The following is a 144,179-nucleotide window of genomic DNA, read 5'->3' as shown; positions in this document are numbered from 1 at the left end:
ATGGTGCTCTGTACAGTTGTCCCAAGATAGATAGATAGATAGATAGATAGATAGATAGATAGATAGATAGATAGATAGATAGATAGATAGATAGATAGATAGATAGATAGATAGATAGATAGATAGATAGATAGATAGATAGATAGATAGATAGATAGATAGATAGATAGATAGATAGATAGATAGATAGATAGATAGATAGATAGATAGATTAGATAGATAGATAGATAGATAGATAGATAGATAGATAGATAGATAGATAGATAGATAGATAGATAGATAGATAGATAGATAGATAGATAGATAGATAGATAGATAGATAGATAGATAGATAGATAGATAGATAGATAGATAGATAGATAGATAGATAGATAGATAGATAGATAGATAGATAGATAGATAGATAGATAGATAGATAGATAGATAGATGCACTTCGTATATGGGGAAGTAGGGAGCAGTGAATCATTCCCAACCCATGTGATTTAACACACAGCCCATGACAAACTCTGCCTTAGTCTTGTCAGGTATATTGTCATCCACAGCGGTGATAAAGACAACAACTCCCATCATCATGCTGATTTACAACATATTGTGTTATTGTTTTGAATGAAATGCCGCCAGCAGTTACATATTACATATTAAATATTTAATGTGCCTGTATTTGCTCTGAACTCTTGTGTGGCTCTTAGTGTGATTTCATTAAATGAAAGAAAATAAAACATTGAATATGCTTTGGAAATATCAGTAAGGACTACAACACACAAAACCACAAATTTCCGCCATTACACAATAAGACGATATGCTCTATGGTGTCGCGGGTAGTACAAATCCCCTGAAACTAACGAAACAAAAATGCATTACATCCTCTCCCCGTTCTTTCTATCCGTGGCTCTTTACTCCTACTCTATGCGTTATTAATGAAAAACAATTTACAAATGTATATTCAAAATTTATAAAAGGGCTAAATAATTTCCTAAAAAAGCTGGCTGCTGTAGTTTTTTTTTTTTAATCAAATCCAATTGGAATAAATAATGCATTTGCTGGGAACTATTTTCAGCCGCAGATTTGACTCTAATGACGGAGAGTGCATGTGGGTTCAACGCAAAAATAAACTGCGTGGCGCATGTTCAGTGAAATTAAAGAACGGGTCGTGTTGCAATGATGTGGCTCACTATGTGTTTGAAGCAGTTTAAGGCAACAATCAAGCCTGTCTGTTGACATTTAATGTATGTGTGTGTGTGTGTGGAGGGACAGGTGTCGCTGTGTATGACATGTGTGTTGCCATGTGTCGTCCGTGTATCCACCACTGTCCCCACGAAGCAGGAGAAAGTGTGTGATGTGTGAGTTCAGCATCTCTTTTCTTCTCCCTGTCCACTTCACTCCTTATCACCGGAGCTGGAAAAGTTCAAGTCAGTTCTTGCTTCTCACAGGACCGCTCGTCTTTTTTTACTCACACACCATCTCTCCATTTCCCTGTCCTTCTCTTTTTCTGTCAACCCATTTTGTGCTCCGGCTCTCTGTTTCCGCATTCTGTGCGCACGTGTACACACACACACACACATAAACACAAAAAGATTCACACACACACACAGTCATTTACAGCAAGCTCCATTTAAGAGATAACTCTTTTTTTAATCACAAAAATGAGAAAGAAAGTGGTTTAGCTTTGAGTTACACCTATTTGGACACACTGTGCACACACACACACACACACACACACACACACACACACACACACACACACAGAAAGGAAGAGAGAGAGAGGGAGGGAGAGACCACTTCAGCCTCCATTTTCAAAGCTGGAATCTGAATGTTTAATCATTCCCAGCTCTTTGCCGAGAAGATGCATGAATTTTTCACAATCAGGATAAGGGAGGGTGATGGGAAACCTGGGTAAGAGCAGGCCAACAATAACACACATGACGCGGGACATGAAAAAGATGACGCACAAATGGCCAGTTCTGTTTTCTGGCAACCAGTTGTTTACATTTGATTATTTTTCTGCTGCCAATATATTCTCTGACTTTCTATTTTTTGTAAAAACACATATCTTGGGTGTGACATTGCCATGAGCCATTTCCTCATCAGATCTTATAACTTCAGCCGTCGGCATCACAACAGCTGTCACAATATTTCTGTGATACGTATATGTATATTTGTATGTACTGTTTATATCATATATATATATGATATATACATATATGCACATATAAATATAAATATATTCACCTTTATATTTACACAGTATGAAGCTGATTTAAAATGAGGGAGCTTTCATCACTGCCACCAGAGCTGACATTCTGCAAGTGACGCTGAGCATATACTTCATTAGGGTTGAATATTAAAACATGCATGCATGCACATTCACACACACACAAACACACACACACACACACACACACACACACACACACACACACACACACACACACACACACACACACACACACACACACACACACACACATTCTCAATTATGACTCTTCAAACATACAATAATTTACATGAGCATTCATTTACATTTTATGCATTAACACTGTATAGGTAAGACATGTCACACATATGTGTTTTTTTGTACTATGTTATATGTTATATATGTTATTTTTTTTATCTTGTATTGCCCGTCTACTGCGTAGATGTTGCCTGTCATGACATAAGAATTTCACTGCTCTGATGACGCTAAGTTATTTGGTTCATGTGACAATAAACACTTTGAATTGAATTGTTTGTTTATACACGATTACATGTGCATAGACACACATCTTCCTGTTACGCACAGGCACAAACACACACAGTGACGGCACCAACACATTCAATGTATTGTCCTCAGGGACATAATAGGCCATACTGATTGAGCCTCCACTGGGATATTATCGACAATGAATGCACAGTGCACTTTCAACACACACATGCATGCACGTACAGTGTTGGGGAGTAACGGAATACATGTAACGGCGTTACGTATTTAGAATACAATTTATGAGTAACTGTATTCCGTTACAGTTACAAATTAAATAGATGGTATTCAGAATACAGTTACATTGTTGAAATCAGTGGATTACATGAAGGTACTTCTCTGTTTCACTCTCTCGTAAATCCACCGGCGGCAAAGCCCCCAGGAAGCAGCTGGAGACCAGGGCTGCCGTAAGAGCGCCCGGGCCCCCTCCGGCTTGAAGAAGCCTCACCTCGACCGGCCCGGGACCGTTACAGGCCCGGGACCGTGGCTCTGAGAGAGTTCCGTCGCTACCAGAAATCTACGGAGCTGCTGATCCGCAAGCTGCCCTTCCTGCGCCTGGTGACAGAAGACCGACCTGCGCTTCCAGAGCTCCGCTGTCATGGCTCTGCAGGAGACCAGCGTGGCACGCCGGGTTCACACCGGACGCTGAAGCGCCGGGCAGCGCTAATAATATCACCCATTGACCCAGTAGTATAAAAGCATATGGTCACTTGTTGCTCCAACATTAACTGCAACAGCGTCCCAATTTAATGTCATCCATCTTCAAGAACTTCTCCGCTGTTTGCTCCGTTCAATGTCGGGTGTGGAGGGTAAATTACGTATTCTCCACTCAAGCCAAGCCCCCCCCCCTCTCTTTTTATCTTTATGACTGCTTGTGTGTCTGTATGGATGGTCAGAGGGGGGCATTTAATAATGTGATTGGTCAAATTGGTCAAATTAAAACTCCAGGACAACAGAAGGGGAATACAAACTATTGGATGCATACTTTATCATTTATATCATATAAAGTGTCAGCAATATCGTTTAAAATCATTTTTCAGTGTGTTTCCTGGAGCGATACGCTCGCGTCAAGCGCAAACAAAAATAGACTCGACGCCGAAACGATCGCTGCACGGCGGGAGGCAGCCTTGGCGCAGCGCGGGGCTTCAGCCTCCGGTGAGACCCGCACAGAGGATTAACATGAGAGTGGATGGGAGCCGGACATCCAGCGGGCCCGCAGCATCGCCGGAGAGAGAGTTTAAACTGCTGCTGCTCCACTGACTATAACAACGCCGCAATCATACACTTAAAAAATGCAATACAAACCGGAAGTATTCCAAGTATTCAGAATACGTTACTCAGATTAGTTAATGTAATGGAATACGTTACAGATTACATTTTTGGGCATGTATTCTGTATTCTGTAACAGAATACGTTTTGAAAGTATCCTTCCCAACACTGTGCACGTACATACGCACACACACACACATACACACACCACCTTGACAACTCTGTTCCAGTATAAGGCAAAGGCTCCTTTCTTCCTTCAATCTATTTGCACTACCTGTTCCTTCATCCTTCTCATTGAGCCCTTCAACAGGTAAACGCAGTCAGACAAACTCTGCATTGCTTTGCCCGACTGCATTAAAACCTCTTCTGCTCCTGCTCCTCCTAAAAAGTGCTGCACTCTGATTGGCTGGAAGGCGTGGATTAAAGTAACCTATGATGTAGGTGTTTCTTTGCTGTTCTAAACGATTGTGTCCGTGTTAAACTGAAGGTAAAGACAGCTGAGCCTAAACTTAGAGTCAGGAGCTAAGGTTATTGGTGCAACTACCACAACCACAAATGTGTATTATATTTGATTTGTGGAAGTATAAATCATCTTAAGAGGGACATCTCAGCTCAGAGCCCTCTGCCTCTTGTTAGGGGGTTTCCAGCCCACAAGTCATCCATTATAATGATGAAATGTAGAACGTGTCAGGTATTATCTCCCAGGTTCATTGCATGTCACGCTGCAGAAGTGAGGTCTGATAAAAATCGAGGTTGCTATTGTCACACTGTGTAGCCTGGTGAATGATATATATGTAGAAATGTAAATGTCCGTGCTTTGTTTGTTTGTTTGTAATGAAATTATTATTAAATCATCTTAATTGATTTCTACGAAAGAACCCATCAAATGTTGGTGCAGATCCCGATCATGGAGCGGAAACACACTTTTTTTTTCACTTTTTCAGGAGAAAAGTGAGGAGAGCAAATGAATGCATATATAAATGAGACTTAGTGAATGTTTTGGATGATGAAGAACTTTTTACCCCTTTCTTTTGTGTTTTGACCTTTTCACCAAGGAAAGATTTGTGGATCTTAATGAAAATTATCTGACATATTGAGGGGCTGATATGTATGAGTGTGTGATTTGGTGCTTTAAATGTAAAAAAATTTAAATTAAATAAATTTAAGTGTGGTTTTATGAGGAGTTGGGTCATGTCGGAGGAATGCGCTCTACTGACTGGAATTCTAGATCTCAAATATGATTGTCTTCGCAACAGTACCATTATGAAGATTTGGTTCTGGTGTCAGATTGGTTCTGGTTAAATTTACCCTGAAAACAGTTATTTCAGGGCACATCTTTCTGGCAAAGGCCCAAATTTGCACGTTATACTGGGGCCATGCGACAAAAAATATTTTGTCATGTAATGCAAAAACATGAAACCCAACTTTATAATTAAATTGAGCTGGTACCAACCTTTTAGCTTTTAATACAACTAGCTGGCCTACATTAGCCCTGTCCTGCAGTGTTGTAAGTAAAAAGATATGAAGGCTGATCTTCTCAGTCGACATGGCAGTGTTGTGATCAACGAGACAAAATCAGTTTCCTTCTCCCTCTTTGTGCTGTTTTTCATATATCATGTTCTCCCCCCTCTCTCCCTCTTTCACACACTCATACACACTTTGCCTCCTGTTAACAGGCACAGAGACAGACAAGCTATTGCCAATTCATTAGGTCTCATCTCTCTCTCTCTCTCTCTCTCTCTCTCTCTCTCTCTCTCTCTCTCCCTCTCTCTCTCTCTCTCTCTCTCTCCCTCCCTCCCCCTCTCTCTCTCTGTCTCCCTCTTGCTCTGTCACTCTCTTCCTCTTCTCTAATCTCAGTGGGAAGCCCTGGAATTAACCGCCAGTTTCAATCAAGTCCAGCCAGATTCACCCTCTTCTGTGACCAGTGACCTGCATATTACACACACAAACACACACACACACACACACACACACACACACACACACACACACACACACACACACACACAGCACCCCCCTCACTTGCTTAGTAAGAGATCAGGAGGTGAACTTCACCGTTTGTGTTGACATGTCACACAACATTCTGGCAGTTACGAATGGAGAATTTTCATTTAAATCCTACAAAAGTGTGTAGTGTATGTGTGTACATCATGTGATGTTGGCTGTATTTTTTCATACAAAAATGTGTGTGGGTTTATGTGTGTTAGAGGGCAGAGCTATCTTCCCCCAGTGGAGATCAATTAAATGATAGTTCTGTGTTGAGTCCATTTTCCAGCAGCTTGAGCAATGTTTATATGTACTGCACTGATAAAACAAACTGTTAAAGAGCAGTGTGTATATATGTACATATAAATGCTTGTATATCTATATAAATATATATCTATAGATAATATTGCATGTATTTTATTTGGAAATATCAACTGTCAAACACTTAAAATGGTGCAGCAGCTTCTCATCTGTTTAATTCATACAGGGAAAGTCAACTAAGCACCAGTTTGTGTCACTATTCGCTAATTTTTTTCATCCTGCCAGAACATTTTAGGAAGTATGTTTATTTGATTTCTTTTCAAGAGTTAGATAAAAAGACTGATGACACTTCCATCTCTCCACTGAATATGGATTAGCAGCCAGGATAGGGTAACCTGAGCATAAAGACTGAACTAAACAGTCAGCCTGACTCTTATGTCTTTTGAATCTGTGTGTTCCTTCGGAGTCTGAGACGACTCTGCAAAAATGAAAGTTGTTTAAATTTTCTCATTTAGCTTTCCATGACAAATAAAACGAGTGTGTTTTCCAAATCTTTGAATTCTTGCCTTACAGATGCAAACTTACTGAACAGTTTAGAACCTTTGTTTTGCAAACGCTCACATTATTCAAACTGTGAATCATTCTAAGGCAGATGCAGATTATATCGTTTTTAATCTTAAGGCCCAGGCCAGATGACCCTGATGAAATCACTGGGGCTGTCAAATTTGAGCATAGCTCCTCCAGAGCCAAGAATAAATTACACAACACATATTGTAGCGGAGTCGTCCTTCCCATGGTAAAATGAGCAGCTCCACTGTTCGGTGCCTCAGTAATAATTGATGAAAACACGTTTTCCCAAAGCCAATGTTTCGAAGAGGCCATGATCCTGCCAGAGACCAGATTAAATTCTCCCAAAACACGGAAAAAGGAATTGTTGCTTTCACATTGAAAGTGATGCATTCAATTGCACATGCTGCATGGTGGACTGATTCACATTTTTTCACCAAAATCTGAAGGGATGAAGATGAAAAGCTCTTCTTCAGGGAGGCAGGAACAGAGAATTAGCCACGCTTTCAGAGTATTTTATTATCCATCCCTGCATACAGTAGAACACGCTGCTTTCTTATCGTGGAGTATTTGCTGAGACGAGGGGGTAATAGCTGTGTCAACACTGCGGTTGCCATGGAGACAGCAGGGTTTCCATAGCCTCGCTCTCTTTCCCAGTGACCCAGTTTTTTCTCGTCGCTGTGGCATTGAAACCCTCCAAGAGCTCTCAGCGCTTCACTCCTCTGCCTGCTACCTAGCCATTGAATCCAGCTGACTGATGTATAATTTGAATAAGTGCTATCCGTGTCATGGGCGTCAAGTCGACACGTTGCATCTGTAGAGGAAGCAGGGACGGCATCGAACGGTGGAGTGCATTTTGGCCTCTTCAGCTCGTCTGGACGTGTTGTTGTTGTAGATAAAGTCTTGGAAACCCTGTTTACTTTCTTTGTTAACAACTGCTCGTTGTAAATTAAATAAACTAAAAAACCCAAAGAAGAAAAGGCTTTACCAGAAAAAGGCTCTGATTATTTCTCCCTAATCCACTTTGTATTAACACTCAAATTCAAAGAATTACTCCATTTACATTCCTCAAGGTGATATTTTGCACTTTGCCAATCTGAATAAGACCATTAGTCCCTTAAGTGCATGTATCATCTTTGCAACCAAATTAAATACAAGAAATCCAAGAGCCAACTTGTTCTGCTCACCTATTTTCTTGTACTTAGTAATTTTTCGTATGAAGAAAATCCCTGTGTCTGTGCTCCAGGGCTGTTGTAGAAGTTATGTCCAGGTCTGATCACAAGTTTACTGAGATGTACAAAAATAAGTTTTTCCTGAATTTAGATTGGATCATTTTATAGTCATATTTTGGTTCAGCACACTTCAGTTGTTTCCAGGGAATCTCAACCCATCTTCTTCATTTGGTTCTTTATATAAGTGTGTTAATGGGAACAGCCTCTCCGGCACCTGGTGGTGTAACTTAAAATAGTACGTAATACACAAGATTCTATCAATCACTATCATGTTGAATTCATTGACCTCCCATTTAAGACAACTTTACTTTTGCAACTTCAAGTGAACTTATTCCTCCTTCTTTGATTATGTTCTAACAGCTGGAGTCATCTTAAAATGTATCCATTAACACCACTACTTGTATTATGTTTTGTTTTTACGACAGCAGGACTTCTGGCTATGTGGTGTGATATTCCATCTATTGAAGATAACAGAATGGACGAGAGGTGGGTTACACCCTGGACAGGTCGCCAGTATATCGCATGGCGGACATATAGAGACAACTATTCAAACGCACATTAAGAGTCTCCAATTAACCTAACCCCAATCTGCATGTATGAAATGTAATGTAATGTAATGTCTCTGGTCTGTGGGAGGAAGCCGGAGAAAACCTACACAAACACCAGGAGACCAACAAACCCCATGACCCCTGGTACCAGAATCAGAAATTGTACCACACGGCAGCAGAGCTACCCCTGCACCCCCGGCTGACTGCTGACTTACATGCTCGTCACTGCTACTTCGCAAACATATAAACAGTGTCACTCACACCGTATGACAGTAAACTTGACTCATCCAATATCTCTGGTCGTGACAAAAATCCGAGATCAGCCAGAGTCCGAGGCACGATTCCCGTCTGACCACTCTGAGCACATTCACTCTCTGTGGTTGAAACCCCAGGCTTCAAGTCCATGATTTGTTAAAGAGATGTTTTTTATTATCTACCAAAATGTACTGTATGTTCCGTTCACTAATTAAAGGCATCTCTGTCTGCCCTCTGGATATGTGTAATTTTTCACAGATCATCTGACTGACATGGATCATTATGTTCTAGTTTCCCCTCCCCTCTTCTTTGAATATTATTGGCCTTGTCACTTGACTCTTTCTTCCTTTGAAACAAAAACCTCTAAGAATGCATAACTGATGTTATTATGTGAAACCTTATATGAACACAGATTTACAGGAAGAGTCTGCCTGTTGAAACAATTACTGCGCTGAAGAATCGGACAAAAAAGTATTACTTTCCGAACTCCAAGACTAAGAATTACACTAGAAACACTTACTCACTTAATCGTTGAGAGTTTGGATTCCACTTTTATATTTGTATGATCATAAAGGTGTACATCCTGTAAACTTTATAATCAGATTCTGCATGAGACAAACAAAATCTGTAGAGAGGGAAGTCGTTGGGTTTCTGTTTCTGGTTGGACCAATCACATCCAATCACACATAGGAGGCTTCTGTTTTTCAATTTTTCTACATTACCTGCTGTTAGAGATTAACCAAAATGTTGTCTGGACCGATAACGGCAACATAAAGTTGTGTTTTTTGTTGGGAGAAATGATCGACTCATGTGATTAAAGAAACTAGTCGTGCAGTGTACAGTGGATGGAAAGTTTGGGCCCCGGATATCTGCTGTCTACACCTGGAGCCAACATGTTGGCCACTTCCCCCAGAGGCTGATTCCTCTTATATCGATAGCCGATGGACTCCAGGATTGTGCAGTCTGAAACCAAATATCCTAGCTTAGCATAAAATGGAAAAAGGGAACAAGCTAGTGTTGCCAACCTTCCAAATTGTTCCGTATTTGGTGACAATGGGCGGCTTGTGTGACATAGATGTGGGAAACCCTCCTGCTCTGTTACACCTGTTTCACTTCCCCAAACACAGACTGCACTTCCCATTGGTACGGATGTGTTCAGTGAGTCAAGGAATACGTCACAACCAATGAGCAGCAGGAGTGACAGTGTTGCTCAATACGGCTCACGGTGGTGGGGTATTTAAAAATGTTCGCTTACGAGCGCTGTCCGCACGCAAAAAAAGGGAAAAGATTGCAGAAATACAGGAGAGAATGGGGGAAACCACTGTCAATGTTTGGGATCCGTGGGCGTCGATGTCTACAAGGCCAACTGCACCGTCACGGAGGAATTTGTGACATTAAACAACATGCATCCGGTGAAAATCACCAGAGCTGTGAGAGGCTGCAGAGCACACAGGGAGCCTCTTTTAATGCCATGACAACTAGTCCATTAATATCCAGGGCTTATGTAGATTATTTTTATTTCAAGTCCTCTAAAAACATAAATATTAGATATACAACAATATTTAATTGATTATATATAAAGCGAGCGACACACAAAGATTCAGTTCTTGGTCTGGATTTTATAATGTTATTAAAAGCCTCAATGCAATTTTGAACAAGGTTTTTTTTTTCTGGAACAGAAGCTCTAGTTCTCTATTAATCATCTCATCTGTATGAGCATATTTCGCAAAATGAGATTTCACAAGATTTATTAGATTCTTTTGATGTTGTGGAGCGACGCCTGCGAGCTAGTTCAAGCAGCCATCTCGAGGTGCTGGGGGGGGGGGGGGGGGTTACAAGTATTTTGCTCCTCACTCCCTCACTCCCTCACTCCAATCATATCTATGTAATCATATCGGGGGGAAGTGATTGAGTCGGAGCCTAAAAGCCAAACACTAACATGTTCTACTATTGCAATAAATGTTTGAACATGAGTTGTCTGACTGAAATATATTAATGGTCAAAAAACAAGAACATTTATGGTGGTAAATTTGCAGTGAATGTTTGGAAAGCAAATCTAAATGGATATATCAGCTAAATCCTTTTAGATTTGCTTCCACTTAGAGCATTCTTGACATTTTTTTATTTCCCACCTCCAATGGTCAGTTTCACCATCAGTGGCCGGTGATTGCCTTAAAAAAATGTAGAGTTACCAGAATAACGTAAAAAATCTGTCCTGTCTGTCACTCCCTCTCACACACACACACACACACACACACACACACACACACACACACAAACACACACAAACACACACCGCTGGCTGGGCTGCAGCAGTAGCTCTGTGGCTGTAGGTTTTGGCAGCGGAAGCCACCAGACAGACACTGTTTTTGTTTTGCTTTCATGCAATCCCCCTGCATATTTTTGTGCGGCCTTCTCTTGGTAGGAAGTAGAAGGCGGAGAAAAGACAACATAATTTAGATTCCTCCTCATTGAAAATCAAATATCTTTGGAGCGGAGAACATGTGGTTTTTGTAACACTGTGACCTGCATGGAAATGGGATCACAGTCAGAATGAGGACACTCAGCTGCTGCTCAGCTCTCCACCTGTCAGCCATGCTGGTTATTGTTGTATTTGCAGAGATTATTTTGGAAAACTGACATTAACACTCAGCCACCACTGTGTGTTAAATCTGCACTATGAGTGTGTAGCGATATGACACTGTTTGTACCACAAAATATGACACCCATCTTCGAACACACAAAAACTTAACATCTATCTTTTTGATGCTGAACCGCCCACAAAGATCTGAAACTCACAATAGTTCTTACAAAGACAAATGTATGATAACTCACAGAAACACACAAAGACTCCTAAGGCGTCTTTCCTCTCACATATGGTGGATAAGACCCCTGGCGGTCTTTTGCCGAAAGGGCCTTCCATTGCTCCTCTGCCTTCATACTGAACATTCCCTTTTTATAAGATAACACAATTGATCAGAATAAGCATATAAGCCTATAATTCATGTGTACAATCCAATACTTAGTTTATACCTGTTGCGCAGCACCTGTTTGCCATTTGGATTCCTTATCAATGGATGGCAATTCAGGAAACTGGACCAGGTTGCAGAGAAATAATTCAAAGATTAGAAGAACGAATAATCAATGTAAACTAAAGTGAAGTAATTATTATTATTTCTGCCTATCCATTTTATCAAACTGTGACTTTTGACTGACCCGCTTGAGGAATCCTGGCCCTCAGGATGGGAACCGCCGATCTAAAGAAAAGCATCTGGACAGAAATAGAGTTTGCGGCAGAAATCCAAGAAGTGAATAAGCAGAGGAAACAGGTGGGAAAAGGACTACAGCTCAAGAGCAGAGATTAATTAGAATAATCTAATTTACACTGCAAAGACAGTCCGGGAAAGAGTTTTCAGATAGAGCTCCCGGGGGCTAATCAGGTGATCAGTTGGAACAATCCAGTATCATAGATTTTTCCCTGTGAGTTTCTCTCTCTCTCTCTCTCTCTCTCTCTCTCTCTCTCTCTCTCTCTCTCTCTCTCTCTCTCTCTCTCTCTCTCTCTCTCTTCTCTCTCTCTCTCTCAGCACACGACCTAGAAAAATTTAGCTGGAATGGCAACTTTCTAGAAATCTCCTGGAAATCTTAGGAGTGTTTATCCAGCCTTTGGCACCATTAGAGCTGCCAATCCTCCTGTGCACTGATCCCTGAGCCGTGTTCTGACACTCACCAGGTCCGGTAAGAGGGGCTGAAGGGAAACCAAAACAACAATGGAAGCCTTCTGAGCACAGCAGCACTAGTTTGGCAGAAAGAGACACAAACAAGTAAAGAGGACCATGAATGGGAAGATATCCCGCTGACCTTTTGCACAGACATTTGCACTCATCAGACGCATGAGTGTCATCATACAAATTCCTAAATCTGCTTTAAGTGCCTACAAGTGTCCCACGTATTGCCGATCCCTAACCAAAAGTTTGGGACAATTCAAGGAATTTTGCTATAATGATAAGTTCCTACAAGTGTCCTAACTATTGCATATCCCTAACCTCAATGATAAGTGCCTAAAAGTGTCCGGCTCACTCTGATTGGTCAGGACATTTCTAGGCATTTTGCTTTAATGTAAAGTGCCTACAATTGTCCCAAGTATTGTAATTCCCTAACACCAGGAGTGGGACATTTCTAGACACTTTGCCTCTATGATAAGTGAATAGAAGTGTCCCAAGTATTGCACTTCAGTAACCACTAGTGTGGGACATTTCTAGGCATTTTGCTATAATGTTAAGTGCCTAGAAGTGTCTGGCTCATTCTGATTGGTCGGGACATTTCTAGGCATTTTTCCTCAATGATAAGTGCCTAGAGGTGTCCGGCTCATTCTAATTGGTCAGGACATTTGTAGGCATTTCACCTCAATGATAAGTGCCTAAAAGTGTCCGGCTCATTCTGATTGGCTGGGACATTTCTAGGCATTTTTGCTATAATGTTAGGTGCCTACAAGTGTCCCACATATTGCAGATCCTTCTGGCAGTCTTCAACAGGAGCCTTGTGATTTCTTTAAGGTGATATAATCAGTTCAATCAGCTCCATGGCTGACGTTCATTCTCTTGCATTCATAACATAACTCACTCTCCTAAAGTTTTTTTTTGTTTCATGTAACTTTCCTTACATTTCTTCTCTCTCCCGCTGTTTCTCTGACTCTGTGTGTTGCCTGTGTTTTGGCAAATTCCATAAATTCCCTGCTCAGAAAACTCTGAAAACACAGTGAGTTTTGTTGACTCTTGCCTGTGGAACGTACACACCACACAAGGAAAACATGGGAAACTAAAGCACCAACAGTCCCATTTAATTCTGATGCAACGAGCTTCACACACTCATGGATATCAGATCCTAAATATGGCTGATTTATTTCATAAAAATCCATGAATTATTCCCTTGGAAAAAGTTGAATATCTCGCAAAGTTGGAAAATTCCTGGATCCGCACAACAACTATGGGATCTTCCCTGACCACAACCGTATCCTTCCTCCATGTTCCATGGAAACATGTTCAGTTATTTTGATCTAACCTTTGCTCACAAACAAAAAAACAAACCAACAAATGGAAAATGCCAGAGCTCGGGCACTTTTCTCCTGCTCTTTGACCATTGGACCAAAAACCTTGTGTGTTACAACATTAGCATATGGCAACTGATCTGAAGACCAGGTGACAATAAAACAAGTCCAGAACAAGAAAGTAAGTATACCTTGAGTTCAGATATTTTGTCAAAACCATTTACATAATCTGATTCACAGCTTTCTGTCATTTATTTAGTTGTACACAAAATCATTGATGTGTCATGGCCCCATACTTTTGGTCATCACTCAGTATCCTCGACTGCAAAACACAGTTTGAAGATTCAGGTGAATCTTGAGTAAATCTTATTAGATTTAAGGAGGTTGATGCGGTCAAGGATAGTTGGAATTTACATTTATGTTCAAAATAATGAAAGATTGAAAAGGCAAGAAACAAATAACAGTCGCATTACTGAAGAGAAGGACTGGCTTCAAGGTGACAAAGAAATATTCAAATGAAATTCAACAGGAGGGACAAGGCAAAGCAAAGTAATACTACATTTTCACAGTGACCTGCACTGAAAAAATATGAAGTTAACCGTCAAGTGTTAGAGCACTGAGAGTGTGCATGGGTGTGTGTGCGTCCGTGTGCGTGTGTGTGTGTCTCCACCTCGTCTAAACTTCCTCAGCCTTGACTGACGCTTGCAGGGTCTATTCCCTGCAGCTTTGAAAAACACATTCCGTTTTAATGTAGCAGCAACTCACAAGGTCATTTGTCACCGGATAATGACAAAGCAAACCCAAAGGCACTTCACTTTCTACACACGCACACACAGCATGTGTGCTGGTGAAGAAAGTGAGGTGAGTGGGGCGGTGAGTTCATGGACTTTTCCTGAAGTCTTAAGACGTGATCCGATGCTGCTTTCAGTGGAGCAGGGAAGGAGTGTGTGAGGTGTTGTCGGTGGTATGAGTGCAGCAATTCTCAAATATGCTAAGAACTTTATATCTCCACGCCCACATAGAAGTTTACGAGGTAGCAAATCGCGATCAATAAAGCTGGTGCAATCTTATGTGGAGGCGATCTCAATCACAACCATGAAGGTTGCATATCAAAATATATGTGTGCTGTGCAAATCCCATGTGACCAACATGTTGTTGAACATCGTCCACCAGCCAGGCTCTCTGCACGTGAACTAGACGAAAAGATAAGCTTGTCGTTTTATTGTTACGTTGTATTCTGCGCACGTCGTTCCACCGTTTCCTGACAACTTACATAACGCCGCTAAGGAGAGAGATATTTATAATTAGAGCACGAGGCCTCCAACCTCCAAACTGTATCCTCCGTTTCCTCATGGGCATCGATGTTGCAAAACATTGTGTGAAAATGTGTGGGCGGGTGTTTGTGTATGATCACGAGTGAGCCTGTGAAAACAGGCATGTATGTGTTTGCTTGTGTGTTTGCTTGAGTGTATCACTGTGTGTGTGTGTGTATGTATGTGTGTGTGTGTGTTAATCCTGGCCAGACCTATTTGCTGGCTGTGCTGGTAAGAGGGGCATGCGGACGGGGTGGCACACAAAGTGCCCTTGTTGGCAGGACTGGCATAAAGACCGATTACAGTAAAGCAGCAGCACAGTTGATACCCAGCCTGAGCTGCTCTGAATATGGCCGCTGTTTAATGAGACTGACTGGTCTGTACTGGTCAACACTGCTCCCAAACAGTGTGTACCCATCCGTACTGGTCTGGCTAGGTTTGGTCTACTTCCTCCATGTTTCCCCTGATGTGCTCTTTTTTTAAATATTTTTTCAATTTATGCAGTCACATCCACTTCCACATCCGCTCCTTTAAAGATGCTTTAAAGCAGATTGTAAGAAACATTTCTGGCTCAGTGATGCACCATTAACGACGGCTTTGTTCAAGGCTGACTCATACAACCAATTACGTTTCTATTATCAGACAGGCAAATAGTCCTCAGCTTTTCGGAATGACTAAAGGAGAGGTCATCATTCGAAGGTAAGGACAGGGTAGTAAACAGCAAATCATTCATCATAATGTTTTACAGGGGTCTGCAAAAAAAAAGTTACACATTTATTCCGCTTCCTTTTATAAATGGTAATTGGTCTGTATTTAAACAGCACTTTTCTCGTCTTGATAACCACTCAAAGCTCTTTACAGTGACATTTTACCATTCAAACACACATTAATACAGTGCATGTGTGAAGCACTTTCTCTATCACACTGTCAGCACAGCCGTCAGGGGCAATTCAGGGTTAGGTATTTTGCCTGAGGACACTTTGGCACGGGTAATGGGGGGGAGCTGGGATCAAGGCGCCAATCCTCTTGTTAGTGGACGACCCACTCTACCCCCTGAGCCAAAGCTTCCCCCTGATATTATACTCTATCAGCTCCATTGTGCAGCATCTGTAGAATAAAGGGCATCATCATTTTCATTGCAAGCATAGTTGTTTTTCCCAGGATCATAAATGACAATAAATAGTGCAACAGGTAGAAAGATTAACATTGGTTTTGGTTCTCTAAAGCTGCTTTCAGACATGCACTGAATTCCAGATGATCTCCTGTAAAGTATGTGTGAACGTAAACGTCCGAGTGACAGGCTTGGAACATTCTCCACAGTTTCTCCTGCCAGCCCCATAGTGGAAACTGAACCGAGTTGAGAACACAGCAGGATATCAGGATTGGCTGTGTGTTGATGACGCTGCTAACATGCAAAACGGAAAAAGCTAACACAAATATCTCAGGATGAAAATGCGGTGCCTTACACATAGAACGATGAAAATTTGAAGAGTTTTTTAGGTGATGAGGATCGACGCCGGTGTGGATGTGCTGCAACAGAAACAAATCTCTGTAGCGGAATTTCTTTTGCGTTGTTCATGTGTGAAAGACAAAACTCTGGAGAAAGTCCAGACCCACGTGTGGACATCCTGGGGAGTGCATGTCTGAGAACAGCGTGGTGGGCAGAAGTTCACACCCTCTGTGATGGTTTTTACACTGTTAGCATTCCCGTGATGCATTTACAGTGCATGGGTTTTTATTGTGAAGAAAAAAAAATATATCTTTTCAACAGGTCAATGGAAGTAAGAGATTGTGAATAAGAGTCACAGAGATGTCTCCTGTGACTATCCCTGACAAATTGTTGTAACGCCAGTGTGGTGGAAGAGGAAGCTGAGAGAACAGCGAAAACAAAATGAGCAGAGATGTTGGAGCCTGGTCTATTTCCAGTCACTGCAGAGAGTGGAATTGTATTTTTTTTGGGGGGGGGGAATTGGAAAACATCATGGTTCACCAAACCCAGGTGTCAAAAAGCTGCGCTCAAACAGCAGCAGGTGCAGCGAACATCTTTCTTTAAATTAGATATAAAGCCTCTGGCACATTCCGAAACGCTGTATTAACATCCTGCTGCGGCTCCCACAGGGATCCTTGCTCATTTCTACCTTAAGATAGGATGATATGTTTTTATGTGAGGTAATATCTCATTTAGTAGAGCTGTACTGCTCAGGGTTATCTTTTTCACGTTAATGCACGATACAAATGAGCGTGATAAAATGTGAGATAACAGGTGATTTTAAAAGAAATTGTGGGAGACAAAAATAACGGCCCTTGATGTCTGTGCGTCGAGGTCTAAGGATACGTGAAAGTGCAGACATTAATGCACACACACACGCACAAACACACACATTTATATCCCACACCATAAAAATAGGGGGAAAAAGTCTAAATCTATACCAACCCCCCCCCAGGAGTTTCATCCCCTAGATACGTGAGCGCCATTTGAAGCGCTGGATCCACACACAGGCTCACATCCGCCTGGATACGTGAGCGCCATGTCGAATTCATGACGGTTGTCATGGCGCCCACATAGCAACCGGCTATACATGTACCGGCTGCTGCCTCCGGTCGACTCAGCATGGGTGGGGGTGGGGGTGGGGGGGGGGGGGCTGGAGAGGGGGTGGGAGGGGCTGGTTTGTGAAGCCAGGAAAGGGGTGACGGGAGGGCAGAACGACAGTAGAGGGGTTGGAGGTCAAGGGGAAACGGAGAGGGATGAACTAGAGGGCTGGGAAAATTGAGGGCGGGGGGGGGGGGGCAGTTGCATGTCTATTGGTGTGTTTATTTTCTGCGTGTGTCTGAGTTCAGAAGGACAAGGGATCTAAAAGGCTGAGGCATAGATAGAGAGAGAGAGAGAGAGAGAGAGAGAGAGAGAGAGAGAGAGAGAGAGAGAGAGAGAGAGAGAGAGAGAGAGAGAGAGAGAGACAGGGGATGGACAAAAAAGGGGATCAGCTGGTCTGTAAACCTCGGAGGACGCGGAGATGGGGCAGAGACAGAGGAGAGAGTGAACTCACGGTTGACAGCTCTGTGGAAAGCCATGTGGGTTCCAGAGAGACTGAAAGCCAATAAGAGACGAGCACTCCATTCACTGTATCACTGGGTTTTCAGCTGTAGCCTCGGAAAGACTGAAGAAATGCAATTGTGTTCACGTGAAAAAAGCACCGATTGAATGCACTGTAATGAAAAAATGTGCCTGTGTACGTGTATTCTCATTTAGATGCTTAAATCTATCAGTTTATCTTGTGTATGTAACGTCAGCAGAATCAACCTCCTCCTGCCTAGTTTCAACATGCTCAACCGCTGCTTTTGAATTTATATTTGAAGACAGAATACGGGGGGGTGAGGGCTGGATGTTTCTCAGCAGAGAGCACTGCATATCATTATGGAGAGTAAGTAAGGCAGGCATGTTCTCCTAAGTCCTTCTTCTCGGTGGGTTGGGTGAGCGCGGGCAGAGCGGCTCATGGGTAATTGATGTGCCAAGTCTTATTTTGGGAGCTGAATCAAACGACAGGGCTTTACGCATCACCTGGCATAAAACAAAAAAAAAGAAAAGAAAAGAAATGAAAGAAAAATGCCGCACACGCACACTCGTGGAGAAGAGTACACATATCTGCACGCAGACGTGAATAGACGCACATGCACATCCACCGAGCAGGGGGGGGGCACACGTGAAGTCGCTCTCTCGCAGAGACACAGGCACACACACATGAATATTTCAGTTGGCTTGAAAACGTGCATCCAACCATCGCCCATCCCCCCACCCCCCTTACCAAGCCTACCCCTCAGCCCGATGCCTGCACACAACAGCACAGGAATAGGCCATAAATGATGGAGAAAGCACTGGAACGAGGGGGGGGGGGGGAGAAGGCCGAGATAGAGGGTCTGACGGAGCGAATACATCAGGCGGATGACAGGGGAGGGTGGGAGAGGACGTAGAGGGAGAATACAGACATCAGGGTGGAGTGACAGTCCTGACAGCTCGCCAAGAGTAGTGGGGGGGAAAGTGAGCTGTTAAATGGTAACAAGTCACAGCAGCTGATGCACGGAGGGTTTATTTTTAGGAACAGTTTCAGGTGAGCGACCGCGTGCTCATCCGTCGTTCGCGGTGATTTAGATGTTCCCTGGTGAACGAGCAGCTTGCAACAGTCGAAGGGTGTGAAAACAAACTCCTACAAGTGACTGTCATTTCCGGCTCCGATGTGTTCACACCGGCATCGCTACAGCAAAGCCCTGGAGGGTGATAAAAAAGAAATAGGTTATATGGTTCGGAACAAGTGTAGTGTCTTTATTCAGAGGTCAGACCATTAGTAAATGCACCCAAAACATCAGTAATAATCCCTTATTCAAGGGAAATAGTGTGTACACATAATAATGACAGCTTTCAGACCTGCACTGAACTCCGGATAATCTCCTGATATCATCCAGAGAGGCTGTGTGTGAGTCTGTGTGTGAGAACCCAAATGTCTCAGACAGTTATCAGGAGGTTTTTCTGAGTTTTTACTAAAGGCCCCTAGTAGTCACAGCAGTCACAGAAATCACAGCAGGAGGTGGTTTCACTGTTGGTGTCCAAGTCTGGACCCATTAGCGTAGACTTTTTTCGACTATTAAGATTAACTGTACTTCAATGCTGAACAAAGTCGATGTGTAACTAGTTAAGGATGTTCATGATATGAAAAGCGTCTTAAAATCGACGAAAGAAAATCCTTTGTTTGGAGCATCACCCACTCTGAGGCTACATCTGTCGCTTCTTCTGGTGCCTGTCTGACATGAGTGGTACCTACTCATGTCAGACATTTGACTTTTCACAGTCAAATAATATATATATTTTGTTTGTGTTTCAGTAAGTGTGAGCCAGAATGCACTGTACAGGAACCCCTAAAACTGTCTCCTCTGAATTGCACTTGTTGTAACTAATGTTTCCTGTGAAAGCGGACACAGAAGGTGTCCCACAAGCCTGCTGACAAACAAGCAAACAGGGGTGAAAATATAATCCACTTAGCAGGCCATACAATTTTTTATAGCGAATGTAAAAAACCTGTTCAAAGTAATAGGGACAGAAAGTATGAACAAACGTCATATTTTAAATCTGGTGCTAGTATCAGTGGCAGTTGAGTTGAGTTCAGGTCAAGTCAAGCGTATGGGTTTGTTGTACTGAACAGACTAACAGGGGCCTGAAGGGCAAACATACAGTATATCTGTCACACAATACTCAAATTAATTGTTACACTATTTATTGTTAAATTGATTACATTTATACAGTCGGCTTCGGTTTGGAAAGACACAAGAGGTGTGTCGGTGGGACAAATCATGAGATTTTGTCAGTGTCGGATTTGAAAGTTCATTTATTCATTTCAACCTCACAAAAATACCAGTGGAGAAGACGAGTTTGTTCATCTAGGGCAAAGGCTTCGCTGAGTAAAGGTTTTTAAAAACACTTGTGACTCTGGGGGCACGGGGAGCCCCGGGCATGGCTTACTCTCCGTATGAATGTGGTGACCACGCTCTCTTCTTCTCACAGAGCAGTGGCTCCTCTGACCAATTTCCCAGAACCCTGCTGTCTTTCTTTAAGACACTCACCACTGGCGATAGAGATATTTCATCTGAAGAGGAGTGAGAGTGAGTAGGCCTTCATGTGTGTGGGCGTTCGTGATGCAAGCTCGTGAAAGCATGTGGCTGTACGGGCTCAAAGCATGGCCGGGCTCCACAGCGCACACAGCTGTGGTGGCAATCAAATGACACGGTGCTGAGGCGAGCGGACCTGAGTGATCTTGTGACATGAGCAGGACAACTTGTGATTTTGTCCCGCCGTACATGTTTCTACTCAGCTGCAGATTCAGGATGGAGCAGAGGGTCCAGATAAAGCACAATTCATTGTGTTTCGGAAAGCAGGACACACACACACACTCATCTCCTCTGTGTGGGGGGGGGGGGCTTGTGGCTTCCCATGGGATGCTCAGGAGGCAGGAGGCAGTGTGTGAGGGTGACGCGGGGTCGCCGAAGAGTGACACACATGCACACACGTGTACTGACACGACAAACACAAGACACACACTCTGTCTTGCACACTGAAGATGTGCCGACCTACTGCAACACATCTCACACACACACACACTTACACACACACACACACACACGGGTGCCGGTGAACCCCCATCTCATCCTCTGCCGCGTCGGTGTTAATCTCTCACTCCATTTGCACTCGTCAGGAGATAACGACATCATTAGCACACATTAGCATGTCTCTGTTATCATTCGCTCAGTGTCCCAGAGTCCCTGTGTGTGTGTGTAGTGCACGTACACAAATGTGTGTGTGTGTGTGTGTAGAGAGCTGTGAATGAGGATGAGGTGTGAATTTGTCACTTTTCAGTCTGTCAGAGAGGTGTGTGTGTGTGTGTGTGTGTGTGTGTGTGTGTGTGTGTGTGTGTGTGTGTGTGTGTGTGTGTGTGTGTGTGTGTGTGTGTGTGTGTGTGTGTGTGTGTGTGTGTGTGTGTGTGTGTGTGTGTGTGTGTGTGTGTGTGAGCCATAACACTCATTTACACATCAGCTGAGATGTTCCACAGCAGAAAGTACTTGTTAATTACAGTCATTACCTGGATGTTCGACACAAGTTTTTTGTCATGGTATGTCGGAGCTGCAGTAATTCTGCGGGTAATTGTTAAAAGCTTTGTATTTACCCAGTGGGAATTTATATTTCTTTTGCATTAACCAATTAATGCTCCATTCATCTATTGTCAATGCCTGTTATCCTTTTACCTTTAGCCCCCCCACATGACTCTTTTTCCGGGACACAAAATCTGGAAAATGTCCTCACATTGGGTGAGTGGGTGGGAATGGACTCTCACAGGAATTTGCCATTCACAGAAAAGAACACAGCAGGAGATTCTCAGGTCAGACAGCAACAGAAGGAGAGAGAGTTCAGGAGAGAGGTGCAGTCTCTGGGAGAGAATCAGAATCGGTATCATGGATTTCATACTGTAAACTTGCAAAACCTTTTCTGTGATATTTTTTGTGTCTTAGAAACTATTCCAACCACGGCAACTCCCTTCACATTCTAGTCTGAATTCAACAGTGAGAGATCCCACACTGCAGCAGTGTATCAACATTTCCAAAAATGGTTAGACCCTCAGTGTATTGTTCAAGGTCACCTGAAAAGATATATTGTACGTTCTGTCAGCCATGTAGCAGAAGGACAGCTCTCTCTCTCTCTCTCTCTCTCTCTCTCTCTCTCTCTGTTTGTGAAACATTCATGCTGGCCTGCATTTGCTCTCATCCAAGTCTCTCTCTCTCTCTCTCTCTCTCTCTCTCTCTCTCTCTCTCTCTCTCTCTCTCTCTCTCTCTCTCTCTCTCTCTCTCTGGACCATCCTGGCGCCAAAAAAACAAGACGACGAAGGTGAAATTCTGAATTATCCTGTTGCTGCGGGTTATTTTCTCAGTCATTCCACACAAGGGGATGATGATCAGTCACAGGCCAGGACATACCCAGTGTCAGGATCCCTGTCCTCTACTACATGCTCAGGAATGAACCTAAATAAACAGCTCCATCTGGGAAGTGTGAGGATGAGGAATTGGACGCTGGTGATGTGTTGTGTCTGAAAGAGACTTGTGTCAACAGCTGGTGTCTTGTACCTCAAACACATGGAAAGACATATGCCTGCACCTGAAAATGGAAGAGTCAATAAACACAGAGATGGAAGGGTCAGAGTGTCAAGGCTGCACGTCAGATACACTGAAAATGGAAAGCAGATGACTGTGTCCGAGAATCTAACAATATTTTAGCTTTTTGCTTGGAATTCTATCTTTGAATGCAAGAAAAAAATACATACATTTATTGTCTGTTTTACAAAGCCTGTTCATGGCGGGCCTTTATTGGTTCCGTCTCGCTTTTTTGTATAAAAGGTACAAAGGCAGATTTATTCATCTTGAGCTACATCTAAAATCACACACTTGGGTGGGAACCAGTGGCAAGGTACAAAGCCATTTCAGAGTAAAGTCCAAAAGAATTGTGTCCTCACTTTACCCAGACTTTGCCTTTCACAGATGCACAACGCAGCGGGAGCTTCTCTGCACAGACGCGTTTAACAACAGCAACAAATCCTCCACATTGTTCGGGCGAGAGGTGGAGCAGCCGGGTGGAGCAGACAGAGACAGGAAGAAAAGTAATAATTCAAGTGATCATGTTCACAGCAGCTCGCCACCGTCGCCGCCTCTTATCACCACAACCTCACTTGACATCTTCATCTGTGTCTTGTACGTGTATGGCTCTGCTTTTTCACCAGGAGATATTTGTTTTCTCTTTTGTTTCATTTTTGGTTCTGCTTGCTAGAAGTGGATCCACCAGGGGAACTCTTGCTGTGTTCTCACATCGGATTCTAGGGGCTTTTTGCAGACTTTATACTAGGGGCAGGCACAGTCACAAATCAGCTGTTCCAGGCGACAGTTTACTGAAGAAATGGCTGGCCCATAGACTACAATAGGCAAATACCATTGGCCCATTTTTGGGTGAACAAAATAGGCGAGAGTCTTACATGTCACTGTTTATAACAACTTTAGGTTTACTGTTTATCCTTTGCTGGACAGGCTGCCTTCAAACCTATGTGACATAAATTCAGAGTATTCCCTCTTCTTAAGGCACAACTACACCACTGGTAGCAACATGCTGGTTTGTTAGGTTACATTCAAATTAATAAATTAATGCAAGTATTTTTTTTAAAGAGAGCATGCATGCTGGTGGAAAGATATTCTTTTGGAGTACACTAGGATTTTGCAGTAGCCTTCGTGGGTTATTCTGCTGCAGAAGCATTCACTTCCTTCTGCCACTCACAATTACATGCCTCTACTCCAGCAGGATGCCAGAATTTTTTTTGCAGTTTATGGAACTGCAGCATCTTGGCAATGATAAACCCTGGAGTGCTGGTTGTCAGGGGAAAAATTGGCTCGGACGATCAAGCTGGTGACTTTTTTTCTTGAGTCATATAAGTGCATTTCCATTGATCTGTACTTATACCCATTAAAATGAGCTTAAGACAAGTTGTTATACAAAAAGTAAGAATATATAAGCCTGTCCTGGTAATAGGCACAAAAAGAGGCACTGTACTGTTCTTGATCCTGTTGACACTGTGGTCATTGAAGCAATATTTTAACAATAGTAGCAAAGATGTAACAAGAACATTATGCAAAATTCTTTATGCAACAACATTATATATTTGTAAATTTTGGTGTCTATGTCCATTTCATTTTTTTATAGCAGAATTTAGGAGATGAGTGACAACGTATTGAAAGTTTTTTATCTATATAGTTCTTGGTGAGGTTGCAGTGTATTTGTTGTTTTTTACCTAAATGAATGAATAAACTAATTATATCAAGTTAGTTGTTTATTTGTTTGGGTACTAATTGTTGTTCCATTTAGTTTCTAAACCAGCTGACAAGTTCATTCCTAAAGTCTGAGTATCTTTTAAAACAATGAGCTCTGCGTTTCCTGTTTATGCTAATGCATTTTTTTCATTAATTCCCTGACTAATTGTAACATTGATAGAGAAAATACATGTCAGTGGTTTAAAGAATATTGTACTTCAAAGTGTTTGTGTTGGGGTGAGGGCACCACATATCGATTACACCAGCAGAGGCCCTGCAAATACCAACTCACATTTTGTATAAGCTATGCTCATATTTTGTATTTGTTGTTCTAGATTTCTGAATACAATTGAGAGGATTTCACCTTTCAGTTAGGAGAAAAAAACTCTATAGCACCATCCTGCTACAGCATCGGTATCATCACACAGCGAGACTGCAGAAAGTAGGACTTCTGTGGCGGCTACATCTGTTCAACCCCACTATTTCCTGATTTCTTTCCCTCTGCTCATCCCTTAAACATTCCTCAAAAACCTCTGGCTGTGCCTTTCGGTGTCCACAGGGGTGCATGTGTCCGAGCTAAAGCCACCTCTCCCTGCTTGACCTCGCTCTACCCGCATGCCTTCCCAGGCCTTAATCCCGATCAAGCATGTCTAGACCTCTCATTACCAGCACATAATCAGGGAGCAGGGGAAGGACGGGACGATGGGGCCGCGGGGAGCGTAGGACGGATGGTGGGAGGAGAGGATGCAGGGAAAGTGACCCTGACAGTGACCTGCACATTCATTCAACTGTTTACTCTCCCAGTAAACACACAGACTATACAGAGAGTCAATACACCGGATGGAAGAGGGATGGAGGCGGAGATATGAGGCAGGGGAGAGAGGCACCAGACGTAAACAGAGGATTAGACAGAGAAAGGGAATCGTCAACAATACGTATCTTGACTATCTCAAAACTTTGAAAAAAGAAATGTTGTTGAGAACAATTTTGTAGCATTAGCATTAATCTAGCATTAATATTAAAGCAAGAGTTTGACATTTGGTGAAATACGCCTTATTTTTTTATAACAAGGGTTAGATGAGAAAATTTCAACTCTGTCCATTTAATATACAGCGGGACATGGGTATCTGAGCATAGAAAGAGCATGGAAACACAGCGAAATGGCTAGCATGGCTCTAGTTAACTAACTGTAGCTCACTTACATCTCAAAAAGTAGCCAGACTACGTATCCAAGCTAAATGTTAAAAAAGGTTATAATTTTACAAGGGGTTACATGCCAAACTGTTTCTGGGCCCAGGGTAGTGAGGTTGCAAACGAAACATTTAACTACAAATTTTCTGTTTTAGTTTAACCTACTTCATACAGACAAGTGGCCGGGGGAAAGAGATATTCTTCCCTTTTTCAACTGTAACAAAAATTCCTCTTGCAGAATCTAGTTAACTAGAATGGTACTTATTTTTGTTTAATTCATTCTAAAACCAAAGAATATTAGATACCAAACCGTTTCTCAGCCAGGTGCACTGAAGTTGCTCAACAATCATTGATCAACAATCACAACTTGTCTTTTTTAAAGCCTACTGTTCGGGTTTTAAATGGATTACACTAAAAGATGCAGTTAGTGTAAGAAATTCTTGAGGGTGGATTGTTACACTTTGACAACGTCCTTTGTTTCCTCCTGCCTTCACTTTTTATGCTAAGTTAAATTATCTGCTGCTAAGTCAGAGCCCATGAATTAAGACTGTGGTGACCCGCCATATCCTGGTTTGTCAGGCCACAGTTACATATGAACCAAAACATGTTTTCCCTTCTCATAAAAACAAGATGAGAGGATAATTCAGTCCCTGCAGTCAGACCTCTTTCAACCGCAGTTTGCAATGCAATTCTTTCTCTCATTTTAAAACTTCTCTGTCGCTCTTTAGTCTTGTTACCTGTCAATCGGAGTCTGTAGCAAATGAGAGTGACCTTCATGCATGTGCACCTCCGTTACAGCCGTAGATTGAATTCTGTTGGAAAAGCTGAAAGTGGTATCCGTTTTCTCATCTAGCTAAGGACATAACCGATATTTCTGAACTTTATAAGTGTTATTTAATTCATAGTAATTGTTCTGAAGTATATAATTATACTAATAAAATGAATGATGAGTGGGAACACACATGGAGCTTTCTAACTTCCAATGGTAGACTACATCACAGAATGACATTTTTGCCTGTCAATCACACGGACTTAGCAGCACTGATAGAAAATTAAAAATGGTCCAAAGCTGCTGATGGGCCTGGATTTACCATCATGAGCTCAATCCCATTATCACACATATACTCAGTCTCTGCTAAACCACGGCTCCAATCAAGCAGAGGCGTGTGACATGCTTAGATTACTGAACATGAGTCGAAGTGATGAGGGGCTAAACGCATGAACTAATGACATGACAGGCATCGCCGGCCAACCAGGGATCAAAACAATCTGACAAGACTGAAGGATAATAAACACAACCTCCTTAAAAATAAAATATGGGTCTGGAGATGCTTAGTGTGTTCGATCAAATGAGGTGTAATTAAACCCAAAGCAGGGAAGGAAGTGGCTGTTGCCTGTGTGTGTGTGTGTGTGTGTGTGCATCTTCAAGGTGTTTCTGGTGTCCCATATGCTGTGTCATGACGCATCTTTCAAGTGATCAAGGGCAGTAGCGTGAACTTACTCAAAATTCACCACATGGCAGGCAGGACTTTAAATCAAATCTGTGCAGCTGAACTTATCCTCCCGCTCACCACAAACACACAGACACACACAAATAAACACACACTATATGATCAAAAGAAGCCAAATGTCTGCACCTGTCCAAAGTCCTACATTAAAACACACCCTGATGCACTATTAATACACAGCGTGGTTTCATTAGTTAGTATATAGGACGACTAAGCCTGTTTGTGAAACATTCATGCTGGCCTGCATTTGCTCTCATCCAAGTCTCTCTCTCTCTCTCTCTCTCTCTCTCTCTCTCTCTCTCTCTCTCTCTCTCTCTCTCTCTCTCTCTCTCTCTCTCGTTCTTCTTATGCTCTCTTTCCACCCCCTCTTTCACCTAACTTCTTTTCTTAATCTCCCACCCCTCAGTTCATCGTTCGTCTTTCTTCCCACTCTTGTAATTTGGATTCCTCTCTCTCTCGAACACACAAATAATCCCCATCTTTTTCTCCGCTCTCTGCAACTTCCTAATTGCATCTGCATCCATTTTTGTTTTTTCAAGTCTGAGGACTGTACTCTTGCATATCTTGAGAGCTCTTCTGCCTGGCCTGATTTACATACAGGAGGGCTTAACAGCAGTGTGCTAATTAGCTGTCTGGTTTGCGTTCACCGTGCTAATTGCTTGTCTCTGTTAATGTCCATACAAGGGTCTGCCAACCCCCGTGGGACGGCTTTATCGCCTTGACTGTCAGTCACTGCAGCCCACCCACAATGCCCCAGGGGAGGGACAGCATTACCTTTGGCAATACAAACTGTTTACATTGGACACCAATCGGGTGTCAGGAGGATAAAGAAGAATTCAATACTGATTTCCATGTTCAACTCCAGACAACCAGACATTCTTTAGGAAGTTACATTTTTAAAACACTGGCATCAGGGCTGAGCAATGTTAACACTTGTAGTGGTCATGCGTTCCATCGCTGGACCATTCATTCATAAAGCTGTCCCAACACAGAGGAAGTTATCTCTAGCCAATCAAATGGCAGTGTTTGAGAAAGGACAACCCCACTATCAATTAATGTAAATTGGGGTTAGTTAAGTTAGATGAGACAGACTGTAACTAAAGATCAACATGACTGCCTCATAAAAGTTTGCCCAAAGTATTTTGATAGCCACCTGACGCCTGGCTGCAGTATTAGTCATAAACCCTGCCTCTTCCATGTTAGTGGATAGGACATGTACCAAACTAAAAGGTCAAAGTACACATCAAATAAATGAACATAGTTTCTATCATTTTAGGTAGTTCTTACCACAATGATGTATATTCAAGTGCTTGAATTAGTTTGTTTGAAAACAGGATAAAATGTCATGATTGTATCACCAGGACCTCACTAGCCAGCGCAGACTCTGGCTCTAAATTCAAAATGGCCGTGTTCATATCCGCGATATAAGGTTGTTGTTCAACCTTGCTCCCAGTCGTTGAACTTACTACAATCGGGTTAATATCTCTCACGTAGGATCAAACAACGATGGAGGTTAGATGAAAGTGGAGTTTTACCTACATCCCTCCCTTTTGTTAGACCCTCCTGTCCAGCTGGCATCATCCAGCCCGGCATTAAACATGTTCTGCATAAAGTGCCTGTGAATGTTTATCTCCGAATCCTCTAACAGCTGCCTTGTGTGCCGGGTGATAATGTGGCAGGATGAATGCTACGAGGCATTCGACTGCTGCGTTGTTTACCTTGCAGTTAACAAAGCAGGTCATTAACATTCTCCTCATTGTTGTGTGCTGCTTCTCAGATGCCGGACTGCATTTCAATGGGCTTTTTCATTGAGACAGTCAGGGAGTCAATTAGCTTATCTGACTATTGGCCATATCTGCCTTTATGTTGTTGTAATTGTCTATGCGGGGCCGGGCCAAGCAACCGTCCAACTGGACTCACAACAGCTCCTTTACATGGAGTCACGTACAGGCATGCCAGCCACTGATAACAACGGGGGCCACCTTAAAAGAGACTTCACACACACAAGCAGGCTTTAATACATGCCAGGACACACATGCCCCCCCCCCCTCGATGTTCCCCTTGTATATTGAGAGGAGGGTGGCCCTCAACAGATAAACAAGACCTATTGATTCAGTGTAATTTGACTCAGTTGGTGCCATGATGACATTATAGGACAGGACCAGTGTGTGTGTTTGTGTGTCCGCGAGTGTGTTTGTGTACACAGGCGCTTGCTAAAGTGAATGATGACACATTATTCAGCTGTGCCAGGGGAATTTGGCTGATTCGAAAGTGATATGGAAGAGGCAACAGAAAGAAAGAAAGAGAAAGAGAGAGAGAGTAAAGTGGCAGCAGTGTGTGTGTCTGTGTGAGTGTGTATTATAGATGAGGAGGAAGCAGTGTGAAAGGAGAAGTAAATTGTGCTGCTCTTGAGTGTCTTTTTCCACGGGCACACAGCCATAAATACTGCTATCTGTGAAGAACCCCCGGGCGATCAATGAGCCATCAGAATAATGTTTTACTTGCTAATCAAAAGGAGGAAAGGCAAAGAACCGAGAGGGAAAGAGACCGTTCGATAGTGGTTGAACAGAAACAGTCTCCAGCTGAATTCCAATCAACCCCCCTAATCACTCCAGAGTTTGACCACAGATTGGGAAATGGTAATCAGCCATCTGTTGATCAAGGCAGCCTCCTTCACTTCGGGTTGAGCACAATAGAAAAAGACTCATTTGCAAAGCAAAAGCATTTGTTTGGTTTCTCTTTGGTGTTTTATGAACACAAAGACAGTCAAGCACAGATCTTATAGGCTCAAACAAATAGCAGACGAGTGTGAGAAAACGCTTTGTTGTTGCGCTGATAATGGCTTTTATGACCAATGCGGTTGGGAGGAAACTGCCAATAAATGTGTTGTGCTGATATTCATTGTCGTCTAATGTGGGCGACTTATCAGGTTTGTTCTTGTCGGAGCGGTAAAGCCTCTGCAGCAGCATTCAGATAATACTGCTCTGAGGTCCAGCATAACAGTACAAATAAAACACATTTATGGATACTTGTGTTGAATCCAATTAAAATGCTGCACTGTGCTCAATTCAGGTTACGACCAGCCCATAAACAATCTGTGAATGATAAATGCACGATCAAAGTTATTCCTATTTCCTATTAGATAGCAGATATTTAACTCAAGATAAATGCTTACACAGCAAAACTGTAACAAAACTAAGTACAAACAGATCTAAACATTAACATGCTATCACACTTGATGACGCAGACATGACAAAGTCAAATTAACATTGCTAACATGTTTAGCATTGTTTATATTGTTTGGCATATGTGATAGCTACCATATTAGCCCTCTTAGTTCAGTACACAGCTAAATGAGTTAGCATGCCAAAATTAACTAGATAGATAGATAGATAGATAGATAGATAGATAGATAGATAGATAGATAGATAGATAGATAGATAGATAGATAGATAGATAGATAGATAGATAGATAGATAGATAGATAGATAGATAGATAGATAGATAGATAGATAGATAGATAGATAGATAGATAGATAGATAGATAGATAGATAGATAGATAGATAGATAGATAGATAGATAGATAGATAGATAGATAGATAGATAGATAGATAGATAGATAGATAGATAGATAGATAAACCTAAAAATAGTTACTACGACTAACTTATTTAAAATGATAAACTTAAGTGAGGAGAATGAAAACTAAAACTAAAACTGCTCATATTGTGCACAGGGGCATATAAAGCCAGTATATTAATGGTCATCAAATAGTCTGAATATGAGTTGGTATGGTGTAAGCAGAGAGGCAGCCTCATACCCAGGAGGTCATTTCATCCCTCCATCTCTGAGACGAGTTGAAAATATGCATGTCCTGGGAGACAAAAGACTTCAGTCTGTTGATCATGACAGCGACAGCCGCCTTCCACTAAACCAACTCCTCTGCTTGGAGAATGGGTTGTGCCGGGGGGGATTGTCCTGGTCCATGATAGTCAGCCCGAAGCAGTGAGAGTAGTCACAAGTTTTCCGGGCACATCAGTAATAAATTTGGAGCCTGACATGAATGCTATTTCCTACTTTGCTTCATGTAATTCCATCCATCCATCTATCCCTTATCTATACCACTTATCCCTTTAGGGTCACAGGGCTGGATCCAAATTCCAGCAGACATTTTGCACCCTGGGGACTTTGCCAGTGTATCACAGGGCCGGCATATAGAGACAACCTTTCATCGTGTAATTAGAGTTTAACTGATGTGATATGACATCATTTATTACTTTGTGTCATCCATTTTTTGCTGTAATCTATATGCAAGCTACACCATTCTGTCCTCTCTGTGAAATGTCTAAACAAGCTGCAAGTACTTGACTCCAGTGGAATTTTGTAAACCGTGATAGTCCAAGAATTCTTGGAAGTAGTGTTTGCTAAAAACTGGAATATTAAATGAAAAGGTCATTCTAGGAAGTCTGGGTTTCCCTTGGGCTCTTTATTAGTAAATTAAAATTCTAACTTATTTTAGCCCTAGGTCAAATTTCCAAGGGATCACAAGTTCTTGCAGTTCCCCCTTTGTCTCATGACTGTGCCAACTTGCAACTCATTCAACTGTTGAACCACAAATGTCATCCTCATCCTTGCAGCGCTAAAGGAAAAGTCAAAAGATCACCAAAGTCAGAGGGAGTTATCGTCTGGGTGAATCAGTGTCTGTACAAAATTTCATGCCAATGCATCCAGTAGTTGTTGAGACATTTTAGTGTGGCGGTACTGTCAGATACTCATCAGAGGTGTGTACCCTCGCCTCCGCGCGAAGCCGCTATCCCCACAGTGGAGGGTAAAGAGATCTGAGCTCTGCTGTCATTTCAACCTCTTCTGGCTTTGCTCTCCTCCAGTTGACAGGCGGAGACCGAGGTAATTGCTGCCACGTATGATTCTGTCAACTCGGACGGCAGGTAACAAGAGACAGAGAAAAACAAAGGCAAAGAAGAGGGAAGACAGACAGGTATTTATTTTGAGAGGTCCGTTGGTGGTTTCAAAGAATAAATTGATTGTGTGTTTTCCTCCCACCGTGACCCAAAAAATAGATTCCCCTCGGGTTTGCTCATGTAAAATTGGCAGCCACCACAGTTGTGTAGAAAATCCTAAAATTAGTCACCGTTTTTTTGTTTTTTTGTCTCCATGATTTATTTACAGTATCTAAAAAAATCCCCGGCCCTTCCCATCTGGTCCAGAATTCTCAGAAATCCACAATGGTCCAGAAATTTTAAAATCCTAAACCCTAAATACTCAATTTGTTCGACTAAACGCATGAATTTGTTTTCTAGTTGCTCACCCTTTTTTTTTTTTTTACAGCACAGCCTCTTATCATCCAACATCCAGATACACACATTTAAAGCAGCATGGAAAAAAAGAACACGCTGAACACATGCATACATTGCATATGTGTGCACGACCTAAAGACACAAACCTGGCTCGTCCCCAGTCTCGGGCATTACAATATACAGAAACAACAACTCTGTCTATCACATGAGCTGCCATTTGCACAGAATTAGGTCAACACCTCTCCACACAACACCCCTCCTTCCTCATTCCCCGTCTTTGCTGATTCCCAACTCATTTGCCTTGACTAACCTCCTGGTTATCAATTATCTTTACTGTAATTTATATAATCAGCCCCCCCCCCTGCACAGCAAACACCCCCACCCCAAAAAATAATGCTATACTCTGCATGCTTGTTCTGTAATGTACAGATGAAACACGAGATGCCTTTTAGGCGCAATTTCAAAGGTGCACAATCTGCGCTGAGACTTGTAAGCGTTTCCAGTAGAAAAATCATTTTGGGATTTGCCCAGTATGCGATGCCTGCGCGTTTTTCTTTGATATGTAGTTTTCAAACGCTCCGTGATTGCTGATGGCGAAGCTGCAGATGTTCTGATCTCAGCAGATGAATTATTCCACGTGGTGCATCGAGTTAAGCAGTCTGCCGCTCGCTCACAGTCTTTAATTTAATGGCGAGTGCGAGAGGCAGACCGAGCAGCCATCTTGCCATCCCAGGATCGCTCTCTCTTTTCACTCTCATCCTTGGGCATGCAGCCTCCCTCCCCCCACCGCTCCATGTGCCAGGCTGGAGGGTGTGCTGCGAGGGCAAAGCCAGTGTCTGTGTGAGTGTGTGAGTGCGTGTTGATGCCAAGGGCAGCCGCGCTACTGTAGCTTTTCAAGCTGCCAATATGTCAGTGCTACTGCCCTCTTCTTACAAGTGTACATTTTCCCTCCAATCCCTATCCTACCTCCATCACCCATACTTGACCTGACCGTCACACAGACCACATGCTAAACAAACTCACTTCATTCTGTGAATGATACAGATTCTCCACATTCTTTGGAAATGATATAACCTGCTGACGGCCTGAGCAGCCCCGGGTTGGGTTGGTCTGGGGATGCTGTGGTTTAATGTCTTGGGTTTACATAGTGGACCTCTATTCCCTCTTAACCAGCTGACTGCCTTATCTTACATAAGCAACACTGTCGGCTCAAGATCCAAACGGTTTTCAGAGAACTTATCTGTGCTTCTACTTCTAGTTACTCACACCAAATGGGATGATAAAAAAACTACAAATACTAACAAGGACATCTGTCTGTGGCTACAACCACATGTTTACATTTTTGTTTGAAAAAGCATCAACTCGTCTTTCTTGAAACTGGAGAAAATCAAATACTCTGAAAGGTTCCATACAGAGCTTTGAGAGAACCTGGACCCCTTTCTTGTCGTACTATGAGAGCATACAAAGCCCACTACAAGAGAAAGATTAGATGGAAACCCCCCCTCCCTTCCCCTCTCCCTCCTTTATTTTATTTTTTTTACGTTTTATTTATCTATTTACTGATTTGATTTATTGTATTAATTAATTAATTAATTAATTTTAATTTTAATTTAATTTTAATTTTTTATTTTCCTCTTTCTTTCTTTTCTCTGCTTTGTCTTGCAGCAGTGTTGTATGTAATTGTGTTGTAATAATCTATTCCTATATATATGCATTCTAAAGTGTCTCTATTGTATGTAATTCTGCTGCATGGGGTAGGCTGGCTGGGGGTGGGTGGGTCTTATTGTGGGTAGGGGTATATCCATCAGATTTGTGATGTGTAATTGTATAATTGTATTGATTACCCAAAGAAAACCAAATAAAAAGTGTTAAACAGAAAAAGCCCCAACCCTGCTACGCCTGGCGTCCTCACTACTAGTTTTACAGCAACTCAGAGGGAGAAGTTTGGAAACTCGGCGGACCCCTTATTAGTTTGAAAACTCCAGAGTAGACGGGCAGAAACGCAGATGTTTGGAAACAAAGACATAGAAACACCCAACAGCTTGCTGTTGAGGGTTTTTGGTCCGGACGTAACCTTCGCTGACTCGTCAGGCTCATATCACATGACCCCCCTCTGGTCAAAAACTACTGTCGTTACCCTCAATTGCCAGTTTAGAACGCAAAATGGATAATCACATACATGTGTTGCTGACCCTGTTGTCTTGACTTACAGCTATCATGCACTTAAATTCTGCATTTTACAGTGATACAACTACCTACATGCGTAAGAGACAAATAATAAATAATTCATGCGGTACCGGCAAGTTTGTGTTTAAAAGTTTGTGTTTAAAAAAAAAAAAGTATGGATGTAGCCTGTCTGGCCTGTGATGGATATGGCATCCCACTTGTGTGTGTTTGCGTTGTGGAGGGTCTCTAATGGTGATTTTAAATACACAGTGTCCTGCCACCCTGAACCTCGTCTCACAGACACTGTGTACTCTGTGTGTGTGTGTGTGTGTGTGTGTGTGTGTGTGTGTGTGTGTTAGAATGCTCTTGCAGGGGATATCTGTCACAGTGGCTTTTTGTGTATAAAACATAACTCCAGAGACACATCCATCACTGTAGCACTGATGTCCTAGGATGGAGCTGAGCGTTTAATTAGATATATATCTCTTTAAGCCACAGCCTCTCAGACTGACTTAATAAGCTATAGAGAAATCTGCTCGGCACACTCACTGGTGTGAATGATGGGTTGTTTCATTCTTTTATAGTAATAATAACAATAATTGTGGCTATAATAGAGAAGGACATAATAATAACATTTTATTGGCTCACGAGGATCTAAATTTGGTTCCAGGGGCATTTCAACACTAATGAGCTGCTTTCACACATATACCGCCAACCCTGAATCCAGAGGTGTGTGTGAATGCAAATGTCAGAGTCAGTTGACGTGGACATGAATCGGACGGTTCCAGGGAACAAAGTTGGTTTATTGTCTGATTGAGGCGACGTGTGAAAAGAACAGGTTGTCTGGAGAATTCACAGCAAGCGACCTGATTCTCAGGTCAAGGGTTCGTGTGAGGAAACTGCTTTACAACGAGTCCTGGGAGTTTGGGCATTTGGATTGTTACTACTGAAGTGTCTGTTCTAAACCTGCCTGTTTGGAATGGGCAGATTGGCCTGTGGTATGCTGGTTGCAGTTTTCCTTCTGTTACTGCAACACCAATCTGCAGCAATTAGTAAAGAGACACAGAGAGAAAATTCTGGAATTATTAGATGGATTGAAAACCTGCACCAAAGCAATCGGTGTCAGCTGAAGTGTGGCTTGGATCTGATGTTAAAAACACATTGATAGAATTCAATTCTTTCTCTTGCTTTCTTGACAATATTTGGTTTTAGTTTAGTGCCGACGTGATAATGGCAAATAGGAATGGCTATGTCTGTGTCGGACCAAAACTCAAGGTGAGGTGATGTACCGGGTGAAATCTGCTTAAGCTTATTTAACAATGACTATCAAAAGGCATCTGCTTTTACCTTTTTTATTCGGTCATGATAAAACCAGAGTACAGAGATTTCAGGAATTCAGGCATCTTCTCTCCTAGTGGGTCAGTTTGTAGTGTAGTCAGCTTAGTTGAACTTAAACAGGCTTGTGAAAATCTGTGTTTATCGCTCACAGAGCTGCCTGGGAATGCAATCTCTCTCCCTCTCGGAAATAACGGCTTTGGTTTGCACAGTGTTGAACTTCTTCTGGTATGAAAGCCCTTTCAGGCAAAGTAAGGGCAGGATCATGGTCACGATTAATAAAGAAGTAGCAGTTAATTGCAGCTCTGTGGATGTGAACTCTGGTCTCTTCAGCGTTGACAGTCTGACAAGCTCCACGCCCATCCACCACCCTGACCTCTCCACCCCCTTAGCTTTCTGCCTCACTGCACTTATGCTCACTAGCCTGATACTGAGCACTGGAGCACTGGATGTGGTGGGATGAGGTGCGGAATCATTCAACATAAATGCAGGAAGAGGATGAAGAAGAAGAGAGAAAGTTGGCAGAATTAGAGAATGACATTTCCATTTTCTGCAGTTCAATTTGCAAAATTAGATTTAACTTTTTACCGCAGCAGGCAGCACAGTAAAAACATAACCTCTGCAGATTCAGCGTGTGAATATTATACATATATACCACCTATAGGCGAGGGACAGGATTTTGGGGCCGAAGCCTGTTGGTTTCCATTTCTAGTTTGACCAATCACGTTTGAGCAGGCTTGGTTGCCAGCAGGTGAACAGTCCGTGTGGAGAGGAAAAAAGGAGGACAAAAACTCTTAATGACAACATTGCTAGAGTTTTTAAGTAAAAGAAGATACTTTCTCGTTATGCATTCGAAGCCACTATACACGGTTAAAGAATTTTCAAATTATTTAAAAACATCACATGATGACCTGAACTGAAATCTGCTGCCAACGTGGTCAGGACAAGGTTATACATTCTGAAACTCATCAGGCGTCTGATGACAAAAATACATTTGACTGATTTTGAAATGGACTGGGGACAGAAGTAGTGAAGGCTGACGTTTATTTCCTGTGCAGCGCTGCTTCCTCCATTTCATGACCTTTTGCAGCAGACAGGCGGTAAGCAGAAGTGCCAATGTGTAATTTAGTGGCAGCACAGCAATGGAAATGCACATGTTACACAAAGTACGGCCTTTTTTAAATGTTTGTCCAGAAATGCCCTTGGTGTGATGTAAGTGAGTAAAAGGGGCTTATTGATTTTGACATGCATGTATCAGTGTGTGTGTATGTGTGTGTGTGTGTGTGTGTGTGTGTGTGTGTGTGTGTGTGTGTGTGTGTGTGTGTGTGTGTGTGTGTGTGTGTGTATGTGCGCGTGCGCGTGCTTCTCCCAGCCAGGCAGACCCACTGGCAATGCAGCTGCAACATTAGTGGGTCAGTGTGCCATCAACCCATTCATCAGCACTTCTCCCTCTCCTCACTCTGCCTCCATCTCCCCTCTGACTCACCACCCACCCATCCATCCCCCACTACCTACCTCTCACTCCCTCCTCTGCTCATCTAAGTGTCCACATGCAGCATATTTTCAAGTTGTTAGTGAAGTAACGAAGCCAGAAGATATGCGTGAAGTCGGCCAATTAAGTGCATATGCACGGAAATAAGTGTATATCAGGACATATATCAAAATGTGTGGCATGAGATTTGTTTAAATTAGAGATTCTTGAAATCACTGCTAATAGAGGAGCTGTTAACCTGTAATGTAACATGAAGACATATCGGCTCTGACTTGTGAGAAAGATACAAGGAGCAGCTGAAGAAAACAGCGGGCGTCAACTCAGCTTTAATTTGGATGTTACACCGATTTGAATATACAGCATTCAACATCATCCAATATTTGATTTAGGGTTTCCTTAAATATTAAATATGATAAATGTCCTAAAGTGATGTAATTTGAGTCAACTTGGGCGGGGTCTCATGTAAAAATCTGGTGATCTGAGGCTCCGACAGGTGGATTCTTAGGCCGATCGAGGATTCATTGCGGTTCTGTGATTAACGGTTTTGCTTGACGTCCGATGGTTAAGTGTCAGGCATCAACTCAACTCATCAGCCACACGTTAAAAAACCAAGGAGCAATAAAGTGATCACGCTGATCAAGCCTCTGTCGACTTCAAATTTTCGATTTGGCCTTTGTGCTCATGTGTTAATTGGTTGGAGTGGCCCCATAATATAAAATGTATTGAGATAGGTGAATGCATCCACAAGTGCAGTCTCTCTCCTTTTATTCTCTGGTTCCATGAAGCCGCCTGCTCTCCATGCATTCATGACACAAATGAAAAAAGATGAACTGAGCCAAACACGCTATTTTCGGTCGAAATACTGTGCAAAACCCATATTTGCCCTCTTTCTTGGTCTTCCTATTCCCATCGTTTCCTCTGATATTCCCCCTCCCTCTCTCTCCCACCCAGGATGGATGGAGGAAAATGAAGGAGAGAGAAGAAGGCAGAAGAGGAAAGGGGAGGGGGTGGATGTGTTGTTCAGTTCTGCTGAATGTGCTCACATGTATGAAAGAAGAAGATTTATTTTAGGACTCTCGCGTGGGTGTACACAGATTTGAAACACACACACACACACACACACACACTGAGGAAGTGAGAGCTCACAAGCCCAGAGATAGGCCTGACCTACCTTTACATCAATCTTGTTTTGAAAGCTACTTGATGGATGCTTTTCTCTTTAGCTTCAAGTCTTTCCCATATACTGGAATTCTACAAATGCATTGCACATTATCCAACACAGTCACAAACAAAAAGACACATACACACACACACACACACACACACACACACACACACACACACACACACACACACACACACACACACACACAGAGCAAGAGCGAGAGACAAAAATAAAAATCAGGGAAAATAAGGAAAAGAAACAGGAAGTATAGGAAGCCAAAAATAAAAAGTGAGTCGATTGAGTCTCAGCGAGACATTGGACAATAAGTGTCTGTGTTGTTGTGTCATATTGTGTCAGCATTGCCACAGCATGATTATCCTGTAGAAACTGTTGTCATGGTAATAAGGTCACTGGCATGTTCATATGTCAAAAGGGATTTATACTGGGCTGACACCATTTCCAGTACTGCATGTGCCAGGCGTGTGTGTGTGTGTGTGTTGGTACGTGTGTGTTTGTGTGTGTGTGTGTGTGTGTGTGTGTGTGTGTGTGTGTGTGTGTGTGTAAGTACGTGTGTGTAAGTACGTGTGTGTGTGTGTGTGTGTACAGTAGACAAAGACAGACTGGGAGGCTGAGGAACAGCGAGTAATAGTGAGGCTGAAATTCCACATTTAGGACAAGCTCTACAAATGATTGTTTCAGAATCAAGGCTTTTTACAATTACCCATAGAAAATACTGAACATTTCCACATTGCTAAATAAAGCCTATTTTAGCAATAAAAAAAAAGGCTGCCAGCCTGTTTCTCTATACCGGAGTATTTACATGGATTTCCCCCTCTATGACCTTAAATCAGTGAGAGGCGGAAAAAGAAGAAGTGCACACAAAGTGAAAGTAAAGAGAAGGAGTGCGCTTGACACTTTCTGTAAATGAGTCATAGCAGTATTTGGATTGTAAATGGGAAATCCCTGACACTTCTCAGAAACTGCCTTTTGACCGGCTGCTCAACGCTGAAACCTCCATTACCCACAGTAAAATATAGTGAAATTAACCTTAGGTCATGTAGTGTAAAAGTCAAACCGTCTCTTTGTCACCGCAAACAACACAGTGACCTACTTTCATATTTAATAGGACTGTTGTACCCTAACACTCCACCTCCCCATTTCCTTGCCCCATTGTTCTTTACCCCCAAACTCTGACCTCCCTTGACCCGCAGGCTGTACCGACGCAGCTCAAAGCTAAAGTCATGATTATTTTTTCTCTCTGCTCCCTATTTGTCCGGCGTGGACATCTGTCAGCTCAAACACTAAGCCATATGCTATGTATTGTCCCTCTGTGAGGTCCGGGAATCAGTGCTTATACGACTGAGCGAGCACTTAAGAGATATTGACTGCAGCTAGGCTGGTTTTGATTAAAATGACTGATTATAATCCACAGCTATGCTCAATCAGACAAATCACTCAATCATCAAAAATTGCATTTTCAAGATGAAAAAAAAATCAAAAAAAAATTGTAAAAGGAAAGAGTCGTTCATAAACTTTCAATACACTCCTGTCGGTGATCAGCTCAGTTTCTGGTTATTTAATACCCATAATCCTCTATATCCCTCAGCCTCTTTCCTTTACTCTCTTTATTCACCCAGCGCTACCTCTTCTCTTCCACTCAAGCCGGACTTGTGATGTTCATCCATAGGGTGATGAGGCAGAGAACAATGGCGCCTTTGGGAGACAGAGCTCACCCGCAGTCCAACATCCAGGAACACATACACACAAAGCTGCATTGACTACAACCAGACAATAAGAAAAGTGTGTGGGGGGGGGTTAGTGAGATTTGGGATCTGACATTTCTTCAAAGATGTAGCTTGACAAGCAAATAAATTATGACTGCAAGGGGATAAAAGAGACAGGGCAGGTAACAGTAACCCAAAGATAAAGTCAGCATTCCTACGAGAGCAAAGCATTCTGGTTGAGTGCAAAGCTGTGTGATGAGCCTCAGGCGACGACCTCCAGTCATGCGATCAAAGGGCGGCAGTAGGCCGGGTCAAAGGGCAGGGACCACTCGAAGTAGCCCCCGAGGCTGGGCAGTTCAGCTCGACGTGACAGTGAGCTAAGGGGGAAATGAAAGGGTATGATTGGCTCAATTAGGCTTCCAATGAGGTAACAAGTTCCTAATGGTTATTGTGGGCTTGCTCAGGGTGAATACAGAATCCAACCTCTGCCCTTTGAGGCTTCCATGGAGTTTGTGTTTGGGTGATTTGTCCATGAATTATAAATCATGCTGTGTTGTGATAATAATTACAGCTGGGATCTTCAAATGGGCTGTTATGACAACTGACTTGATATTGATTCAACTTTGTGAATGTGACATCATACTTTCAGTATCACCCTCTGAGGCTACTGCCTGATGGGAAAGCACCTAGCTCATACTGACACACCCTGAAGGTAAAACCTGGAGAGTTAGGGGACTTCCTATGAAAAGGGTAATATAGTGTTTGTGATTGCTTACTTAAATGTCAGGTCCTCTGGAAATTTTCCGGAGTTCCTGTCTGAATATGGCTAGAATTTGTAAATAAGGAAACATAAAGTTGACATGACTATTTGTTCCAGAGCCAAGAAGACATTACTGAAAGGCTCCATCACCTTTTGTACAAATTTTGTACAAAATATTTCATTACATACTTACAAGTGCTTGAAACTTTAGAGCTGATTCCCCCATTACCTTCCTCTATCTAACATCTTCTCCCCCTCCTGTCAGTCACAGAGTGCATCCCCCATGGAGGTTTGTATATGTGCTGGGGGGGTGTTAACAGTTTTTAAAGACCTCTTAACTGACCACACCTAACGCTATCTCATATGTTATCAACATGTCTTTCCTCTCCAGGTCTCATCCAAACAACAAGGTGACCACCATCCCATACCTTCCATCTAAGACCTCAGCTCTATCACTCAGATCAGAAAGCCCCCCCCCCCCCCTCTTGCTCCTCCTCTCTGAATTCCAACCTTCGGCACATCTAAATGAACTCTGTCACAGCTGATGTCCTCCTTGCTGTGTGTGTGTGTGTGTGTGTGTGTGTGCGCCTGTGTGCATGTTGTGTGTCTATGTGTGAATGATTGCGGCCTCTGTGCCTTTCACCCCCTGACGCTCCCTGGTCCCATGACAATGCTTCCCTTATATGCACATAACGCACAGACGCACATGTGCAAAGACACACGGACACACATTACGCGTGGCAAAGTGTCAAGTGCTGTGATGAGGAGACGATGAGCCGGCGCTTCATCACTGCCCTCAGCGCTGTCGTCATCACTGTCACACCGGGACCGGGGGTGGGTGTTCATGGAAGAAAAAGAAAAGAGCACTTGATGTGGTTCCACCTGCAAAAGTTAAGCATGATGGCGTCTCTCCCTCTCGCTGCCTCTCCCCACAGAGTTACCTCAGGCAGGCTGAAGAAGCCCATTGACAGGAGAAGATGGCTTAAGGAGTCGGGAGGGCCTGCGTGCCAGGCATTCCACAGCACACAGTGGACACATTATTATGACATTTACAAGGCCAGCCAGATACTATATAGATACAGCGTGATACGTGTGTGAGAAAAGCTTGTCCAGTCAGTGTGACTGCAGTGAAATGAGCACAGCGAACGCAAACCACAGAAGAAGAGCGTAAGAAGCATTTGAACACATTCAAGACTGAACGACTGCAAAGTTTATGGGCAATATGCTCAGTTCTGCTTGTAAAAAAACAGATGTGTAAATACAGCAATAAAACCACAACAGTTCCCTTTATAATCCTTTTAAATTCGTGAAACTCAGATTCATGTCCTGTCATTTAAAAATAATGATCATAAATTAATCATCATCATCATAACATCCTACCAAGGTCATATCTTCCAAACTCAGCTCACTTCAGTCTCCACATGAGAAATGTGGACAAAAGTAAGGAAACCTGTGGCTGGAAAATGGGTCTGAATACTTCTATCTACTTTTGGGGATGTTTTCTTTGGTTTGTCTTTTTCATGGAATTGTTATTGCCTCAGCGTACTATGGAATTTCAGACACCAGTGTTCTTCCAACTTTGTGTCAACACTTTGGGACAGGCCCTGTCCTGTTCCAACGTGACAGTGTCCCTGTGCACATCTTGTGGTTAACTGAGAAATTGTTATCTACATTTTCTGTGGAAAGACTTCTGGGAGGAAATGAAGCAGTTATGGCAGCATATTGAAAGAGTAGAATGATGTTTTTTAGAAATAAAGGTATTTGCCTGTTTTTTTTAACAGGCAAATACCTTGCTACTCAGCAAGATGGTGGCGTTTGTATCCGGGGGTATTTTAGCATCATTTCTGGATTGTGGGAGGAAGTGGAGACATGTCTTATATCTTTATATACAGTCTATGCCAAACCTCATAAACTATAAGTGGTCATTAACAAACAAGATATGATGTATGATATTTGTGAGTTTTACAGCTAAGTTAATGAGCTGCTGACTTTAGTTTTATTTAGCGTACGCATGTCAGTGGTTTAATTTAACGCTCGGTGAAAGATTCATTTAGTAGGCTAACCTTTTTTACGGTACGAGATTTTAATAACTGTGGGTGTAATATTCAGTTGTTCTGATTTTGTTTTTCTTATGTCCACTAAACCTACACTGATCTACTGACTAAGATCAAAAGACAGTAATCTGTATGTACCACGTCAGCTGATGGTGTATGACATAAACACAGTCACAAGAACATAAGGTCTGTCGTTTTATGTGATGTGGTTTTTACCATATTAAAAGGTGCTTGCAGGGGTCTTGAAACACACACATAGTTGTCTTAACTGCGTTAGAGATGCTTTTTAAATATTACATAATGTTGCAGCTATGAGAGTGAAACTTCTGTTTGCTTTACGTGAGAACCTGAGAGCTGAGTGCTCCAGCATCAAGACAGGGCGGCTGACACGCATTCCAATGTTCCCGAGTCTCGCAAAATCAATTAGGCTGATTGGCTGCAGTGAAGATCAATTTGCGACATTGAACACTGAAGTCCTTTCCTCGTGTAGATTTGTAGCTTTAACAGCTGATGTGAAGAATGTGTGTGGGAGACAACGATCAGGTGGAATGTGCATGATCACCACACCAACATATTTTGCTCCTGGTATGTTGTTGACAAGCGGAAGTGAACAACAAACCCAGTCATGGAGTCATTCGGAGACAGCATGACCGTCCAGCGCTGATCTCGTTCTCCAGTCTGATCACCAGAAAGAAAGTGTCCCCATATTCCCAATGAGTACAACATTGAACAATAGATTAAACCCTCATTCTCCATTCACCAAGGCAAAAGTGGGTCCATTTTACTATTCAGCTGCATAGACAGGAAGGAATTGCCTGGAGAAAAAAGGAAAAGCAGACGCAAGAAACTCATGAATTATAAAATCCACATCTTCTATCTCTTCCTTCTAAACTTTTCACCTGTACCTTCTGTCAAAATGTTAGCCTAGTGTCATGTCATCTGTCGCATTCTAATTTCTGAGAGACTGTGACCGTGATCTCACGACCATTTTAATTCACTTATTTTGAATAATTGCCGTGCAAAGCAGGTTAGCTACAGCTGATCAAAAAACACTGAGGGGTTCTGTCTCCAGGGAATCCAGTGTTGCTCAGACTGAAACGAAAACGGCATGTTGGAATTTTCAGTATCTCCCAGATGAAATGGAAACCGAAATGTTACTTGGTGCTCGTATCAGTCACTACAAACTGTCTTAACCTTTCATAACATGACTCTGAATCATGGCTGTATTGACATCTGACACAAATCCTGGCAACGACGAGTCATATTATGTTTTTCTGAAACTCTAACTAAATGCTGAATCAGACGTTAATTTAAGATGTAAGTGTCTTTTCTGAAACCAAAAGAGACACACTCAGAAATGTCCCTGCTTGCTTCCTCCAAAGTGAAACTGTTGCAACAGAGTGCATTACTTCATATCGCAACCGCAAGTTAGTGAAAAGCTCAAACTCAATTAAATTAGCACTAATTAGGATTTTTACCATATAAGCCCATCAGTTGACATATATAATGAAAACTACTCTGAAGGTAAAGTAGGTCAACAAGTGTGTGTAAGTGTAAACAGATTACTACAGAGAATAGAGTTACGAGTGTTAAAAATGTAGTTTTTAAACAAATGTATTCTTATTACAGTTTTATCATACTTACATTAACTTCTATTTGTATTAATACTCAAGTTGTTGGGTGATGGAGGGATAGATAGATAGATAGATATACAGATAGACAGACAGATAGACAGACAGATAGATAGATAGATAGATAGTTAGATAGATAGATAGATAGATAGATAGATAGATAGATAGATAGATAGATAGATAGATAGATAGATAGATAGATAGATAGATAGATAGATAGATAGATAGATAGATAGATAGATAGATAGAGAGATAGATAGATAGATAGATAGATAGATAGATAGATAGATAGATAGATAGATAGATAGATAGATAGATAGATAGATAGATAGATAGATAGATAGATAGATAGATAGATAGATAGATAGATAGATAGATAGATAGATAGATAGATAGATAGATAGATAGATAGATAGATAGATAGATAGATAGATAGATAGATAGATAGATAGATAGATAGATAGATAGATAGATAGATAGATAGATAGATAGATAGATAGATAGATAGATAGATAGATAGATAGATAGATAGATAGATAGATAGATAGATTCAGGGATTTAGTTTTATTCTATCTATCTATTCCAACTTTTATTATATTTGTTCTATCTATATATTCTAACTTGTATTCCTCATGTTCAGCTGAACATTCCTTACAGTAGAACTAAATAAGCACACATGTACAGTAACTATTAATCACTGAATTCTGTTGAACTGAATTGATTTCCTCGCAGGGGGTCTTCTGGATGGGCGGGGACAATTAGGGTGTCGGGGATGATTGGCCGGCGCGGGGCAGACGTGCCCTTGGGCTCGACGCTGATTGGCCAGAGCCGGGCCGGGTCCCTCCTGGGGGCGGGGCCTCGGACCTGCTGTATGCTGAAGCGTCGCGTTGAACCAGTGTAGAGTTTAGAGGGTCTCCGTCTGCCAGGGTGACGAGTCGGGACGTGCGAGCACTGATCAAGCAAACTCTCTCTCCCCCGCTTGGATTCTTAACTCAGCCCGGAGCTTTTGGATTAACTTCGACAGAAAGAAAACTCTCTCTCACACACACACACGCTCTTTTTTACATTTTTCCTTTTTTTTTTTGCTTTGAATTTGCATTTGGAAGACACGCAGTCGAAGACAATGGGATCCCAGGCATCCAAGGGAGAGGTGGTCGCTGAGGGGGCCGCCGCCGCCGCCGGTGCTGATGCTGCGACCAAGACCAACGGACAGGTAACTGCTCCAGCCCCACCCCCCCACCCCCCAGATCCTCCATTCACTGCATCTATCTGCACCCCCCACCCACCTCAGGGGGACTCCACTTGAGCGTGGGGCTCGTCAGGTGGGAGCATCTCGGTCTCCTGCTCGTGCACGGGTCACCCCCTGCCCCCCCATCCAAATTGAATAAATTGTAGTATTGCAAATTCATTTTGTTTAAAGAGTTGAATCCAAGTTCAAAGTGTGTTTGTGTGTGTGTTTTATTTGAGGTCTCAACCCAAAACTGCACAACGTGTGTGATAGTGTGAGGCGGAGAGGGGGGGGGGGGGTAGGATGGGGAGGAGGGGGAGGCAGCGGCGGCACGTAGGCAGTCTACTACTCCTCCCGTGTTGAATACGAGCCTGTCGTCTGATACTATCTTTTTATTCAAGCTGCCACTTCACCAAAATACGTCCTGTGATGTTTTGTGTTTTTTTACGAATATGAGTCACAATTAGTCGTTGATTTTACATTTTACATGATTATTGGAACATTATGAATGGAAATGACCCCCCCCCCCCCCACTCTCATTTAGTGACACAAACCCTGACTTCATTTGAGAATCATACTGACTGAGATAATACACAGGGATTTTTTTTCGATGTGAGGGTAAATATCGCATGAGTTGACTTCTTATAATTCTGCCATCGATGAGCTCCAGTCTGCTCTTTGTTGAGCCGCTGTCTGTCTGGTGCCTTAAGCCGTCTGTGAGGCGCTACCGCCGCCTATCGCCTGATTAGAGTACTGCAAGGCGTCGCCTCTGAGCCGGGCGACACGGTGGTTAATTGATGAGCACGACGATGCGCTTGAAGGAAATGAGAAATCCACATGAGAAACAGATCCTCTGTGTGTTTCATGCATGTGCAGTGGGTTAAGTGTCAGAAACAGATGGCTTATTGTATTTTTCATTCCTCTTCCAGGAGAATGGACATGTGAAAACCAATGGCGACGTCTCCACAAAGCCTGATGTGGATGCTGCTGCCACCAATGGCTCAGCTGAGGCAGCCAAGGAGCCTGAAGCCGGCGCAGGAGGCGACGCCATCGAGCCAGCGCCTGCTGCAGATGGAGAGGCTGCCAAACCGGAGGGCGAGGCTGCAGCCAAGGAGACCCCCAAGAAGAAGAAGAAGAAGTTCTCCCTGAAGAAATCTTTCAACTTCAAGCTGAACCTGAAGAAGACCAAGAAAACCGAGGCCGTCAAAGAGGAGGCGGCCGCTGCCGCTGCCACCCCCTCTGAGGAGAAGCCCGCTGAGAACGGAGCCGCTGCTCCGGCCGAGGAGAAGAAGGAGGAGGTGAAGGAGGAGGCTCCTGCTGCCGCTGCAGCTGAGGCTCCCAAGGCGGAGGAGACCCCGGCAAAAGAGGAGGCCCCCAAGGAGGAGGCCAAGGAGGCAGCTGCTCCAGCCCCTGAGGCCACAAAACCAACAGAGGAGAGCAGCTCGACCCCCGCTCCTTCTGAAAAGAAAGAGTGATTGTACCTTGAGCGCACAATGAACTGGGTGAACTGTTTTGCAAGAGAGAGCGAGAGAGAGAAAATTTAGAGTATATATATATATTTATATATATATGTGTATATGTATACATATGTATATGGATATATGTATATGTAAATATATACACATGTATGTGAGAGACTCCTTCGACGTGCCACTTTTTCGTCATGATAACAAGATGACAGACTAGATTCACTAGATCACTTCCCTGGTTTCTGCTTGACATCTGGACCTGGACTGAGTTTTAGGCTGTGGGTTGGTCACGATGTGGAAAACGGATTTTAGTGGCTAGAACGCGAGCTGTCGACACCAAGAAGTAAAGACGGATGAAGAATGGCTGGAGGAGGATGGAGCGGAAGCATCTTTTACCCTAAAATCTGCAGAAGACGATGCCTCCCTGCTGAAGGATGAAGCTAAATGATATACTAGGACACCACCACCACTTGAAATGACTGTTTAATAGAGAAAAAAAAATGAAATCAGAAAATGAAAGAGACTTGCCAACTTTTTACATTCCTATATTTTAACCCAAATTTGAAGTATTTTGTGGTGTATTATAGAGAACCATCTTAAAGATTCAGAGAAGCTATGTCTTGTTTGTTTAAAGAAAAAAAAAATAGACGACTTTGATTTTTACCTTACTATGAAAAAAAGAACACTTAAGCTTGCTATGTTCACTGTTGCGGTTTGATATGAAGCAGAGTTGTTTTATCTGTCGTGTGTGAGCCTGAATCTGCTTTGTCTCTGTAAATACATTGGATTGATTTCTGTTCTTTATTTTGCTAATGTTGACAGATGTTAATGGTTTTATTGTAAAGTTGATAATGGTAAATAAATGTTGGTTACCTTACCTACTGGCGCATGTGTCTTGACAGTTATTTGCATCATGCATTAGCTTTAGGAAAAGGTCAGGAGCCTGTTTAAAATGTTTCTGATTTTTTGTAGCCACAGAAAAACCACATTTATGGAGACCAACAGCAGCACGGTGAGGAGGAGGGATACGGACATAAAATTCCTCTAATTTAAACATTTTAAATTGTTTTGAGTCTTCATATTAAACAAATGGAAGAACATAGAAAATAGGAGCACCTGCACCCTTCCATATTTATTTAACCCGAGAAACTGATTAAGAGCTACTTATTTCCATTTCGAAAGGTGAAATTACACCAATTACACATTTCTTTGGAAATTCACAGCTGAATTCATAAAACTGAAAATACAAAGTTAACATGGTCAGTTTCCAACTTGTGCTCCTGTTTCACAACATTTGAGGATAAGGATCATCTTTTATTAGTCCCACTATGAGGACATTTGCCATGTTACATCAGCAAAGGAGATGTTAAAAATAGACACACATTAAAGAAATAAATAAGTAAACATACAATATAAACCCAAGGAAAATTGAAAATGACCTATACAGTGTTCGATTTTAGCAAAGTAAAGGTCAGTACAGTGCCTTTTTAAGAATTGTTACTTTAGAAAACTGTTCATTGTAACAAACTGTTTAATTACAGTCGGTCGAGTGATATGGTTGATTAGCACCATATTTATATCAGTTACAACCCAGAAATATCTGGATTAGGTCCCAAAATTTTACATCAATTAATTAGTTTGGACTCATTCAGGCAATTATTCGCCATTATTGGATTAGCAGCCCGGCGTTAAACCGACACCACCACCAACTGTAAAACCAAAAGCACATTGTTTTGAATTCATATGGGATTAGGTATCAAATTATTGCACACGTCACTTCGTCAACATGTCACATCGGTCACAATCTGTGATCATCATGAGACAGTGAACGCCCACATGCTTTGAGCTGATTGGAGCTAATTGAACACACCAACACACACAGGGTTGGCTGCAGTTACCCCTCGCCCTCTATTAGTCTTGTGACTCTGAGGTTATCACCATAACCTTCCCTTTCTTCTACTTCTTCTTTTTCTTCTTGTTCTTCACACTTACATGAGGTCTTCCCATTCAGAGGCCAACATGAACATGGCTAACTGAGCACAGCAGCCCTGTTCTAGGGGAACTGACCTAGTTCACATGCTGATATGATGAGCTGAGATCTGAGCTTCATTTGGACCCAAGCTCCAAACAATTCTGAATTATTCAAACAAGCCTACAGCTCCCGGTCGATGCAACCCTTTGTCTCTTGTTACAGAGGAACTTGTTAACCATTTGTACTATCATTTCCATTAAAATGTTTTATTAAAACAGGAAAAATCATCAGAAGTCAAACCTCTATTGTGTAAATCTGCCTTAACACCTGACAGTGTACATTAGAAAGTAGGTACAGTAAACTATAATTGTTTCCCTGCTGCTCCACAAGTGTTTATTTTATCCATTCTAATCACTGAGTTGTTTGTGCTGCACACTTTGCATGAGGTTGTGTGACTGCTCACTTCAGAGACACTGCATTTCTCATTTAGCAGTGACATGGTCAGCAGAGATGTGGACGATGCACTCAAAACACGAGTGAGCTCACGCTGACACCTGGTGGCTGTTACAGGCAGTTCCACAAAGATGATCACCTATTGTTTCCTCTGATCCCATGTGCTACTTATAAGAATCTGTGATGGTTGCAAAACCAGTACACTGCAATATGAAATTGAATTTGAGCAAATAACGGGAAAATGTGTAATGCATTTAATGAGTGTAGCAACTGTTAAGGAAAACATTTGAATGAATGGCCTTCATCAGTCCCTTTTATAATCTACCCACACACAACTAGAATACAATGAAATAATGAAAATTCCTGCAGAATAAGGACATTTTCGCCACTTTCTAATTGTCTGCAAATTTTGGTAAGAAATTGAGCACGTTAAAGCCCTCAAAAAGCCAATGCATTTGCCTGAAAAATAATAATAATAACCAGGATTGCTCAACCCTTGAAAGTACCAACTATAAAGTACAAGTACCTCAAAGTAAAACCTTGGAATATGGGCAAAATGGCCAATAAATGCAAAATAGCAGGCTTCCTGTTGCGTTTTTCCAATTGAACTTCAGACTTTTTTGTTTGTCTGGTCATGATACACCTGTGTATCACACTTTTGTGAAGATCGGTCAACATTCCAGGGGTCTCGGGGGCAGCGTTGAGCCATTTTGCCATGCCCATTGAAAATATCTCCAGAACGCTGGTGAGGACTTCATCACAATCTCTGTTCTTTAACACACTCACACACACACACACACACACACACACACACACACACACACACACACACACACACACACACACACACACACACACACACACACACACACACTCACACACACACACACACACACACACACACACACACACACACACACACACACACACACACACACTGACATCCACACACCCTCTCCACCTCAAGAGCAGACGTGGAATCAGATGAGATCTCTCGACATCTCTCTCGTGGGAACATGGCTGCCAAGCGCCAACAGCGGATCCGTCTCATTCTTCATCATCATCTCTGTGGCTGCTTCACTTCACCCTCAACAAACTCACTTCTTCTTCATCTCTCCTTCCTCTGTGCTCCCATGATGTCTCTCTCACTCTCTCTCTCACTCTCTCACTCTCTAAAACTATTTCCACCAAGTTGACTTTCCTGTGCTGTAAAGTTCAGAGTCAAGGTTTCAGATGTCAAACAGACTTTCTCTCATGGATCTGGTTCTTATCCTTGATATGTTTACGTATGTTTATTGAGTCCATTCACTTTATTGTTCAACATAGTGCTTTACTTTACATTTACGATGCGTTCAGACCAAATGCAAAGCGAATGTTTTACATGATGAGATCAAATGCAAAGACACAAACAGAAGCTGAATTCAAGGAGGAAATGGAAAGATCTCCGGGACTCGTATCTGAATGAAAGGAGTAGGAAGATGGGTCAGCAGCAGACAGGTGAATATTCGCATGTTGTGTTCACTCGTGCAAGTAATGCAACACGAATGTTGCCTTAGAATTTGAAGTGAACACAGCTTAGTCCAACAGTCTACAAACTGATCCATGTAGAAGTCGGACCATGTTCACTTCCTTACCATCCTCCCCTCGTGTCCTCGTCTTCCTCCTCGGGGGGTTAAGTCCTTCAGAATCCGGAGGATGACGACGGTACAGAGGCCAATGTTGTCCAATTATCTCAGACAACACTTTCCTGCAATGTTCAATCAACCAAAACACCACAAATGTTATTAACGTCAAACTTTCTGCATAATCACTCAAAGGCTTGAACAGCGAATGCGTATAAGAGCTTTATGACCTTATAGGCAAAGAACGTATCTATCACCCTAACATGTTCTGAACAATGCCAACACGCTTTATAAGATTAGACATAATGTCGTAAATCCAAGAACAAATTAAAAGTACAGTCACAAATGTGTGATCATTCTGAAAAAACATTCATTGCCTCGTGGTCACTTGATTAAGCTACATCAGGGATTCCCAAAGTGGTGTGCATGCGCCACTAGGGGTGCGCAAGCTGCTGTTAAGAGGATCCTTTTAAATTTTTTAGTAATACACATAATTTCTAGCTGTTAGATTAAAATACGGTATTCAAATCTTTCTTAATTAGATCATGTAATGTGGAAAAAATGATACTAAAACTGTGGATTAAATATTGTTTAAAAAGACATAGAAGAGTCAACAGAAAGCCGATCACTTGTAACAGCCACAGATTCTGGAGCCTTTCTACTCTTTGCTAAATGCTAGCTTCATGGACCAAGCTATTTAGCCTACTACAATGCTGACTAAAACTACTGAATAAAAATACTAAATTACTATGCAATATTTATAGCCTAGCCTATATTATAGTAAACCTCATCACTTACCGATAGCGTACGAGCCCTGAATCAGGGAAATAGCTTCAGCAGCTCGGTAGATTTTTGTTCTATTTGTTGCAGCCGCCATCTTGAAAAGCTTGTAAAAGTCACATTGTCTTTTGACTGAGGCAAAATAAAACGCGCTACATTGGCCTACATGGATATATCGATATACTTTAGTTACACTCATCTGTATCCGGCATTCAAGTGGATATGTATCAACATGACAACTTTAAGTTTATAGAAAAGTTTAGCATTTTTCTTTACACATACTCAAAACATTTCTTAAATCTTAAACTTCGAGCCGCCAGTATTTCTATAAAATTGATGGTTAAACTGCAAAATATCAAGTTTCAAATATAATAAAAAAATAACACACTCTGCCTCTTACTGAATCTCCTCTTAACACCAGGTGAGAACAGGTCGCTGTGAAATGCAATAAATCCTGAAACACCAACAACTTCTTCCTCAAACACAACCAGCTCCTCCCAGTCAGGACATGTCTGTGTCTCCTCCCTTCAAAGGTGTGTCAGTGTAAGAACCAGTGAACAACAAGCTGTGAACTGAGGGAGATGAGTCACTGCAGGGAGGGAACGAGAGAGGGAGGAGCAGAGATCTGTTTCTGTTCAGAGGAAGTGAATCTGTTCTACAGTCTCTGGCAGCAGCTGAAATGGCGCAGCAAGAAAATCAACTGGACAGAGAAAGATTCTGCTGTCCGATCTGTCTGGAACTACTGAAGGATCCGGTGGATACTGGCTGTGGACACAGCTACTGTAAGAGCTGTATTAACACCCACTGGGACAAAGAGGAGGAGAGAGGAAGCTACAGCTGCCCTGAGTGTAGACAGACCTTCACACAGAGGCCTGTCCTTGGGAAAAACACCATATTAGCTGATTTAGTGGAGGAGCTGAAGAAGACTGGACTCCAAGCTGCTCCTGCTGATCACTGCTATGCTGGAAGGGAAATGTGGCCTGTGATGTCTGCACTGGGAGAAAACTGAAAGCTCTCAAGTCCTGTTTGGTTTGTTTGGCCTCTTATTGTGAAAAACACCTCCAGCCTCATCTTCAGTCAGCTCCATTGAAGAGGCACAAGCTGGTGGAGCCCTCGGAGAAGCTCCAGGAGAACATCTGCTCTCGTCACGACGAGGTGATGAAGATGTACTGGATCCAAAAACAGCAAACAAACATCTGTTATTATCTGAGGGAACCAGAAAGGTAACACGTATGAGTGAAGAACAGTCTTATTCTAATCACCCAGACAGATTCACTGGTTGGTTTCAGGTCCTGAGTAGACAGAGCCTGACTGGACGTTGTTACTGGGAGGTGGAGGTGAAGGTGGGATGGGGGGGGGGGTTCATGTCACAGTCACATACAAGAATATCAGCAGAGCAGGAGACTCACAAGAAAGTTTATTTTGAAGCAATGATAAATCTTGGTCATTATCTTGTGATGGTAACCGTTATAACTTTCATTACAACACCATCACGACTCCAGTGTCAGGTCCTCGGTCCTCCAGAGTAGGAGTGTACCTGGATCACAGTGCAGGTGTTCTGTCCTTCTACAACGTCTCTGGCACCATGACTTTCCTCCACAGTGTCCAGACCACATTCACTCAGCCTCTCTATGCTGGAGTTTGGGTTTATTGTTCGGGATCCACAGCTGAGTTTTGTAAACTCAAATAGACTCGAGTCATTACAAGCAGTGATTTAGATTCTGTGTGTAAATGTTTAACTTCTTTTGTCTCCATGTTTGTTGATCGAAGTTTGTCGTGGTGACGTTTCTGCTCCGCACAGAGATCAGCTGTCAATCAAACACTGACCTTCCTTTATCACACATGTTTAGTTCTCACTTTGTAAAGACAGAAATCTATAATTACACTGACATGAATGTGTTTGAAAGAACAAATGTTGCTGTTGTTTTCTAAATCAAAGTAGAAATCAGGTTGTGTGATGTTTTAGGACCTGTGTTGATCCTGATCCTCAGCAATGAGCTGATTATTTGTACTTTTCTTTTCCACATGTGAGATGGAGCTGAAACAAACTGGTTGTGTGTCCATGAAATCACTGAAAAAGAGTCACTGGAGCAGTTTTCCTCCTGAAACTCCACAAACCTCCGAGTTCATGTTCAGTCTCTGTCTTTTCAGGGCAGATCACAGAAATACTCAAGTTCTAATAAAAGTGCTCTTTTAAACCGACACATTTCTCATTGTCTGTCATTTCAGTTTTCTCCTGATGTTCAGATTTCCACTCGACCGTGATGAAAGATACTTTTATTTTGGAATATTTTATTTTTCCAAATATTTTCACAATGCAAGAGAACATGCAGAGCATACAGAGCATACAGAGTAAACATTACAGGAAATTACATAACAAAATTAAAAAAAAATACACACATTGATGAAATAAAACTAATTAAATAAATAAAGTAAATAATTCCCCCCACCCAAAGAGAAAAAAGAAAGAAAGAAGTTGGTGCATAGGATGACACATCACAGAGAAATACCGCAATGGCACAGTACATAATGTAATTCAGAGCTCCAAATATTTATGATCAAATACTTCTTATTCACCATTTGCAGAGTTTGATCTCACAGATCGATCATTTACCTTCCTCAGGAGATCCAGTGTGTTGGATTTATTCCAAACGAAGTCAGTTTTCTCTGTGAAGTGCACAAATCTGAGGACAGCTCAGAGACACTCAGGACGATGGACAGTTTCTGCAGCTGATCCAGAGTGACCTTCGTCCTCCACACACACACACACACACGTACAACCAGTGTCGGAGCCGTCGGCATCATTTGCTCAGTTCCGGTGTGAGACTTGGATGTTAGATGGATTCTGCAGGACTGCGTGCGTTCAACAGAAGGAGCTGAACCGGAGGACCTGCCTGCAGACAAGATGGTGGACCTCTGCGTGGACCTCATGTGCAACAGCCATCTCCGCACTCGACAGGAAATTATTTTTGGTCTTCTTCTATGGTTTTCTCCCTCATGAAGTTTTTATTCTTTTAGAGTGTAAACTTTTAGTTATAATTAATTTGTTTTAACATCTTTATTTTAGATTGTCGACATAGAAGGAAACAGAAACTAAAATGATAAAATGATAGGCTGCTTTGTTTGGTTTGTGGTCCTTTTAGAAATACTCAACAGGGTCATCTGAGCTTTTGCCTTCAGACAGCTCAAGGGTTTCTCCATAACATGGCAGTTTTTTGTAAACGCGGAGATGAACATGGTCATCTCCTCCCACATGGACCTGCAAGGAAACAAGAGTTAGAGTTTGTGTTCACCCGATGAATGCGAGTTCATCTTTGTTTCGCTCCTCTGAGAAAAACATCTGGTTCAACTAAGTGCACCGTCTAGTCGTTGAATGTCTCCCTGTAAACAGCAGCCTGCTATCAAAATATCATTGTGTCATCTTCTTCTATAATGCTGGCTCCTCAGTGGAGCATTAAACCTTTATCTTGATGACCTCAACTTGTAATACACAAACGTATCAGTAAGTAAACAGCGTTGCAGCCAAATCAAACCGAACTTGAATGTCTGGGTTTACAGACAATATACATGAGACCACAGGAGCAGCATGGAGGCTTTTATGTTTTCTGTAGTTTTCTTTAACGTTTGAAGAAGTAGTCACCAATTACTTCAATTGTATTGGATCGTCAAAGTGGTGCGTGTACAAAAAGTGAATGTTCATTTTTGGGGGAACTTGCCCTTTGTGTAGAAGTCGGTGTGTGTACAGATACATATATAGGAGGGAGGGAAAACTGACAAGTCAGCAGCAGACAGTGGGGAGTTCAGCTCTTATGTTAATTTATCCTCTATCTCCTTCTTTCTTCTTGCCTGCAGGTGTTCCTCCTCTTGCAGACCACACTCGCCTGGAGCTGTCAGTGGTGTACAACACGTGTTAATTCTCTACTGCTCAGTCTCAGTTCCGAGAAGCTGAGCTGCTCCTCACGCACGCTCTGCAGAGAGGTAGGCCTGTGCTGTGAAATTATGACAAGATCATAGAAGTGGAAGACACAGGAACTAATGCCACTCAGTGTCATGTCATGATGAAGGATTCCTTAGCTCTGATTTCTTGTTTGGTGCAGCTCTACAGATGACCGGAGATGACCCTGTCACTTCAGACCTCCCTGCGTTCTGGAGAACGGTTCTCAAATCGGTTAGAAACAAAACTTTGAATTTCTGTGTGCTGCATCTTCTCTGTCTGCAGTGGGTAATATGGTTGGCCACCTGTCAGCTGAAATCTATACAGGAGTCTAAGGTAAGATCCTGTTTTTATATTGTGTCTTAGTTGTTTGATGTTGATATGAACATGCACAGACACAATCTATTATCTATTGTGTTAATCTAGTATCTTATTTTCCTGTTATGCAGGAGGAGCTGTCCTCTCTGGTTCAGACACTATGTACTGGAGGTGGGGATGACAAGAGGAGTGAGGGGGAAAGGGAAAAGTCCACCGATGTTCCACGATTGGTGACAAACCCAAGACGGCTTGTTGAATTATTGCAGATCTGCACTTTTATTGCCCAAGGTCTGGAGCATTCATTGTTTTTGATTAAAGCATATTGAAATATCATTTACAATAATTTTCTGACCACACTAAAATAATAGACATGTAAACATAGAGTTAATGAGTTAAAACCATAGATTTAATGTTTTGGTTTTTGCTCCGTGTTTCTTTTGTTTATCTTTGGATAATTTCTACTCTTTATCTGCCCAAATGCAACCAAAGGGTTGTAGGAGCAAATAAACTTGGTCATTGTACAGAAAATGTTTAATCTGTATCATAACCGCTGTGTTGTGTTTGAATGATGATTGTGGGAAAAGAGTAAATTGTGGATGCAAGCACCCAGTTACATGACTTGCCAGTAACTCAATGGTTTGTTAACACTGCATTTCCTCTTGTGAATTTAATCTTGTGTTTTGTTGTGCTCTGTATGTTTCATTAAGGAGCTGAAAGTCTGAGTGAGGGCCAGAGTTCAGAAGCATGGTCTGGTCTGCACAAAGCCTCTTCCCTGTCGGCCCCCAGAACTCTAGTAGCATACGTACACCTTCTCTCAGGCTCCTGCATAGCCCACATGGTACGTTCAAACTACTATTTCTATCACAGTAATAGCATGCATCATGCTTGGGCCCAAACAGGGTTGGAATAAAACGTGTCACACATTTACATGCAGTGTGTGTTTGGTTTTATCTCCAGAGCTGCTCTCAGATGGCACTGCAGTGTTACAGGAAGGCGCTGGAAACGGACCTATGTTGTGTGTGTGCTCTGTCGCTGTGGCTGAGGCTGAGGGGTGGCGTGGACGTCCTCCAACCTGTAGGTCGGCAGTTCGATCCCCAGTCTGACCCATCTGCATGCCGAAGTGTTGTTGGGCAAGATGCTGAACCCTGAATGGCCCCCCCATAGAATAAGAAGTGCTGCGAATAGATGCACTGTATGGATGTGTGTGTGATTGGGTGAATGTAAAACTGTACTGTAAAGCGCTTTGAGTGGTCATTAAGACTAGAAAAGCGCTATATAAATTAGGGCTGGGCAAGTTAACTCGTTTCAATGGAGTTAACTCGAGTTAACTCAAGTGTTGAGTTAACTCGATTAATTATTTTATCTCGCATTCACTCAGGTTTGATTATTTATTGTTTTATTGTGAAAGTCAGGCTTTTATTTTGTGAAAGTCTGTTGCTGACTGCTGCAGAACAGGAAAAAAGAAAATAATGCTGCAGAACAGGAAAAAAGAAAATAATTGGCGGATAAACAATCGAGTTAACTCATCACTTGAGTTAACTCGATTAAAACGAGTTAACTTGCCCAGCCCTAATATAAATACAAAACCATTTACAATTTACCAGAGCATGCTCATCTACAGACAGCTGGGCAACACACAGGCTGAAATACAAGCTCTGCGCTTGCTGCACTCAGTGAGTGGCACACACGTATTACATATAGATGCATACGAGTGGGTAAGAAAAAATGATTCTCAACATTTGTCTTGTAGATATAGATAATAAATTGCATTGCCTGACACATATTCAAATGTGTATTGAAGCATAACATCTTCTCTTGTCTCACAGACTCTGATGTTGCCCTCTGCCACAGTGCCTGCTCTGGCCGGTACCCAACTCCTCTCCCCGTCCTTACTGCTCTGCAGCCAATCACTGAGCAGCCTGCTCTCAGTTCCCTCTGCCCTTTCCGTCCTTCACAATCTGGCACTGACGTGTGTGCTCCATGAGAGGTGAGAAGACCAGCATGCAGCCGGAAGTCTCTGTTTCTTACTTTTTGTGGCCACTCAAAACTGGACAGACTCGTAGAGTGCACAGTGGTTGTTAATGGGTTTGGTTGCTGTTTCTGCAGAGTGTCATAGGGTGTGGAGTATAATCTGGACCCGCTGGCTGCTCTTCACTCGGAAGATCAACATGGAGTAAGAGAAAAAACACTGACAGACATGCAAGATAATGAAACATTAACTTCTGAATAGATTTGTGTGCAAGCTCAATTGATAGAAGCCGTAATGTATTTATGTTGGGGAAGAATTCAGATTTGAACTAACATTTGTTTGTGGAATGGCCCTTTTTTTAGTTCTCTGCTAAAGGTCCTCCTCTCCCCAGGTTGCCTGAGCCTACCTGTAGGGAGGTGCTGCCTTGCTCATTGCCCGGTGTTCTGCAGATTGCATGGCGCTTTGCAATGAAGTCATCAACACGACACTGAACCTGCTGCCAGAGAAGCTGGTGATGGAGGATCCAGAGGAGACGAGTAAGGCTGAGACCAGGGGTTTGAGTGTGGAGGGGGAAGATAAGATGGCGATGTTGCTCTGGTCTGGGGCTGCCTACCTCTCGCAGGGTCACTGCCACACTCACCTAAAGGACTGGAAACAAGCTGTGACTCACTACACGAGGTCTCTGTCTTTTTTCAGTCATAAAATTATCATAGTACTAAACCAACACACACTTTAACACTGTATTCTGCATTTCAGGTGTATCAACCTGCTGGTGAAAGTCCGCTTTAAGAAGAAAGGTTAGTACTTTACTGACTTTATTGAAGATTCTGAGAGAAATAGACCCTTTTACAAAACCTCCAGCTACTGTGATTTTATCCATTTTATTCTGTTGATGGTCAATTCCAGGTTTCCAACCACAGATCCCCAGTGCAGATATGGTTGACAAGCAGGGGACAGATCTGTGTATTCTCCAAAGGCTGAAGGGGCTTTCCCTTGCTGGTAGGGGTATCAGCTTCACGCAGACAGACAGACTGAGAGAGGTACTGAGGGACCTCCTGCTCAGCCTGCAGGCATTCCCAGGTACAGTATATGTAGCACAGCTGTATATTGATTCATTGATTGATTTTAGGCATACGCATAACGGTTACTACCTAAATGAAACAACCAGATTTTGTCCTGTATGTTCCATTAGTTTTGTTGTTGGTAATCTCAAGTTAAGATAAATAATTTTCCCTGTTCAAAATCATTGAGCATATTGTGAGTCTTTTTTTGTTGAGTATATTGATTATGAAAATATTGAGTAAGGAATTCACATCAAATTAGAAATTAAATGAATGTCTGATGATTTGAGCCCTGGTTGCACAGAAAGCTAAGCTCATGTTCTTCAATTTGTTTCTTTTCTTTGATAAAGAGCTGGTTAAAAATGTGTAAAACAAACTGAATCTAGGATCTTCACTTCTACTTCTGCATTCAAGGCTTTAGACCTATCTCCTACATTTGTCCTCATGTATGAGCTAAGAACCATTGGTATTGACATGAATGCCCTACCAGGACTGTAGTTGGTCTGTGTTGGGTTTGTGTGGTGGTCCATTGTAAGACCAAAATCATCATGCTATGCTGTATGTGCTGTCTCAGAGTGTGTGGGTGCAGGCCTGTGGTGCGGTGAAGTGCTGTGGAGGCTTGGCAGAAGACAGGAGGCAGCAGCTTGGTGGGAAAAGACCTGGAGCTTCGCCACACAATCATCAGTGGAGTAAGACTGTCATTCAAAATTCAATGTCTTCGCTAATATATACGTTATAAATATTATGTGAATATAGATTATACAGATAATAAAAGATAGACACCACAAACTGTGTTTTTGCTCTTTTTGTGTATTCCTCTCATCAATAAAACTCTATGGTTAATTTATACAGGTCCAGACACAATTCCGTCAATTTGTTCATCTCAAGATTAGAGTTGACTAATTCCATGTTTTCACGTTTCTTCAGTATCAACGCGGTAAATGTCAATTGGGTGACTCCAGTTATGTGACGGACCAAAAACAGAAAAGTTGATGAAACTTGTAACACCCCCGCTCCTTTGTAATTGGGTAGCATCTCAATATTCCCATTGACGACAGAAAGCACGTCCTCTGATTAAAGGACATCCTTTGGATAAAGGACGTCCCAATATACGTTGCATCTCAATATTCCCGGTGACGTCAAAGGCAAGTCCTTTGATTAAAGGATGTGCATTTGACGTTGTCAGATAGCTTCCAGCCAATCAGAGCGCGGGATGCATGCATTCCACGGTATAACTGTAAGGAAATGCACGTAAACGACTGCTCGTTGAGAATCAAGAACCAGTGAAGCCTCACAAACATTTTGACTTTATTTATTAATAGTATTACAGGTTGACAACCATGGCCTCCGGATGGGAGTAAGTACAAATATACACCAGTTTTGATACGTTTTTCTGAGTTAATATCCTTTAAGTGGCTGGCCTCATACGTTGGTCGGTTAACGGTTGCTCGATTGCTAATACATTACGAGTTAGCTAGCCGGGGAGCTAATGGGGTCAGCCACTCCAGCCTCCGCACTTCGTCCATTCAATGAATAAGTTTATACTGCAGGCTCACTGACCCCTGGTTTGAATCCCAATGGATTGTTGGCAGTTGTTTAAACTAAGCCAACCCCCGTCACACTGACAAGTTGGCCTATCCGCCGGCTAATGGCTCGTGTTGGAGCCTGATGTTACATCGGACGGAATAAATACACTTTTTCAGTACATGCCACAAACTTAGTCAACAGACTAACGAATGAAAACGTTCGTCATTAAGATGGCTAACTCCATACCGTGCTGTCTACGGCTACAGTGCACCAGAGCTAGCATGCTAATGTAAAATAAACGCATCAAATTAATGTGTAATTGACGGTCACATTGGCAGTACATTTGTGTATTAATATTACTATTATTATTACGGTAGAAATGGAGCATTTGCCATTCTAAGGGACAGCCTAGCTAGCTAACAAAGTTTTTTTTTCAAATTATTTTGCCTTTTCATCTGGGCTCGCTTGTTCAAAAGTATGTTAGCTTACAGGCTACCATAAGCATGCTATCATCATAAAAGAGAAACTACCATACGGGTCGAAGAGTTTTCTAGAACCTCGAGGTTACATTCTCATAGCATTTTTGAATGAAGGCATCGTTGGTCACTCCTCCTATGTAACGTTCAGTTATTGTAATTAGCAAATTATGTAAAGGACGCATTTTGACTTAAGGACACCAAGATACACCGCTGGTTGTTGTTAATAATGTAAAAACATAATTAAATAATGCTTTCTACCATATTGATAATTTATTTAACTAATTACTTAAAAAGGCTTTATAATAAAGAGTTAAATAATATAATAAAAATACAGAAGAAATACATTTACACACCAGAACAAAACACAAACTATATTTTTAGCATGTAGCAAAAATACAGTACAGCCAAACAATGGTAGTAGTTCACACAATAGAGTACAAACTGTGCCTGACCTCTTTTGAAGCTGTTGTCTCATCCTGTTGTTTGATGTCAGCAAAGATTTTATTTATTTATGACCCCATGACCCCATGACAGCTGTCCTGGGGTTCCACAACAGGGTGTTCATATTTCCCTAAGGTCTTCCCATGAAATGAAACCTGGTCCATTATGGGTGTATTCAGTGAGGTTTCAAACCTAGCATCCATTTACTTATGAACATGTTAGGAGTGAATCGTTATCTGTCTACAATTAATTAAGTTTTCCCCTTTGATGGAAAGCTGGTTGTATGAAATGTCTTAAGTCTTAATCATTGTCTCATTATTTAGATCCAAAAATGATGATCTAGCCACTGCAATTCTGAAACAGAAGAAGAGACCCAACAGACTGATTGTTGATGATACCATCAATGACGACAACAGTGTGGTGTCTCTCTCTCAGGTAAACAGAATGTTTTATCCATGGCTGAAAGGATCAGCAATGTTTGGACACTTGGGCTGTGTGATATGACCAAAATATAAGTTATTTTCATGTGTAAATTGGTAAAATAACATCTTTCAATGGCTTAAGTTAAGTTAATGGTGTATGATGCCGTTCTGAGAAACAATATGTGGCAACATTTTCAGTATCGCTTTCTGGTCAGTTTTCATACTCGAACTGCATCCATGTGACAGAGGTGGCCCCTCTTTTTGCTACTAGCTCCTTGTTTTGTCATGGTTTGCTTGGTCCTCAATATGATTAGATTTAACCCATTCTATTTTGTGTTTGTTTGTGTTGCCCTCATGCAAATATCCAGCCTGCATCTGGATGACGAGTGATAGCTTTTTTATTTTATTTCATATTGTATATTGTACAACCCTAGTATTCTAATTCATGATGTTTTTTAAGGTGCTCAACTGCAGACATATCCCTGATATCTGCTAACATCAACTGGTGGTAGGCATTAGTTAGTGCAGTAGAACATACAAGGGATATTCCTCTTCTTGTGCCTTCTTGGGCCATATGGCTTTCATAGTACTGCCATACAAGCCATTAGCCACTAGCCAGTCAGATTTACCTTAAGCCTCAGTGTACCTCTAAGTTTGGCATGTATCGTTGATTACAAGGCCAAAACATCAACTAAATTACGCTAAGGCGCACAACTGAAGTTATGTCCCTAACATCCACCGGTGGTCTTGAACACTTTCTAACATCTACTGGTAGTTGGTAACTTAATTTGTTATGACCTTTAAACATAAAAGGGATATTCACCATCTTGGCCTGTATTCTAAAATCTTAAATGCTTTAACGGTGAGATTGTAAATGCTTTCTATAATGTGTCTTAAGACCAAGATGGACGAGCTGCAGCTCTGCCGGGGAGACGCGGTGCTGATGAAGGGAAAGAAGAGGAGGGAGACTGTGTGCATCGTGATCGCTGATGGCACCTGTTCTGATGAAAAGGTCCGGATGAACCGAGTGGTCCGCAAAAATCTGAGGGTCCGTCTGGGTGATGTCATTAGGTGGGGAATAACACACACACCTGTCTTACGTTCTCTCCAAAGTCCTTTTCAAACTGAAGAAGGGCTAAGTCTCTTTTGTTTCTCTTGTTTTTTGCCTCAGCATGCAGCCATGTCCTGATGTGAGGTACGGAAAAAGGATCCATGTCCTCCCAATCGATGACACAGTAGAAGGAATCACTGGCAACCTGTTTGAGGTTTACCTGAAGCCATACTTCTTGGAGGCTTACAGGCCAATGCGCAAAGGTGAATACAAATTTCTGTTGTCAGGACAAAGGTCTTTATTTGCCTGGATGATTAAATCTGTGTGTTACGATGTGGCTCTCTTGGTTGAAAAATAAACAGTGTTGTCTCTTTGCCATGTGAAGGTGATATTTTCTTGGTCCGAGGCGGCATGCGTGCTGTGGAGTTCAAGGCGGTGGAGACCGATCCCTCCCCGTACTGCCTTGTTGCTCCTGATACAGTCATCCATTGTGAGGGAGAACCAATCAGGAGAGAGGTGGGTAGCAGGAACAGTGCACCAGGCAACATTAACCAAAAATAAATCTCCGTGAAATTTATACATCATGTTTTGAATTATGCAGGATGAAGAAGAGTCCCTGAATGAGGTGGGCTATGATGACATTGGAGGCGTGAGGAAGCAGTTAGCTATGATCAAAGAGATGGTGGAGCTGCCTCTTAGACACCCTGCACTGTTCAAGGCCATTGGAGTCAAGGTACGGAAATAATGTCAAGTTTTGTCTCATACAAAATGTGTATAGGTTTACATTGAGCTCTGATTAAAAGATTGTTTTTAATTAAATAAATCAAATTTGTGTTCACCCCCTTTTAGCCCCCACGTGGAATCCTGCTGTACGGACCCCCTGGAACTGGAAAGACCTTGATTGCCAGAGCGGTGGCCAATGAAACTGGAGCTTTCTTCTTCTTGATTAATGGTGTGAATTTCCCTATAAATCTGTACATCAAATGATAATGTTGTGTTTGTCCTTGACAGCATCGGCTTGTGGTGGCTGTTAGTCGTGTTTCTGATTGTTCAAAATATATATATATTGTCATCTTATCAATGGTTGCTTGGATATTCCGAGGAAATTCGTTTTTTACACCATCGTTTCATATTTTTTACATGAAGCGTTATGGATTGCAGCTCACTTTTAGTTATATTGTCAAATGGAAGATGTATATTTGTCGACATGAGTACGATTTACCAGTTAGAATATTGTTTGTATGGCTGTACTTTATTGCGCAAGTAGTTTTTCCATGTGGGTATTGTATACATTCTGAAAACCTGTCTACCTATTACTAGTTTAAATAAAGTGGTTTATCTTGGGATATTAGTTGAATCTAGTGTATTCCATGACATTTCCTGTGAAATCAAAATGTTTTCATCTCCATTATAGGTCCTGAGATCATGAGCAAGCTGGCAGGAGAGAGCGAGAGCAACCTGAGAAAGGCCTTCGAGCAAGCGGAGAACAATGCCCCTGCCATCATCTTTATCGATGAGCTTGATGCAATTGCTCCCAAGAGAGAGAAGGTGAGCGGGAAGAGGAAAACTAAATGGATAGCTGAATATGACTATACAATGTCTATTTAAGTGTAATAAATACAAATAGTAGTGTCTTCATCTTGAATTTATTTTAAGGGCTGGTCACTTTGAACAGTAAACTTGGCTCTTTGTTTCATTGCCATCATCACCAGACAAGGTGCTGACATTCTGTTTTGATAGAGTTTTAATGTGAATGTATGTTGTGTTATTCTTAGACTCATGGAGAGGTGGAGAGGCGCATTGTCTCTCAGCTGCTGACTCTTATGGACGGCCTTAAACAGAGAGCTCATGTCATTGTCATGGCTGCCACCAACCGACCCAACAGCATCGACCCAGCTCTGAGGAGATTTGGTAAGTTGTTTTTAAAGTATCTACTCTGTGACATAGTATTAGGGATTAGGACGAGATGCATCCACTGATCAGTGACAGGTTCAACCATTACAACACATTTTAGAAGAAAATGTTTGGCAAATGTCTCATTTTTGTTTTAGTATCATTCCTGGAGGTTGTTCAATAAAGAATAGTAAGATTAGTCTTTGTTAGACTTTGAGATGTTTACATTTGATTTATCCTTGCATTCCATAGCTGCCCAGTGTACCCATAGCCATCAGCGAACCTATGAGACTAAACTAATGTTGATGTTAAATTTATGTTAAATGTTAAATTGTTGAAAATCCCCACTTTAGAACAGTCTTTTTTTATTTTTATTTTGGCAAGTGTTACCTCAGCAGGAAAAGGTGTTTGTCTCTAACAAAGTGAAATGTAATATTAATCCAACATTACTTCACTGCTCTGGTGACACAAGACGAAATGTCACTGGTCTGCTTGCTTGTTTCACAAATTCATGTTGTCATGTCACTGCTTAAAACTGCTGGCTGCTGTTTATTTAGTTGACTCTGCAGTTCACCAGTGGGTCACTTTCTCACAACACTGCAGCTAAACAGTTTTAAATGCTTAAGATTGGATGTTTCTAATGGCTTTGACAAAGGATCAGCAATGGATTTTGTGGGAGTATCAATGGCTGTTAACTTTAGAAACGCGTCACCACCATTTGAGATGTTTCTCTTGTTGCTGGACTACTAGACAGGAGGCAACACTTTCCTGCAGATGGTGCTTTCAAAGTCTGTGTTGAACCCTCCCTTTTGTGTCCAGGTCGTTTCGATAGGGAGGTGGACATTTGCATCCCTGACGCCACTGGCAGATTGGAGATTCTTCAGATGCACACCAAGAACATGAGGCTGGCACATGACGTTGACTTAGAACAGGTTTGTACACACTTCTTTTCCGGCAGTCGCATGACTCCTCATCACACACTGCTTCTTTGTATCAGAGGTTGGGTCATGTTGTTGTTTGTCTATCTCTTACAAATGAAACGACAATGAAAATTACACTATTTTATGTAATCTAACACTGTATTTGCACATGACACTTTTGAAAGTTACCCGCAGTTAAGCAACATAAATATATGTACCAGTATAATACGTTTTATATGTTAGGGTTACAGGGTTATACGCATTGACTATGGATGTTGTTAAGAAATATTGGGTTCTCTGTTTTAATATAGGTCGCCAATGAGACTCATGGACATGTGGGTGCAGATCTGGCTGCCCTCTGCTCTGAGGCTGCCCTTCAGGCCATCAGGAAGAAGATGGACCTGATTGACCTTGAGGATGACACCATTGACGCTGAGGTCATGAACTCGCTTGCGGTCAACATGGATGACTTCAAGGTAAGACTTGTAATGCTGTATTTGCGATGGGGTGGTGGCAGGATGGTGCCACAGTGTATAAAGATATTCTGAGTTACCACTGACTCACTCAACCCTTTTCTGCAGTGGGCCCTCTGCCAGAGCAACCCATCAGCACTGAGGGAGACAATTGTTGAGGTCCCCAACATCATCTGGGAGGATATTGGAGGTCTGGAGGATGTCAAGAGGGAGCTGCAGGAGTTGGTGCAGGTATGAAGAGAGTTCATGTCTAAAATTTATCACAAAATGTCTAAATTAAGATTGTGCCACTTACTGTTTTTTTTTTATCCCCTTCCTGTGAAATTCAGTACCCAGTGGAGCATCCAGACAAGTTCCTCAAGTTTGGCATGACCCCATCCAAGGGTGTGCTGTTCTATGGTCCCCCTGGTTGTGGTAAGACTCTCCTAGCCAAAGCCATCGCAAATGAGTGCCAGGCAAATTTCATCTCAATCAAAGGGCCTGAACTGCTCACCATGTGGTTTGGAGAGTCTGAGGCCAATGTCAGAGAGATCTTTGACAAGGTAAGAGATTAGGCTGTTACACATTCTTTCTTTTTATAGCCAATTTGACTAGACTATACTTTTTTTAAGACTATGTTGCGTGCCTGTGCCATGTCTCCAGGCTCGTCAAGCAGCCCCATGCGTTCTGTTCTTTGATGAGCTGGACTCCATAGCCAAGGCTCGTGGTAACAACGTGGCAGATGGTGGTGGAGCAGCCGACCGCGTCATTAACCAGATCCTGACCGAGATGGATGGAATGTCCAGCAAGAAGAACGTCTTCATCATTGGAGCCACAAACAGACCAGACATCATTGACACCGCCATACTGAGACCTGGCCGTCTGGATCAGCTCATCTACATCCCACTGCCTGACAAGAAGAGCAGGATGAACATCCTGAAGGCCAACCTCCGCAAGAGTCCCATCAGCAAGGTGAAGCATTAGTCACCATACGGTTTCTTTGGTACCATGATTTCTGTTGAAATGTTTACTTTAAATTCAGAAAAAGAAATTCAGAACTGTCATGTAGACCAAGTCACAATGTTTATTTTCTGTTAAATAAGAACAGAATGAAAACCGATCAGTCCTAACTTGATCCTTACATTTATTTTTGTTTGACAGGATGTGGATTTGGACTACCTTTCCAAGATGACCAACGGCTTCTCTGGAGCTGACCTTACAGAGATCTGCCAGAGGGCGTGTAAGCTTGCCATTAGAGAGAGCATCGAGAATGAGATCCGCCAAGAGAGAGAGAGGCAGACCAACCCGTCAGCTATGGTTCGTACTATGTCCCTTGTTGATGATCTGCATTCTACTGCTCCACTTCTGGTCTCTTTCATAATACCGTAAACTTTCTATTCACAGGAGGTGGAAGATGAGGATCCTGTGCCAGAGATCAGGAAGGACCACTTTGAGGAGGCTATGCGATATGCCCGTCGCTCCGTCAGTGACAATGACATCCGCAAATATGAGATGTTTGCTCAGACACTGCAGCAGAGCCGTGACTTTGGCAACTTCAGGTACTTTTTCAAAGATTTTAAGTCAGTAATTGTCCACCACCGTATTTGAAGATTCAAAAGCACATCAATATACTCTGTGTATTGAATTTGATATATTGGTATTGATGAAAATCATATTGTGATGATTTTGATTTTCTCTTGTTGCCCAGCCTTAATCTGCTGCATGAAAATGTTTTTAAATAGCTTTATTATGTCGGTTTTAGTGTTGACCACAGGAAACCGATTCCTCCAAACAACCAAGAAAGAAACCAGTCTGAAATATTGGGAGCTGTTGTATCACAGGATTATCCCCATGTTTCAAATAGATGAATGACTTTTCCTTTGTCTTTCAGATTTCCCTCCAGTACCGCAGGTGCCACCGGTCCAGCCCGTGGCAACGGAGGAACTGGCAGAAGTCCAGCGTTCAAAGAAGACAACGACGATGACCTTTACGCATAAATGTACCTGGATCACGCCTGTACAAACTCTCACCAGATTCCACATTCTTAGGACTTTGTGCTCCTTTCATGTGTTCCATTTTCCCTTTTTTGTATGATTTCCCTCAGAGAAAGCATGCAAACTGCTTGGTTTGCCCTGGTTTTTTTGTTGGTGGGGGTAAAGGGATGTTGAAAATGGAAGGTGAGTGAGTGACTACACTCTCTTTGTTCTATGGGGTGGGAGGAGAGGATTCTGGGGGTGTGGGGGGTGTAGTGAGTGGCCTCTTTCTCAGTATATCACAACCAACATGAATGGCTTTAGTGACGGGATTCTATGCTGGACCAGAAAAGCAAAGAAAAATTATATTGCTAATGACTTCCTCTTTTTTTAAATAAACAGTAGCATTTAATGTATTACAAATTTGTCAAAGTTATGTGGTTCAAAATAAAATCTCACGAAATGGAGGGCATTATCAATGTCAGCTTTTGAATTTCTTTATTGACACAGAGTTGACGTACATTTCTTCTTTGATTTGTTCGATCGACAGTTGGGACAGAGATTCCATGTCAAAGAAAGTAAAGTAGTTAGGTTGGAAACCCAGGGTTCCTCAGGGCGTAGTGATCTTTGTGGTATGAAAGGCCATAGGATCAGACCATGTTGATGGCATTAATACAGGACCTGACAATGTAAAGACCTTTAAATGTCAGGTGTCAGTTTAGTTGTTAAGTGTTTTGTGGTCCTCTAATGGCTATTGAGGAGTTTTATGCTCACTGAAAAATACTGGCACCATTATTATCAAGCTATGAGTTAGTTCTGTCACTGACCACACAGTGGCGCTCTGGCCGAGTAAGAAAACTTAATGTGTTGGAATAATGTCTTTATTGTTCATTGCAATTTAAAGTAAAGAATTGGCTGGAAAACATGTAACAAACAATGTTACAGCAAAATTAAGTCAATAAATTGTTATTGATCTTAATGTAACGGGGTTAATTCATGGTGACGTGTTAATTTACCTGACGGGAAGGCGGAGTCTATTTAGGGACGCCGTCGCGCTCCCCCTCTCCCTCTCTCCCCACTGCCGGTTCTGAGTGTGTGTGTGAGTAACTGCAGCATGAGCGCAACAGGTGCGGATGCGAATTGTTAAAGAATTAAAGGTACGAAATAATGATGTGTTTTATGTTTGTAACTGTTTTTAAACATTTAGATTAACTTGTTTAAATTGTGTGACCTAACTACATGTTTGTTTTATAGGGCTGCTTCAGCAGAATAATTACGGTCACTGTTTTTTCCCAACTTTATATTTCATTTAGATTATTTGGCCTTGTTTAATTTTAGTTTCTTTCTGGTTATTTGGTTTGATCATTGGTTTCTTTGATTTATTTTATTTTCTTTCTGGTTATATGGTTTGATTATTGGTTTCTTTGTTTTATTCTATTTTTATTTTTATTTTATGGCAATGTGCAATATTTAATGTTGATTGGGACTGTGCACTCCGTGTGTAAGGACTGGAATAACAATGAGTTATTGGCTCCATCAATTAGATATTTTGTCTTTTTGTTTGATTATATCGCCTGCAGTGTGTTTTAAAGTTTGCTGTGTTTGTCTTAATGTTTAGCGTTTTATAATTGGGTCTGGAGCCTTTCATTTCTCTCCTTTTAATCTGTTATTTATATCTAGTCCAGGCCAGCCCTTCAACCTTTGCACATGTCAATGTCTTTTAAATAATTTGCAGCTATTAAATAAATTGTATATTTCTGAAATCTCCGCCTCCCGTCCTGGTTATTCTGGATAGATGTAGTGAACCAAATTAACATTTAACTGTCACCTGTAAACCATTTTAATCACTACATCAAAGAGGGAAATTACATTTTAATTAAAAAAATAACTTTCTTATTGTATGAGACAATGATTATTAAAAACAGTATTGTAGTCAGTGGGGATGAACTCAGTAAGCATCATGGAAGGGGAAATGAGGATGTTCTGCATCTCTCCAAACACTCTTACCATCCCGCTGTGGAAGAAAAATAATATTAGTCAGATATAATGATGTACATTTACAAAATCAAAGTCTGAAAACCTCTTTCAGGAAACATACACATCAGAGATTCACTGAGATCTATACCAGTCTGATGTATCAACATGATACGTTCAAAACAATCTTATTTGCCTGAGATCTCAGTTAAGGAGGAATATACACAATTTTATAAATATTCTGAGGCGATACAAGATCAGGGACTCACCTCGACTGTTGGGACGATGAAGCGCTCGTTTCGGTTGAAGGATTCTATCAGCTTCATGTCGTCGTCCGTCAGGGAAAAATCTAACACCTGCAAGTTCTGCTGGATCCTGGAGGGCGTCACGCTTTTGGGGATACATACCACACCTCTCTGAACGTGCCACCTGCAGATTTCAGAATGGGGGGGGGGGGGGGGAAGTAACATTAACCCCTGGTAGACGAATGTCGCGAATTCACCTCAAACCCCATTCCGATCTTTTTATCCCACTAATGCCTAATGATGCAAATACTACACATACCATGAAGGTATTGGAAGTACTATGCCGCCATCTAGTGGTTGGAGTGGAAAATACATAGTAGCCCCTTGGTACTGTGCAGCAAAGTTATTATGAGGTATTAAGCTGTATTTGAAATACTGTGATGATGGAACAGCAATGATTGCACAGAAACATAAGTTGTTATTCAATTTCAAGCAAAAGCAGCATCAATATAAAAATCTACATACCAGAGACTGGAAAATTTGTTAAATTACGGTTATACCCCATTATGCCTAATGTCGCTGATTTGCCTCATACCTACATTTTATATCTATTGTTTATGCTATATTGAAATTTATAATCTCCTCTAAATTAAGCATCTGTATGACCGCCAAAAACACAAATAATATTTTGTTTTATATAATTGGAAATTAATTCAGGCAATAAGGGGTGAAATCAAAGTTGCAACAGAAAGGTGTCAGACTTTTAGTCTGTGGTCTGCCTCACCTGAGAATGACCTGGGCAGGTGTCTTCTGGTATCTCAGGGCGATGGCTGCCAGCCGAGGATCCTCCAGCAGACTTGGTTGGTCGGGGGGGGCCCAGGGTCTGTCCCCACTGCCCAGGGGACTGTAGGCTGTCACACACACCGACACAGACCTGAGGCAGACGTACAGGCACTGTTACTACTGACACAGCACGGACATCACATTCATTGCATGTAGCTCAGAGAAAATAAAATACCAGTGTGAATAAACTGGCATTACCCTCACCGACAGTGTGACAGGAGATCAGCCTGGGACAAATAAGGATGACATTCCACCTGTGGCACAATGATACACACAATGTTCACAATATTTAACAATCACACCTTCTCTGTTGTGGGTTAAGCCCAAACTATTGTGTTTATTTTGGCCTGTAACGAAATTCGCATTGTACCTGGTTCATCACAGGTTTGTGTCTGGCCACGCTGATGATGTCATCGGTCTGCCTGGCATTGAAGTTGGACAGCCCTATTGCCCGGACCAAACCTTTATCTACCAGACTCTCCATGGCCACCCACGTGTCTCTGTAGTGTGTGTCCGAGTAACAGATGCTTCCATCGTCCCGTCGAGGCATCAGCTCTTTCCCCGGCCTGAAGTGTAAAACGCACAGAGGGCTGCTTCAGGGACTGAGATGGGGAACGTGTGTGTAATTTCACCTTGAAACTGACCCTTGGCCACACACTGACCACCAGGGGGAAACAAATTCACTTTAATCGTGTGTGGATCTGCTTACTGAAATGCCATGGGCCAGTGCACCAGGTACAGGTCCAGGTAGGAGAGACCCAGGTGGGATAGACTGGTCCTGCAGGCTTCTTCCACATCCTCCGGGTCGTGCTTGGTGTTCCACAGTTTGGACGTCACAAACAGCTCCTCACGATGCAGAGCCTGGGGTGGAAAATAAAACATAAATAAACACACGTGGGTAAAGTCTGATTGATTAAATGCTTGCTTATTTATCGGGTGTATAAAAGTATAAATCTAGAATTGTGTCACTAAACTATTTCTTGCATCTCTAGAGACTCTAGAAACGTTGACCCTGACTGTAGCTTCACTCCAGTTCTAACCTTGACCTTCATGTTAATCCTAAATCTCAGAGTACAAAGTCAACTGTCGGTAACTGTTTATCGACATTAAACATCTAAACAAAGTTCTAAATAGTTTCATTGCTTTCCCGCAGCTTTAAGCCACATTACACTTGTGCAAAGAATAAACAAAAAATATAAAGCACATTAAACCCATTTCACATCACAAATCATGGCAAAGGAAAAACAACACGAGAACGAATTAAAAGGATAGGAATCACAAAGGTGGGATCAACAACTATGCAAGAGGAAAAAAACACAGGCCACTACACAAAAGGTAAGATAAAAGTAAATACAAGAAGTGGATAATCAGTTTTTAAAATGTTTAGTATAATGACAGGTCTAAACCACTACAGATGCATTTAGTAAATCTACTGATGTAGTGATTTAAAGCTCTGAAACAAGTGAGATTCTGGATCCTCGAGTGGATGCTGCTGATTCCAAGGTCAAGCAAAGAATGAATTTAGGTCAAATCATTAGGGCCCGAGCACAGACATCAAAGGTGTCTGGTGAGACCCTATTGAAATTGTAAGGATTATTATTCTTTCTTATTATTATTCAGGCAAATGAATTTGCTTTTTGAGGGCTTTAACATGCTCAACTTCTTACCAAAATTTGCAGAAAGTTAGAAAGTGGTGAAAATTTACGTATTCTGAAGGAATTTTCAATGGGCGTCGCAAAATGGCTCAACGGTGCCCCCCGAGACAGCCCGAGACCCCCCGGAAGGTGTTCCCATTGACCGATCTTCACAAAAATCAATACACAGGTGTATCATGACCAGACAAACAAAAAAGTCTTTAGATGCAATTGGAAAAACAAAACAGGAAGCCTGCTATTTTGTATTTAGTGGCCATTTTGGCCATATTCCACATTTTTTCTTTGATACACTTGTACCAGGGTTTTCATCGAATCAACTTCAACTTGAGATGAGTGTCATCACAACAAGATGGAGATAAAAACTGACTGACGGATTTTTTTTTAAACACACGGTGTGACCGTGGCGTGGCGTCAAAGTTTGATTACACGCCATTAAAACACGATGTTCCATGGACCATGAATCCTTTGATTTCAGTCTTCCTAGATCAAAGGAAACTTTATGTCTTGCACAACTATTTATTATCTTTTTTTTAAGGCAAAACGCATGCAACACTTCAAAATGCATGTGCTCGGGCCCGCCCAGTGCTGCTTTGCAGTCCTAAAAATTTTAGAAATTGTATTTTTTTTATTATTATTACTCATAGTTCTGTGGATTAAGGGTTAAAACATCAAAGTGCATCAGATATGACTCAGATGTTTACAGGATGTGATGTCATCCTGTGGGTAAAGAAATTAAGACTTGTTACAATTGGAGCTCCTCACCTTCCCAGGTCCGACCATCAGAGCCAGAGCCTCTCCGACCTCCACTTCATTGCTGTACGCAGCAGCACAATCGATGTGTCTGTAGCCACAGTCTAAAGCAGCCAGCACGGACTGCTTCACCTAGAAAACACTCGGATCAGTCACTTATGTTATGATGTAGCAGTGTTAAGGAACAGAGCCTGTGAAAGTGTGTGTTGCTCTACCTGTCCCCGGGCACTCTTCCATGTGCCGAGTCCGACCATGGGCATCATCTGCCCCGTTGAGAGAGTCACAAAGTGGCTCATGTTCCGGCTGGGAGGACGGAGGACAGACAGAGACAGAGGAGACAGTGATGTGAGGTGTTCACATGTAGAACCTGTCCTATGGAAACAGACCCGGTGGTTGTCCACTCATCATGACTAAGTTCTAATACTCTGTTACTGATTATCACTCACATCTGAATTCATTAACTCCTGCCCTGCAGCAGGGGTCAAGTGTACATGCAAAATTCTCTACATGTGCAAGAACCTTTAACAAAGCCACATCCATGGATTTGACTTGAACTGGAAGTCGGGGACACAGAACCTTTTGGTGGTTTAGGCTTCATTAGGCTGTTATTCATGACATTGGTGTGACTGTAGCCATAATTAACTCTATAACGTTATTTATTCATCTCATGTCATGCACTTTGATTTTACAGTTTCTTTTTTTGGGGTAAACATTTCGTTTATTGAACTAATGCAAACAACAAATATCCCCAAATGTGCAGGAGATCTATGGAGGAGACCGTCCCTTTGATTTGAAACATAATGTTAAAATACAAAGTAAGAGTGTCGATAAAGGTGCTTCATATTTACAGTTTGATACAATACAAAATCTTTTCAGGTTTCAGTAATAAACATGTTCATTTATCCAATGCCTTTATGATTCTGAATATGAATCTTCACACTTCTAACTGGTTAGGATGATTTCTTTTTCACTGCTGCACCAATAATGATCTCATGAATTTTAAACTAAATTGAACCACTCTGACTCAAACTGGACTTGGATTCTGACTCCGACTCGTGGTTCGGCTACTCAGTAACAAGTCTGCATCCAGGAGAAAATGAATAATCCACGAGTTTGATCATTATTTGTTTTCCTTCTCTCTTGGAGTTGAAAAGGTTGTTTCAGTGGAAATATAAACTCTGCGAACTCAGACTTATCGCCAGAAATAGCTGATGCAGCTATAAGGCATAAGTCACACTGTGGTGTTACTGCAGCACATCTCAGAGAGCTCTCTTCCCACAGTTGTCTGCCATATCCTTAACACACACACACACACACAGACACAGTTGTTTCACGTGATATCAGCTTCTGAACACTCATCACCTGCCCTGACTGTCTCGTGACCCAGCGGCAGAACAGATTGTGTAATTAACTAATGCACTAACACAGTTAGAGAAAATTGAACACAGCTTTGACCTTCAGAGAGTCTTTATTTTCATCCAAAACTATATAGCTCCTACCTGGGGTCGTTCTGGTGGAGGGACCAGTGGTCGTCCTGGATTTCAACAGTCTGAGGTCAAAGTCTGACATCATTTGTTTTTCTGTAACTCAAACCGATGGAAAAAGTCCAAACTCCACTGAACTTACCAAAATAACACACAGTTAAACATATATTACAGATTGTAACATTATGGTGCAGATCAGAATCAGGTGGGGGGGGGGCGGTCTTCAATTATTTCCCTCTTTCTTTAACATTGTTAGTTAGGCTTTTTTTTTTTTACTTTTTTTTTAACATTTTCTTGGATTTTGATCGCTGGTTTAACAATTAAATCGTTTACAGCTCGGTTGTTTAGACTAATGGTTCCGCACCTCAGAGTGGGGCCCCTCTAAACAGCCACAAAATAAGATTTGACTAATGGAAAAGACAGAAAGAAGAAAAAACTAATTTTATTCATGGACAGAAACATTTTATGATTTGATCCTTTTGGCCAACACCCAGTACAACTATGAAATGAAAATAAAATGTAGATAAAATTGCATTACAGCTTTATGTTTCTAAAGTAAAATGTTAATATAAAAAGTAAATCAATGTATTGAAGTAGATATAGAAGTGTATATTGACGTGTATAGAGGTATAGTACTTGAGTAAATGCACTAGGGGAGTTGGGGAAAGTATTTAGCCAGTAAAACAAAAACAAGATAAATGACATAATGAAAAATTGTCATGTCATTTTTTAGAGGACAGAGTAGACTAGTTTTCTATTAGATGGAAAAGTTAATCCAGAGTAGAGTGTAGAGGATCAAAAACCTGGATACTGTTGTGATCATGTAAACATTAAACCACAAGAAGGTTCAAAACCAGGAATACTAATGAAATGTTCAGATTTTCCGATTCACATCATACCAAAGTCACACTGACTATTCTTGATGGACAAATGACACAAACTGTTAATTTCACACATTTGGTTTATTTGATTCTATTTTTTGAAAAGATCATAAATATCTTCAAATGCACAGAAGCACTGACGGCGAGTCTTTCAGCAGCCGCAGCAGCACATGGGCCTCCTGGTCGCAGCCGCGCTCCGACGTCCTCTGAGGCTCTGAGAAGACGCAGGACGCTCACACAGTCAAGACAAGTCACTCAAGTCTCTCCCACCGTCTCATAGTTTCATCTCTTACGACATACAAAGTGCATTTTTCAACATGTTTCATTCAAACATATCTCACATGTGGTATACAGTATATCTATCTATATCATATCCTTAAATGGTTTTGTTTTCTGGTATTAATGACCACTCACAGCTCTTTACAGTACAGTTTTACATTCACCCATTCACACACACATTCATTCAGTGGATCTATTAGCAGCACTATGTTGTTCTATGAGGGGCAATTCGAGCATCAGCATCTTGCCCAAGGACACTTCGGCATGCAGATGGGGAAGACTGGGGATCGAACTGTCGACCTTCAGGTTGGAGGACGACCGCTCTACCCCTCAGCCACACCCGCCCCTAAATACCATATCCTTAATACCTCAATCATGTCCTTAAAATCCTCTGTATCATATCCTTAAATAACTCTACATCTCATCCTTAAAACCTCGATCATGTACTTAAATACCCCTTTCTCATATCCTTAGATAACCTTTATCATATCCTTAAATACCTATATCATGTCCTTAAAAACCTTTATATGATATCCTTAAATACCTCTATATCTTATCCTTAAAAACCTTGATCATGAACTTAAATACCCCTTTCTCATATCTTTAAATAAACTTTATCACATCCTTAAATACCTCGATCATGTACTTATATACCCCTTTTTCATATCCTTAGATAACCTTTCTCATATCCTTAAATACCTTGATCATATCCTTAAATACCTTGATCATATCCTTAAATACCACTATATTTATATACTTATATCGTGTATCATGTCCTTAAACACCTTAATCATGTCCTTAAAAACCTCTATATGATATCCTTAAATACCTCTATATTGTATCCTTAAAAACCTTGATCATGTTTTTGATCAACCCTGTAGCAACAAGGGGTGCTACAGGGTTAAATACCCCTACATCTCATCCTTAAAAACCTCGATCATGTACTTGAATACCCCTTTCTGATATCCTTACATAAACTTTATCACATCTTTAAATACCTCGATCATGTAAATTACCCCTTTCTCATATCCTTAGACAACCTTTATATAAATACCTTGATTATATCCTTAAATACCTCGATCATATCCTTAAATACCACTATATTTATATACTTATATCCTGTATCCTGTATCATGTCCTTAAACACCTCTATCGTGTCCTTAAAAGCCTCTCTATCCATATACCTTTATGTAGGTCCAGATGTGCACAGTCTAGACTTCACTGTCTGGTTGGGGGTGCAGCCTTCAGAGCTGCTCGCTCTGTCACACCGGCGCCTACCGGCCGGGCGGGGTAGCGCCTGTAATTGGTGGACGGGAGCTCAGCGCCAGCTCCACGGTGCAGCAGCAGCGGAGCCGGCGGGTGCGAGTCGGGGGGCTAATTGGTGTAAAATGGCGCTGTCTCCAGGAACAAAGAAAAAAGTTTGCTATTACTATGACGGTAAATATCCAGCTTGTTCGCCTCAGACTCTCTCGCAGCTGTAGCAGACTCCACGGCGCCTCGATGTCCAGGACAATTAACGCGTTTTCCCCTTTTTTCTTGAATCGGGTGTGCAGCACATCACGGCTGAGCTAGCCGGTGTAGCATGCTAACGTTAGCTTCCTCGATAGGCTAACTAGAGCAACCCAGCTGCATTAGCTTGTTCGCTAGCAGATAGCCTGAAGCTGCACGCAGGGTTTCCTCCGGTGCTCCCCCTCACTCCCACGTTATCCGATGGCCGGAATCCATCCTTTTATTTTGTAAAAGCGTTGCGTTGCACTGTCAAATGTGTGTGTCTGTAGCTAATTCCGGCGCTGATCACATCGGTCTGTCTTCTAACAACTTCCAGGAATTGGGGGAAGTCGTCGTGCACAATAATCGTATCCACTGAAGCAATGTCACCTGAACTCTTTTGTGTTGTGTAATACTATTTAAGAAAAGTGGCACATTATTGCCCTTTATGTTGAAAAACCTCTGGGTCAGAAAGCGTGTGAATAATCAATAAGCAGCAGTCCTGTAAAAATCGATCGTACTCTCGCATTTATAACTGTGTAGTAGCAGATCAACGGGGTTTTGTACAGCATCATACTGTTAACATGTCAGAACAATCAATCAGCCGTGATGAGGATGTAGGTCAAACTCAGGAACGGTTCGTTTCCCTCACATTTAATAGATATTCAGGGAACATTTTTGAATGAAGTATGGTATTGAGTCCACTCTAACATGTGGGATATAAAATCTTTTTTGTTTTATTTGCTAAATACACTTGCATGTGTCCCTTTTCTCTCTCCCAGGTGATGTGGGGAACTACTACTATGGCCAGGGCCATCCCATGAAACCCCACAGGATCCGCATGACACACAACCTCCTCCTCAACTATGGACTCTACAGGAAAATGGAGATTTATGTGAGTTGGAGCACTCCACACAATCTTTTAAGTTTCACTCTGGCAAGTTTACACCATATTCTCAAAAGTAGGGCTTTTTGAAAACTTGAGTGTACTTGAGATGAGTAACTTTCAAAGAGATCAAAGGATTTACTCCATCTATGCTTTTTATCACACATGCCTTAATGAGTGTTTAAGTTAACACCGATTTGAAAAATTCCAGCATTCGCTGGTTAATCAAAGTTTCCTAAATCCCCATGTCAAAGAGTTATCAGATCGGTAAGGTGATGATTGCTGAATATCCCAGTGCTCCTTATCAAAAAGAACGCAGAGCTCCAGATGAACTTTTTTAGACCAAACCCTTCATCACACTGACCAGTCATCCCTCCACAATGTCAGCATGAAAATCCCCTGGTCATCAACCTGGGTGTTGATGCGCTACCTTTGCTTCTGTTTCCAGCGGCCACACAAAGCCAGCGGTGAGGAGATGACAAAATACCACAGCGATGACTACATCAAGTTCCTGAGGTCCATCCGACCAGACAACATGTCTGAGTACAGCAAGCAGATGCAGAGATGTGAGTGTCCACTTGTCCTCCGACAGATGCTCAAGTATTCTTCCTGCAGGGCTCATCTTCTCCGACACTCTGCCAGACTTACGCCATGAGGAACTGTATTGTGTTTAGGTAGTGGGTAATTTATACTAACTGTATTTACCTTGTCATATACAGACATAAATATAAACATTTTGTTTTGTCATAGGGTGATTTGAGCCCTGAGGAAACTTTGGGCACTTGACTATATGCTTCTGCATCGTTGTGTCATTCTTAACATAGGTCTTTGCACAGTATTTGCAAATGTACACAGCCTTTCCTTCTACATTGGATGGGGTGAAATGTCTCCACACATGAGATAGTGCACGTGGCATTGTTCTGTAGAATAAGATGAGAAAAAAGTTTGTAAAAAAACACTAATGCAATGCCAGAGATATAAATAGTTAGCCAAACAATTGGTATCGTCTGTAAACATATTTTACAATTGATGGATAAATGAATGAAAATAGGCTAGATGAACAGATGAACAATCCTCAATCAACATGCTAATATGTTTTCCCCAGTAATATCATCGAAACGTACCTGACTAGTCCTGCACACTACAGCAGGCTTCAATAGTGCTGTAGTGTGCAGTATGCTGGGAATTACTGTGCATGTGATGGAAGAATGCACAGAGGAGGGTTGAAATTCAACGTGCATCGTGTGCTGCATTCTATACATCTCTAAAATAGAGTTTTGAATGATGTTTTTATTGCTCAGCGTTTAATTTGCGTATTAATTTATTTTTTCAAAATTCCCGAGCTAAACTTCCCAAGGAAAGTTTCCGGAAATTTACCGGAAACTTTCCAACCCTTTGCAACCCTAATTGTGTTCAGTTTGATTTTTTAACCCTGTCTCTGTCCACGTATGTTAAATCTTTCTGTCCTTGTCTCGTCCTCACAGTCAATGTTGGAGAGGACTGTCCAGTGTTTGACGGTCTGTTCGAGTTCTGCCAGCTCTCAACAGGAGGCTCTGTCGGTACGTCGTCCCAACCACGCATACGACAACAATAGTGACACCGTCTTCACAGAGGACTGACGTCATTTTTATTAACGCCATATTTTGACATATTTTGATATTTTGTTCCTTCCTTCTCGTAGCTGGAGCAGTGAAGCTGAACAAGCAGCAGACAGATATCGCCATTAACTGGGCAGGTGGACTCCATCACGCCAAGAAGTCTGAGGCTTCTGGTTTCTGCTACGTCAACGACATCGTCCTGGCCATCCTCGAGCTGCTCAAGTAAGTTGAGCCTGGCTGCTGCTCGGTTTGTACATGTTCTGTTTCTAAACCCATCTGACAGGGTTTGTTCATTTGGAGCAAAAACAGAATCTGGCATGAATTGAAGTTTTGCTGGATTGCATCCACACCTGCCATGGAGCTTTATGTGTGACGCACACAATCAAATCATTCTTGTATGCCAAATACCAGATTGCTGCCTTTGACTTTTTCTTATTTCTTGGCTGGTACAAGTTTTGAATGCAATTATTTATCTGTCCCAGAACTTGGAGTCTCTAAGGATGTCATTAACAGAATTGTCTGTACTGTGCAGGTACCATCAGAGAGTGTTATACATAGACATTGACATTCACCACGGTGATGGGGTGGAGGAGGCCTTCTACACCACAGACCGAGTCATGACTGTCTCCTTCCACAAGTACGGGGAGTACTTCCCCGGCACCGGAGACCTGAGAGTGAGTCGTTTGTTCTCAATTTTCTTGTAGAAACCAGTTGTTACTTGTGCAGATGTAGACCGTAACTCAGACATATATCTTCAATATGTGCAGGACATTGGAGCTGGGAAGGGAAAGTACTATGCAGTCAACTACCCACTTAGAGACGGCATTGACGATGAGTCCTATGAAGCCATCTTCAAACCAGTAAGTCTGTTTTTATGAAGTAACTATTTAAATATCAATCAATCCGGAGATATTTGTGTTGTTGTGAACACTGGAGAATCTTGTTCATAAGTGAAAGGCAAACTCCAGGGAAAGTCCGGACATCATGGTGCGGGCATTCTGTGGAGGTCATGCCTGAATGGGACATTTCTGAGTTTTTGTGTGTGTGTTTTTAGATCATGGCTAAAGTCATGGAGATGTACCAGCCGAGTGCTGTGGTCCTCCAGTGTGGAGCTGATTCTCTGTCTGGCGACAGACTGGGCTGCTTCAACCTCACCATCAAAGGTATGAACACACACGTCACGCTCCAAAAAGGGATCTCTTATAAACTTACTGGGAATTAAACATGAGTACGTGTTGACTCTTTTAGGCCATGCCAAATGTGTGGAGTACATCAAAAGCTTCAACCTGCCGCTTCTGATGCTGGGCGGCGGCGGCTACACCATCCGTAACGTGGCTCGCTGCTGGACCTACGAAACGGCTGTAGCCCTGGACTGCTCCATCCCTAATGAGCTGCCCTACAACGATTACTTTGAGTACTTTGGGCCCGACTTCAAGCTGCACATCAGCCCGTCCAACATGACCAACCAGAACACCAACGAGTACCTGGAGAAGATCAAGCAGCGCCTGTTTGAGAACCTGCGCATGCTGCCACACGCCCCCGGTACCCAGATGCAGGCGATCCCAGAGGACGCCCCGCACCCAGACAGCGCAGACGAGGACGAGGAGGACCCCGACAAACGCGTCTCTAGTAAGAGACGTTCATAAATGCAGAACTTTGGTCAAGTCTGTTTGCTTTTGAAGGTACATTAAAGAACTATGCCTGTTTTTTGGTTTGCAGTTCGGGCCCATGACAAGAGGATAGCATGTGAGGAGGAGTTTTCTGACTCTGAGGACGAGGCGGAGGGGCATGGAGGAGGCCGCCGGAACGCAGCCAACCACAAGAAGCCCAAACGAGTAAAGAAGGAGGAAGAGAAGGAAGGAGAGGAAAAGAAAGGTAACTCTCGTTCCCAAGACAACCTTGTATTTGGAGTTAAATTAAAAATGATTAATATTTTATTCATCTGTCTTGTTGCTTCCCAGAAGTCAAAGAGGAGGAGAAGGAGGAAGAGAAGATGGACACGTCAGGGTAAGAGATGCACATTCAAAGACGAGTAGTACAACAGATCGGCCAAGTTTCAAGAACCCTCTTCATTGTGTCTTATTCCATCTTTTAAAAGAAGGAAAATATTTGCTTTCACTTCTGAAGTGCAGAAAATGATGCTGCCTTCATGCACTGTGGGTTTTGTCTTTCAAAAACCATTCTGCTCCTGTCTCATTGCCCCAATACGCATTGCTGGTGACACTTTCTGTGTTGTGAGGATAAACCACCAAGCTTCTCATCTAATTACATAAATGAAGATTTTACTTTTCAGCAACAGAAATGACTTATGACTGCTCGGAACAGTCAAGTGTCCGTATCAGTTGTTTCCTGATCAAAGCCGTTTTGGTAAAATCGAAGTTACCCTGCTGACAGTTGGTTGCCAGATATGTTGGTGCTTAAAAACCTTGTTTGTGTTCCAGACCAAAAGAGGAGGTGAAGACAACTTGAAGCCCGGCACAGAAAAGAATGGCGGCTGTACTATTTTCCTCAAGCCCCACTGATTCCTCTACTATCCTCCTATGATGACAGGACCTTCCTGTATTCCACTTTTATCCTGTGTTCCTATTGGCCGGCCTGGTTTACATTTTGCCACCCCTGTTTCCAAGCCCAGTGAAGCACCAGTTGTGTGGGTGTTGACCAGAACGTTTACACAGTATTTGATGAATGATAAAACATGACTTTTATGTTGCCCTTTTCTCTTGAATGTTAACCCCACCCACCTGGAGCTCCATTGAGTGAAAAACAACGCCATAAATCCTTTCCAGCCATAGTGTGAACCAGGTCTGCTCTGATGTAAAGATCTAGAGCGTTACTGTTACTCTCATGCCATTTCAGATTTAACATATGTGGGGCCCATTAAAAGTTACCTGCAGAGACGTAGATGATTTATAAGTCTAGTGCTCACATGCAAAAATGTCTATTTATGGTACTGTTAGAATAACCAGCATTCACCAAACTGAAGGTCTGGCTTTGCTGTGTTCATTTACCAGTGAATGCATGTTTAGAATGATGTCGCCTTTTACCGTGTACATAATACTCTGCATTTTACCCAGTCAGTCCCTGTTCTATGCTCAGTGTTAATTTTATTATTTTTTTACTTTTAACGTCTGTCCCTTCATCCCGTCTTCCTATGAAGACAGTGTTTTTCACAGTCGGTGTTTCTCCTCCTGATGGTTTGTGTGAATGTGTATGAACATTGGTTGGGGAGTGAGTGACCTGTTTTAGATATTTTGTACCATTATAAAGGTGGAGTGAGCTGCTCCAACGCTCGACATGTGGCTGTGTGGAGTTCTATCCTTGTGAAATGTCTATTATCATGACTTTGTAATAAAAATTAAGAACCTATGTTCACGTCTTGATATTATTGACAGTGCACGTGCTGTCCAAAAATCTAGGGTTTATTCCAGTTGTTTATTTTTATGGTTCAATACTTCAGCAGGTATTTGTAGTTTAGATGTCAGCTGCGTTCAGCTTGAACCAAAAAAGGATTGAAACGTTACATTTAAATGTGGAATACACAAACAGTGCAGCAGGGAGGGCCATCCTTGGCATGGGGGAAAATCTCAGTCAATGTTTCACACTTTAAACTGCATAAAGTTTGATTGAACGTGCCTCAGGTCTGAAAACTAAACAGAAATCCTACCACTGCGTTTTCTTTTCAATTCCAGCAGATTAATATTTTATTTGGTATCTCTGCCAGAGATGTTATGTTTTCATCTGGCTACTACACAAAAAATACTCCACACATAACCTTGGGGTGGACTTAGTAGTTCTGGTATGGGTAGGAGCTTATAGTTTAAGGAAAAAGACGAACACATGACTTGAATAGGTAATTTTTATGGAGATTCATGGTGGAATGGCTTACAACATTGTTAATAAGTCAAATTCTACTCGGTTGTAGAAGCAGATTAAACAGAGTTCGGAATCAGGGGGTGTGGCTTAAAGTTCAGTCACGCTAAACTTTGCAGATCAAGGATACAAAAGTTTTTACTCTTATGTTTCTGATATCACCGAACAGTTTCAAAGTGTTATTACAAAAAACAGCCTTTTAAAACACACCACACTCTTGACTGAGAAGCAGTCAAATAGCTCTTGTGACCTCCTTCTTCCTGACTGGGCCGAGTGTTGTGGTGATTGGAGCTGTGGAGTCCAGGAGCCCGATTCTTCTTATGCCTCCAGTTCAAAGTCAAAGTAGTGTGGGTCAAAGTAATGAATCCTTACGTATCCGTCCTCTCCTCCACTGCTGTAACTGTAGACGACAAGCACAGGAGAACAAACACGTTATTACAGCGACTCCTTTGTGTTTTACACCTGTGTTCTTTGAGAAGCTAATCTGTGTCCTACCTCTTGCCATCAGGGTGGAACGCCACACAGTTGATGGGGCCGAAATGTCCTTTGACTCTGCCAAACTCTTCTTCATAGGCAGCGTGGAAGAACCTGGGGATAGGAAAGACAAGTGAATAAGTCATGTTATCACACTGGTATTTTACCATGTGATAAGTGAACAAAGAATTGCGTTCTTGCCTGGTATAAATCTATAAACTACAAAACAGTAATAGGGGCACTTGAAGATGGGAATTCTTGACATTTCGAGAAATAATGTCTTAAAGAGCAAAGTTGTACATTTTCCGGAATAAAGTCGTAATAATACAAAAATAAAGTCCGAATTTTAAACTGCATAAAAGGGCGACTATCAGAAGATCAGTCTGTCGCCTGTGTTACGATGAGGAATGTGTAGCTACTTAAGTTGAACAATAAAATCTTTAATCATTTGGCTTATCAGCACAAAACAGAAGTTGAGGAATTAGCCTCTTTTGTGGAGGAAGAAATGTTTGTGGTCGACTGTGAGGCTGGCGTTGGTAACATCTGTGTGATGTTCAGTAGTTTCATAGTTTCTCAGGATCAATGACATCAGTTCAATATTTTTGATCCAACTAATAAGAGGCAAGGAGAAACTGCTAGCTGGTGTTTGTCGGAATCCAGCTAGCAGTTTCTCCTAATTTCCACTCCTAATTTTGTTTCTTTATTCTCCTTAAATAATATCTGTATGGTCTTTATTTTACCACTTCATTCTTGTAATATTACAACTTTTTCTCACAATCCCCAGACACTGAAAAAAAGCATCTGGTATTAAACATTAGGTTTAAAGCGTAGAGGTTATCATTCTCGACCTCACCTGGCCTCAAACTTGCCAATCCTGGTGGAGGTCGTGGTGACCTCCATGGCTTCCTGCCCACCTCCCATCACCACCTGATCCACACACACACACCGGACACAAGTGTTACAGGTCAATGGGGCTAGACAGTTTTTTGTGGCAGTAGGATACATGTTGTACTGTCAAACTTTTCTCTTACATGATCCATAATGGGGGAGATTGCTGCAGAGTTGACAGGTCTCTCTGTCTTGAACGTCTTGATGTGGTCGAGAGTAGCGGAGTCAAAGAGCTGAGAGGAAACAGAAGACACCACATGCTCAGTGACAGAGTGGGACAGATGTGGAGACATACGCTCACTTTCTCTCACTGCAGGCAAATCTGGCTGCTATCTGGCTCGGGTCCCCGGGTGACTTTAGAAGAGTTGTGCAAATTCATAATTTTTAACACCCACAGCATCTACGCTTTGAGGTATTCGTTTTTATGTTGAAATGTCCAATGCAGCCAAATGGTATTACTTATGTTTCGATAATCCCTCATCATTCAGTCTTTGATTTAAATTGCTACTGTATGGTTTTTATTTGTGCTCAAGGTGAAGCACTTTGCAACAGCTGTTTTGAAAGGTAGTTGTTATTATTATTATTATGAACTGGTCTATGCAAGATCAGTTTGTAAGTTAGGTTTGTTCCACCAGTAGTTGTAAACAGTGTAATAAACACTAGGTGTAGTGTCTTGCCTAACTCACACAAAATGACTGTGTAAACGACAAAGGACAACTTTCAAATATAATTTGAACATTGCTTGTGGAATTAAGTTATCATTACATGCAACTTTAAACCACAAACAGAACTGGGTGATTGCATTGGCATTAGTAAGCCTAGAGAGTTGACAGTTCTTACCTTGGCGCTGTTGTCTTTTGAAGCACTGACGAACATCGTGAGGTCCACGGATGTCTGGATGTCATTGATCTGTTTGGTGTGCTCCTTGGCCGTCTTCAGGATCTCTCCGGACTGTCCACAAATAACAGGTATCAGGACATGCTAGTGGAAACTTTGCTTCAAAATGTCCCTCTCCCGACCTTGTGGTTACTTGTGCCTCTACACTTATATGTAAACATGCTTTACATCCTTACTCACTGAAATATACAAAGAAATATTTTCTGGCAAATTAAGTACTTATTCTCCATCTGAATAATTTATAGCTCTTGTGTCCATATCCAGTTTCAGATTTTTTGCAGTCACTTTATTACATTCACATTTGTGACCCGTACCTTGGCGCTGAACTGGTTGAACTCTCCGTTCTCGTGACCAGCGATGACGAACTCTCCCAGAGGCCCCCACACTGCACTGGTGATCTTGTGATCGTTGCAGGGTAACGACAGGTACGGCTGGTTGTCCTCTGCAGAGACGGAGGGATACGCTTGTTATTCCACTGAGAAGATCCTGCTGATCAATATATTCTCCAGCAGTGTTACTGGGTCATTCCATGTCAAATCATCACACTTTGGGGACTCACCATCACAGATCTTAATGAAATGATGGTTTGGTCACATGAGAAACTTAGAGAACTGAAATCTTATGTGTCATGGATCCTAGTTAGTGAGATATGGGCTAGTGAGTTTTGAACTGTTTGACCGACTGGTCATTTGTCTTTAAATATGGGTCACAGAGAAATGGTTCACAAATTGTTTAAAAGCTCTTTTCAAGCTCAATCTTTATCCAAATAGTTTATAAACAATAACAGCATTGTGTTAGTGATTGTAACAGTTAATTGCGAAAAAAAGTACATTTTCAAATTAAAATAACAAAATAGCCATAGATTAGCTTACACCAAATAGCAGTACAATTTGACTTTTTTATACAAATTGTATATACAATCCATGTATAAAGTAACCCAAAACAAATGATTAGAGCTGGTCTGATGTATATTTAAGGTAAATCAATACAAGTCCCTGCTGAGTGAGGACTGTTTAAGTGCAGTGTGTGACATGTACCGATCTGCTGTGGATCCCTCAGGTCGAAGAAGTTCAGGAAACACTGGTAACCCATCTGCTTGTCTGTGGAGAAACTGATGATGTTGCCGCTGAAGTCGAAGCCGCACGTCCTGACAGCAGAGTTGGTCTGGAGCAGAGCCAGCTGTTTGCCTGTGCAGCACAGTGGGACGGAGGAGCAGCAGGTAAGTGGTTGAAGGATCTCAAACTACAGCTGCGACGTTGAAATCTTTAGAAAGTTCAATCTAACTCAGCTGAGAAAGTCTGCAGCTAGATTCTACCTACCGGTCTGACAGTCCCACAGTCGACAGCTGTTGTCAGCTGATCCTGTCAAAACGTTTTTAGTGTCCCCTGAGAGACGTCATGTTAAGGAACCAAACATGTACGACATCAGCTAGATACACTGCATCACTGGAATATGAGGTCAAACATTATATTCTGTATATGATTGTGATAAAACAAAAGGTAAAAGCAAAGTTGTTGAAAAGGATACAGTCACAGTCGACACACCACACAGCTCCTGTGTGTCCATTGTAGGTGCCCAGCCTCTCGCCATTGACAGAATACCACACGTTGGTAACCTGAGGAGAGGTACATTGGGGAAGATGCAGTGGATAAGTTGCAAAATATACTTGCACCGTGATAACAGGAATCAGAACATGACCTGATAAGAATGGACCAGGGTTTCTGCTGGACGTTAAAAAGTCGGAAAATCAATCATCTTAATTAAAAGCCTTAAAAAATATTAAAATGTAATAAACTAGGTCTGAAATAGGTTTAGTTGGATCTGAAGTAAAGATACATTTGCATGTTATTAGGCCCCAAGCACTGACAGGCACCGACAGAAAGGGTGAGGCCCTATTGAAGTTGTAAGGACTATTATTGTTATTCAGAGATAACGTGACATTGAGAAATATTGTCTCCTAGGCTACTTCACCTCATCATTTACTATGGGGATGTGTCCGTGATTCTCAGGCTCTCATCGGTCTCAAATGCATGTTTACTATGGTCTTGAATTGCAAACGTTCTTGCTGAAAGGAGCAGTCGACTCACCGTGTCTTTCGCTACTGAGAACAGCAGGTCTCCCTCTCTGTTGTACTTGATTTGGGTGATGGACCTCTCGTGGCCCTGCAGCAGGATGGGTCTCTGTGGGGAGGGATGGACATTGGGACAGAGGCGGAGAACAACAGCTGTAAACCAGGGGCAGGAGACGCATGGATGCTCTGGTCTGTGCTCACTCACACTGACGTATCATTGTTTGTTTTTATATAAAAGTTACAGACACCGAATCCCTCCGCATCACCTCCGTCGAGCAGCTAACACCAACCGGCTCACAGTTACCTCAACGTCACACTCGTTCAGAAGCTAAGCTAACGTTAGCCGTGACACATATGCTAGCTAAGCCTAAGCTAACACTGCGGGCTAGACAATGAGCGCAGTTCTGGGCAGAATCAAACTTGCTAGTTTGTATTAAAAGATGAAACACACTTACCATTGTTACCGCCGGTGAGCTCCCACTCCGCCCGGTTTATTCTCTGCGTCGCCTCAAAGAGAGAAAAGATGAACACTCGTGTTAGAGGCGCCGGAGCCGAGGCGGAAAAGGAAGTGGCTTTCTTCTTCTACGTATTGTTTGAGGTGCAGCCTGCGTCCGTGGTGCACTTACTGCCACCTGCTGGAGTCATTGAACTCACTCTGAGAGATATATTCACTGTTCGCACAGTAAATAACATTTAACCATCAGTTCGTCACAGTAACAGCCAAATAGATTTAATAGAAAACAACAAAATAAATGGGACTGAAATGTTGAAATAATATAATGACATGAGGAATGTACAAGTAGAGTAAGATGATGAGTCATTAAAACAATTGAAATGTCTGTCATGGTGCTTTTTTAGTATTTAAAAAAATCCTTTGGATGTGATAGAGGATTTTTAAATGATATTTAATAGGAGCAAGGTTTGAAAGTTGAGCAGATTTTTTCTCCCTCACCTCTTCTTATCCATGTACTCATGTGTCTCTTAATCCTATTTGGTATTTTGTGTAGATTTCTTCCTCTCATGAACAGACTGTTTTGTCGATGTGCACATTTTGTCCATGCTTTCACAATCTTTGTTACAGGTGTGAATATGTTTTGCAATATATTTGCTGCAGCAGCGTTTCTCAGTTTCCGATGGGTAACAAAGTATTTGTGCAGATATAATGAAGAGTTTGAGATGTTACTGTTGTGTTGTATTTGCAGGACAAAAAAACCTCCTAAAGCGTTTTTCTCTCTGACTTCAAACTTACTCCTACACACTCAACTATTTTCATAAACTACAAATTCCATTTTCCCCGGTGCTCAGTTGTTTTCACAGCTCATTTGGAGCAAATTATATCTTCCAGCAGGGAAGAGCATTTTTCAGACTTAAAAAATAGCAGAAGTCACTTCAGATGGCTACATTTTGTTTACAGATCTTTTCTTAATGAGTCAACAAGTCCTATACACTGTTAATTCTTTTATTTAACAAGGGACAAAATATACACAGCCAGATTAAAGTACTGCAAAAGACAAAAAGAGGAAGCATCTTTGGTTCCTTCACATGTTCAATGAGCCTTCATCTCCAGCACAGGACTGGAGATACAATGATAATCCAATGGGATGGTGAGGAAATAAGGTTTGTTGTTTCTATTTCAATGGAAAATGACACATTCTATCAGTGATCACTTTGTTATCAACGCTACATGTTAAATATTACACGAGGACAATTGGAAAAGTTTGAGAGTGAAAACTATAATTCAGAAATTCTTTCCTCCTTATTCCCGGCTTCGAAATTAAAGATAGTGTACGATTCTGTTGTCTGTTTATACAGTACATCCATGCAGGACAGTGGAAATCATGAATATACATTCGTAGCTAAGTGCTCGTCAGTTCAAACTGCCATAGAACAAAACCAAAAGGCAATCATTGCATAGAGGTCCTTGAACATTCACTGGTTAAAACCTGATAACAAGCTACTGCAATTACCGGGGCTGGGAGGAGACAATCTTAGCCACGGAGCCACATTACCCACCCAACCACCCACAAACACATAAAGACAAGTCTGTAGTGGTCGTGTTTACAAGGTCTTTAAGAGTGAAAAAAACATCTCAAACTAAATAGAGGGTAAATGAACCCGGAAAGGTTTGGAATGAAACATTGAAAACAAAAGGCAGTTTTTATAAACTTGTCTAAATGAATAGAAAATAAACCAATTTCTATTTTACAATGGTGCTCTGTAAGAATAACATACATTTCAATATCTTATTATGCTTGAAACAATAAATACAGACCACAAAAATCAAACACCGTAAATGGAGCAGTGTGACAAAAACAGAAAAAACACAAAAGAACTGTTCCCTAAAATGGTTTACCAGCAAGAAATGAAAACTCAAAAGTTTTTAAGCGCCGTACAGACATTATTTGTTACTCTAAATTACTTTAGTTGATAGTTCAAGGAAATATCACTCATGATGCAAATGAGACACGCTGAATGGACACACACGCACAGGGACACTGACACATAATTTCATTCTTGCTGTGAACCCGTAAGGCTTGCGTCATCCGAAGCAGCACTGTTATTAATCTTGTGAAGCAGTTCAATGTGTGATGTGAGTCAAAAAGGGAATGTGTCGTAAAACAGCACAACGCAGAGGAGTCAGTTCATTTACACACATACCAATAATCTATCCTGTGAAGGGTGGTCTTAAAAGATAAAGGTCAAAGTGCGACGAGTATAATAGAGCAGAATTTCCTAAATGACTGATATGTATCCATCATATGTAAAAATTTGTTGGGTAGACATTTGGTTGCTAAGATGTTTCCTTTAACTGGGCTCAGGCACTCCTGCCCTCTATGGGTCGCATTGTTGCGCTTGAAGAAAAACACCACCTTCATTCTTTAAGTTTTTCCGTTACCGGAACAGTGTTTGTAGCAACAATAAAACCCAAATAGACATGTAAATATGAAATTAATAAGTCCTACTCTCAAACTGAAAGAACACGTCCTTGATTAGAGATAGGAAATTAACCTGAATAATGATTGAACCATTAGAAATCTCATAATGGGAAATGGACTTTTTGCAAAGCATGAAATTGCTCCAATGACACTATTATCTGAGTCGAGCTATTCACAGTCGCTGATTTGTAATGTGCATGTAAATGTGCTGACAGATGAGGCACAATCTTCTCATCACTCTGTAAAGCCTGAACAGGACACAGGGCGATGACGTGTGAATCCTTCTTTTAAATGTTGATCAGATTTTCTGCCTAAATTACATTAAGCTGCAGGTTTCTGATCACTGGCCCACGGACCAGATTTGATCAGTTTCTTTCAGAGGAGGAGTATCGGCTTGCAGGCTGGTGGCTTGTTACAGGGAAGGGGGAGCGAGGAAGCGTGTGAGCAGCTTTGCCTCATTCCTGCGTGCTGACCGGCTGAGCGTTCGCCTCCTCCGGTAGCGGGTGTGTGTCCAGTTCTGGATCACAATGGCATAAGTGGGAGCAGGGGGCGGCTTCTGGGACAGGACAGGCGCTGGGCTCCAGCAGAGAGTCTGTGGGTGGTGGAGAAGGGGAGTCGGTCCCTGGGTCAGAGGGGGGGGTTCCTGCTGGGCCCTCTTGCTGACTGCTCAGGTTCTGGACCTTCTTGTTGAGGTCGTTCCGTTCGACTTTGAGTGCCCGCCTCAGCTTCTCCAGCCGCTGGACTTTACCCTGAAGGGCATCGAACTCCCGGTCCCGCGAAGATTTCTGTAGACAAACACAAAATATGTCTTTTATGCTTTTGGAATATATTTATTTATTTGACACTATTTTCAAATTCAAATAGTCACATTCAAATCACATCTATTAGGCCAATAAAGCATTTACAGACTCGAGGGAGTTCTTTCACTTTCTGCAACACACATCAAAATCTGTACAACTAATATTCAAACTAAGTTTAAAATCACAACATCAAGAGCAGAAAAGTAATTTAGCAGCAAGATGACAAAGCTGATTTTATTTATCTTGAAATCTATCGACTTATTCCACGTTTCTGTCCGTCTGTGGTTTGCTTATCTATAGAACCGTTCATCTTATCAGCTTGACACCCACGAAGGTGCAGTGTGGAATTTAGTGGGATTTTGACTTGTGAAATGTTGAATATGAATAAACTTGGAATAGACAGGCGTCAAGAGCTCTGTAGCAGAGGCAGTAAAAGCAATAAAAGCAAAGCTGCTTTACCTCCTCTGACATCTCCACAAGAGCCTTGTTGCTGCTCTCCCACCTGGAGCGATACATGGCCGTCTCCTTCTCCAGCTTCTTGATCTTTTTAGTCATCTGTAACACCAAGGAAACAAGACCATGACATTCTGGAAAGAAAACAATAACAATCCTTCCGTCTCACTTTCTCCCCATCGCTGTGACACCTCACCTTCTCCATCTCCTGTTTGAACGTGGTGAAGACCTCGTTGCTCTTGGACAAAGTTGTCTGGAACTCTTCAAACTTCTCCGTGTACAGGGACAGCTGGAAAACAAAACGACTTGGATTCATATAAAAGAAACACACACTTTCAAGGTGAGGTAAATCACAGTAGAGCTATTAAAGAATAAAGACTTGTGGGAAACCTGCTGTTTGAGGTGAACTTCCTGCTGCTTCATCAGCTCACACATCCTCTGAGACTCCACGGCTTCTTTCAACAGCTGAGGATGAGGCACCAGATATAACAGTTACATTTGGGTATCAAATCAGGACAGGTACTTGTGAGTGTGTTTTGTTGAGGTATGTGCGTCTGTGAAGTGTATCCTTACAAAGTCTTTCTCTCTGTCGTGGCGTTCCTCTGACTCCTTCAGCAGCTCCTGAGCCTGGTGTAGTTTGGCGTCCACCAGCTGCTGCTGCAGGTCTTTGTGCCTCACCACTTTGTCTATGTGCTGATGAGGGTAACACAGGGAGAGAGATTAGAATGCCTGCTTCACATCCAGGTAGATAAAGTAAATAGAGTGTGTTAGAACACATTCAACAGGCAGGCTTAGAATAAAGACAGCTCACACGCCGCCCTAACTATACACTCACCTCCTCCCGCAGTTTGTACTGGTCATACAGCTTCTTCAGTTTCTCAGCGAGCTCAGTGTTCTCCTGTCGCAGGCTGGCATTTCTTTCGTTGTGCTGCTCCATCTGAGACTGGATGTCGTTCAGCGTCACCTGGAAGTGAGAGGTCACCTCCTTCCTTTTCTCCTCTTCCACGCGCGTTCTTTGCACCCCTTCCTCCTGCAGAGGGAGAGACCAATCAACCAATAGAAATGCAGCCAGAAGCGATGCACAAATAGTTGCACGGATGGGTGACGCACTCTTATGACACTATGGTATGCTGACCTGTGTTGTAGCAAGAGGACGTGGTGTATTTTGTTATTTTTTTAATACAGATGCTAAATAGATATATTTAAAATGTTTTTGGTGCCTAAACTGTACAAGAAATTATATTTTTTCTATACAAAACTGTGGTCAATGATAAAAGCTGCTTTTCATTATTGCTAAGACAATATTCATTATTTCACATATCGCTAAGACAAATTAGAAGTGGAATTTAACATGAACTGTTTCCATTTTAAGTATAACTAACTTAAATATAAAAATATGAATTAGAGAAAATGTCAGTTCTCAACTCTACTGTTGTCAAGGAATTGTGAACAAAAATAGCCTGGGAAAAACTTCGACAGAGTAAGGAAGTTAGGACGACCATCTCACAACCTAGTTCTACCAATAGGAACGCAGCATGAAGTGATGTGCTGATTATTGCATACTGAATTGTTATAGCATATGATTCAGCAAGTCTCTTCAAAGTCTACATAAACAAAGTGATGAATATAAAGAAGACGGACTCTCAGAGATACTGTGGCAGCAGAGAAGTAATTTACAAAATCAAAGCGGCAGTTAAGAGTCTGTATTCACCACACAGGTGTGTATTGTTTACCTTTAGTGTGCGGTTGTGTCTCTGCAGCTCCCTGCACAGACTCTCCAGTTTGCTGCGAGCCAGGATGGCCTTGCTGTGTTCGGTCCTCAGGTTGTCTTTGTCCTGGACCACCTGGTTCTGCTTCTTCTGCAGCACTCTCATCTGTTTCTGGGTGTTGCGGTGCTCTTCCAGCTGTCCGACACAGAACACACACTATACAGTGATCCACAGTCAAACTAATATTAGACTTTTGTTACCATTCACTCATCTGGCAGACACATTGGTCCAAAGCAACAACTGGCCTTTCTAAATGTGATATCTTCGGAAAATAAACTCTCCATTTTTAAGGTCAAAATATACAGATCTGTTTGACTTCTCATCAATCCAGCCCATTATTTATGTTTTGCCGTTTTGTTTCTGTCTTAACATCACATACTTATAAACAAACTGTCTCTCTTGCAAACTTCCTACAGAACAAACAGACCTGGTATCAATGGTGCTACGTAGCACATTCACTCCCAGGTCAAATGATTCTGCAATAGATGCAGGTTTTTTTATCAGCTATCTCACTTCTTCCACTTTAATTTGGCAGGCTACATGCTGACACTGCACCTTTTCCAGTGCAGCATTATGATGCCCATGGAAATTCCAGGCCTTGGCATTCACCCAGAAAATGTGTGTTCTTTTTGTTTGTCACATCTCGTGCTACAGAGATTTTTACTTTGTATCGTGCAAAATGCAACACTGGCAGGACAGAGGGGTCAGAGATTTGCAGTTTCCGGTGTGTATTTATTACATGAATATAAAGTAATGAAATGGACAACCTTGCTATTTAATGATGTCAGTGACAGTATCCAAAAGAACTGTTCTTGTGGAAAGGTTATTCAATATTAAATTAATTGTCCCAAGTAATGATTTAAATGAAAAGAAAACCTGAGTTCCCAAAAGTAATTTTCTGTCATAAACTCATAGAGTGGATTTACAAGCTGATGTATATTATATATTTGCACACTTGCAAAAATGTTAGTCCCAAAAAAGAAGAAGCTTTAACTCAAGTACAGTGTAGTACAATTAGTTTGTATTAATTCCATTTGTAGACTGCACTCACCAGCTCCGCGTACTTCTTACAGAGGCCTGTAAGCTTTTCCTCGGGTGTGCTCAGTGTGTTCAGGGTCTGCATCAGGAGGGTGATCTCTTTACCTACACAGACAAACACAGAGATGACAGACAAGTACAAATCAACATCTACAACCACACAGAGTGGCTGTATCACAAATCCATAAAAGTATGCAAACACGCAAGAGTTTCGGATGTAAACTGTGAGCTTCTCCTTACCCAGACCCTTCACTTTCTTCTTGTCCTGTGTCTTCTTCGGCTCCTTCTCCGTCCCACTGTGACCTCCATTGACTTTGCCCTTCTCTGCCTTGTCGCCTTCCTTCTCGCCAGTCAGACCGTTGAGCTCTGGACTGTGTGATTGGCCATTAGGTAGAGTGCTGGCCTCTCTGCAGTAGGTAGTGAGGATGTCTTCTAGCTGCCGGCTCAGCTGCTCGGCCATGTCGCTCCGAGACAGTGTTGCTTCTGCAACTGGACACAATGGAGGGAAAAAACATATATCAAAATGTTTCTTGACTTGTTCCTTGTTAACAATTCAAACCAGCTTCACTATTATGACATTTTAAAGTTTGTCTAAGCAGCTTAACCTAAGGTTATTATTGTCACGAAAACACAGCTTATTAAAATGGACATTGGTTGGCCGTCTTCACTGTGTAATAAGGCAATACAGATGGTGTCCCATTTCAAAATGACAACAATATACCCTTTCTGGATTTGACCACAGCAGCGAGCAACAGGTAGTTTAAGAACTGAGACACTGAGAAAGTTGTGTCAACAACACATAGACTACTCATTGAGAATAAGAAGAACTTTACCTTCACTTGCAGCCTCTTCAACTTGTGTAGGCGTGTCTGTCTGTGGAGGTGTGTCTGTCTGTGGCGTCTGTGGTTCCGACTCTTTGGGGCTGTTGCTCTCTGAGCTGTCTTTTGCAGCCGTGGGTGACTCTGTCCCTGCCGCTGTGGGGGGAGAATCCTCAACCTCCTGGACGGCAGACTCATCACTGTCTTGTTTTTTCATCTCTGGTTTACTGTGGAAAAGATATTAAAAAAAAAAAAGGACATCAAGTTACTAGTTATCCTCAAAAACACAAATAGTGGGACTTAAAGTAACTGTTTCGGTGCATTTTAAATCCCTGCAAATTATGCAACATAACTAGGGCTGGATGAAATGGACAAAGATTATATGAAGATAAAAAACATCCATCAGCTGCTATCACCATCCACAGACTGCTCACTTCATCTTTGTCATACTTTTATTTCCTTTTGTAAAAATACATTAAATATTGATACACCTCTCAATTTATACTTGACACTGTCTTTTCTCATTATTGAGAGATATGTATTGAACCTTTGTTATATTGCTAATGATGGAAATTATTGAAATCGTTATTGATAAATTATGATTTTATTGTTCAGCCCTGATTGTTACCATGTTTCTGGGCTCATTACAGGGTCAGTTGAAAAGTGACAGACTGACATTGGATCGCATGTGAACCTCAAGCTGCAAACAGTCATGTGTAACTTTGGTGTAACGAGCAACACAGACCGACTGAGATAACACTGAAGATTCTCCATGATTCTACTAGTAACTGTGTGTGTCTGATCTTTTACAGAAATTCTCAATTGCAACGATCAAAGCCAACTTCAATGACATTCTCTCACAGCCCTCCTCCTTTGAACTGGGTTAGTTTATTAGCTAATTTGTTTTGCTCCTCGTTGCAGAAAAACACACTCCTCACATGTTAAAATATGAATAGTTATAAGTGAAGTCTCACACACTGCATCACATAGTTCCCCTACATCCAGCCCAGCCTCTTCTAGCTTTCGTTTTTCCCCTTGCTACCATCATGTTAGCTAGCACATGCTAACGCTAGCTGGCCGCCAGATGCAGCTGGAATAGCTCGCACGACTATCTGTTAGCCAGTGTAAGCTCACACGTACGAGAAATAATGATCTGCAACCATGGATGGACAGTGTACGTACTTGTCTCTGAAAGATATCCCGCCTCCACAGATTCTGAGAGAGTTGTTTACCTGCAGACTCCAGGAGGAAGCAGCTAATGTGTCTGTGATCTGCGGGGTCCTACAGCGTGAGATAGAAAATGACTTCCGGTAATAACTTTGGGCACTTCTTCTTCTGGAGTTAACATCTCAGCTCGGTGTTCTGCTGCCACCTGCAGGATTCATAAATTACTACATATACGGTTTCTTTTGCTATATAAAAAATAAAATAAAACTTTATAGCAGCAATTATTGCAGCATGTACGTATATTCATACTAATAAAATAAACGTATTCGTCTTACAATAATTTAACTGTTTCATGTGTTTTGTCTTGAATGTGTCTAAATACATGTGTATTCTGATATGTGAATCTACTTCCACTAGTTACTCCACTTCCACAAGAAATACGTATTTCAACCACAAGCCGCTGAAATTTATCATGAGCTGGAAGTTTGAAAAAACTCCATTAGAACATCCAGAAAACCTGTGCATTGAGAGACCGGCCTTTAAATTCATGGACAGTGATTGTCCAATATTTTAATTTGAAATATATATTCGAAAATTGTTTCCCTATGATAAAAATACAGTCAGTAACAGTCTGATTAAATATTAGGGTAAATATTGTCTAAATTTAAAAATAACAAAAAACAAAGTTACTTTCTCCATGTCCAACATATCTTCTATTGTTGGTAACCATGAAGTAAGTTTGGGTGGGTTTGGCTGTTTCCATGTCCTTGTCACTCTCAGCATAATGTACAAATGCACGTCTGCTGATTTTATCTTACCAAGCAGGTTAATGCCCCCAAGAACCTTCGGATTTTAAAGGTTCTTTTAAATTGAATATATACCTTAAGGTTTTCTCCACCTCTTTCCAGAAGGATTTAGAATTGCACATGTAAAGAATGAATGTGTATATTTAGCCACTTGCTCATTTTGAAAGCCAATTCTACATTTATATATTCAATTATTTTCCAGTCTAGAGTGAGGCTGTTTTAACACTAAGGTTCACACAAAATCCCAACCATTTCTGTAATGAAAGAGGAGACATGTATTAAAGGGTTGAAACATAACTTTATTTGTTTTGCACAGTATTTCCACTGAACAATTTTAAATTCAATATATTTTCTTTACATTTTTTTTAATATTGTTTCCGTTTCCTGTATGTATTCTTTTTTCCATGTTCATGTTTGTGTGTCATGTTAAGCTGAAGTGTGTTAGTTTCTCGTCACTCATTCATACCGTCGGTAAAGTCAAGTCAAGTCACAGTATAAGATGGGTAATTTTGAGCAAAATGAAAAATCATAAACAAGAAAAGAGAAAATAAATACATGTAAAAGAAATGATAGGACCAGAGCCGAGGCTACACCAGGACTGGTCAGTGATGGCATATGAAAAGTATTTTTTTCTTCTTTTTTTTTTTAACAAACATGCAGCATTGTAAACATTTGTAGCGTAGACATTACTTGAACAAGCCAAGCATGGCTTTAGATTTTAATGTAGACATGAACACCTTCTAGGACGGAAGACAAGTCAGGTTTGAGATATTTAGTGATGTCTGTTCAATCCCCCATAGACAAGGTTCCTGATCATGCAGCCCGACAAGAACAAAACTTTTACTCTAAACAGTTATTCAAAAATATAGCCCAGAATATCCTGATCAAGAAAAAGATCAAGTAACGCAGAAAGGCTTGTATCCTCACTTCCTATTTTTTTTCTCTCCTGTGAAATGTTCTAATGAGACTTTTTTTCCCTCCACTTCTCAGAAGTGATTAGAATTGCATCTGAATCCCTGTCAATGTATCAGAACATACATATAGTTTAACTTATAATACTTTTTAATGTAAATCACTGCACAATTTCTGAATCCCAGATTTTATCTTAGAAAAATGTCAAGTAGTCGCCTCTTTTAGCTCCACCCAATGGAAGGAGTGTCACCTGTGTGAGCAATTTGTAGGTGGATCTTTGCCTCTGGGGCGCCGGATTCGCAGACAATAATTGTTGCAGTCGTCTGGATTATTTGTTGCAGAATTGTCTGGCTCCCTAAACAGTACTTGAACTTGAGAGAAAAAGAAAAGCGAGAAAAGTGGGACTTCTAATTAAAAGAAGCAATTTTTTAATGGCCTGGAGCAATCTCTCAGTCATACTGACTGGGTCAACACAAGCCAATCACATCAACTACTGAAAACAAAAACAGCGAGTCAATAATTTAAACCAGCCTTCAGGGGGACAAGACTTGTGTAAACTAAGTTTGACAATAAGGGCAGTACCTGCATTCGTCTGCTGTGATAGTCACTTTCGTTTTTCATAATTTGTATCATGGGCCAAATTGAAGTTCTACAATATTTCTGTCATGGCAGACTTTGAACACAAAGAGGGACTGGCTGCAGGCTGCCACCTAAAGATAAGCTTAACATTGTTCTCCACTGATTCCACCACAGGAAATTAATGATTCAATTCGACAAACATTTGCAGCGTCGCGTTGCACAGTGAAAATCTTTTAAAGACGTTAAGCATGGGAACCATCACACCAACGGACAAGTCCGGGAAAGACCAGTGTTATGCAGTTTCTCAAGTCCTCGCCCCCCCTCGCCTTGACATTTACACTTCCTTTATTCCTTTTTTTGTTTTTTAGGTGCCCACAGTAAAGAATGCCACCTTTCCAAAGAAACAATGGCTAATAATGTAACTTTAAAGATAAGGAAAAATAGAGCAGCAATGTTTTGCACAAAACGTGTGCACATTCAAGTAAATAAAAGATATAAAGGAAAATAAATCTTTAAGTCAAAGACAGATACATAAGAACCTCCAGTCTTTGTTGGTCAGGTTGGCACTTTTGTGAATAGGAGTGCATTTTCATTTTTCAGAAATATATAATATTTTTCCTGATTGATGCACTGATTTTTGTTAAACATCTCGATTCTGGCGTTATTCGTAAGAGGAGCACAAAATTGTCCATTAAATGGAAGACTTCCGTTATCAATGATGCTCCACATATCCTTCATGTAGAGGTATGTTCTTGATGCTCAATTTTACATTTGACCTCTTCTGTCTGCTGGGAGCTCAAATGTTCTGTGGACCACATCTTCAGTCACAAAGCAACAACGGACACTCAAATGTATGATCTGTGGTCTGTCAATGAACCACTGTGGGTAACAGCAGCACTATGACACTATGATATTCTGCATTGACATTGGAAATTGTGAAAATGTAATACCGAAACCAACCCCTAAGGTGAAAAGATAAGACAGTGAATCCTAAAAAAGAGGCTCTACCACGGAAGTGGAACATCCTTTGAACAGAAGAGATCATTTAGTAAGTGTGTAGATTGCTCCATGATAAAATGTCTCCTGTGATCCACAGAACAGAGGCTCCCAGACTCTGATGGGGACATAGTCAAAGAGTTAATCTACCTCTTCCTCACACAGTGCCTGTCAGTCAAACATCACACAATCACAGTTCTGCTCCATCCACAAAGCCTAAAACTCTGACCCGAGATCGGCTTCTGTCAAAAGGGCCTCGCTGATCTCAGGTCAGAGTTTACAGGACTGATATAAACCATCATTAGTCATGTGGCTAGAAACAACTCAAGAGTTTCCATGAGGCTTCACAGCGTGTGTCTCTTCGTTGTCTCGACTAAGACTGAAAACAATCTCAATTTAAATTTAAACGGAAACCAACGGAAACATATTTTTACACATAAAGAAAATGCTGTGTGCTCTGAAACAAAAAAAGCCAAATGGCAGATCTCACACTTTAGAGAAAATTCAACATAATAAAAAAAAAAAAATCCTTATGGAAACTATTTCCCTTGTTCCTAGCCACTCATCTGTGTGAGATGTGTGTACAGTGTCTGCTGGTGTTGTATGCAAGTGTACATGAAGTGTGCGCAAATATATATGTATATATATAATGCAAATACATCAAAATTCAAATATATAGATATACTTGAATTGTTTTTTTGTTGCAGTTAGGCTCGTCACTGATCTGAGATATATCCCCAGCCAAACTTTGCTTGTTGTTACACCCACGATGGGACAAAGAAGCGGCATAGACTCTCCTAGCCAGGCAGAGGACAGGCTATTTACATCAAGACCGTATACATATCACAAAGGACCCATGCAAAATCATTATCTTATCAGTTGTCATTCCTATTCCTCAAAAATATGGTGATATAGAACGCCATAGGTTACATATCGACTCTACCGCTATGAGAAACTCCACCACCTTCACTACACTATCACTATTAACACCACCAAACCAATTAGTTGTGGACCAGTTCCCACTTTTTCGTTGCAAACGCCGTCGACGAGGAACGCTAAGCAGTGTACAGCAATGTCTCACAGTGTTTGTTCTCACTGTTCTCCATCTCTCTGTGCCAACTGTCTGTGTTTGGCCAGGGATACTCAGTGACTGTAGGCAGGGTAATATAACACCATGCAAAAACCCTAACACATACGACTGGGAAGGGAGGGGGAGCACGGAGCCAAGCCGACGAGCAGCCGCCACTTCACGCTGGGGCTTCAACAGAGTCAGAGAGTAAAGACTAAAAATATGTCCTCTTAAATTTCTGCGACATCTCGGTCACCCTACTTCAAACACCTGCAATCCGCTGAATTTTTTAAAATATAAAAATAAGTTTGGTTTGTTGCTGCTGCTGCTGTTGTTGTTGCCGCTGGCTCGTCCCCCTGACATCCCAGCTATGCCTCGATTAATAGTTAAATCACTTCATAATTCAAATGTATTGTTATTAATAACACACCACACAACGAACATCGGATCTCTAACTATACCACCCTCGAAACCTGGATTTTCTTTTTTCAAACATATCATCCGAAGAAATAACCTGATTCCAATTCCAATATCTTCTTCAGAACCCTCCCTAGGAATATATATGTCTAAATTCTTAAATGTCTTTTCCCCCACCTCAAACCAAAACCCCCAGAAATTTGTCCCATTTGAAGAAAAGGTGATAAACGAGTGAGAACCCCCCACCCCCCCAAATTTTTTAGCTTGGGCATCAGAATCAGGGCAGTCGGAAGCCCTCAATTTGGGGTGGACAAACCCCACCTCCCATAAAAAGAATGGTCTGTCCCATACAGATATGATTCCTTTCCCATTTGCAGATATGCAGACGCCAGTCTTAGGAAAAATAATCACAAGCACTAATAAGGAGCACATAAATAAGGGTTGGGGTAAAATGAATGAATCATTAAACTGAAAAGGGATAATGTTACAAGTACTTTTTGAATTGCACTAAGTCAGACTGACATCATTAGCTGGGCGTATTTCACCTCATGCACCCCCAGCTTGCAGACTTTGCATGAGGATGCATGGGTCGTCCTGAAAATAGGAATGTCCCATAGAATCTTTTTTCTTTTATTGTATATAAAGATATGAATCAAGAAGCCATTGTTGCCGCCAATGAGATAATCTAAGAGCTATCAGATGGCAGGAAGATTTCTGCGTGTGCGCTTTAAGCCAGGGCAGACTCACACTTTAGGCAATGAGGTGATCGCTTCCTCATCTAAGTGTAATGGAGTTTGAGTGGTGTGCTTCCCCAATTGGTCGGGTAACAAGCGAGTCTACCCTGCGAGAAGAAGTCGGTCCGCTGCTTGATGAGTGGGGGACATTTCTAGGCTGGAGAGCGAGACGGTATTAGTTTTCCTCCAAGGGGAAGGGGTGTGTGTGCAGGTGTGTGGTTAAGGGGACAGTGGAGGTGGAGGCGGGTAGGGGCAGATCAGGGAAGGATGCTTGGAGGCAAAACTCAATCTATGGGTCCTCAATGAGACATAGAGGCATGGAGGGGGTACAAGGTGTATTTTAGAGGATATCTATAGCTGAAAGCCCTCCATGGGGGCCTCCTGCTGGGGGAAAAGGAACTGCTGGTTGGCCTGGTCCACCTGAGGGGCAAGACTGCTGTCCTCGTCCTCCACCCCGAAATAGTGCTCAATCAGGTCGAAGGCCTTCTGGTAGATCTCATGGTTGTCGTGACTCTGAAGGAACTCGATCTTGTCCAGACCTGCGGAGTTGAATAATGTTAATTCAAACGTATGATTGCAAAGTTATCATGAAAAATATCAGCTCAAGAACAGTCAAATATATCAATATGTCTCAATCAAAAGCTAATTTAGCACAATTGCAAGTAAGAACTAATAAGTACATTTAATTTGAAATAGTTTGTGACTGAAAGGCAATCCTGAAACTAACTATAAAACATCTACAATCATAAGTAATTCTTAAACCATTTTAGCAATCACATGTTATTACAAGTGTAAATGGCTGCGACATGTATAGTAAAACCAGGCAGCCAATGTAGGTTATAATTGTAGCACGTCAATAAGTTTAAGTAAAACAGAAGGTGAAATGCTGTAGTTTTCTAGTTCTCTCTCTCCTGCTTAATCATCAATGCTAAAAAGGTGGCCATTCACGATGCAGGCCAAAACAACCCTCAGGCACCAGGAAATGATCTCTATGAACAGCTTCTTTATTTCCAATTCTGTTGTACTATAAACAGGATATATAACCCATCCAAATCATATGAATTTCCCCTGTGCATGTGTTTGGATGTGATTCGTGGAAAATACCGTAGGCTTCTTCAATGAGGCTGCAGTAAGGGTTGACTCCAGTGCCGCTGTTCTCCTGCTTGGCTTCTTGCTCTCCCAGCCTCAGGATGTTCTCCAGCCCGTTGAGAGCCACCTGAACGATCTTAGAGTCCATCACTGTCAGCAGATCACACAGCGGCTTAATGCAGCCCAGGTTCACCAGGTACCTGAATGTGAACAGATGCATTAGCGACTTGAGTGTTGACAATGCTGGGACAATTTCACTGTCATCATAAATGTTCTGCAAAAAACACATCTGGCCATTATCCAAGACCATAACTGAGGATCTGTCAAGAACTGTCTGGACGAGGCAGACTAACACAAGGGGGTTAATTCTACTAGCCTGTGCTTTACAACCAGCCAAAATATTTTGTGGCTGTGGGTGAAAGATGTATGCTAATATAGGGATAGATATAAAACACACAAGTCAAATGTGAGATCAGGTTTTTGATTATAAGTGTTCTTTAAAAGCCTTTGTTAACAAACACACAATATCTTGACAATGAAAACCACTTCTCCTGACTCAGTCATGGAGTTAATCCAACAGATCTGGTACTGACATATTAACTTAGCAAAGACATGAGCTAGAAACCTTGAGTTGTATATTGACTGTAAAGATGACCTGATCTGCTCTGGTGTTCCTCCAGACGTGGCGTTGGTGATGGCCCATGCCGCCTCTTTCCTGGTTCTGAACTCGGCTTTCTGTAGAATGTCGATCAGCACTGGGAAGATGTTGGCATCAATTACCGTCTGTGAGGCAGAACAAGGTCAGAAGTGAGGGGGAAATAGCAGTAAGCATACTTAACATTTCTCCCTTTTCGAGCTTCACACCAGGAAATTGGGATCCGATGTGGCCATGATGAATGATAGATGGACCCATCAGTCTCAATAAACTGTATCTAATATTAGTAGTATTTGGTCTTTAGAGATATGTTAATAATTTAACAGAATAAAAGACTGTCTTTCCTTCACAAATATAAATCACATAGGTTTCCTGGTCGATTAACAATAGAGTTCAAATGTCTGAGACCACTTGCAATTTTATGATGTAGAACAATATACAGTTTTTTATGTATAAGATTGGACTCGTGATCAGGATTTCTTACTTGCAGGTTGTTCCCATTTCAGTTCTAAGCTTTGTGTTAATGCATCACCTGTATCTGCGCTCTGTTTCCTGCGGTAATGTTCGAGATGGTCCAGCATGCCTCTTTGCGAATAGACTCTTTCGCACTGCTGAGAAGGTGCAGCAGACAGGGCAGGGCTGAGCAGTTCAACACCACCTACACACAACAGAAAGGAGGGTAAAAACATTACAAACTATTTATGAAAATGCATTGTTCATGTGTTAAATTGTTTTTGTCTTCAGAGGATGAGAACCATGTCTCTGTTTACTATACTCCCACCTGTGTTTGGATATCATCTCCAGTGACAATGTTTCCTACAGCTCTCAAGGCAGGGGAGGCCACCTTATAGTCAGTGTGCCTGCAGGAAGAGGGGATTATTAAAGAATTTTAAGTATTTACAGGCCTTATTCCTGGTGACAGAGATGCCAAAGAGCACAGCTGGACTTACATGAGTAGTTCTACAAGACGCCTGCAGACGCCGGAGTCGATGACAGCCTGGATCTTATCATTGGGGCCATCTGAGAGGTAGGAAAGTGCCCAGCAGGCATCTGCCAGCAAGTCTGGGTCACTGCTAAATAAAAGCCTGGACAGTACTGGCAGACAGGGTGACACCTATACAGCACAGACATGGTGAGGCAGAAGTATTAGTGATAAGAAGCAACATGAATTCATCAACATCTACGAATCACACATGCTTTTCAATAGATTGGTAGTTGAAAGGAGAAGCAGTTGGTTTGGCAACATCGGATTTCTTCAAGGTCACAAAAATATGAACTGGTAGGAAGGAGCTTTACAACATGACAATGATAAACTGATTCAGACAAATATTCATGTCCTGTCATACATGTCACCATAATTAATTGATTAAATAAACTAAATATTCAACTTAAGTTTCAAGCAGACATTCAGAGAAAATCCCAGCAAAATGTCAACATGTACATAATTTTTTGGAAACTTGTTTAGTTATTAAAAAAAGAAACTCATCTCACTTCGCAGTTTTAATGTATAAAAAAAGTTAATCTGACTGGCTGTGCGACATTAGGAGTATATAGCAGTCACCTCTATATCTGTCAACCAGAGTTTACCAGCCTATTTTAAGGCATTAATAACACAATCGTTTCTCCCTTTAAGACAGAGTGCAACGTCTGTGTGCTTTTCACTTAAAAGCCGGACAGGACGTACGTCGATGCATTCTATTTGATATTTTACTCGATTGATTCGCTGAAATTTACAGCAGGAAGGGGAAACGCATTATGGGAATAGGATTCTGACATGTAAAGCCAGTGTAAGAGTAAAAGTTTGACAGGCTGGATGATGCAACACTATAACAAGGGCATGTAAGACTTCATTTTCTCAACCACTGAAGCAGCTAGAAACATAACATATAAATCATTTAAGAGCTTAATCTCCCTGCTTCAGAGGGAGAAATAAAGGTTTGATTGAATGTCATGTCAGGTAGCTGGTTGTTTTCAATCTATGTTGAGGTTTAAGAATAATTCCTTAGATGCCATAAGTCTTAATGGGTTAACAGATTGATGGTGTTTAAATTATCATCAAAGAAGAAAACTTTGGAAAATAAATATTATGAAGTCAATACTTTTCCTGCACTAACTGTGTCATCAATCTCAGGCTCCAATGTAAATATTGCCAGAGACCCAGCTGAATTGAGAGTTGAAAACTGACTTAAACTTGAAATGGTTCAACAATGTTAACTATCAAACTTCAGGGTTACGTCATGGGGTGTAATGGTACCTTTTCAAAAGCAGGGGGAGGGTTTTTTCCTCTGCAGAGATTAGAAAGAGCCCAGACCGCATTCCTTGTCATTGTCAATCTTGTGGATTTGGTCAGAAGCCTGAAATGAGAAAGAAAAGCAAATCTGAGTATAAGTATTCATAGCAGAAATGTATTATTGGTAGAAAAGCTGAAAGAAGAAAGAAGGCAGGAGAGGCCTGAACTCACATTAACAGTGGTGGAAGGATATTACAGTTCAGCACATAGTCCCTGCAAACTGCACTGTCCCCGGCAATATTACCCAAGGCCCACACAGCCTGCAGAAAATGAAACATTGGAACAATGCAGGACAAAACAGGCACACAATGCAACTCATCATTCCAGTCAGTCCGAATCTTACCTGTTCTTGGACGTCCTCAAAATCGGAGTTGAGTAGTTCTATGAAGATTGGCACTGCTCCGGCCTCAATCACCGTCTTCGTCTGTAAGGATGTGCCTGATGCGATGTTGGTAAGTGCCCAGGCCGCTTCAAACTGCAGTGGAACCAAATATTATTAAGAAACATGAAGTGATGACAAGCATTTTAGACAAAAGTAACCTTTCACATGCGATTCATTTTTACATTAATGAGTCATGAAGGCACTGGATGATAAGAGTTTACTCCTTTTGTGAAGCGTGACAAGAATGCCAAGTCAATCAGGAACCTATTTAATGCAGAGGAAGTGCATTGCTTTGACTTGTTTACAGATGTGGTGGCCTGCCGTAGCAACATCTTAGCTCAGAATATCAAGTGGAATGAATCTGATATTGAATATGCATATAATTAATGTTTGAGAAGGACAGCACCTCATGTAGCAGGTTACACTTCCAGTTACTTAGATTACATCAATATTACGAAAAAATCCTATTTAATAAGAAATTGCCAAGTAACTGAATTTTCTGATTACTTTAAACTAAATAGGGTGAAACTCGGAATAATCCAAAATCAACAAGACGTGGAGTATTTTGATCTTTGTCGCATTATGTCGACATGTATACATCTTTATCTGATTACAACGTCCTATTGGAGGTTTCACAGCATTTTGCGAAATCAACATACAACTCATGGCCTGGGTATAAACAAGATGTAAAAAGAGAGAGTTGTAGAGTTGTGTAAAAAGAAAACACCCAATTGAGGTACGGTACATGTTAGCATTGGACATTAAACTTTTTAAGGTTGGGGTTTTAATACATACAAGATTTTGACTTCACGTCTATTTAGTTCAGTTCGAACAAATCCTATATACAGAAGGTGTTCACACTGTTTCAGTGAGTCTTTGTACAAACTGACCTGTAATGTGCAGTTGACACTCTTCTTTAGGAACTCCACAAACTTCTCAACTACTCCAGGTGTGTTTATAACTTCATCAATCGGTGGATTTGGCTCTGAAATGAACATAAATAAAATCAAATTAGGGCTGCCACTAACAACAATTTTTCTATCGATTAATCGGTCGACTATTTTATCGATTAGTCGATTAATCTAAACGGTTAATTTTCCTCCAAAAAAATCAAATTGACCATTTAATTTCAGTTAATTTTATTTTGACAACAAACTATATGTCATCGTAAAATGCAGCACTAAACAAAGGCTCAAATATTAAAGTGCAGAACTTTAGGTTTAAACTAGCAACTCCAACGTGATAAAAATAAATCAAAAAGAGGGCTTATAAGTTGGGTCAGCAGTGCAACGCAAAAAGATATCAAAGTTTCTATTTAACCCCTTATAAAAATAAAAAAGTTAGGTCTGCATATTAAACAAAGTGCAACATGTTTAAAGTATAAGAAACAATGGTGTCCAGTAGGGGTGCAACGATTAGTCGACGTCGTTGACAAAAATCGATGACCAAAATAGTCGCCGACGAATTTACCCGTCGATGATTCGTTGGTGACGTCATAGCGTGTTTCTCGTGCCGCGCAGCGGAACTAAACGGCGTTTTACCGGAGGTGCTGATGGAAGTACCTGAGGAGTGAGCCATCTCGCTTCCTTCCTATCTCTGAAAGTCGCGCATGTGCAATAGCGACGAAACATGGACCAATGTCTGCGTCCGCTGCCGCGCGCAGTCGCGCACCAGAAAGTAAAAAGTTCGGGAGAACTTCACTCTTAACATGGCCCGAGAAAATCTACCTGCAGTATCTGTGTGGCGGACCTGCTCTCCATGGAAGCAGGACACGCGCATGTGAGGAGGAGGCACGTGTGACATTGTAACGGAGACGATGCGGACTCGCCTCTGTCAGATGTTATATATACACGTATATATCTGCGCGCAGGATTCTAGCATCCATTACAAAAATATGGTTTAAACTTTTTATTAACGAGTTTAAAAGCGTTATGTTATCCTATTGCCTGACAAACGTCTTGTTTTAATCACAATTATTTAGTCAGAAGAAGACTGTAGTTTCGTTTGTTGATGTTTTTATTGCTGTTACTTTCCCTGTCATTTTTGTTAACAGGAAAAATGAATACTTGATTTTTAATTTATTTGTTTTATTAGCACTTTGCCTGTCCTTGCTTTTAAATGGACAAAAACTTGATTTGTCTTTGCTTTTGTGTCAACAGTACCCTTATATGAAACAAAGTTTATTAAAAGACATTTTTTTTTAATGAAGTATCAATTTTTATTGCCTTTATTTTCAGTAATCACATGCCTCGAACAACCTCAAGCTAAATTTAAAAGCTGCTTGCTAAATAAGAGCAATTGAGAATTTGTGTCATTCAAAATCCGATTAGTCGATTAATCGTTTCAATAATCGGTGACTAATCGACTATCAGAATAGTCGTTAGTTGCAGCCCTAGTGTCCAGCTCAAAATCCGACTCAAACGTCAGTTAGACATGTGTGTTGTAATGTAAGAATGTCAGCACGTCCACATGTTCAGGACTCAGACTAGCACCCCCCTAGTTGTCCATTAAGTGTCAATATGAAAAAGTATACAGAACATAATGTGGGAAAAAAATTGCTTTTACAACACTGTTTACAACACTCAATTATCAGAGTTCACATCAGAGCAGTGTCTTCACTGCAAGTTGTAAACTAGTTTGTGAAATTCATAGCTGAAAAGTAAACCATTTCAACACATTTATGAAAAGTATCAGAGAGATCGATATCTGAATCATCGAATCCCTGAATCAATATCTTCCTCAGCTCCAAACATGCAGTAGTTGCCAAGCTCTGGTCACCAGTGGTATGGAGCTAATGTAATTGCAAAGTGTTTACCTTTGGAAAGTAGTTTTCTGAACTTCTGTGTTGTGGCGAGCTGAAGCTCCTGGTCCTCTGAGAAAAGCATCTCAACCATTTCTCTGGTAATTACTCCTTCCTGGAACACACACACACTCTCTCTCTCAACACTTGAACCCACTCACTGCAGACTCATTGGCAAAGCTGAAATCCAATGTAAAATAAACCATTGACTGGTCCTGCGTGGGCCTCTCTTTGTCTAGGTCGTGAGTCAACGAGAGTGGTATTAGGACAATAGACACTCACTGTTACTGGAGAGCCGAGGTAGGAGTCCACCAGTGGACTCTCAAACATGGCCTCCTCTTCATTGAGAATGTCCACGTTCCTCCTCTTGAAAATCTGTTAGAGCCAACAAAGACACTGTCAGCCCAGACTATTTCTATGTATATACATTTCATTCTGATATGATCAAACAGAGAGATAAATGGGATATACAGGTTTGATGTTCTACCTGTTGTTCTCGTTTCTGTTTTCTGAGTTGGATGCCCTCTTCCTCTCTCCGGCGCCTCATCTCCTCTGGGTTCAGTGCTTTGTTCTTGTAGCGGTTCATCCTGTAGTTATCCTTGGCCGGACTAGCTGACGGCTCTGATGGGCACAGACACAGGTAAACATCATAATTAAGACACAAGAAGTAAACTAAGTTGTTAAGAATGTCTTTCAGGCTGAAGTTAAGAATACCATAAGTTAGGAAGAGCTGGTGAACTTGTCATTAGTTTTCTCTGTCATCTCTAATAATAAGTCATAATGATGAAACAGCATGTACACAGGTCTATATATAAAACGTCCTTGTATAAGCAAGCTCACAGAAACTAGACAACACAGCCTAAAAATACACACATGCGCACAAACACAAACAGCTAAGCTATTCATCAGCCAGTCAGCTGGCAGAGAGAACAAATGTATTTATTCAGTGGAGTTAAATTGCAGAGTTAGCATAAAGTGGTGCCCACACAGGACAAAATGCCCATTCTCAGTATTTGTGCAGTCATGCCACCAGAACAGGGCACTGGGCAGATCCCTGAGTCACCCGGGGGCTACGAGAGAGAGAAAGAGAGGTGGGAACGTAATTTAAAAAACTGCCACCAGCACAGAACGGTGCCAACCATCTGTGCCAAGGGCCCGCAATTGCAACAGCGGTGGTTTCCGAGGTTAAATATCGGAGCAAGTGGCACAAATTGAGGGCATGTTACGGCTTGAGGCCATTAGCGAAACCAACCTTATAATAAAGCTTATGCATGTGTGTAATGTGTCCAGATGGCAAAGCCACAGAGCGTGGATGGCACACGAGCACAGGCTGCAGTTGGATACTCCTGTTACTGTATGTAAGTGTTAGCTAGTTTAGCTGCTGCATTGACACTTTGCTCTTTGGGCATAGAAATAGCCCTGCTGAACGCACGTGTCTACACTGGCACTTCCGACGAGACCCTTACCGCATTGACCTAGGAATATTTGAACTTAATAACTTTTGCTCCTTTACAGCAGCGATGTTACACAGTGTTGAGGTTGTATGGACGTGTTGAGTCCGGCTGCTGGGTGTAAAGGACGGCTAAAATAAAACACAGCACCAGGGATTATAAAGTCGCCAAACAATAGACGGAGTCCTGTCTGTTTGAGGGAGCATCAGTATCTACTCACAGGGACGTTTTAGTCACAGATGTTGGCTGCAACATCATGAATGGAATAAAAGCCCCTTGCTGTAGAGTGGTGGCAGAAAACACAATAGCTATGCCTGCATGTGCGAATAAATCGGAAAGCGAAGGTCTAAGTTCTTGTGTTTCGAGTCTGTCGAACTAACCTAAAGCTTTGATTTAGGGATCTGATGACAAGGTGAGCACAAACAGTCGTTCAACTCTAACACACTTTACCGGTATTAAAGCAACTAGGAGGCTAGAGGAGGAGGAACATGACTCCTGATACAAAAATAAGCTAGAATGATCAGAGGTTTGGGATCCAGTTCTGTTTCATAACATGACATATTGCCATTTGACATATACATGTAGACAGGAGGGGTTTTGACACCTACGGAAAAAATTACGAGCTTAATCATGTGAGGGTATAGTCTGGAAAACACCGGCAGCCCTGGTGTCACATGTACACGCATGCTTCTATAGGGCTGTCAGATGCTTCTGTTATTGCACACGCATGAAAGCGAGCGAGGGTTTAATTCATCCTTCGGTGTGGAATTCACTGCCTCGGGTTATTTCCACTTGACGGTTAAAATATCCCAAACAACAATAATAAAGAATATAGGCTTGATTTTGTTAACTTTGTAATGTACTTCTACGGGCGTGGAGGAGGCTAAATGACAGAGCTAACGCAGCTAAGCTAACGTTAGCACTAGCCGCGATGCGCACTTAAATCTGTGTCTGGTCCATATAATTATAACAATGTCATCTTATAAGTGTCGGTTTAAATGTATGTTTTATATCGTGTCGGTCATTGGAGGGCAAACAGCCTCGCAACGTTGGAAATAACTAGCGGAGCATTAGCACTAGCTAAGTAGCAAGCTAACGCTACCACCGTCCACACCTATGTTGAAAAGACGTATGAGGTGGCAGGTGAGTATAAGGCTGCTGGAAAGCAAACTAATACAATGACATAGAAGAAAACAACTTTAAACCTAAGCTATCGGGTGTCTCTCGGTATGTCTCACCATGAATAGATTGCGATGTAGCGTCGTGCTAACGCTAGCTGTTAGCCAAGTTTCCCTCAAGTTAGCTAACAAATAGCCCTGGTTTTCTCGGGTTTGAATTATGACAACATACCTCAAATTTCACCTGATACAAACACTGCCACGGTGATAGTTGTACAAAAGGGACACTAACGTGAACCAGAGACACCTGATGCTACTACTACGTAGCAAGGACCTGCCCAGCTAACGCGTTAGCTACCTAGCTAAACAACAGTGAGAGGATGATTTCATAATCTCTCCTCTCGACGGCACGTCTCCTTCCCACAACAGCGTGTGTCTGTGCCCTCGAGGCGTCGGACATCTTACCCATCTTATCCTATGTAGTTCGCTTAGGTCGAGTCGTGGAAATTTGAATCAATTTTAAATCCTTTCCACTCTTCAAGCTTTTCCAGAATTTGCTCCTGTAAGCAATATGTCTGCCGGAGACGGAAACCCTGAATATAACGACAACTTCCTGCCGAAAGAGGGCGCTGCAGCCCCACGAAACATTATCCCCACGTTCACCACTGTTCACTGAAGCCTATGATCTCCCTCGCGTGTGCAACTATATGTCCACGAATGATCAGGTTAGGCCTGGATCTATTCAGTGCTCACATAGTTACATTGATCAAAGCGCATGCATTAAAGGAATACAATGACAGATATCAGAGGAGTGCAAGAGGAGACGTGTCTTTACAATTGATAGATAGATAGATGGATACTTTATTAATCCCGTGGGAAGTTTAGGTAAAATTGTCATTGTCTCTGTGTCCTCTCTCCAGTGTGGTACCCTCTGGTTCAGGTTCCTGTCCGTCTCGGTTCTCCACATCTCCCTGTGGTGCTGAGACCCCCCAGGGGTTTCCCTCGAATGGATCAGGGTACCATGAGGTGCATCTGTGGTCAATTTGCTTAAGTGGAGCCTAAAGTGGAAAATTACTGTATATATATATATACATCGTAATATATATATAATATATATATATTGCGATGCAGCATGGTCCTCTGATTTGGACCCCCCAAAGCACCTACCAAGGGGAACCTGGGGAGATATACCAGAAACTAACTATAGGGGGCAATGTTGTACAAACAAAGTGGAAGTGATGGGGCCTTGGCTGCTGTCAGGGCAGCTCTTTGCCTTATTAGACAGAGCAGAGGTCAAGTCAACCGTGGCATGACAGAGATACTTCGCCATGATTATAATTTCTCCGCAGACCAGAATAAATGTCGTCCATGGTTTTGTTGCGCCCTCACAGCTCATCCAGAGGCTCTGGGTCGGGCTTCACTCGGGCAACATGCAGTGGCAGGTGTGCTGGTGCACAGAGGGATCAGAAGATGCTGCCTGCTGGTTGGCGCCTCTCCAAAAGGTATCAAGTAACACAAACACAGGGAGCAGATTTTGTGCTACAGTCAACACGAGCATTCCACTGCTCTCAGATCCAGTAGCTGCAGCTGGGACTCGTCGTGTCTGTGATTTCACACGGCCTCCTTTGTGAGTTCTTCACCTTTCTCATTTCCAGGCCTGCTGAAGCACATCATGGACGCATCCTACACTTTGCAGAGCAGCAGAGGCTATCCATTAGTCAATGCCACAGAGTAAAGGCGGCCTCTACGATGGAATCATAAGAGCGGAGCAAGGCTCATAACCGAAAGGGGGGTTTTAAACAGTGCACCGGGAATGGTCACTTCTTCTACTGTGGTCTCGAGTGGTGGGAAGAAACAAAGTGCATTTACTTTATAACTGGACGTAAGTCCATTTTACTTGCATCTGTTCTTAACTTGAGTAGATTTATTTAGGTACTTTTCACATTTACTCCGCAACACATATCAGCAAATATCTGTACTTTCTACTCCCCAATGCAAATTGTAGCATTAGTATTTGTAAAAGATGATTAATTACACTGGAATTGATTAATTGATTCAATCAGAGTGTACGGGTAACATTAGACCCCATCTCCTGCAGCAGCAGTTACAGGAAGCAAATGATTCAGCTGCCACCTCGCTCATACAGATCGGAAGTGAACGGGAGGCGAAGCTTCGAAGGTTTAAAAGCAGCTACTTATTCACCTTTTTTCATGATGAAAATTAATGTGGTACTTTTACTTTTACATTTTATCTATTTATTTGTACTTTTGTTCAAGTTAAATGTTTGAGTAATTACCACTCGTCTCCCACTGGCCATCAGCTTCCCTGTGTACATACAAAAGACCCTGCACTACAAGTCCTCCTTTTTTCGACTAAATCCAAGCTGCTCTAATGCAAAGAGAAAGGGGATCCGAATTAACAAACAGGAAGACCCCTCATGATGACCTCATTAGTGGCCGGTGCCTGTCTGTGCTGAGCCAGCAATACTGAGCGACCACACTGCTTTTTCAACAGGCAAATTAACAGTTCTCCTGCAGCACGACAAGAGCAAAAAAACTAGATGTTGATTAAGTGCAATTTCATCAAAATTAGTTGTTTAGTTGAGTCTGAAAAGAAGATACAGCATTTGTTGATTGTGTTTTCGTCCACAGAGGCTGTGTTTGGGGACTGAATATCGAAGCAATTAAAAGATCTCTGTCTGAGGATCTACACATTTCTACGCTGGGTGCTTTTTGTGACTGTTGATCATTTTCATTCGTAGGAAGATTATATTTGATCCAGCTTGGCATTGGCAAGTGCCTGCCCCGTTTGTATCATGCCCCTGACTATCCTGCGTATTTCTGATTAAACATTGAGTGGTGCTCAGCTCTCTGCAGGTAGAACACGCAATAAGTCGACTTTTGCACATTATGACAAAGATGCATAATCACTGAGCGCGTTTGCAGAATAAAAACTCAGTGATGAAGTGTCAAATGCAGTTTGGATTTGATTATACACCCAGTTTAAGCTGCTCCTTAATTCAATTACAGCAAAGTATGTTAATAGCGCCAGTTTGTTGAAATGTGAGGATGTGTTTCGGCCGCCTGTGGGAGAGAGAACATCTGCACGGCTCCGCGCTGAACGCTTGGTGTGCGAGTTATAAAGAGTGAGGCAGATAACGCCGTGGGGAGGATAGTGTGCGGAGAGAGCATGTTTGTCAGTGCATGTGAGGCGTGAATGGAAAAGAGGAGATATGTCTTCATAATATAGTGTTAAAAATCCATTCAGTACTGTCCATCCCTACTTTTTTTATCTGATGACTGCCCCCCCTCCTTCCTTTCTCTCTCCGTCTCACTGTCTCCCTTTTCCCTTCCTGACATCTACCAGGTGGCAGGGCCGATATGTAAGATGCTGAGTAGGTGATTTTAGAATATTCGTCGAGGATCATTCGATCATCCCCCCCACCCGTGTGTGAGGGAGATTTGTGAGAACCATTTGAATACTAATGTATGATTTTCACCTCACGGGATAAAAGAGGAGTCTGTGGCTGTGAATTGTGGAAGCAAGAGACAAAATGTGACATTGTAACGGAGCATATATGGCAGCCAATTTTCATTTGAGATGAGTGGAATCTCACTTTAAATCTAACTCGGTTTGATAATCCCCCTTACTCTACAGACCACTCAGGGTATTACCTGGTGGTTACAAGGCTTTAATCATGGTGAAAAATACCTCTCTCACTTTGTAATCTGGAGAAATGGCTGTGTCTGCTAATTTCTGAAGATGGCAATTTGACAAGCAAGGCCATTTCAAAGAAGCCACTGACAAAGCGTATGGACTAGACAAAACAAGCTCTATTTTTACCTCTGCCATGGAGGTGGTGTTTTAATTTCTGAGTGCTCGATTATCTGTCTGTCTCTTAGTTTGTTTCTAAGCGGCATCACACAAAAACAACTGCACAGATTACCATGACATTTAGTGGAAGGATATGTCAGGAAAGAACCTATTACATTTCAAGTTCAGTTTTTGGTCAGGGAGCGCATCCAGGAAGGTTTTTTCTGATTAACATTGTGACACAGGGGATTTTTCAACTCAGAGTATAACTCAAAAACAATCTGACATGTTTAGGGGAGTGATATTTATGAGTGTGTGCAATTTAGTGTCGATCCAAATAAAAATCGGGATATGGTGAATTTAAATGTGGTTACATAAGGGGACCGTTAGGCCTTGGCTCTCTTGTGAACGAAATTCTCATTTTCAGTTTTCCCTCAACTGCTTCCACCACCTTTCCTTCCGAGTGAAATAGTAAAAATGCCTTTATGTCCCCATTTTGTCACGATTCACTGTGTCTCAGCGGTCTTGCCCCAACTCTGATTGTTGTAGCCATCTGGAAAATTCAATAAAACTATTCTCTTGTCATTTCTACAAACAGTTTGTACAAACCAGTTTGTCTCAAATGTACGAAATGCATTACTGCACATCAAACATTTAAGTGACTGAAAGTAAAAGTAAACTACTTCCATTCTCTGAAATAGATTTCTTGCATTTTTCTCCGCATTAGCCTACTTCATGACTTTTGATTTAATGTAATGAAATGTGTTATGTAAATGATACTGTCTTCACAGAATTTAAATCAGTACATTTCACACGTATTTGCTACACAGTTCAGTTTCATAATATGCAGGTTAAATGGAACAATGAAATGTAATGTAGGAGAAAAAACAGTGCACTAGCTGATGTGAATACTTGAGTATTTCCGTTTTCTAAATAGTAGATAAATACTATTTAAATTAGACCTTTACCATAACTAGTTATTTTACAGCTTTTGATTTTTCAAGTGAAATCATCTCCCAATATAATTGTTCTAAATAGCCCAACGTAAGTACAACGAATTGTAGCGGCGATAATCCAATCATGTAATGAATGTTTATATATAATAGTTTAATTCGATTTTCCGATGTAAGTGTTTTTGGATGTAGTTATTTGACGTGGTAACTACTGATGTTGCCGATTTTTGGCATTGATTTTGTAGCTTGAGCTCAATTCTTCTTATGTATCAATGTTCCCTATCTAACCTCCATATTGAGTGGCTGGATATCTCACCAGCCAAACAGCAGAGCGATGGCACAGTTTGGGCTGAGGTGGCAACGACAAGCATTTGAGAGAGAGGTAGACACAGAGGGAGTTGGGGGGTAGGAGAAAGTCTTGCATCAGAAAACACTTAGGGATGCCAACAGAGTAGATGAAGCAGAGATCAATAAGGTACAATTATTGTACACACACTGTAATTGATGAACACGTGGTTTGGGAGGACTTCCTCACGACTCTGTAGACCTTACAAGCCAATTTCAACCCAATCGATGTGGCTCAATAAGGCCAATTAACTCAAAGTGCCTTTATTTACCGGATATACTGGTCGCCATACTGCAGGCCGTCTGTATCTTTATTTTGGGACCCTCTATAAATAACCCACAGCAGCAGTAGCAGCAGCAGAGTGCTTTAAAGTCCTTGACTATCAAGGGAGGCACCGTGTCTATTTCTTTTCTATTTGCAATACAGCACATTCAGCTCTTTCAGATTAACATTAGACTCCAGTGCCGTGTGTAATCCTTGAAGAACCAGCTCTCGCAGCGGGACTCCATGTCATGCTTCCTCCGCAGAAAATGTAGCTCCGAAATATAAATAGTCCTCAAATTATTCATCTCCAACTCCGGCTGGGAGAGTTTAATTAAAGCTGTTGGATCTCGAGCATTTCCAGTCCCACTCTGGCTGGCTGTGATGTGAGAATAGGACAGCACTGACCATAAAGGTGATGTGTCTGGCTGTGGGTGTGCTGGAGCACCTAACTACCTCACTATGGGGCTTTCACAGCATCTCTGCGGTGGCCATAAATCCACCCTGTGATTGGGAAGAGGAGGTAATGAAGGGCCTGGAGCACCATATTCAGACACACACAGACACACCGACACACACGCACACACTCCCAGGCGTCTGAATGCACACACTTTTTTCTCCGTAAATAACACCATGGCTGACCCTGACAGCGGTCTGATCATCTTGGTCTGCCACAATCACCTTCCTTCAGTAAATCTCGTCTAATTAACTCTGCAGCTGAAAGCAAAGAGTCTCTCGTCCACCCGGTCTGAGGATTTTGCAGCCTAATAGTTTCTGACAGGACACAAAATTAACTGAATAAAATTAAAAGTCTGCTCGCTTGCACCTTTTGTTTTTCACTGCAGCCTTAGATGATGTTTTCAGAAGTGCCGGACATGTGGAAATGATGGCTGCGGACGACAATTTAGTTCAAGGCGGAAAAAATGGCTTTTAAGTTACCTTCAAAATAAAAAGTGGGTGAATTTTCTTGGACAGCGTGTCACTGAACTGAGTAAATTCCTTTGCTTCCCATATCACCACGTTGCCTTGGCTTGTTTTTCAAACGCTCTATTATTGATGTCACAGGCAGGTTGAGTGGAAAATGGGGGGGGGGGGGGGGGGGGGCAACACCACAGCGTGTTAAGTGGATTAACAAATTGCATCCTTTCACAGGCCTGAAAAGTGCCTCTCCTTTTCTGTACTCTTGACTCCTACAGAACCAAGCCCAGCCTCTGCTGACCTTTCGCATGTAACACCCGGGTAATTGAATGAAAACCTGGATGAAGTTAATTGGCTGTTTCCATACAGTCTTAAAAGCTACTGATAATTAATCAGAGAGAACAAAAGCCACTACATCACCACCTAATTATGGGTGAGCGCTTGGCAGGCTCGACACACAGGATCCTCGCCGGTGTGTGTTTGCTTTTCCTTTTATCTGCAGCATGCGTCTGTTTGTGTGTCTCAGGCGAGCATTTGTAAAACGCGGTTCTGCCTCATTACATTCATGACAATGGGTTTTAAATGCAGCACGCACAACATTCATGTTGCATATTTCAGATATTTGCAATTGTTTATCAAAACCTAATTAGGTAATTATTACAGAGTGTCGGCAAAATGCGTGAGTGGGAGCAGTTTTTTGTAGATTTGAAACCCAGGCCCAGACACTTTACATATCGGTTATCAGGAAACGCAGATGAGTTAAAGGTCAGTTAATATCTCTTCACACATGCTGTTTGTCAGGATTTGTAAACACTGCAAATGTAACAATGGAGTTTAGTATAGTGTGAATTATTATATTATGAAAAGGGAGCAAAGGATCTTTCGTGTTTTTTCTACTAACAGAGGCAAATACATCTTCCAGAACATTTGTTCACAAGTTGAGCCGCCACATACATTAAACAAGACAAATAACTTTAAGCTGGCCAGTAAACGTACAAATGCAATAACGGAGGTAAAAACACATACATTTGTATGATTCCAATGTCGCATACAAATATATATTCATGATATGCTGTATCTGTGTAAATATTTGACATGCCTTGGCCTCCATACATTTACGAGTTTTTTCTATCCATATGTTCATTTTTCGTTAACCCTAAAGTCTCACCCATTCCACATATTGATATGGAGACTTGTGATGTCAGGTTATATCTATTTACACAGAGCACGACATATTACAAATATATATATATATATATATATATATGACTCTGTTACATATATTATTTAAACAATTGGCAGTGTTACACAAATGTATAAAATATTCTTTGCTAACTATTATTGAAAAAAACATGTTTGGCTATATATCGATATTAATATCCGCCTTTCCGATACACATGCTCAGCCATCAGCCATCGTGAGTCAGTCTCAGCCGTTAATCATGATGTTTCAACTCATTTCATACCATAAAATAATTCAAACCAAAAAATGTATACCTTTATGCGTGTGGACTACATAACAGAGCAACATTTTATTTTACTTTTTATTTTGGTCCATGTGCCATATATTAACATGAATAGCCAGGAATGAAGACCTATACAACAGGCAGCCAATAGGTGGTGATCAAGATACTTTGGCTTCGAGTTTTGGGATAAACACATAAAACAAGACTAAGGCAAGTTTCAGAACGAGACTGTCATTATATAGTGCAGCAGCAATGTGTCAGCCAATGACAAACAGGCAAGCACATGGTCCTCTATGATGTGATGGTCACCGTTATGATGCATTTATCAGGACTAAAGATAAAATGAGAGCTATCATCATATGAGCTGCAACATTTTGAGTCTTTTAAGGCCCCTTAGCTCCTTCTGCTGTGAGCTGTGCTGTGAGCCAAATCCGAATTGCAGCATTGCAGCCAATTGTAGCACGCTGATGTTTACAAGGCACCGTAACCATGATCAACATCTTAGTGTGTGTGTGCGTGTGTTTGTGTAATATGCTAATATTTGCTAATTAGCTCTCAATTCAAAGTACATCTCAGGCTAACGTGAAAATTTGATGTGATTTAACATGGCCTGGTGTTTACATGTGCCGACACATGGAATCCGAACATAAAGGCTCCCCGTGCATCTTTCTGTCAATTGATTAGAGCAGCCTTTAACACGAATCAACCAGAAATGATAAACATGTGAATTGTCGAATGTAATATTCATCTGTGTGGAGTGACTGTCTGATGTTCTTTGTGGTTGTAGTCTTTGCAGAGACAATTATAACCACACATGCTAATGATCAAACATGCTCTGTTCCATTCAGGGCTTTTTGCAGAAATACAACCTTCCTTAAGTTCATCCCTAAAATATGAATTCCTTTCAACATTCCCTGTACTTTTACCTCTTTCCTGGCTCTCTGCCAAAAAAAACAAAAAACAGGCCTTTCTTCAGTTGGTACGTTGTTTTCATCAGATTTGAAAAAACTGATCAAAAAGTGCTCCACTTAAATCAAATCTCTCTCAAATGAAAACACTTAGTCTCAGAAGTCCTTGTGCTCTGGTTTACAATAATGGCTGTGTCAATGCAAAAGAGGACATCACCACGTTCAGTCCAGAGTCGGCAGTGAGTCAGGACCGCAGCACTATTTCATCTGCAAGATTATTAAATTCATTATCTAAACTTGTCAGTCGCTGTTATGATTCTAAAGATAAAAATCCTCTTTTATTTGCCCCTTGGTGGGATAAATAACAGCATTACTTATCTTTGCACTGGTTTGTTCCACAATCAATTAATTAATCATTTCTGCCATCAAAGGCTTCAGTCCAATGTCTGATGTTGTCACCAGCTTTTATTTAATTGTTTTTCCAGGCAGGTCCGTCTTCCAGACAGAAGACAAAGTCATCTTAAAAGTGAAGAATACTTTCCTCTCTATCCATTTTTTTCTGCCAAGCCCCATGTGTGCCTGTGGCATCCACCTTTTATTAAGGGATGTAATATCCACCATACCATAGGCCCAATATTCCTCAGCCCTCCACTCCCACTTTCTTTTTCTCTCTTTCTCACACACACACACACACACGCAGCATGGCAGGAGCTCCATCTTAAAGAAATGAGAGGAGCTGGGGAGCAATTAGATTCAGCTGGAGACTTTTTTAATGTGAATTCCTCCCCAACGCGGGAGCTGTTTCCCTCTAGAGAAATCTCAAAGTCAAGTATAGGATCTTTGAGCATTTACAGCCATTTGGTACGCCGAAGCATGGACCCAAAACGGTGTGTGACATGTGTTCCGACTATGTCTGCAAGGTCAAATAATGCTAAACTAATTCAAATGGCATATACTTCCCTTGATACAGATTCAAGCGAGAGCAGGAAATGAGCTGTTATTCCAAGGTGGCTTTATAAAGTATTAGCGAAATGAACTCAGGTGGAAGTTATCAGACTGAATAGGCCGACGCTGATGTGACCTTTGAGATGAGTAGTGAAGTAGGATTAGGCCACACAGATTGTAACTCGCTGTTACAGAGTGACCCTTTTTTTTTATATGAACGTACCCTCTCCAATAAAAATGAAGTAAAATAAATAATATCAATAGTGATATTGTTATTTTGACGCTCTCCACATAAATGCACTAAGGCTTGTGTGCTGAAAAACTCGGATGTGCGGATTATAGCCTTTCCATTGTAGCACTGCTGGCAGAACCACTGCACCAGAGAACATAACTCGGTGCCAGCCAACCAGAGGCTCTGCTCCTCTGCTCTTTTCTACTAACTCACATATAGAACTGGTCTTCATAAAATACAGGAGTGTGTTTGTGTGTGTTTGTGTGTGTGTGTGTGTGTGTGTGTGTGTGTGTGTGTGTGTGTGTGTGTCGGCCGTCAATATCGATCTTCACACAAACAAAAAAACGATCACATTTAGGTATAGTTATCAATCAATGGTTTTTGGTCACGTTATACGTTTGATGTTGTGTGTGAACTGCATGCGTGCAAAATGTTGGAGAAAAAATGCATGTCTCAATCAAACAAACACAACTTAAATTCAGTACTGTTCAGGTCCTATTAACTTCTGATTAGTAATTCGGTTTATTGCTAATAAGTAAAGTGAGTGCAATTCAGCGGGGGAGTGAAGAGGGAGGACATGCAGCAGGGAAATTCAGCACCATGAAATTACGCAGGATTCATAATGTGCATCTGCAGTGATCCTGAAGCAGTGGCAGCAATATTTTTGCATCGAGGCCTGTAGAAGTGGTAAAGCATAGACATAGTGGTCACAAACCTGCAACACTGGGACTAACCACACACCACCTAATGGGCCACTTAGGTTATCTGCAGACACAGATGTCATTTTGGTTTTGGCATTCTGGGATGGTATGCCCTAACGCAAAGTTTAGTTTGACGTCACATTCCTGAGTGTGTGTGTGTGTGTGTCTGTGTGTAAAGAAAAAAGAACATTGCTTTGTTTTCTTCCTGACAATGTTTCTCATTTCCATATTTTGCCCCTATGTAGTGTGGCGCCATAGAGCCTTTAGGGATTCGGAGGTTTGGAACGGATGACGGCTCAAATTACTTCAGTACCAATGAGCCTCAGTTGCTGTTGCTATGAGGAAAAAATTGCAAAGTGAGGCGCCAATTAGAGCAGCGGCAAATTAAGACAGCGATTTGACGTTACATGTCAAAACGTGGCGGCAGAGTTACTGAATCATCAAAAACTGATCCGGACAAGAAAATTGATTCAAGTAGCAAATTGCATTTTTAATTTCAATTCAACAATTAGGATAAATGAATCAATTCAAAGCTTGAGCGGTCTTAACCAGCCGATTTCTAATTGCACTGAGCTGTTACAGCTAATGAGCATGGTAGCCTGTTGTCTGAGCTCTCAAATCTCGTCGTCTTTCCATTATTTGTTTGTTTTTTCCAGTTATGCCTCTGTTGCATGGTAGATACGACATCAACAAGCCCAATCATAAGCTTTTCCTGCTGTCTATCACATGGGCCCATTAAAGGGTTTTTAGGGAGCTGGCAGGAAAGAGTCTGGAAAATGTCCAGAGCAACTGACCAAGACATTTGTGTTCTTACATAGATTTCCTCGGGATAGTTACAGGAGATTATCTTGAGTCTTGCATGTCTGAAATCAGCATATGGTTCTATGTTAACCACAAAGCATTACCGTTTATACTTGAAGATGTGAAAAGAATGTTCAGAGATGTTAAAATGTTCTCATGCACTGCAAACCAATGGGATGATTTCTAGTGTTTCATACCATATTTATCCCTAGTTTAAAAGTTCACCAATAAATGACTTGTCAAGTAAAGCTGCGATGCAAATAAGAGAAATGTGAGAGTCATTCTTGAGGGGAGAGAATATTTATAAAAACAGCGTGAAAATAATGCCAAAGATCGATAGCATTTTTCATTTTCAAACATTTCTTTGCAATGGACTCCCCCTTCTTTACCTGTCACTGTCAGAACACTGAAAACAACTCTCTCCACAGATGTCGTCTTCATATTGTATATTTTTCACAAAGCGTTACGGAGATGAGATTAAAATAAAGATGCACGTCTTTTCATCTCTTGTGAGGAAACCACATGACATGTTTGCTCATTTTACTGTCGGAGTAGATGGAAATAACAAACAGTAATTACTGTCATTCCAGACTAATGTTGTACTTTTCCTTTTGTTTAAAGGAGTGCTCAGGCAGCTCAGCACTGCACTTCCACAGTGTGGCTTACAATTTATGATGTACAAAGGTTTTAAAGAGTGACAACTGATGAAACAGAGGCTGAGGTATTCTGTATATTATTGTATGACTCATGTTAAAAATTCACTACATCTTAAATTTATCATTAAGCAATAAAAAACTCTAGCATCTCACTCTGGCTTTCCTTGGTTTTATTAGTGGTCGTACCATAGTGGCTCGGTGGGAATTATCCAAATGTGGGGCATTGTGATGTCACATGACTTCAACTCTTGAGGACAGATAAAACCAAAAAGCACAATATGTCTCATTTAATTGGGAGATATGATAGTGGTATCAATCCTCTCATCTAAATATTAATAATCATAGAATAATAATGTCCCTAAATTATTTTGTTTACTGATTTTTTGACTTAAATTCTGTCCTATATTTCTAAATGCTGCCATAACAATCTCAAAAATAAATAACTCCAGGAGAAATGAAAAACAGGAAATATTATGTTGATCAAATATCAAATCAGATAAGATTAATATTTGTATAATTTATACGTTAAAAAAAGCTCTGATTAGTATAGGAATGGACGTGATTGAGAGAAAAAGAGGAAACAATTGACACAATCTATCCCAGTCAGTTTGAATTACATAGGAACAATCATGCGGTACAATGTGTTCTCTTTAAACTAACTGAAGTTGAATGTTCTCAGTGTTCTCATCCACTTCTTCCTTCAATTGCTTCTAAACTAGATCAAACTTTCTCTTCCCCACTTTGCACCAGATAATTTCGGTGTCTGCTTGTTCCTGAGCTTCACTGAAGTCTTGTACGCAGTAAAAGGGATACAGCTTTTCTTCTGCTGCCCCATTAAATCCAAAGAGGACATTTCTCATGTAATGTGCTTCTTTTTCATGGCATTTTGATTGGATCCAGCATTTCATTTTTCGAATTATTATGAACATCCTTAAAATGTTTTAATTCCTGTGGGTTTGAACAAAGCTTGGCCACATAATATACTTTATATGTGCAATGGTAAATGATGCTTGAAGCTATTTGGATTCAAGAAATCTCCATAATTATGTTGTAAATTGTAGTAATGTCACACAAAGAAAATAAACTAAAAATAAAAAATGTCGTCAGGAGAAACCTGGTCCTTTTATTTCTATTTCTATCGCCTTAAAATACTCAAGGTCTCCCTCAACGCTGAAGTGTTCTCATTCCAGGACGGTTTCACCAAGGCCTGCTGTTGAGTATTTATAAAGTTGCTGACTTGGCGTGTTTTTGAGCAGAGAGAAAGGTAGCGAGGTATTAGAAAAAATACTATCTCTTCACTCTGTGGAGACTTACACTCAATTTACCATCCGCCGTGCCTCAGAGCTACGTCTGCCCCCCCGCCCCACCCGCAAGAGTCGAGGGGGAAAGAGAGAGAAAAGCAGGATGAGACACAGAACCAACTTTTTACCTTCACTGTGTGTGTGTGTGTGTGTGTGTGTGTGTGTGTGTGTGTGTGTGTGTGTGTGTGTGTGTGCATGCGCTTTTCACTCTGCCCTCTCCAGTTGAGACTGTCAGCCTCAGACTGCATAAGCTTCCTGGACAAACTAGCTCAGGAAGAGGTCTCACCTCCAGTTAGTCTCAGCAGGACAGAGTCAAGCGGTTGGTGCTGCTTCCCGCTCACTGCAAAGATATGGTCGCTTAGCTTCGGGAGTGCTCTTGGTCTGCACATGAGCCAACTGAGGCGTCACAACAGGGTAGGCAAAGCAGGCGATAACCTGGGGCTCAGACCCAAGAGAAGGCCCCAAGAATGGTTGATTACGTAAGTACAATTTTGTGAGAACGCCCTCAGAGGTAGAGCTGGTGAGTTGTTTCTGAAACAAGTTTTTCTCATTTGTTGAAATCCTTTTCAGGTCCTAATAGGCATCATTAAATGAAGAAACAAAGCCAGTGTCTGGGGCCCTTGTACAACTGGTTGGTATTGATTGGCGTGCCTGTCTGTCACTAACTGACCTGCCACCCTGCATGCACCCTGCCCATGCTCTCAATGCGTATGACCAGAGTCTCCACAGGTCGATGAGACATACAACCCTGAAGCAGAGACATTAGCCAGAAGTTAGTTAGTGAGTCAGAAGTGAGCAACTTGGCTTCAAACTGTTCCTATTGGTGTAGCTGTGATGAGAGCGCCAGTGGGAGGGGGTTTGATGTATCAGTTACAAAATACACTGTAAAGTTGTAAAACATTTTTCTACAGTAGCTCTGTGACTTGGATGTAATGGTAATACATGGGAGGAACAGACTGAGGCTACGGTTAAGCAAGCTATTGATGTCGCTAAATGCTTCCTAGACTGACTGTCTGTTCAACACATAGACTGTGTATAAAGATGGACGACATGACAACTCCACGTGAAATACTTTTTTCCCAAGGATAATTTCTGTCGTATGACTTAAGTTTCAATTGCCTCAGTAAATTTGTTTTAATTTGTTTTTTGATGCCCTAAAAATGGGATTAAAATGTCATGATTGACAGCTGAGATTGACTGTCGAGCTTGTGTACCGGTGGGGATTCTCGCTCAAAATGACGTCAAGATAGTTGACCATTTTGGTAAGTGAAGAAACAGCGTCTAACTTTATATGATATCTATGATTCATGCACAATATGTAAGTGTTAAATACAGAAGATGTGGCATGAGTATTGTGGATTTTAAAGGCATCTTTGGTACAGTTGTGTTACTCCAACACTGTCTGTAGACGCCACACATATCCAACCACACACAAACAGCAGCAGAGCATCTCTAAACAGCAGGGCAAAGTAGTGAAGAAGTCAAAACATAGGGCAGCAGAGAGAAAATAATAAAGAAAAGACAAAGCCTTTTTCCCTGAAACCTCCACTGTTATAGCGTGTTCTTTACGGAAACAGCAATTTGGTGGGGGGGGATGACCATTCGGGAGGGATAGAGGAGCCATACCCTTAAAGGTTAAAAGGACCCGTACGGTAAATCAGACAATCACAGAGGCCACACGCTCCGGCTTCAGCACCACACACACAGTTAGACACACACACACAATACTAACAGAAATAGAGTGCCAAGAAACGCCTCCATGCATGAACACAGTTCCTTTTCTCACCTCTCACAGTTAAAGAATGTCGTCTATCCCCCAGAGAGAAATAATCAGCTCTCTGGCTTTTATCACCCCAGCGGGGCTCTTCGTTTTTACAGAGCCAGACGAGATGGCTAAGATTCAGCCAGTGTTTCTCACACCAAGTTAAAGACACACACTCTAATTAGTCTGTAGCATGGTATGAATGAATTGACTTGCTTGGCCAATTTCATTGCAGACGTAATTAAGTGCGTAACCTTTCCTCCCTGGCTTTCACCCTTTGCCACCTCCTCACCCATCCCCTGGCGTTATTTCATCAACTCTGTTCACCCTCTAGCCCGTCCTCCCCTTTGGTCTTCTCCACCTGGAAACAAACTCACACCTTCACATCTTCTTCATATCACCTCCTCTGACTCTGTAATCCCACTTGTCCGACCCAACACCTCTCCCCACCTCTTATTCCACCCTCTCCTCCGTTTCCCTACGGCCGCCGATGGCCACCTTCTTTCCCCCAATCTGCCTCGATCCTCATATTATTTCTCTAAATCTCTTCCCATCCCTCTTTGTCCCTGCCGTGATCCATGTGACATTTGAACAGTCACGCCTGTCACGCCACACAGAGGGGGCCATCGCCCTCCGTGCACCACCCAGGGAACAGAGGTCCCACGAATGTGTGAGTAAAACGCTCCCACTAATGGGGAGCAGGCTTTTCATTAATGTACAGACTTATTTGAAAATAAATAATTTAATTTAAAATAAAATGATTTATAGGGTGGCGGTGGTGTATGGATGTGTGTGTGTGTGTGTGTGTGTTTCATTGAGTATGCAAGAGACTAAAATAAAAGATGAGACAGAGGGAAGCGAGAATGAAAGACCATCTAATTACATGACAGCCTTAGCCTCTGGATCTCTGTGATTGAATAGGCCACCGTTCCCTGATATTAGTCCACAAAGCTTTCATGATATCCTCGCTCTGTCTCTCATGCCTGTCATATCTTCCTCCACTGCTGGTGAAGCCTTTACAGCACTGTGTGTGTGTGTGTGTGTGTGTGTGTGTGTGTGTGTGTGTGTGTGTGTGTGTGTGTGTTCAGCCACTTTGGCCCCACCAGGACGACCAATTCTGGGACATCCTTCTCGCTCCTGTCCCCAGCCGTCCCTGGGCTGTCTGCCTGGATTATATTACCCCCCCGATATACTGAACCAGCGAATGAGATGAGGCTGGGGTTATGTGCTATGTCTCCCCTTTATGTGCGAGTCCTCAGAGGGTTATCTGGATGCAACTTGCCTTCTGCCGCTGCTGCTGTGCAGCGGATCTTCCTTTTCTCGGCCATCGGATAACAAGGTTGACTCTGCCGGAGGAACTCACAGCTTTCTGCTCCGTCTGGCTAAACAGACAGCGCCTCTGCTCCAGCAGACTCTGTGGGCGTTCAGCTGCACTCTGCTGCTTTCTCTCCAGAGAGATTATTCAGCGTGTCAGCGGATGGTCTGGTGGGTGTGCGCACTGAAAAGGCCTCTGCATGCATGTGTGAGCTCCTGGCCCCTGAGGAGGTAGAGATCACAATTATTACAGAATTGGAGCCCGGGGGGAAACAGGTACTTTGAAATGTTAAATATTTTCTTACGTAAGTGCATTACATATTCCAGAAGCAAAGTTTTATTCCTTGACAGATGGATTATATCCTCAGAAAATGGATTTGCCTACAAATAATTGACAGTTTCCCAGTTTGATCATATTCCTTCCTTTCCCCTGGTGCATCGCATCAAAACATCTGGCGTGCTTGGAAATTGGGACGCCAAGTGTTGAATCTATACTCCGACACTTAACTGGGTCAATTCGGGGCACTTGCAGAATTTTAATTTGTAAATCCTAAGCATGAACTTCAGCAGGCAGCCTTGGTCGTACAACAACAAGTCAGATGACGCTACAGACATCAGTACAAGTAAATCCAAAGCTTTTTCACACTGACATATGACAGATGAGATTTTAACACTGTTTTATCTTCAATTTCCCATATTCGCTATCTGATCCCATTCCTCCCTGACATCTTGTGCTGTTTTTTTATGGAACTGGGGCACGTTTTATGAACAGCCTGGCAGATTGGATCTAGACCCAACAAGACCTCGCTGTAAAATGCAGCAGGGTGCAATCTTTGTGAAAAAATATCAAGGTGACATATCAGTCTCACAGACGCTGGTCAGTTCCATGGGTACCTGTTGCTTAGAATTAATTTCAGCACTGGTATTTCTCGTCAGTCATGGCTTGTCAGCCTGCGGTGTTATTTTTCATCTATCTTTAGTTCCTCTTTTAGGAGCGAGACATGATCTTCTCCTAACAGACAGGTTTTAATAAAACATTTTATATCTGCCACAGAAAGGGGGCCACTAAGCTTTGAAAACAGCTAACCTTGTTTTTGTGACAGGCGAGCAAAGCGTTGCGGAGACAGAGACGATTGCATGAAGAGCCTCAGAGGAAAGCTCTTTATGTTTACTCCTCCGTACAGATTTTACTATTCACAGATTTTCCTGTCTGCATTTCTTGCCCTCTGCCACCTCTCGAGGCTTTTCTCTTTTACCTTCATCATTCTCATTTCTTGTCTCCTTCCTCTGAGGGCCTTCTGCTGTGCTGCTGAAGTCAACCTCCCTGGTATCAAATGAACACAGTTTTCCCCTTACATCTAAATGCAGCAAGAAGAAAAGCCCTGCACAGAGATATCAATTTACTTTGATCTTGATTTGGCTGTAATCGTCCAGGCTGATGGCCAATCAAAAGCACATCACAAACCCAGAGCAAAATATAAATCAAACTACGCTCGTCCTTGTATATCTTTTCAAATACGTTCCCTTTCAGCTGGTGAGCATGCCATGCCTCCTGTTTTCAAAATACTCATACCCAGAAAAATTGGTGTCGCAATTATCACTGAAGGGACAGTCCAACATATTGGCTCTCTGACTTTTTCATCAAATGCACGTATAGATACATTTTCTGGCCTTGATTTTGTTTATGTGTGGCAGGAACGGCCTAGTTTTATGAATTTTATGCATCCGCATGGACTATATCCCTGATAGTAACATCTCAATGATGAATTTTATTTATTTATTCCACTCTGATCTTCATCCCAATTCAAAATTGTTGTTTTTACATTTGTCAAAAGTATCACGAATTGTCCAACATGTGCAAGCAGGTGTAATGTTCATCTTATTTTCTTGTAATAAATTATACTGTTAGTAATCAGCAAGTTTTATGACTACTCTACTTTTAAAATTCCAGCAGTATTTTCAGGTGGTTCCAGATCTGATTATCTTACACTAAAGGTGTCCCATGGGGATCTATTCTTGGTCCACTTCTGTTCACTATATGCATAAATACTTTAATCATAGTCACTCCATACCAATATACATGTTTCATTCAAAAGATTACTTTTGTATGTGTTGTGCAATAGGAGTAGACTTGACGTTGGCTAATTATTAATAATCATGAAATATGATTATTAAAATAAAAATTATTTATCAAAAATAATTAAATTATTAATTGAAGATGATCAGTAATCAAATAACAATAAAACCACTAATGAGAAAATAGGAATTATCAATTAGAAGGTACAAGCTATCAATTTACAATGATAAGGTTATCAACCAAGAATAATGAAAATAATTAGTCAAAAACAATAAAATTATCAATTTAAGAATAATACTGTCTATATTAATAATTGAGAAAGGGGGGCACCACCCTGGTTTCCAGGGACCAACGATGTCAAGCTATAATTATCAGTCTCATAATGATAAATGTCAACTTAATAATGTCAATATTTTAATATTAACGATTATTTAATAAACAGTGAAGGCTTCTAAGTTTGAGCACAGGCAATCATAATCCAGCTGCAATCACACACTTATGCACAAATAATCACAGACTACAGATACTTTAATTACAAAAGTATTTATTAAAAAGGGGAAATAAAGTTATAATGTTATTCAATGATTTATCATTTTAACAAGCTCCAATATTTCAAAGATAAACACAGCAGCAGCACTTATCACAATTCAGAAAATACATGTAAAACCTGCGGTCTACCTATGTATGTCTGTCTCTGTGTGTGTGTGTCTGTGTCAAAGTGTCTCTCTGTGTATGTGTGTCTATGTGTGTGTATATGAAATAAAGTTAGTGTTATTTAATGATTTATCATTTTAACAAACTCCCATATTTCAAAGATAACAACAGCAGCATATCACAATTTAGAACACGCATGTAACCTCTGGTCCATCTATGTGTCTCTGTGTGTGTGTATCTGTCTGTGTCTATCAAAGTGTCTGTGTGTGTGTGTGTGTGTGTGTGTGTGGGTGTGTGTGTGTGTGTGTGAGAGAGAGAGCGAGAGAAAATAAAGGGGGCGTGGCGATGACGCAGTCACATCTAAGATGGCGGCCGATCATGATTCGTGGAATCAAGGCCTAAAAACTCTCAAAATGGCGGATTGACTACAAAACAAGATGGCGGAGCCGTTATGAATTTAGAGCCAGGATGGGAGGAGAGAGAGAGCGGAGGCGTGGCAATAATAGACTCAAAATGGTGGGTTAACTTGCGTTATTCAAGATGGAGTCTATGTTAATGACACCATGTGGCCGGAGCTCACACTGGTGGTCGTCACATGAATTACACAAAGGAAATTTTAGACAAAGAGAATTCTTATCTCTGCTTGGCTTTGGGGGCCGAATGGTTTCCAGATGTGTTCAGCCTCTCTAAGCATAGATTTAACTATGTGACATGAACTGTATTATAAATACAGATCGGAAGTGTGTATAGGTCGGTTTAGAAGGAGAGAGAGAGAGAGAGAGAGAGAGAGAACATGTAAGGAGAGTTCAAAGAAGCTCTTAAAAATACGCCTGAGATGAGTTAACAGTGATTTAACCACTCAGCCCCAAGCGGACGTTGTGGGCTGAGGTTCTGATCGGTAAACTCACTGCAGACTCACACAGACATTAACAGTGCGGGCGGAGGCGCTTCTCGCGGCCCTATTTACTGTAACACAAAAACATTGCCATCAAACCGGAAACCGGAAGTAGCGGCTCGGAGTAGTGGCCGGCTAAAACAATGGAACACGGAGGTTCCATCAACAAAATACACTCAAGTATTAAATCAATACGCTACGTATTAAACTAACATCTGCCCAGATAATCAAGTCTCTTACTGTACCACCCTCGCGGTGTGTCTGCGCCTCGGCGCGAATGTGTCGGGGGCCAGTGAATCACGTGGTCTCTCTCACGAGCGGAGCTCCGGGCTCGGCCGCTGGACCGGAAAGGGAAGCGAATTATTCCTGCTGTCTTGACGGAATGAAACTTCGTCTTCTTCTGTAACAGCGGAGAACGTGCTGTTTTACAGGAACGGAGTGGATTGCCTCTTACTCTTCAGCGGGATGAACGTCGCGCTTCTGCAGGGGACGGCTGGTTTGAAGCCGTTTGTAGAACGTTGGAAAAACAAAAGTAAAGTCCGTGGGGAAAATGAAACAGTCTGAGATCGTCCAGCGAGCAATTTCCTGTTTGATCTTTCCAAGTTAAAACAGGAAAGGTCCTTTTCAAAATAAAAACGTTGACTAAGATAAAAGAATAAATGAATGAAATGAATTGAAACAAACATCTTATTGCCTCCTTAAGCAACGGGAACCTCTAGTCAGACCTGAGGAGGCCTAACTGGAACGTCAGTGCTGGAGTGAAAAAGAGGACAAAGAGAAAAGTAGTTCCCTCCTTAAGTTTGCTGGAACCTCTGGGCAGACCCAAAAGGGCCTGGTGGGAATGTCAGCATCGGAGGAAAGAGAAAGGTTTCTGTGAGCTCAGCCTTTTTAAGTCATGTTCCAGGTGACTCCCCCCTGGGAGGAGGGGTCAGGGGTCAGTGTGGCCCTCCAGCCAATTGAGTTGTCAGGATTTGGCCCCCAGGGGCGGGCTTACAGTGGGGGACCCAGGAAGTGACCTGCTGCCACATGGAGATAAGGGCCCCATGCTGGATTTTTAAGTAAGGGGTCTCCTGAAGTTGGTCTAAGGTTTTACGACTCTTTGTTCTAAGTCAGATCACTGGGCCTTCCCCAACAATCCCCCTTTGATCTGGGAAGTGGGTCGTTACCCGGTTCCCAGGGCACACTAGGGTCGAGAGTCCAGTGATAATCCAGGAGAGGTAATCCTTGAGTGGAGTTGAAGCACTGAAAGTTAGTTCATCATGAGGCAGAGAGGCATAAATGTCTTTGAGGCATGAGTCTAAACAGAGAGAGGTAATTGTCTGGGCAGACAGAGGCTAAACAACATATATTCTAAAACACGGCGCACATTTTCAAATTCACATCATGCTTATCGGCAGTTATTGTTAACATACCAATGAATTTCGGTGAAGAGTGAAATGAAAGAAAAGTGGAAAAAGGAACAGAAGAAAATGTTTGAGTAGGTGCTGGTGTTTTGAGATAAACCTGTGTTATTCTGTCAAACCAAAACATTTAGAACGGCGAGTCACGTTCTGTTGTTCGCTAATCTGTGAATATATGGTAAATCCTATTTCTAGGTTTGCAAATCTACAGATATTGAAATTGCACTGCCAAGACTGAATTGCCAAGTGTACCCGTGAGGGTTGCACAACCGTAGTGGTAACGACTTCAACATGCCTCAACGAGGTCTAAAGAGTTCACTACCTGAACATACGTTATACAATTTACTGACAGAAGGTCTAAAGCATGCAGCTATTGATGGAGTGAGTGGTTTGAGCGGTCTTTGTTTTAAAATTGGGATTTCTCCCCCCCCCCCCCCTTTCAGGTGTGGAGGTGAGAGGGGTTTCTGGCAGCGCCTTGGTCCTTCCCAGTCATTGAAGTCATCTTTAGGAGTGGAGAAGGAGGGCGTCTGCTCCTAGTTTCGCCAACGGGGTTCAGTGTCTGGTCTCTCAGTGGAGCCTGGAGGAACACGTGGCACAATGTCTCTCATTGCTTCATCCACACATCTCCGTATTAATTCCTCTGTGCCAGGATGCATCCCATGTGTTGGATTTCGGTCACCATCTCTATACTCCTGGTATTGATGAGGTTTCCTTTGGTTACAGCCCCTACTTCTCTGTGGAGAGGGATTCAGGTGCTGAGGTCGAAACTGTTTGTGGGGCTGGTTGAAATCCTCACCCCCTTGGTTTTGAGGGGCACCCTGTTGGAAGGGTCGTTGTTTCTGGTTCTCTTTGCTGGGGTTCATCTTGGCGTGGGGAAAGTTGTCATCTTCCAGCGCCGGGTCCACATTTAGTTGGACTTGAACTGCCAGAACCACGGTGTCGTCTTCGTTGAACCCTCGGTTGTCTGGGTCGAAGTGATAAATGTCTTTTTCAAGGGGCTCTAGTCGCCGGTTGCGGATTTCCTCTCTTTGAGGGGGTGCTGAGTCATTAGGGTCTTCTGACTAGTATGTGCCACGGTACTCATCTTCGTGGCCACCATCTCTTGCACCGGGGGTGGAGGACCATCCAGGACGCGACCGTGAGTCATGGTGCGCCTCTGCCTGAGTGGCAGACTGGGAATTTCCTTCAGCCCTCCAGGACGGAGTCCTTCCGTCGTCGTGGTGTGGATCAGCATGGCTCCGCGCAGGATGTGTTCTTCCTGGCTTGAGTGGATGCTTAGTGTCCGCTGGACAGGCATTTGATGTTGCCTCATAGCGGTCCCAGGTCACTGCACGTCTAGGGGTTGAGTCCTGCTCCCCCTTTGGTGTTGAGTGGGTCGGAGCGGTGGACTGCTGGGTGTGGCTGGCTCTCCAGAGCAAAGCTCCCTCTGCATGAGGGTTGTGGAGCTGTGCTCGCAGCTGTTCTCCCAGTGTCTCTGCTCTGCTGGCTCCACCGGGAATGACGTCAGCTCCTGGCCCTGTCATCAGGGATCTCAGCTGGAGGGGGGGGCAGCTCTGTTTGACTGTGCCCCCCTTTCTGCTGACCTTTGACCTGCGCGTGCTCCTGCACCGCCTGGTCCTGTTCTTTGCGGGTCTCGATGATATGCCGCAGGTGGGAGTTTTTCTCCTGCTCCGCTCGACATGCTGCTTTGCATGGCTCTGAGCGCCTTCGCATGTTCTTGGGTCTGCAGCTCGGCTCTCTGCTGGTAGAGGAGTGTCAGTTGACCCAGAGCATGGGGTATTTTTGGATGCGGGCCAGTGGGGTTGATGAGTGCATGGACAGTTCTTGATCTTGCGATCGCAGGTATTTAAATCATACTCACTCAATTCACTCACCGCATCATTAGAAAAAATTAATCAGACTAGCTACAGTCTCTAATAGGACGTCTGGTCCTGAGGGAGCGCTTGCCCCATGGTGGTACATGCTACTCATGTTCTGAGTGCGCAAAGACACCTGGTGGACTGCTCACGCTTGCTTAGAAAAAGTGGGTAAAACACTTAATTAAAAACTACACAACAAGATGCACAGGTGAGCTTCACCCTGTGTCTAGATAGTAGCAATGAAGGATAGCTCGGTGGCTCAATCCTTAAGACCTAGTTGTTCAACAACTAGTCTTCTCAAAACTAGTCTCTCAAATCTAGTTTGTCTCCGTAAGATTAAAAAGCATGCAGAAAATCTCCTATAAAAATTACCAACTACTGAAACGCAGTCAGCAACCAACCATAGTTACACAAAAGTCTGCTTAGCTAAGGGAATTAAGAATAAAGAAAATTCAAAGAGAACTTAGTTTCGAACCTATGTCTCTCTTCAAAAATTAATCATAACTATTGTGCATTGAGATGACACAACCACTTATATGCTAGAAGCAACCAACCACGGATACACAAGGCACTAGTATACCTGCTTGGGACAGGTGCAACGGGATTAAAATAAAAATTTTCAAAGAGAAATAAATTCCTAGAATTTTTTTCCTCTTTTCTTAAATTATTTATGATTCTTGTGCTTCGAGAACACAACCACCGATTGCAATCTGCAGCCAATTACGGATACACCGGGCACTGGTATACCGGTTTGGTAAAAGTTGAAATTAATTAAAAATAAAACTTTGCAAAGAAGAATAAATTTCCAAAATTATTTTCTTCTTCAACAACGAATCATGATCAATACCAAATGAGAGAAAGGAAAAGTTTTGAAAAAAATTAAAAATTTTCAAAAAAATTTAAATTTTTCAAAAAAAATTAAATTTCTGGAAAAAAAAGAATCTGGATTATTGTACACAGTGTAATGATACAGCTGGAGTTAGATCGCCTCACAGGGGGCACCATTTATGTTGTGCAATAGGAGTAGACTTGACGTTGGCTAATTATTAATAATCATGAAATATGATTATTAAAATAAAAATTATTTATCAAAAATAATTAAATTATTAATTGAAGATGATCAGTAATCAAATAACAATAAAACCACTAATGAGAAAATAGGAATTATCAATTAGAAGGTACAAGCTATCAATTAACAATGATAAGGTTATCAACCAAGAATAATGAAAATAATTAGTCAAAAACAATAAAATTATCAATTTAAGAATAATACTATCTATATTAATAATTGAGAAAGGGGGGCACCACCCTGGTTTCCAGGGACCAACGATGTCAAGCTATAATTATCAGTCTCATAATGATAAATGTCAACTTAATAATGTCAATATTTTAATATTAACGATTATTTAATAAACAGTGAAGGCTTCTAAGTTTGAGCACAGGCAATCATAATCCAGCTGCAATCACACACTTATGCACAAATAATCACAGACTACAGATACTTTAATTACAAAAGTATTTATTAAAAAGGGGAAATAAAGTTATAATGTTATTCAATGATTTATCATTTTAACAAGCTCCAATATTTCAAAGATAAACACAGCAGCAGCACTTATCACAATTCAGAAAATACATGTAAAACCTGCGGTCTACCTATGTATGTCTGTCTCTGTATGTGTGTGTCTATGTCAAAGTGTCTCTCTGTGTATGTGTGTCTATGTGTGTGTATATGAAATAAAGTTAGTGTTATTTAATGATTTATCATTTTAACAAACTCCCATATTTCAAAGATAACAACAGCAGCTTATCACAATTTAGAACACGCATGTAACCTCTGGTCCATCTATGTGTCTCTGTGTGTGTGTATCTGTCTGTGTCTATCAAAGTGTCTGTGTGTGTGTGTGTGTGTGTGTGTGTGTGTGTGGGTGTGTGTGTGTGAGAGAGAGAGCGAGAGAAAATAAAGGGGGCGTGGCGATGACGCAGTCACATCTAAGATGGCGGCCGATCATGATTCGTGGAATCAAGGCCTAAAAACTCTCAAAATGGCGGATTGACTACAAAACAAGATGGCGGAGCCGTTATGAATTTAGAGCCAGGATGGGAGGAGAGAGAGAGCGGAGGCGTGGCAATAATAGACTCAAAATGGTGGGTTAACTTGCGTTATTCAAGATGGAGTCTATGTTAATGACACCATGTGGCCGGAGCTCACACTGGTGGTCGTCACATGAATTACACAAAGGAAATTTTAGACAAAGAGAATTCTTATCTCTGCTTGGCTTTGGGGGCCGAATGGTTTCCAGATGTGTTCAGCCTCTCTAAGCATAGATTTAACTATGTGACATGAACTGTATTATAAATACAGATCCGAAGTTTGTATAGGTCGGTTTAGAAGGAGAGAGAGAGAGAGAGAGAGAGAGAGAGAGAACATGTAAGGAGAGTTCAAAGAAGCTCTTAAAAATACGCCTGAGATGAGTTAACAGTGATTTAACCACTCAGCCCCAAGCGGACGTTGTGGGCTGAGGTTCTGATCGGTAAACTCACTGCAGACTCACACAGACGTTAACAGTGCGGGCGGAGGCGCTTCTCGCGGCCCTATTTACTGTAACACAAAAACATTGCCATCAAACCGGAAACCGGAAGTAGCGGCTCAGAGTAGTGGCCGGCTAAAACAATGGAACACGGAGGTTCCATCAACAAAATACACTCAAGTATTAAATCAATACGCTACGTATTAAACTAACATCTGCCCAGATAATCAAGTCTCTTACTGTACCACCCTCGCGGTGTGTCTGCGCCTCGGCGCGAATGTGTCGGGGGCCAGTGAATCACGTGGTCTCTCTCACGAGCGGAGCTCCGGGCTCGGCCGCTGGACCGGAAAGGGAAGCGAATTATTCCTGCTGTCTTGACGGAATGAAACTTCGTCTTCTTCTGTAACAGCGGAGAACGTGCTGTTTTACAGGAACGGAGTGGATTGCCTCTTACTCTTCAGCGGGATGAACGTCGCGCTTCTGCAGGGGACGGCTGGTTTGAAGCCGTTTGTAGAACGTTGGAAAAACAAAAGTAAAGTCCGTGGGGAAAATGAAACAGTCTGAGATCGTCCAGCGAGCAATTTCCTGTTTGATCTTTCCAAGTTAAAACAGGAAAGGTCCTTTTCAAAATAAAAACGTTGACTAAGATAAAAGAATAAATGAATGAAATGAATTGAAACAAACATCTTATTGCCTCCTTAAGCAACGGGAACCTCTGGTCAGACCTGAGGAGGCCTAACTGGAACGTCAGTGCTGGAGTGAAAAAGAGGACAAAGAGAAAAGTAGTTCCCTCCTTAAGTTTGCTGGAACCTCTGGGCAGACCCAAAAGGGCCTGGTGGGAATGTCAGCATCGGAGGAAAGAGAAAGGTTTCTGTGAGCTCAGCCTTTTTAAGTCATGTTCCAGGTGACTCCCCCCTGGGAGGAGGGGTCAGGGGTCAGTGTGGCCCTCCAGCCAATTGAGTTGTCAGGATTTGGCCCCCAGGGGCGGGCTTACAGTGGGGGACCCAGGAAGTGACCTGCTGCCACATGGAGATAAGGGCCCCATGCTGGATTTTTAAGTAAGGGGTCTCCTGAAGTTGGTCTAAGGTTTTACGACTCTTTGTTCTAAGTCAGATCACTGGGCCTTCCCCAACATATGCCATTAGCTCTACCCTACCCTCTATCCCTACTTTGGTCATTGCCTAAATATCAAGCTATTAAAGCTATATGGAATCTGACATAAAATAAAACTGTATAACTGCATACTAGTTACATAGAGTACGTATAATAAAATGTATTTTATGTACATATATATATATATATATATAAAATATTTCGAGGCCTCTTAATTACCGACAAGGCTCTATATTATCATACTCCTCTGTATATATAAGCACTTTTACACCTGTACAACCTGGTTTACACTTTGAGATCCGTGGTCAGAGGCCCTCTATCTGCTCCAGACTCTCTGCTGAAGACTAAGATAGATGGAAGTTTTGAAATAACAGCCCTGAGGCTTCCTGCCAAAGGAAATAAGGAAGGAGAAGACTGTGGCCTCTTTTTAAATCAAAGCTAAAACTGTTTTTGGTATTGCCTTTCCTAATTTAATTTAATCAAAAGTTGTTCTCATTTATTTAGCCTGTTTTAATTTTTCGATGATAACTTCTATAGATTCTTTAAAGAACATAGTAACAGTATTTATATGTGCTATATAATTTAAGATATATTAGTTTCTGTTGAAAGGAGGCTCACAAGCGTATTGCTCTCTGTGTGCAGGGTTGCAGCTGTCTGAATCTGTCCTGGAGTATGAGCTTGGACTTATCAACCATCATGTCTGTGCTTGATTGTGATGATCGTGTAAATATTCATGCCTCTTCCCCAAACTCAAATGTTGAGCTTTTTCGACCGCTTGGGACGATACGAATGATTTACACTATTCCACTGATCAATGCGGCGCAAAAGTCTGTGAAGAAGAAGAATGCTAGGAAGTAAACATGGATGTAAATAATGCAGGGTTTCATACTTTTAGGACAAATCGACTGTGTAAATGTTTTATGAGGAAGGAAATGCACTCAACACATTTTTTGGACCTCAAGGGCACACACACACACACACACACACACACACACACACACACACACACACACACACAAACACACAAACACACACACACACACACGGTTTTAGTGAGTAATATTGAATAAAAAACTTAAACTTTTGTTTGTTTAAAAGAAAAGAAAACGCCACAGAGCATATTTAAATCCTCTTGACCCCCAGTGAACCCTTCTATCTTTAGGCCCTCTTTTACAAACAGAACAAAGTTTTTCTCTATATATTATTTAACTAGTCATCTGCCCCTCTGTGTAACCTCTTCGTGTGGACTTCATTGAATTATTTCCTGTTTTCATTTTTTGGCTTTTTACATTCTGCCCCTATAGGATATATGACAGCTCCTCAAAAGTGAATCTATCTTGATTGCCACCTAGTTGCTTGCTGCAGTATAAGTTATAAACCCCTACTTTTCCACGATAATGGTCAATGGTCAAAATACAGGTCCAATAACATTTGTTGTCCAAGATTGTGATTGTCATTTTTAATATTGCTTATCAAATGTATATGTTCCAGAAAATATTTTGTATTAGTTATTCGATACAATAAGAACAGGGTGAAACAGCATGTTTGATAGTAGAGACTTTCTCATTATTGGTCAAGAGTGTCTGTAGGCAGTACCTCTCTACCACAGACTGGCTCCAAACGCAGATGATGGCTGCATTTTTATCCAGGACATTTCTTAATTTTTGGATAGTGGAAGAAATAAGTCCATCTTTATAGACAGTCTACGGCTCCACCCTAATGTGATGCACTCGTGCCTCTTGACCTTCTCTCATCTCACCAATAGGAAACACAATGAACAAGGGAAAGAGGATGACGAGGGAAAGACGACAAACTGACAAAGACAAAGGGAAGCACAGAGACTTATATACACAGGTGAAACACATGAGGAGCGGTTGGAGATGATCACAAGGGCGGGAAACAGGACAAAGGCAGCAAATAAAGCTACAGATACACAAGGAGCTACATTTCAAAAATAAAACAGGAAACTGAGAACAACCAAACACAAACAAGCAGTAAGTTAAAAGTCCATAATCAAGTGTCCAACCAAAATCCAAAAGCTCTTGATCACACAGCTCTGAGTCCTGACACCATATTAAGAGAGTTAAGAGTATGTAACTAACCAACTGTGTGTTATTGTTTATATATCACAGAAGTGTCTCTTTTATTTTATTTTGTAAACATGTTAGATGATTTTATTTTGAAATGGTTCCCGGCAGAGTCGCCCGGTGATGACGTCAGCGTTGCGACGGAATACGCTATGTTTTTAGCAACCTCCAAAAAGTAAAATTTTCTTACGGTGTGTCTGAGTTGTTTTATTTTATTAACGTGTACATGGATAAGGACGATTTAATAAACGACCAAGAACATCAGTAAAGTCTGGACCATCCTTTGGGGGATTGCTACAGTAAGAAAATTCACCTTCACCTGCTGCAACACACTGCCTGTGGAGAGAGAAGACGGGAAAAAGACGGCACGGAGCGGCGTGACGCAGCAACGCTGGTGAAGCTTTAACAACGATGGCTGAGATGGATGACATTAAGGAACAGATGCAGAAACTACGGATCAAAATAGAGGAAAGTCGTGGCTTAATACTTCAAGCTGAGACTGAAGGTTGGTCACTCAAGGAAATAAAGGAGGACATTGAAAGTAAAGAAGAACAGCTAGCTGAGCTTCAGGTTGAAATGGATGATGCTAATGGATTACCCCGCCAATCAGAGCGTCCTAGTGCACCCACAGAAAAAATGCTCATCTATCAGAAGGAGGAATCAAGTAAAAAGGAAAAAAGACTGCTTAGCCTCTATGAGCAATGGAAAATGCTCATGAGAAAGTCCAAACAAAGCTTGAAGAGCAACATATCTGACGCAGAGTTGGCTACACTGGCAGAAAACATTGAAAAGGGAATGAAGGACATCATCAAAGTGTACAGTGAACTGAGGGTGCATGACACACCAGCCAATGAACTGAGATGTAAGATGGACTCATGTGAAGCCGTGACTAATGACATGTTGAAAGTCATTTATGAACGTTTATCAGAACTAGACGGTGAATTTGATGCAGACTTCCAAAGGCAGCGTCTTCATCAGCTACACGCAAATAACTATGCTTACTCTGTATATGGAAGCGCTTCACTGTCAGGTGCCAGTCTCCGCTCTGAAACTGCGAGCATTGCAGCAAAGAGAGTTGATGCAGCTGCAGAACTAGCTGCAAAGGAAGCTCAATACCAAGTGATGCAAGTTGAATTAAGGCAGAAGGATAAAATAAGAACAATGGAAGAGCAATTGAGCATGCAGAGGTCTGAATTGGAGCGTCTACAGGCAGAAAAGGAGATGGAGGCTGCTCGTGCCAGACTGATGATCTACGACAGAGAAATGAGAAGGGAACCAGATGTTCAGCCCTCCCAGCAAAGCAACAGAGCAAGCAGTTCCATCCCCTCTGATCACCAGCAGAACCCTCACATTTTTGCACCAGCACCTCAGACTGACGTGTCTAAATTGGCCCAAGCAATCCAAGAGAGCACCGCATTAAACAGACTCCCAATGCCGATGCCCACAGTGTTTGATGGAGAACCAATTCTCTATATCGAATGGAGGGCTTCATTCATGTCACTCATCGACCGCAAAGGCATCTCTTCAGCTGATAAACTTCATTTTTTAAAGAAATATGTCACGGGCTCAGCACACAAATGCCTTGAAGGCACCTTTTTCCACAGTGATGATGAAGCATACGGAGATGCATGGAAAAAGCTAGACCAACGCTATGGCCAGCCATTTCTAGTCCAAAGAGCTTTCAGGGAGAAGCTGTCAAAATGGCCGAAAATAAATTCCAAGGACGCTGA

At 41.8% G+C, this 144,179-nt stretch overlaps 7 protein-coding genes across 8 annotated transcripts; 3 read left to right on the top strand and 4 right to left on the bottom strand.

Moving 5' to 3' along the window:
• Positions 1-45,846: 45,846 nt before the first annotated feature.
• Positions 45,847-48,516, top strand: marcksl1b (MARCKS-like 1b). The gene is made up of 2 exons (XM_061092760.1): positions 45,847-46,147; positions 47,092-48,516. The coding sequence occupies exons 1-2, from the start codon at positions 46,058-46,060 to the stop codon at positions 47,635-47,637; spliced, it is 636 nt and encodes a 211-aa protein (XP_060948743.1). The 5' UTR covers positions 45,847-46,057; the 3' UTR covers positions 47,638-48,516.
• A 10,143-nt stretch (positions 48,517-58,659) lies between these two features.
• Positions 58,660-70,513, top strand: LOC133026521 (transitional endoplasmic reticulum ATPase-like). Of its 2 annotated transcripts, XM_061093417.1 has the most exons (22): positions 58,660-58,697; positions 58,817-58,883; positions 59,071-59,357; positions 59,436-59,476; positions 59,586-59,759; positions 60,315-60,429; positions 62,511-62,622; positions 63,508-63,680; positions 63,781-63,923; positions 64,046-64,176; positions 64,262-64,393; positions 64,510-64,612; positions 65,075-65,208; positions 65,436-65,571; positions 66,373-66,485; positions 66,785-66,949; positions 67,055-67,177; positions 67,276-67,488; positions 67,589-67,897; positions 68,087-68,242; positions 68,330-68,484; positions 68,817-70,513. In XM_061093417.1, the coding sequence occupies exons 3-22, from the start codon at positions 59,134-59,136 to the stop codon at positions 68,920-68,922; spliced, it is 2,958 nt and encodes a 985-aa protein (XP_060949400.1). In that variant the 5' UTR covers positions 58,660-58,697; positions 58,817-58,883; positions 59,071-59,133; the 3' UTR covers positions 68,923-70,513. The 2 variants fall into 2 exon arrangements, with proteins under 2 accessions (XP_060949400.1, XP_060949401.1); XM_061093418.1 differs by lacking the exons at positions 58,660-58,697; positions 58,817-58,883 and having other exon boundaries at positions 59,286-59,476; positions 59,600-59,759.
• On the bottom strand, positions 69,380-75,936 carry LOC133026522 (aldo-keto reductase family 1 member A1-A-like). The gene is made up of 9 exons (XM_061093419.1): positions 75,865-75,936; positions 74,581-74,668; positions 74,378-74,497; positions 72,670-72,821; positions 72,331-72,526; positions 72,165-72,214; positions 71,902-72,051; positions 71,142-71,301; positions 69,380-70,912 (listed from the first exon to the last, which is right to left on the bottom strand). Exons 2-9 carry the CDS (start codon positions 74,659-74,661, stop codon positions 70,847-70,849), a joined length of 975 nt encoding a protein of 324 aa, XP_060949402.1. The 5' UTR covers positions 74,662-74,668; positions 75,865-75,936; the 3' UTR covers positions 69,380-70,846.
• A 2,398-nt stretch (positions 75,937-78,334) lies between these two features.
• Positions 78,335-84,347, top strand: hdac1 (histone deacetylase 1). Its single transcript, XM_061092680.1, has 12 exons — positions 78,335-78,446; positions 79,280-79,392; positions 79,832-79,949; positions 80,868-80,942; positions 81,065-81,203; positions 81,514-81,655; positions 81,749-81,841; positions 82,036-82,144; positions 82,230-82,610; positions 82,701-82,856; positions 82,943-82,988; positions 83,423-84,347. Exons 1-12 carry the CDS (start codon positions 78,398-78,400, stop codon positions 83,448-83,450), a joined length of 1,449 nt encoding a protein of 482 aa, XP_060948663.1. The 5' UTR covers positions 78,335-78,397; the 3' UTR covers positions 83,451-84,347.
• A 476-nt stretch (positions 84,348-84,823) lies between these two features.
• Positions 84,824-89,733, bottom strand: eif3i (eukaryotic translation initiation factor 3, subunit I). Its single transcript, XM_061092459.1, has 11 exons — positions 89,637-89,733; positions 89,198-89,290; positions 88,638-88,725; positions 88,430-88,495; positions 88,148-88,297; positions 87,425-87,552; positions 87,054-87,164; positions 86,357-86,446; positions 86,179-86,252; positions 85,347-85,439; positions 84,824-85,251 (listed from the first exon to the last, which is right to left on the bottom strand). Exons 1-11 carry the CDS (start codon positions 89,637-89,639, stop codon positions 85,170-85,172), a joined length of 978 nt encoding a protein of 325 aa, XP_060948442.1. The 5' UTR covers positions 89,640-89,733; the 3' UTR covers positions 84,824-85,169.
• An 891-nt stretch (positions 89,734-90,624) lies between these two features.
• On the bottom strand, positions 90,625-98,297 carry txlna (taxilin alpha). Its single transcript, XM_061092670.1, has 11 exons — positions 98,228-98,297; positions 97,011-97,222; positions 96,418-96,666; positions 96,191-96,282; positions 95,104-95,274; positions 94,206-94,400; positions 93,944-94,063; positions 93,761-93,835; positions 93,567-93,659; positions 93,377-93,472; positions 90,625-92,902 (listed from the first exon to the last, which is right to left on the bottom strand). Exons 2-11 carry the CDS (start codon positions 97,210-97,212, stop codon positions 92,573-92,575), a joined length of 1,623 nt encoding a protein of 540 aa, XP_060948653.1. The 5' UTR covers positions 97,213-97,222; positions 98,228-98,297; the 3' UTR covers positions 90,625-92,572.
• A 949-nt stretch (positions 98,298-99,246) lies between these two features.
• kpna6 (karyopherin alpha 6 (importin alpha 7)) lies at positions 99,247-114,034 on the bottom strand. The gene is made up of 14 exons (XM_061092421.1): positions 113,926-114,034; positions 111,379-111,512; positions 111,174-111,266; positions 110,907-111,006; positions 108,982-109,076; positions 108,053-108,184; positions 107,881-107,969; positions 107,674-107,773; positions 106,370-106,533; positions 106,201-106,279; positions 105,952-106,077; positions 105,420-105,547; positions 104,780-104,964; positions 99,247-104,214 (listed from the first exon to the last, which is right to left on the bottom strand). The coding sequence occupies exons 1-14, from the start codon at positions 113,927-113,929 to the stop codon at positions 104,027-104,029; spliced, it is 1,617 nt and encodes a 538-aa protein (XP_060948404.1). The 5' UTR covers positions 113,930-114,034; the 3' UTR covers positions 99,247-104,026.
• Positions 114,035-144,179: the final 30,145 nt, after the last annotated feature.

Source organism: Limanda limanda, chromosome 19 (genome assembly GCF_963576545.1).
Source record: "Limanda limanda chromosome 19, fLimLim1.1, whole genome shotgun sequence".
NCBI lineage: Eukaryota > Metazoa > Chordata > Actinopteri > Pleuronectiformes > Pleuronectidae > Limanda > Limanda limanda.
This window is presented reverse-complemented; position numbering and strand designations above follow the sequence as displayed.

Coding starts and splice junctions, on each gene's coding strand:
- marcksl1b (XM_061092760.1), top strand. CDS start 46,058: ATGGGATCCCAGGCATCCAAGGGAGAGGTGGTCGCTGAGGGGGCCGCC. Junction 46,148..47,091: donor CGACCAAGACCAACGGACAG/GTAACTGCTCCA, acceptor TTCCTCTTCCAG/GAGAATGGACATGTGAAAAC.
- LOC133026521 (XM_061093417.1), top strand. CDS start 59,134: ATGGCGCTTTGCAATGAAGTCATCAACACGACACTGAACCTGCTGCCA. Junction 62,623..63,507: donor GTGTGGTGTCTCTCTCTCAG/GTAAACAGAATG, acceptor ATGTGTCTTAAG/ACCAAGATGGACGAGCTGCA. Junction 67,489..67,588: donor TCAGAGAGATCTTTGACAAG/GTAAGAGATTAG, acceptor CCATGTCTCCAG/GCTCGTCAAGCAGCCCCATG.
- LOC133026522 (XM_061093419.1), bottom strand. CDS start 74,661: ATGAGCCACTTTGTGACTCTCTCAACGGGGCAGATGATGCCCATGGTC. Junction 74,498..74,580: donor GGAAGAGTGCCCGGGGACAG/GTAGAGCAACAC, acceptor AGTGTTTTCTAG/GTGAAGCAGTCCGTGCTGGC. Junction 72,215..72,330: donor ACAAACCTGTGATGAACCAG/GTACAATGCGAA, acceptor ATTGTGCCACAG/GTGGAATGTCATCCTTATTT.
- hdac1 (XM_061092680.1), top strand. CDS start 78,398: ATGGCGCTGTCTCCAGGAACAAAGAAAAAAGTTTGCTATTACTATGAC. Junction 79,393..79,831: donor ACAGGAAAATGGAGATTTAT/GTGAGTTGGAGC, acceptor TTCTGTTTCCAG/CGGCCACACAAAGCCAGCGG. Junction 82,145..82,229: donor CTTCAACCTCACCATCAAAG/GTATGAACACAC, acceptor TGACTCTTTTAG/GCCATGCCAAATGTGTGGAG.
- eif3i (XM_061092459.1), bottom strand. Junction 87,553..88,147: donor GAGGGATCCACAGCAGATCG/GTACATGTCACA, acceptor CCGTCTCTGCAG/AGGACAACCAGCCGTACCTG. Junction 86,447..87,053: donor CAAAAGACAACAGCGCCAAG/GTAAGAACTGTC, acceptor GTTTCCTCTCAG/CTCTTTGACTCCGCTACTCT.
- txlna (XM_061092670.1), bottom strand. CDS start 97,212: ATGAAAAAACAAGACAGTGATGAGTCTGCCGTCCAGGAGGTTGAGGAT. Junction 94,401..95,103: donor GACACAACCGCACACTAAAG/GTAAACAATACA, acceptor CTCCCTCTGCAG/GAGGAAGGGGTGCAAAGAAC. Junction 94,064..94,205: donor AGTACAAACTGCGGGAGGAG/GTGAGTGTATAG, acceptor TACCCTCATCAG/CACATAGACAAAGTGGTGAG.
- kpna6 (XM_061092421.1), bottom strand. Junction 106,280..106,369: donor CGTCTTGTAGAACTACTCAT/GTAAGTCCAGCT, acceptor CTCTTCCTGCAG/GCACACTGACTATAAGGTGG. Junction 106,078..106,200: donor GAGATGATATCCAAACACAG/GTGGGAGTATAG, acceptor TGTTGTGTGTAG/GTGGTGTTGAACTGCTCAGC.